The sequence below is a fragment of the Hyaena hyaena genome, unplaced genomic scaffold (assembly GCF_003009895.1).
Source record: "Hyaena hyaena isolate Hyena2069 unplaced genomic scaffold, ASM300989v1 scaffold_5, whole genome shotgun sequence".
NCBI lineage: Eukaryota > Metazoa > Chordata > Mammalia > Carnivora > Hyaenidae > Hyaena > Hyaena hyaena.
The window spans coordinates 4,500,512-4,644,690 of NW_024080637.1; the positions used below are offsets into that span (position 1 = coordinate 4,500,512).

At 44.6% G+C, this 144,179-nt stretch overlaps 1 protein-coding gene, 2 long non-coding RNA genes and 1 pseudogene across 5 annotated transcripts; 3 read left to right on the plus strand and 1 right to left on the minus strand.

The window, feature by feature from the left end:
- Positions 1 to 8,436: 8,436 nt before the first annotated feature.
- LOC120236249 lies at positions 8,437 to 20,962 on the minus strand. The gene is made up of 3 exons (XR_005529616.1): positions 20,816 to 20,962; positions 8,657 to 8,767; positions 8,437 to 8,571 (listed from the first exon to the last, which is right to left on the minus strand). It is a non-coding gene; the product is annotated as an uncharacterized LOC120236249 (long non-coding RNA).
- Positions 20,963 to 31,906: 10,944 nt separating this feature from the next.
- LOC120236461 lies at positions 31,907 to 32,078 on the plus strand (annotated as a pseudogene).
- Positions 32,079 to 36,186: 4,108 nt separating this feature from the next.
- Positions 36,187 to 120,687, plus strand: PLPP3 (phospholipid phosphatase 3). Of its 2 annotated transcripts, none has more exons than XM_039237935.1 (6): positions 36,187 to 36,902; positions 79,657 to 79,814; positions 95,117 to 95,397; positions 95,804 to 95,861; positions 105,871 to 106,047; positions 118,734 to 120,687. In XM_039237935.1, the coding sequence occupies exons 1-6, from the start codon at positions 36,764 to 36,766 to the stop codon at positions 118,857 to 118,859; spliced, it is 939 nt and encodes a 312-aa protein (XP_039093866.1). In that variant the 5' UTR covers positions 36,187 to 36,763; the 3' UTR covers positions 118,860 to 120,687. The 2 variants fall into 2 exon arrangements, with proteins under 2 accessions (XP_039093866.1, XP_039093876.1); XM_039237945.1 differs by lacking the exon at positions 36,187 to 36,902 and adding an exon at positions 40,479 to 40,506.
- On the plus strand, positions 55,884 to 59,490 carry LOC120235555. 2 transcript variants are annotated; one of them, XR_005529449.1, is made up of 3 exons: positions 55,884 to 56,102; positions 56,289 to 56,390; positions 59,075 to 59,490. It is a non-coding gene; the product is annotated as an uncharacterized LOC120235555 (long non-coding RNA). The 2 variants fall into 2 exon arrangements; XR_005529451.1 differs by lacking the exon at positions 56,289 to 56,390.
- Positions 120,688 to 144,179: the final 23,492 nt, after the last annotated feature.

Genomic DNA, 144,179 nt, shown 5'->3' on the forward strand with positions numbered 1-144,179 from the left:
TAGCCTGCTCATTTTATCTATTACTGCTTAGAGCCAAAAATCATGTATTTATATGGACTAGAGGAAGTTAGTATTGTCCTTTATAAACTAAATTTGAAATAAAATAATAGTTTTACTTAAAAAAATATGCTTTTTTCCAGATCATGCTAACCTTGGAACAAATAAACATGTTTACAGGAACTGAGTTTTCCCTGAGGTTTTAGTATGTTCCGACCTCTCTATTCTCTGTGGAACCCAAGTAACCACTACTCATTCCCATTTCTCATGTTCCCCAGCACTTGCTTTTCCATCTGGTGACCGTTGCTGCTTTCATGATTCCCCCAAATTGAGGGGGTGGGATTTTTTTTCTCTCGGAGTGACTACAACTCTTTAACAATTGAAAAGGTGATTTGCGGGTGCCTGGGTGGCTCCATCGTTTAAGCGTCTGATTCTTGATTTCAGCTCAGGTCATTTGATTTCAGCTCAGGTCATGATCTCATAGTTGGTGAGCTCGAGCCCCACATCAGGCTTTACACAGACAGTACATGAAACCTGCTTGGGATTCTCTCCCTCCTCTCTCTATGCCCCTGACCCCACTTATACATGCAAGCGTGAGCGCTCTCAAAATAAATAAGTAAACTTAAACATTTTTTAAACAAAGAAAAGGTGATTTTGTTCTTTTGGTTTATAGCCTCTTACAATGCAGAACTTGAAACAAATGTCACAGAGAAGGACGGGGTGCCACAAGGAAGGTGTCATGCACACTCAGCCCTAAGCCATTATCCCTGCAAACCATAATTGAGTATCCCAGCCCTGGCGTACCTGTCTCTCTGCTCCTTCTACCGCATGGGTATTTCTCCCCTTCTCAGGGAACGCCTTCCACTCTTTGAAAGACTGGAGGCAGCTTTTATTTCCTCTCACTTTGTTTTTCCTTTTGTGTGATCATCCACGTGCCCCACAAAGCTTCTCTTGTCACTGGGAGAAAGGGAGGAGGCATTGCAGGGAGGACATCTCTGTGCAAATTTGACACTGGGGTTCCCTTGCCAGAATTCAGAAAGCGAGCATGTGGTTGGCATCCCCACCTTGATCCTGCTCTCATACCCTTTCATTATTTGATCTGCTTGATAGCTCACATAGATTATGTAGTGAAGTGTGTGGAATGTCAGGCATACTTGGCTACAGACATAGATTACGGAAATGCTAAAAATCATAATGCATAAATGAGAAACTTATCACAGCATCTCTCAGGAGATTTTCCAGGAAAAAAAAAAAAAGAGTCCAGGGCAATCTTCAACTATATTCCTGGAAATAGGGTTTTAAAATTTTCCTCAGGAAAAAAAAAAAAAAAAGAAACCACCTTAAGTATCATCCTCTTTTTTTTTTTTAATTTTTTTTTAATGTTTTATTTATTTCTAGGAGAGAGAGAGAGACAGCGTGAGCAGGGGAGGGTCAGAGAGAGAGGGAGTCACAGACTGAAACAGGCTCCAGGCTCTGAGCTGGCAGTCAGCACAGAGCCCGACGCGGGGCTCGAACCCACAAACCGCGAGATCATGACCTGAGCGAAAGTCGGACGCTTAACCGACTAAGCCACCCGGGCGCCCCTTAAGTATCATCCTCTACTTTTTAAAATGTATATTTCCAGCCTTTTATAAGCTTTTTCAAGTCTTGTTTTGGGAACAACAAAGAAAAAAATAAAAATGAATTTGAAGGCATTCTTTTTTTTATTTTAGATCTGATTCTAATTCTCTTTTGCAAAACTTACAACCACTTTTTTTTTTAATTCAAGTTAGTTAACTTACAGTGTAGTATTGGTTTCAGTATAATTTAATGATATGTCACTTATATACAACACCCAATGGTCATCCCAACAAGTGCCCTCCTTAATGCCCATCACCCATTTAACCCATCTCTTCCACTCCCCTCCCCTCCAGCAACCCTAGGTTTGTTCTCTATGTTTATGAGTCTCTTGTGGTTTGCCTCCCTCTCTGTTTTTATCTTTATTTTTCCTTCTCTTCCCCGATGTTCATGTGTTTTGTTTCTTAAATTCCACATATGAGTGAAGTCATATGATATTTGTCTTTCTCTGACTTATTTTGCTTCGTGTAATAATGCTCTCTAGTTCCATCCATGTTGCTGCAAATGGCAAGATTTCATTTTTTTTTGATCCCCTAGTAATATTCCATTGTGTATGTATATAAAACACATCTTTATCCTTTCATCAGTTGATGGACATCTGGGATCTGTCCATAATTTGGCTGCTGTACAATCATTTTAATATGGCTTTTTTAAGGCAACTGTTATTAGGTTTACTGTAAAGGTGAATCATTGGAGGAATTCTTTTGGCAAGTTAAATGCTGATCTTTGAGAATGTCATTCAAGCCTCAAGAATTATCTAGTGCCTACCATGTTACATACGAAAGAAGTATCCTATGAACAATGCCCTGAAGCTCACCTTCTCAAGAAGACTTGTACCAACGAAATAATTTGTTTCTTTTAATATTTATTTATTTATTTTGAGAGAGAGAACATAAGTGGGAGAGGGCAGAGAGAGAGGGAGAAAGAGAATCCCAAGCAGGGACCACACTGTCAGTGCAGAGCCTATAAAGGAGCTCGATCTCACAAACTGTGAGATCATGACCTGAGCTGAAATCAAGAGGCAGATGCTTAACCAGCAGAGCCATCCAGGCTCCCCACCATGAACCAATTTAAAAATAAGCCATTATTTTTTTGCTTATTCTTTTTTAACTCATGAATTTAAATGTCACCACATTTTTTCCCACTAAACTCTCTTTTGTTGCATAGGAGAGAAATCGCTTGAGGGGCGCCTGGGTGGCTTAGTCGGTTAAGCGTCCGACTTTCGCTTAGGTCATGATCTCGCGGTTCGTGGGTTCGAGCCCCGCGTTGGGCTCTGTGCTGACAGCTCAGAGCCTGGAGCCTGTTTCAGAGTCTGTGTCTCCCTCTCTCTCTGACCCTCTCCTGCTCACGCTGTCTCTCTCTCTCTCTCTCCTAGAAATAAGTAAAACATTAAAAAAAAATTTTTAAAGAAATCACTTGATATTCATTACCACCTTTCATTGCCTATGACATAAATACTCTCAGAAACATGGGCTTGTAAAAATAAGTCTGATTATACACTCTTCCTTCCCTTTTCTTTACTCCCTGATTCGAAAATCTAATATATCTTTATGATGCCTACAGAGAAAAAGCTAAATCAAGTGGTGATAGCTTAAAATAAACAACCTGTGGGGCAGGTGGGTGGCTCAGTCAGTTAAGGGTCAGACTCTTGGTTTCAGCTCAGGTCATGATCTCACGGTTTCTGGGTTCGAGCCCAGTGTGGGGCTCTCTGCTGACAGCGTGGAGCCTGCTTGGGATTCTCTGTCGCCCTCTCTCTCTCTGCCCCTACCTTTTCTCTCACACAAAAATAAATACATAAACATTTAAAAAAATAATAACCTGAAAGCAAGGAAGATTATTTTAGAGAGATAATCAAACCTGTCTGTAATAAATCCCATATTTCTAAGTACTAACATTGACTATGTTTCCTGAATCCAAAACTCACCCTCAACCCTGAATCCCTGCTGCAAGGACCCCCTGCATTAGCTATAAAAACACCTGTGGTTAACTGTCACCAGTTATTCCATACTTTGCCTCTTTTGCCTCTTTAAGCAGTTTGTTGGTTAAGTCTGTTCTGCATTTTTAGATTTACCTGTTTTTCTGTGACTGCTCCATCCAAAGTCTGACAATCTCAACACATCCTCCTCCTCCCCATCAGTGCAAAATTTATTCTACAAAGTATGGATGCACCCTAGCAAACTCTAGGCTTTCCCCCTAAGAAGGTTGCCATGTGGTCAAAGAAACTGGGAGCGTGCTCCTCTGGCAAGTTTCTCATCATACCAAGTAAACCCAGCTTTGTCACCCACCATGATTTATCAACATTGAAAAGGAATTGCTTTTTCCTCCTCTTCACGAAAGAGGCTGCCGTAAACATTGATACTTGAACTTCTTTTAAAGAGCCAAACCTCTTGAGAGGTACAGATGAGGAAATGTTTGGATTGGTAGTAGTAGGAATGAACGGCTTTTATAAATTGGAGCAACGAATTCTTCATTTGGTTAAAAGTACATTCTACACCTTATTTCCTGTTCAGTAAATGGAACACTTTTGTGGAAATAAGCCAAAGGTTTTATGAATAGCTCCTTACTTTTTCTCATCTGTGAGGAACATTTTTCAAACATACATTAAAAAATAAATCCCTACAAGAATTTTATGTTCTCACTCCTTTGCTGCTGGGAGCTTTATATCATAGCTTTGTGTCATTAAGTCTTAGCTGAATTTGTATCTGATAGGATCCTTTGCATAAAGTCAAGCATCAGATAAAAACAGCTTGATCTTGTTATATTCCAAATATTTCTCAGCATTAAGCCAAGAATTTTGAGATTTCAAGTGTTAACTATTTTGAGTCACTTTACTATTTCCACCATGATATGTGTGAGTTTCTAAATGAAAATCTTCTGAATATTCATTACAAATCTGATATTTCATGAAGCTGGGATTTTTGGATAATTCTTAGTCTTTAAATTGTCATCACCTTTTTACCTATAAGAAAAAAAAAAGCCAAGGTGACTTGTACTAAGAAATCATATTCATTCACGTCCTCAAAAGTTTTGCCAGGAACAATTGAGTTTCCTGTAGGAAGATAATATGCATATGTAAAAAATCATGAGCAAATTCTGTTTCCTTTTGTGTAGCAATATAAAAATAATATTTTCTACTCTTGTCACATACTTTGTCTCTCTAATATCAGATACAGAATTGGAAAGTCATGGTTTGGAGAAGCAGAGGGAATTGCAGAGATGGTATCTCTATATTATTTCTGGATGACTCACAAAGATGCAATTTCATATGAACTTCATTTTAAAATACTTCATGACTTCAGTGTGAAGTTTAAATCATGAAAAATATACAACTGAGCCAAGTGAGTTTAACAATAATTTTATAGAAATTGAAAGGTTTATTTTATGTGTTGAATGGTAATAGAAACTGTTTTGCATTCTACTGTTTCCATTTTTATTTTTTTTGAATTATCATCACTTTCTCATTTCTGTACGTTGTTGCCCACTGTATACTGTGAAGGGATTGCATTATACAATTTATTTGAAATCTTTTTAACTGCGTTGGTATGGTAATAGACCTCCTGACAGGCTCATAACTACATAATGTGACTCTGAAGGTTTTTCCAGTGAGCAAATCATAAAAGAAATAAGTGTGGAATAGAAGCCAGTTCAAGAACTGATTTTTATCAGTAGTATAGTAAATGAATAGTGAATACCCTAAAGATACTTGGTAAACGTGTAAAATCTGTTTGTATAGATTTCTCTCTCTCTCTCTCTCTCTCTCACACACACACACACACACACACACATAGGCATACATGTTCATGTGCATACAGCTTATCTGCAGGAAAATACTTCAGGTGTATTAAACCAAGCATGTTTAACTTATTTTATTTAAAATAAAATCACCTCACTAAGAGAAGGAAAAGTGAGAAGTCCCACATAGAAAACGGGGAAGAGAAAAATAACTATGTTAATTCTTCCATGATTTTAGAATTGAAAAACAGTAAGAACAACATATTCTGGGTTCTGTGTGCATTTAGTCATTTAGTCACTCAAAAGACATTTATCAAGTGCTTATTTTTTTATTTTTTTATTTTTATTTATTTCTAGGAGAGAGAGAGAGAGAGAGACAGCGTGAGCAGGGGAGGGTCAGAGAGAGAGGGAGTCACAGACTGAAACAGGCTCCAGGCTCTGAGCTGGCAGTCAGCACAGAGCCCGACGCGGGGCTCGAACCCACCAACCGCGAGATCATGACCTAAGCGAAAGTCGGACGCCCAACCGACTAAGCCACCCAGGCGCCCCTTATCAAGTGCTTTTGAGATGCCAGGGCTTTTACTAGGCCTTGGGTGTGGCAAAATAATAGATACTGCTTCTGTCTTCAGAAATGAACAGTCAGAAAGCATAGTGATATGTAAAATGATAGAGGTAAACAGAGGTGCTAAGGAAACCCCAGAAAGAAGTGAATATGTTTTGTTCTGTACTTTCTTAGATTTAATTAATGTACCAGATCGCTTTCTCTAAACCTCCAATCTGTCTCCCAAACAATCACATCTTTTATAAGTAGTTCTCCAAAGAAATACTAGAATTTTTCTAAAATCTGCAATGATATTTTAGTATTTAGCTCTTTTTTGTAACTTATGGGTATGACTTGGCTTCTTAATCTGCAGTCAGGACAGATTGTATCACTTTTAAACTAGCACTTAACCGCCAATTTTTCCTCCCTCACCTCCCCAATGTAGGGGAGGCACATACTTCCCACCACATTGACAAGGGAACTTGGCCATGAGACTTGCTTTGACCAATGGAATGTGAGCACATGTGACATACACTCCATCCTTGAAGAGGTACTAATATGCTTGCATAATTTGTTTTGTCCTCTTGAGCTTCTGATCTCTGCTGAAAGAGTGGCCTTCCTTGGATAGTCCTGAACTTAAAAAACACATAGAGCCCATCAAAGCTGTAAGCAATCCTCAGAGGCCTGTGAGCATGAAATAAATCTATATTAGGATAAGCCACTGAAATGTTTGGGTCACTTGTTACTATAGCAAAAATAATTAATACAAGAGTCAACCTTATCAGCATATATGTGTGAAAAACCGTAAGCAATGTAAGCAAAGTGGGGGAATTTGAATTGATTTTCAAAACAAAGAGGCAAATGTTACACATAGATTGTTGAACAGGTGCCATGTATCATTCTTAATACAATGTATACCATTTTGTACCAAAGAGTGTGCAAAGGATACAAATATTTACCATACAATAAGCCTATACGTATGTCTATGTGCCTGTATATTTGCATTACTAATAATAATGTGTCTGTCATGATTCCCCCTTTATTATAAAATTTAAAAGAATTCATTTTCACAATAAAATCTATTGCCAATAATCTAATTCAGTAAAGAGAATTACATTAGGAAAAAGTTTTATCCTAGTAAAATAGAATGTTAGGTTTATGAAATGCTTCAGACAGTTTTCACTATCCATTATGGCCATAGGAAGCAAAATAAAGAACCTATGTTGTAGGATTATAACTGTGTTTTGTATAACTATACCCCCAGATACATATGGTAATAGAAACAATAATACCAATATTAGTATTTTCTCATTTGTAGGAAGGTTCTAATTTGACCACTGAGAAAGAGTTCTTGTTCAATACTGTGTATTAATAGTAGCTCTCAAAATTTTAAAATCATCTGTGGCTAACACTCATCTTGTTTATATTTCTGCTCTACAGTATTTGCATATTATAGTTATTTGACTATCATCTCAAAGCAACCTCCCTGTTCCAAAATTAATTCCAATGTTGAAGATTTGTATGTGTGGGTGGAGAGAATGTACGCATATAAAACATAATTATATTATGCCATTTCCACCATGAGTTTTTTATAAACTCTAAAATCATGCAAGAAAGCATATTTTTATGAATTCTGAAATGCTTTATAAGCACCAGTGGGATATAAACTTTCTTCACAAAAACACATATTGGCTCATTCCAGAACTATCTGGTATTATTCATCTAAATGAAAATTATTTTTACGCTGATTTTTATGGCAGTTTTTCATTGTACCCTGCAGATATATTAATGTGTTTTTATCATGTTGACATGTTATTATAAATAAATCATTTTATCTTAAACTTACGGTGTTTCTCCCATGCTTATATTAAGAAGAAGTGGGGGACTAGTTTGAATCAAAAGAAGTATCTGTAATAGTCCCTCCAGGAGTCCTCGTAGATTTTTGCCAGCTTGCGATTGATTGGGGCGGGGGGGGGGGGGGAGATACAATAATCTAAAATACAAACAAAAACGCATTCCCAAAGTTTATTGAATCGAAAGAGAAAATATGTTGGGGATGCACCGTATGGGCTTACTAGAATTCCTTTGCCTATTTCATGTGAACCCACAGCCAAACAAATGAAGCTTCCACTTGCACAACTGGAGAATTATTACTCTTCATTTCTTAAAAAGAAAACCACGGGTGATTGTGTATCAGTTGGTCTGAATTTGTGCATGTAGCAAATAGGGAATGAATTACTTCCTCCACTTTCTCTAGGTACTGAATAGATGCATTTATCATGAATCTGTCACATACTGAATGTAGGAGATGGGATATTAAGGCTGAAAATAATGTTTTGAAAGGGCATTTTGCCTGTTCATTCCTTGATTTTTTTTCCTTTGTGCTTTTCTTCATTTATTTGTTCATTCATTTAACAATAAATATTTATTGAGCTCTTCCTATGACATAAGCGCTGTGCTAAGTTCTGGGAATACAGTGGTAAATAAATAAATGCGGGAGGAGCTCAAAAGACAATTCCAGGTCCTTCTCAAATTCACTCATCCATTTATTCACATTTATTTCCAACACATAGTACAATGAATAGAGTCAAACAAACATGAATTTAATTTGCACTTAACAGCCAGGTGATGTTGGGTAAGTTGTTTAAATTCTCAGAGCCTCAGCTTTCATACCTGCTGTTTACCTTGAAGAATGACAGAGTGGATTACAAACATAACAGATAAAACTGCTTGACATTCTCCTCTCTCCTACCCCACACCAAAGCTCACCTGCTCCCCACATGTTAGGCCGTAGGGATGTAAGATGGATAGGATGCATTTCCTAAGCACTGTGCTTACTTGGAGCTAATGTAGAGAAATATCAAATGTGGTCCTCGTCTTCTGAAAAGTTAAATAATAATGAGTAACGTTTAATATATACCAACCATTGTCCTAAGCACTATTACATGGATGAACTCACTATTCTTCATAGTAACCTACGAGATAGGAATTATGCACATCCTGTTTTCTTTTATTTTTTTAACTTTATTTATTTTAAGAAAGAGAGAGACAGAGCAGGAGCAAGAAGGACAAGGGGAGAGAGAGAGAGAGAGAGAGGGAGAGAGAGAGAGAGAGAATCCCAAGCAGGCTTTGTACTGTCAGTGCAGAGCCCCATGAGAGGCTTGAACTCATGAACCGTGAGATAGATCATGACCTGAGCTGAAACCAAGGGTCAGACACTTAACCAACTGAGCCACCCAGGAGCCCCTACATCCTGTTTTCTGTGAGGAAGTGGCAGCACAGGAAGATCAGGCCACTTGGCCAAAGTCACACAACTAGTGAGTAGCAAGGTGGAATTCAATCCCAAGATGCCTGTCTGTGGAATCTGTGGTCTTAGCCACTGCCTCTTTTTTTTTTTCCTCATTTATTTTTTTCATTTTTAAATTTACATCCAAGTCAGTTAGCATATACTGCTGTAATGATTTCAGGAATAGATTCCGGTGATTCATCCCTTACATATAACACCCAGTGCTCATCCCAACAAGTATCCTTCCTAATACCCCTCACACATTCAGCCCATCCCCCACCATAACCCTTCCAGCAACCCTCAGATTATTCTCTGTATTTAAGAATCTCTTATGTTTTTTTGTCCCCTTTCCTGTTTTTATATTATTTTTGCTTCCCTTCCCTTATGTTCTTCCGTTTTGTATCTTAGATTCCTCATAGGAGTGAAGTCATATATTTGTCTTTCTCTGACTGACTACTTTTGCTTAGCATAACATCCTCTAGTTCTAACCACGTAGTTACAAGTGGCAAGATTTCATTCTTCTTGATGGCCGAGTAATATTCCTCTGTGTGTATGTGTGTGTGTGTGTGTGTGTGTGTGTGTGTGTGTACCACATCTTCTTTATCCGTTCATCAGTCAATGAACATTTGGGTTCTTTCCATACTTTGGCTATTGCTGATAGCGCTGCTATAAACATTGGGGTGTATGTCCCTCTTTGAAGCAGCACACCTGTATCCCTGAAATAAATACCTAATAGTGCAATTGCTGGGTTGCAGCATAGTTCTATTTTTTAATTTTTTGAGGCCTCTCCATACTGTTTTCCAGAGTCTTAGCTACTGCCTCTTGAAGGGAGGTTACTAATAGAAGACAATAGATGGTAAGCATCTTATGAGTGCTCTAAGCAGTAAGTGAATAAGGGGAGAGAAATCAGGGCAGAGGGTCTAGATATTTAAAAACTGATAACATTTTAGTAGAAAGAGCAGTGGATAATGAGATATTATTGGGCATTTCAAGAAGGTTTTATTTTATATCTCTAGAAAATGATTCTTCCATACATATAACACAAATCTATTATACTGGGTAGGAACCATTCTGTTTAGAGGAGATGAAAGACATATTTTAAAAAATAATTTTAACTTTGTACCACTTCTGATTTATAAAAGTAATGCATGCTAACATAGAAAACTAACAAAATGGCAAAATATAAAGAGAAGCATCTTAAAAATCACTCCTCGTTTTGTCAACTGAGAAGATAATCACTTTAATATTTGGAAACATTCCCCTTGATTCTCTTTTCTGTGCATATTATATTAAATTTGTTTTTACATAAATACAGGCGATAAACTTATATGCAATTTCAGACCTGTTCTTTTCACTTAATATTTTATCCTGAGCAACAGATATTATTTTTTTATTGATGCCCCTACGGTCCCTAACCTCCTTGCTTGTTTTACCATCTACATAACACCTACCACCTTTGACATACTGCCATGTCAAATGTTCCTTCTTTATTTCATTCTTCTGCTGTCCCTCCCCTCCCCACCCCCTGCATACATTCAAGAAAATAATCTCCATGAGAGCAAAAATATGTTTGTTCTGTTCTCTACTGTATCTCCAGTGAGTAGAGAGTGCCTGGCACACAATGGGTGTGCTATTTATTGAATAAATGATGTCACAGAGGAAGGGATACTAGCGTCATCACAGGAGAGAATTCCTGGATTTAAAAGTCAGTCAGATAATGTAACTATAAAAACACATACTCATGCACCATACATAGTCAATTCTTCTCACCTCTTATGTCATTTCTAGTAATTTGGGGTTACACGCATAGGTAATAGGATGGCCAATTCCTCATGAATAATGAATTAGATGGTTGTAGCTTGCATGCAAATTTTTTTTCCACATAAGGAGTTCTTCTCAGAACTCTTCTTTTTCTCTAGAGTTTTCTCTCATATCATCTTTTTTATCCTGCCTTTGCATTGTACCTCACGCATCCTGATAATCCTGGTTCCCAGCTTTTTCTAATTTGGGGTTTGTTTTCAGTGACAATCCGTAATATGTCATGGATACATATTTTCTCTTTGAATTTGGTTTCACTTTGATTGGTGGTCTGTTGGTTTGTTCGGTTAGCCAAGTCTTGGAATACACACATAGACCTTCCACTAAAATTAACCAGTTCCTTGAATTTCCTAGACGTCTGACGGTCAGGCATGGACCTGCCTATATGAACTCCCATCTTCCTATCTAATTAAAACTGAATCATCATATATGTTTATATTCAATAGTCCTTTCCCTGATTTTTATCTGTAATGTTTGTTTTCTGTCATCTTTACATATGTATATAACAAGAGCATAGAACTTTATCACTTCAACTCAACTCAACACTATAAAAATTATTTAGATGAGATAATGTACATGGAAGTGCTTGGTAAGCTTTCAGGTTCTTTACAGACACTATCCCAATGCAAACACCATTAGCTCACAGTATCTCTGACTGTGTAGCATGTCATATAGTCACACCACTCTCTGTGCAAAAATCTTTCATATGCTCGAAGACCTATAAATTCATTCCAACTTATAGGCTGAATTGCCTAGTTTATTTGTAATTTCTTCCTATAATCTTTTCTCAAACTCTTCATGGTCTGTATACTTTGTGACTTCTCTCTGACCTATTGTTTATTCTGTCTTTGTTAGCATGACCATCTGACAAGTGAACCTCACCTTACGAAGCGCAGCTCTGTGAAAATATTTTATAAGTTGTGTCCCATTATAAATGCAGTAACTTAAGTAACTTGCTGCTCACTTAAACACTCTCTGCAGAGGGAAGTTAGGAAAGCACTTACGCTTATGGAGAACCAAATCCACTGCTCGCCAGTAGCGTGACCTTGCTACCCAGCTTCTCTAAGTCCTGGTTTCCTCATCTGTAAGGATGAGGCTAATCGTCAACCCCTCCAGCAGTGGTTTTCAAAGGTGGGGGTGCTGGAGCACATTAGAAAATGTGCAAGTGTTTTCGGTCCTCTCAAGGGCTGGAGGGAGGCGAATGGGGGACGGGGACATAAATATCCCAAATGCCAGGGAGTCCCTCATAACTACAAACTGCCCCACCACAAATTGTTGGTAGTGCTGCCCCTGAAAAACAGATAAAGCAACTCCTTACAAATGTCCCTCTAAAATGGACACTAGATGATAGGACAGTGAAATGTTCTGATTAAGGGGGAAAAGTCAGCATTCAAAATCCATGAGATTTTTCTGCCCTGTTAAAATAATAATTCTAAAGTTGTTTCCTGTATAAGTCTGCCCAAAGCAAATCTGCAGTTCTCCTGCTCTATGGAAAGCAACTTAAATTCTCAGATCAGCTCACCACCCCGGTTAGAGGACTTCTATTAACTACTTTAAAAGCAACAAGTTCATTTCCATTGCTGTCTGTCTTTCTTTCTTTTCTTTTTCAATGTTTGTTTATTTTTGAGAGAGACAGAGTATGAGTGGGGGAGGGTAGAAAGAGAGGGAGACAGACTCAGAAGCAGCTCCAGGCTCCGAGCTGTCAGCACAGACCCTGACGCAGGGCTTGAACTCACAAACCACAAGATCATGACCTGAGCTGAGGTCAGACGCTTAAGCAACTGAGCCACTCAGGTGCCCCTATTGTCTGTATTTCTAAAATCTTACTTGACTTTAGTCAAATCAGTAGGCCATATTACAGGTTATAAGTTAAATAAGATACTTCTTTGGATGTATCTAGCTCTTAGTCCAGCTTGTTAGGCATAGATGGGCAGGTCAAGCTCTGTAATGAGCTCTGTCAAAGTTCACAGGCCAAAGGTGAAAGCACTTTACCTCCAGCCCTGCCTTGCAGATCTCTCCTCCCTGCCCCCAAGCACGTCCCTACTAGGGGTCCACATGCACCCAGATATAATGCAATCTGAAAGTACAAGGGATGAAACTATGATTTCATAGATCACAGCCAGTAGATAAAGTCTTCCTCCTTCTACCTCCTTCCCTGCTAACTCAACAGTCCTTACATACAGCATGTCTGAATTCTTAAGAGCCTAGTCTTTGAATCCAGCAATCAATAGCACTTTGCAGCAACTGGTAAGTACCACCTCTACTTTGGTTTTTTCACCTTCCTTCCTTGGCTGTCTTTGTCCTTCACACTCCTTCCCTGGGATTGTTCTCCTTAGTAAAATAAGAGCACATACACCCTCTGCTTCAGGCTCTGCTTTCCAGAGATCCAGACTAAGACGTAAGTGGAGAATTGAAACCATCATCTGGTTAATTCAGACCAAACTCTTTTTTTTTTAATGTTTTATTTATTTCTAGGAGAGAGAGAGAGACAGCGTGAGCAGGGGAGAGTCAGAGAGAGAGGGAGTCACAGACTGAAGCAGGCTCCAGGCTCTGAGCTGGCAGTCAGCACAGAGCCCGAGGCGGGGCTCGAACCCACGAACCGCGAGATCATGACCTAAGAGAAAGTCGGACGCTTAACCGACTAAGCCACCCAGGCGCCCCGAATTCAGACCAAACTCTTGTGGAGATCAATTTGGATGAATTTCCAAGTCAGGGTGTCAAATCCGGAAGGATGGTAATGTCAACTGACAAGTTAAAATGAGCCGTCAACATTGTGAAATCATCATACCACATTCCTCTTATAAGCTTGCTTTCAAATCCTCTGGTATCTGTTTCGTAGACCCTCTAGCCTCAGACTTCCTATCCTCATCACAACTGCCTTCATCTGACAACCTCTGTTGAAGTTTAATTGGGAAAACAGACACCATCAGATGGGCACTCTTGGATCATCTTATCACTAGGTCAATAAGCCCAGCTGCGCCTCCCTCATTTTTTTCCTGTTCCATCTGGTGGAGTGCCCCTTCTCCTATGGCCAGCCAATTTCCCGGTATAGACCTGATTCCCCTTGGCCTTCTCAGGGCCTTGGTTCCTTATTCCCCTCCTTCTCGTGGCCATAATTCCTCTTGTTCTGTTCCCATTGGCATTCAATATACTTTCCCACCTTTAAAAGACCTCCCTTTACTGCTCCCAGGCCTCCAAAGCAAAAGCTGTCTCAACTTTCTTACCTTCTTTTTTTAAACATGTATTTATTTATTTACTTATTTTTAAGAGAGAGAGAGAAAGAGAGCAGAAGAGAATGAGTGGGGGAGGGGCAGAGAGAGGGAGACAGAGGATCTGAAGCAGGCTATGAACTGACAGCAGCGAACCAGATGCCAGGCTTGAACTCACAAACCTGGAGATTGTGACGTGAGCTGAAGTCGGACACTCCTCTGACTGAGCCACCCAGGCACCCAGCAACTCTCTTACCTTCTATTCTCTCCTCGACAAACTGTACTGAGGCTTCAACTTGCACTGCTTTGCTGACAGTGACCTCATAGAAGTTACTAAGGACTCTGTTGCTCAGTCTAATGATTGTACTTTTTACGGCTTCATTTAACCCAACCTCAAGCAGCAATCAACACAACCAAACATTCTCTCCTATAACTATTCCTTCCCTGACTGCCTTTTAACCTCCAGGAACATACTGCTATTTCTCGATTATGCCTTTGCAAGCTGCTCTTCCTCTTTCCAACGGTGAGTGTCGCCAGACCTCAAGACTCTATGTAGGCCTGCCCCCTCCTCAGTACATACTGAGACACTCTCCTACAGACGGGTGATTCCAAATTATGTCATCAGCAGATGACTCAGAAACGTGTGACATGAACCATTCCTTTCCACTGAACTTTATTTCCCACCTAGTGCGTACTGTCTTATCTTAGAATTTCAAATGCACCTCTGGGAGCTTTTTCTGCCCACAAGTCCTGTCCTGTTTAGAATAAAATAAGGAATCCTTCTATTTAATAAAATTTTTTTGAAAAAAATCTAGCCTATATACTTTACATGTTCTGCCTTCTATCTTTCTCTCCAGTTTATTTTCTTGTATTCTTTGTGCTTCTAATTTGTTAGCTTTCTTTCAGTTCCTACTCTTAGGAAATGATTTCCCTACCACAGTACCTTAGGGTGTGCTTTCGCCCTGCCTAGAAAGCCCTTTCTCTAGTCAATGTCTGTTCAGTCTTCAGTATACGTGCCTCAACATACCCATGATATAATGTGTAAGAGAGCTTGTCCAACGAGTTCACAAGAGTTTGAATTAAGGCCAGGGATTTGGGGATTAGAAGTCAGAACCCGGAGTGCCTGGGTGGCCAAAACCTCTCTTGGTTTTGGCTGACATCATAATCTCATAGTTTGTGGGTTCAAGCCCCACACTGGGATCTGTGCTGACAGCGTGGAGTCCTCTTGGGATTCTTTCTCTTTCTCTCTCCCTCTCTGCCCCTCTCCTACTTGCTCTCTCTCTCTCTCTCTCAAAAAAAAAAAAAAAAAAGATTCTCTCTCCCTTTGCCTCCCTCCTCTGCTCACATGCTCTCCGTCTCTCTTTCTAAAAAAAAAAGTCAGAACCCAACCTCTAGAAGGCAATATTATTATTATTATTTTTTTTTAATTTAGAACCTACTTTACTTTATTTTATTTTTTTACAAATAGTTTATTGTCAAATTAGTTTCTACATAACACTCAGTGCTCATCCCCAAAGTGCCCTCCTCCATGCCCATCCCCCCCTCCCCCCCACATCCATCAGTCCTCAGTTTTTGTCAGCATTCAAGAGTCTCTCATGGTTTGCTTCTCTCCCTTTCCCCCACCATTTCCGCCCTTCTTCTCCCCCTTGGTCCTCCGTCAAGTTCCTCCTAATCCTCCTATACGTGCAAACATATGATATTTGTCCTTCTCTGCCTGACTTATTTCGCTCAGCAAAACACCCTCAAGGTCCATCCAAGTTGCTACACATGGCCAAATTTCATTGTTTCTCATTGCCATGTAGTATTCCATGGTATAGATAAACCACATTTTCTTGATCCATTCATCTGTTGATGGACACTTAGGCTCTTTCCATGTTTTAGCTATTGTGGAGAGTGCTGCTATTATTTTAATTTTATGTCTACTTAATGAAGGAGGGGAATAGAGGAAGGTTGGAGGGAATTTCCAAATGTCTGGCTTGTTTGACTGGATGGAGAGAGATGCCTTGACGGAAAATGGCAGATTTAGTAGTGTAAATAGGTTTCACCGGTAACAAAAGTGTCAATGCCAGTTAATATCTAGCAAAATGCAGGGGTGCCTGGGTGGCCCAGTCGGTTGAGCTTCCCACTTCAGCTCAGGTTTGTGAGATCTCACGGTTTGTGAGTTCAAGACCCACATCAGACTCTGTGCTGACAGCTCAGAGCCTGAAGCCTGCACTTCGGTTTCTATGTCCCCTCTCTCTCCCCCACCCCTGCTCATGCTCTGTCTGTCTCTTAAAAATAAATAAACATTAAAAAATTTATAAAAATAAAAATATCTGGCAAAATACATATGTATTTGCTCTTTGATTTAGCAGTCACACTTTTGAGGCTCCCTCCTAAAGGTGAACTGACAAAAAAACACTGAAAACAAGCCAGGGTTGTCAATGGGGGTTCGATGAACAAGCTATAGCACCTTCATTTAATAGAGTACCAAGGAGATCTACAAAAAGGAATAAAGAAGTTCTCTATATATTACAATGGAGTTATCTTTAGAATATACTGTTGAGGGTAAAGAGCAAGGAGAAGAAAGCATACATAGAATGTTACCATTTATCTAGGAAAGGGAGGAGAGGATTTAACTATATATGCTAGTATTTGCTTATATTTAAAAGAATGTCAAACCACAAATCGTTTGAATGGTTACCCCTAAGGGGAGAGCATAGGACTGTAATGCAGACCTGGCCAAGTCTTAACCAGCCTGATGAGTAGCTGTGGAGCAAAGACGAAGAGTCCTGGTTGGGTCTTAATGGCCATACATTGATTCTATCTGCTTGGGTGGTCATAACACACTGTCGTGGACCAGGGGGCTCCAACAGACATTTATTTTCTCACGGTTCCAGAGGCTAGGGAGTCCAAGATCAAAGTTAGACAAGGTTCAATTCCTGGTAAGAACTCCTTCTTGGTGTGCAGATGGCCGTCTTCTCTCTGTGTCCTCATGTGGCCTTTCCTCCATGTTCCTGAAGAGAAAAAGAGAGCTCTCTCTCTTCCTCTTCTATATGGCCACTAATCGCATTACCAGAGTCCCATGGTCATGACCTGATCTCATCCTAATTGATGTCGAAGTCCCCAACTCCAAATACCACCTGTCTTAGGCTGTTCAGGCTGCTATCATAAAATACCACAGACTGGATAGCGTATAAACCACAGAAATTTATTTTTTCTCACAGTGCTGGAGACTGGAAGCCTGAGATCAGGAAGCCAGCATGGTCGGGCGGGGTCCTCTTCTGGGTCACAGACGTCATGTTGCGTCCTCACATGGCAGTAAAGGACTAGGGAACTCTGTGTGCTCTCTTTTTTAAGAACACTAATTCCATTTGTGAGAGTTCTGCCGTCATGACCAAAGAGCCTCCTCTTCACTGCCCAAAGGCCCCTCTACTACCATTACATTGAGCGTTAGTATTTCAACATATGAATTTGGCAGGGATGCAGATACTCAGACCACGGGTCTTCAATATATAAATTAGCGAGAGGGGGACACAAACACTCAGTCCATAACATACCTCCGTTGTGCTTAGGCATTGGCTTGGGGTTGCCTGGAGAAAGGAAGGTTTCAGTTAAACCATAGTGAATCCTGAAGGCACTGAAATGGAAGCTGTCAGTTGACTTCAATCTCTGCAACTGTAGCCGGACAACAAGTTCTCTCTGGAAAGGTCAGCTAAGTATCCACTGCAGTCTACTTCCCCCTCAGGAGTATCTCCTGCAGGGTTGTTTGTGGGGGAAGGGTTTGGGATACCTGATTACACAATGTACTTGTGTCCTTTGGTTCTGTTTATGTTTGACCCAGGGGTTACGCTTTTATCTTAGGATGGATTGTTACTAAGACTGTCCAGCTCTATAACCGGGTGGGTCTGTCAGATCTCTGAGGTCATTATGGGCAGTTCTGAATGCCTGGTCACTTAGTATCCTATGGTCAGTCATTCCAATCTACCAGGACCCAGCAGGATACCAGGGGCAGTTTTCCAAAAAAGGTCTAATTCTTTGCTATGGATCAGGGTCTTTGCTCTAGAAGCCCAAGGGCCTGCATTTTAACCCTTTCACTAGAGCTTGCCACAAACTCTGTACTACAATGTTTCCACCGCTGATTCTTCCAACAACATAGGATCTGCCAAATTATATGGTCCAAGGGAAAAGCTGCTTGCACCAGAGCCTGGATCTGCTGTAGTCTTTCCCTATTCTAGGCCCCACTCAAAGCTGACAAATTTTCACGACACCAGTATAAGAGCAGAATTTCTGGACAGTGGAATTTGCTGCCTTCCGAGACCAAAGAAGCCTACCAGACATTGTACTATACTTCCATCTTTATGGAGAGGTACAAGATGCATCGATTTGTCTTTTGCTTCGGAGGAGATGTTCTGGGATATGCCTGACCCCTGGGGTTTTAAAAACTTTACTGAAATCGCAGGTTCGTGAATTATCAGAGGATGTATGGTCCACCTACTGGGTTACATGCGTATACTTTATGAAGGCTTCCAGAGTGCTTGCCAATCCTTGCTCACCTTGCCAAATCAGAATGATGTTGTCACTGTAATGAATAAATGTGATGTTTTGTGGAACATCCAGAAAGTTCAGATCTCTTTGGACTGTATTAATGTCAGATAGCAAAAGAGTTAACATAGCATAATGACAAAACTTGAAAGTGTATAGTTCTCCATTTCATGTGAACTGATTCCAGCCCTTTTTCTTGATCAGGATAGAAAAGAATTCATCTTTCATGTTAATGGCCATATAGCACACACCTAAGGCCATAATTAATCTGCTCTAATTAAGATACCGTGTTTAGCATAATAGCAGCAACTAGGGATATTACTTGGTTGAGCCTACAGTGGCCTACTATCATTCTCCAGAGTCTAGCATTTGGTTTCTGCAGAGGCCAGACATGGAGACATGGTAGTGGTCACCATCTATTGCATCCTTGAGATACTTAAGGCTGATACGAATCCATTCCATCCTCCCTGGGATACAATTCTGTTTCTCTCTTGCTTAGGGGTGAGGATGGAGCGGTTTCCAGGGTTTTTACCTGGACTACTATCATATTTCTTACCCCCATAGGCTAAGTGTTACCTCAAATGACAAGTAATTCAATCTCAATTATATATTCAGCAATTGGGGAAATAACCACAGGGTCAGTGCACAGATGTAGTGTATTGATTTTAAGCAATATTGTAGCCATGAATCCACTTAATCCTGGTTCACTTTTGCATCCACTCTGCAGAGGGTTATAATGATACCTGGCTTCTAGGTGTTTGTATTAGTCAAGGTTTTTCAGGGAAACAAAATCAATAGTGTGTGTGTGTGTGTGTGTGTGTGTGTGTGTGTGTAAAGAAAAAGATTTTGAGGAACTGGCTCATGTGATTACAGGGACATGTACAACTGCAAGGAAGCCTGGCAGTCTGGAGACCCAAGGAAGAGTTGATATTGTAGCTCAAGTCCAAAGGCAGTCTGAATGCAGAATTCCTTTTTCCTGAAGAGGGCCTCAGTCTTCATTCTTAACCCCTTCAACTGATTGGATGAGGCCCACTCGGAATTATGGAGAGTAATCTGCTTTACCCAAATTCTATTAATTTTAAGTGTTAGCCACGCCTGAAAGATATCTTCACCACGACATTGAGTCTGGTATTACAACAAGCATCGGGGCACCATGGCCTAGCCAAGTCGACACATAAAATGAACCATCACAGTATCCATACCAAATAGCAGACCCTGTTCCAATAATTTTCAAAATGTATTGGTCTTTCCCTTTCCCCGATGTATAGTCACCCAAGCAAATGGCCATTCATCCTTAGGGAAAGGACAAGGAGAATTTGAGAATGTATTTGCTGTGAGATTTCAGGGTCCTTCTTCTTGGAAACAAATTACTTCTTTATTCAGTGGTGTCCTGGTTATCAATCTATCGCCTCTCTGGCCCAAATTTACCCGTCAGTACTTACTTTTTGATCATGGATGAAATGCTTCTAAGGATTGATCCTTTCTAGTGAGCAAAAGGCTAAGCTTTCTCAGCAGCGGATGCTAGAAGAATATTACAGGAAGAAAGCCCTCCTTCCACTCCTCCTGGCTGCTATGCTGTCAGTCAGTCACATGGTCAGTGGTGCTGGTCCAGCCTTGCTCCCAGAATACACAGCCCAGACTAGCCTGATAATAGTCCCATGGCCCTCTCAATAGGGATGTCATGCCCTCCAAGACTCTTGCCTGTGCCAGCACCTCCTTCTGCTGGCCTCTACCTCTCCCCCAGAGGGACAGGACTCTAGGTTTTGTATCCCTGACAATAGTGTGGCCTTCCTGACATGGACACTGTGCTCTCCAGGCATCCCATTTGCACCAGCCACTGTGCACACCCTTCCGCAACAAGAACTGTCTCCCTGCTTGTCCAGAAACTAACCAGCTCTGGCCTAGGAAAACCAGCAGACTTCTCTGCCACTCAGTAGGTTGCAACCATACCTTCTGAACCCCAGCCTTCAGAGGAGAACTCCCTCAATAGAACTCTGTCCTTCCTTGGGTATTTTCCCCCAGCCCCAGAGTACCCTTAAATCTTATACTTACTCCTTATCATAGCCAGATTATTCTTGATATTGTACTTACCCTTTTAAAATCAGGGCGTGGTTTCTGGCTTTCGATTGGACCCTGATTGATAAGGACTGGGAATGGCTCCAGAAATGTAGGATTTGGGAATCAGATTGGTCATCCCCTGGTCTTGAGTGCAGTGCTGACAACGTTGCTAATGGGAAGCCGGATGCTAGTAACTCACTGCATGCAATGACATCACGAGAGGTTGATTGTGATGGAATGCCAGATGAAGCAAGTGCCTTAGAAAGTTAACTGACCATTGGGGAGCCTGGGTGGCTTAGTCGGTTAAGCGTCCGACTTTCACTTAGGTCACGATCTCGCGGTTCGTAGATTCGAGCTCCGCATCGGGCTCTGTGCTGACTGCCGGCTCAGAGCCTGGAGCCTATTTCAGAGTCTGTGTCTCCCTCTCTCTCTGACCCTCCCCTGCTCACTCTGTCTCTCTCTCTCTCTCTCCTAGAAATAAATTAAAAATGTATATAAAAAAAGAAGAAGAAAAGAAAAGAAAGTTAACTGACCATTGTGGCAGTCTGTAAGGACTGCCGTGTGGGATGGATCCTTTTGAAAGCACTTCAGAACTTACAGGCAAAAAATTAAAAAGACACACTGAAGCCCATTAACTTTTAGCTCCGGTATGGAAGTAGTTTTCTCCTGTACCCTGTGCATGTCCACTTGTTGTGGCTTTCCCATGACCCAAAGGGCTGCTTCCTGCTTCCTGCTTCCAGTGACTGTGGACAATCTCTGATCTGAGATGTTGGAGAATTTTTCATCACCCAGTGGACTGCAGCTATACTGTCTACAGTGAGGTCTAACCTCCTGTACACATTTGTCCTTCTTTGGTTACTATCCCTCAGCCCCAAGATCTATTTCTATCTTATAATGACTCTTCTATCCTAGTTTGATCAAGTTTTGCACATGTTTTGCACAGTGTAGGAGTGGCTGGGTGGCTCAATCAGTTAAGCATCTGACTTCAGCTCAAGTCATGATCTCACAGTGGGTGTGTGGGAGCCCTCCACTGGGCTCTGTGCTGACAGCTCAGAGCCTGGAGCCTGCTTAGGATTCTGTGTCTCCCTTTCTCTCGGCCTCTCCCCTGCTTCTGCTGTGTCTCCTTCTCTTTCAAAAATAAATAAACATTAAATTTAAAAAGTAAATAAAAAGTCACAGTGTAGTTTCTATCTTCTGACTGGACATACTGAAATGGACTCCAGATTTGGAATCTGGCACAGGTCTAGAAACTGAGCAAGGAATTGCAAATTTTTATTAAGACAACTTTCCGCAGCCATCTGTTTTATCCATTTTCCTTTCTTTTGACTAGAAACATAGAGCAGCATAGAGTTTTTTCCCCTCTTCTGTTTTGTCTCGAGGGACACTGTGTTCTACTAATCATCTCTACAACCCTGTGGGTCAAGTCCTTTTGGATGCCACATCAACTTCACCCATCATTACGATCATCATGAACCGTTGTGGAGCATTGGTGGTTAAGCACTACTGCGTGTCTTTGTCCCCTCCTATCAATGAGTCAAGTTCTCTTACCTCCGCTACTGTCAGATGAGAGCCACCACTAAACTTCTGAGTAATGCTTGATGCTTCCCTTCCTGGCATATACCTGACGGCCTTGACAAATTGCGTGATCTATGGAACTCCCTTGGAACAAAATCCTCTGGTGGGTTTTTCAGCCTCCTGTGATATGTCTGCTCAAGTGTGTCCATTGCCTGAGCTTTTTATGCTTTCTGTTCACCATATGCTACAGAAACTCAAGCATTTCAACTTAGCTCAGCATAAACCATTGCTTTCTTCAGCCTCCCTTGCATTGAGTTTGTACTGTCACCTGAATTTCTCAGAAGGGTGCTAAACCCAGTATCTTGAGAGCGTTACCCCAAGTCAATGAACTCTACCTTATTCAGTCTTATGTTCCAGCCCCTTTGATAAAATTTTCACAAGATCCCGTGCTCAGGTACCCCCGGTTCTGTATGGAAAATGCTGACTAACTCTCACAGCTCCTGTGGAGTACAGGCTCTGTCCTCCCTTATCAGGCTAACCATGAACCTGGCTGTTACTCCACATGCCTATTAACTTGGTGCTTTGGGCCCAGTTGCACTGTGGAGGAGAGGTCTCTGGAATGTCTTCCTCCACAAAGGTAGTATTAGCTTTTAGTGAGGAGAGGTTGGCCACCTTTGCAGGCTCTGAGGATTTAGATAAGTCTGTGGAGCAAAAATCTTCAGGAAATAGGCAGATATCCCTATCCTGTGAGTCAGGATTCCCAGGCTTCCCAATCAGGGCCCTGACATTGGCATAACAGACCTTCTTGGGTTATATATTCAATTGTCTTTGAAGCTAGGAATGCTATTTTAATTCTGAGTTTGGTTTTTAGCTTTTTCTGCCTCTTACTAAAAGAGAAAGGGGTTCTCTAGGATACCAAAGAGGCTCTCTGGCCTTCATAGTTAGCTTTCTGTTGTTAATTGCCCTCAGCTCTTCATTATCCCTCTGTAAGACAGGGGATCTGTAAATTTCATAGCAAATAGCCAATTCCAGTGTCCTTGTACACATGGCCTCCCAATTCCAGGCTTCAGACCAGTTTTGCAACTTGTACATTACAGAGGGGAGGAGTTTAGATTCTATCACCTTCCCTCCTGTTCAGATGCAATCAAATGACCCAGAGGTCAGCTGACAAACCTAGAAAGAATTTAGACAGCCTTGCAAGTTTTTTTTTTAATTAAAAAATAAGTTTTTTTACCTTTATTTATCTTTGAGAGACAGAGAGAGCACAAGTGGAGGAGGAGCAGAGAGAGAATGAGATACAGAATCCAAAGCAGGTTCCAGGTTCCAAGCTGTCAGCACAGAGCCCTATGCAGGGCTCGAACTCACAATCTATGAGATCATGACCTGAGCCGAAGTTGGACACTTAACCGGACTGAGCCACCCAGGTGCCCGCAGCCTTGCAAGTTTTTAAGGTGAAGATTTTTATTGGCTTACATGAGCACTCAGTCTTGTGTTTTTATTTTTCACTCTTTCTTTTTGGATGTATCTATTTGCTGGATATAGAATAATAAACTTGTTTTCCTCATTTGTCTATAAATTTTAGAAATCTGAGCATTTCAGTTAGTTGCCAAACATGAAGCATTAATCCTCCATAACGGAATATAGTTTATAAGGATTAGTCTTATTCTGTCACTGAATTATAAAAGTTACCATGAATGGAGCATTTTATTATCAGTGTACATTCTTTATTTAATCTGTGCCAGCACACTACAAATCAGCCCTAACTCTCTTATTTTACAGATCAGGAACCTCAAGGACAAGGAACTGAGATGACTTGCCCATGATCACACCCACTAGTGAGAAGTACAACCTATCTGACTCCACACTCACAATATCAAATTTTTTTTTCACAATATCAAATTTAATCAACTGAATCTTTTAGGTAATACAAGGCAGACATGCTTTCCTCCAAAATTAAAAATTCGAAGGCATGCCTCTTAAGGGTTAAGTAAACTTCCACAGACATTAGCCCGAATATTTTGTTCTGTGTTTCCTTCCCTATTTTAAGAGAGGGTATCTATCTTAAACCCTGGAACCTGAATAACTACTCATTATTCTAGGGAATGACCTAGAAAGAATGCTCAAGGGCATGCACAAACTTTTATATGTGATTACCTTGGGGTGGTTATCTCCACTCCAACCCACAATTGAGGGCATCAGACAAAACACTTTTCCCAGATTCAGCTACAAAATAATGCCTTCTTTATTATTATTATATGAACTGGGTTTAAAAAATGGAAAAATTGAGTTTCAATAATATCATAAAGAAAGGTAGACCTTTTATTTTACTAAGCATAAATAAGCTTATCATTTTTGTAAGTGATTGAGGGACAACAAAGTTCTTGTTATTATGGGGATACTTTTAATATTATTATCCTTTCCCAGTGAATTCAGTAGGATCTCAAGCCCCCAAGTGTGCACCTGTTTCCATGAGCTCTTGGATGAAGTTGTCTTCATGGCACTGCCGAGACTCCAGGTGTCTGCTGCTGCTTGGGCACTTAATGGGCTCATTCCCAAGCTGCTGCTTCTTCCCTGCCTGACATCACTGGCCATACCCAGAAATGGAAAAGGGTCTCTGCTTTCAGCAGTCATATCTTCGTATTTGGCTCACAAAGAGCTTGATAAATTCTTCCCTGTTGGCTGGAATCAAACACATTTGGTAGGGAGTCAAAGTCCTACTTGAAACAGTCTTATTGAAAGGGCAACTTAACTGACCTTAATTGACTCATGTGTCTTAATTCTTTCCTACCTGAAGATAATTTTCTCCATGAAATTAGGGATGCTATTCCTCCTTCCTTCTTTCCTCTTTCTCCTCTCTCCCTTTCTTTCTTCTTTCTTGCTTGCTTGCTTTCTTTCTTTCTGTTTTTGAGGCTTAAATACCCACATACTGGATTTCACACAACGACATTTACAGTTTACTTCCTGCTTTCTCAAGAGCCCTAGGACCCACAGTGACTATCCATGAGCATCTTCAGGACAATTTTTATTTCTAGGAGTTAATAAGAGTTAATGTTCAACTAATGTTTATTTGAAGGAGTGGCTACATCAGTGAGAGAAAATGATGAAGTGAGCCTAACAGTTATGTTACATAAGAAAAGTTGTATATGCAGGGGCGCCTGGGTGGCTTAGTCGGTTAAGCGTCCGACTTTCACTTAGGTCATGATCTCGCAGTTCGTGGGTTCGAGCCCCGCATCGGGCTCTGTGCTGACTGCCGGCTCAGAGCCTGGAGCCTGTTTCAATCTGTGACTCCCTCTCTCTCTGACCCTCCCCTGCTCACGCTGTCTCTCTCTCTCTTAGAAATAAAACATNTTTCAATCTGTGACTCCCTCTCTCTCTGACCCTCCCCTGCTCACGCTGTCTCTCTCTCTCTTAGAAATAAAACATTAAAAAAAAAAAAAAAAAAAAAAAAGTTGTATATGCAGTATTTGTGTATTTAAAAATACCTGTGTAATATATTTGCACATATTTTTTAGACATGATTTCTTTATTGGGATGTATGACTTTTATTGAAGTATAATTAACATACAGTGCTATGTTAGCTTCAGGTATAAACATAATGATTCAACAAATCTATACATTACTCAGTGCTGAGTACAATAAGTGTAAGTCACCATCTGACACGAAACAACATTATTGTAGTCTTAATGAGATCGGGCCATTTGCAACCACATGACTATACCTAGAGGGTATTATGCTAAGTGAAGTAAGTCAGACAGAAAAAGACAACAGGATTTCACTCATATATGGAGTTTAAGAAATGAAATAAATGAACAAAGAAAAAAGAGACAAACAACAACAAAAACAGACTTAAGTACAGAGAACCTACTGGTGGTTGTCAGATGGGAGCTCAGTGGGGAAATGGGCGAAATAAAGGAGATTAAGAGGTACAAACCTCCAGTTACAAAATAAATAAGTCATGGAGATGAAAAGTACAGTATTGGGATATATAATTTTCAACGAAGTATAACTGTACCTTTTTTTGAAGCACTTCTTATTGAAGAATGAGATCCAGACTCATATTAATAAAAGGATGGGACGCACTTAGGCCAAGGAAGGATGTATCTATATCTACACCCATAGCTCTCTCTTTCTCTCTGTCTCTGGTGAGCTAAATCCTTTCCACATAATGTCTTTTCATATTTATCTCAACACTTTCTTCATGGTTTTACTATTACTAGTGATAAAGAGTGATATAGACAGTTTAAGAATTCATTATAAACATGTCCCCTAAAACACTCACAGATGTATTAGGTGTTCCAGACTTAGGCTCTCCATCCTTTTCGCTAACTGCACGGTGGACCAGGACCATCCTACTACACTGGCCCAGGTGGCTTCACAGAGACCCATGTGAATAGAAATCCTAAAATTGTGTAGCCACACATAGCGGCTCTAAGATTACTATATTACTAAAATTTTATGGGCATATTTCCCTGTCTCCTTTGGAAATTACGGAGCATGACTCTCAAGTCAGATCCCTACCAAATCTTAGCATTGAACTGAACCAGGAGTCTGATAAACTTATTTCAATCATTTTAATAGGAAAAATAATGTAATAATAGTATATCTTCTCAGAATGGTTTTTAAAAATATTTATTTATTTATTTTAAGGGGCAGGAGGGGCAAAGAGAGAGGAAGAGAGAATCCCAAGCAGGTTTGGTGCTGTTAGTAGGAACCCTGAGGCGGGGCTTGATCTCACAAACTCTGAGATCATGACCTGAGCTGAAATCAAGAGTTGGATGCTTAACTGACTGAGCCCCCCAGGCACCCCAAAGATGATTTTTTTAAAAGACTCATTTCAGTCTACAAAGAACTTCCACATCCATTTTCCCTTTGTACTCCCATACCAACCCGGAGTATAAGGTCTACAAGTCTCATTGTATAATATTTAGAACTGAGATTTAGGGAGATTTAGCAACTTGACCAAAAGTCACACAGCCTTTTAGTGACAGACTTGGAATTCAAAGTGCTGATTCTAAATGCTAAAAAAATTTCCACTATCAACTTAAAAAAAATCAGAAATAACTTGCCTGTGCTAGGGAGAATTTAGTGACCTCATAGGTGTGTCTAAAATCAAAGGGGTATCACAATATTACCTAAAATCTCAAAAGAGCGGAAAAAATACCCACAGACATTGGAAGGGAAATTTTATTTCATTGTATATTAGAGAGAAGACCATTCAGTCCAATATACTCAGTGAAGTTGTCTTAGTTCTACTTTGCCCTCAATATGGACTTTCTCACCTTCCCTATCTTTTTTTCTCAGGTTGAAAGGTTGTCTTGTAGACGGGTGTTTTGGGGGGAAAGGCCTATGCAGAACTAGGTGAGGTGAAGGACCAAGAATTATCTGAGAAAGAGATGTTCATATGCCCACAGCCATTAATGTGCTCCAAGTGCAAGGTGTGGCTGGCACCCGTTTTGGAGTTGGGATGCCTAGGTAGGTTAAATTTTCAGAAGAATTATCAACTCCCTGTTGGCCAAACATCAAATAAGTGAATTTAATCAAATGATAACAATCTGGAGTATTGAAGATTCTTCCATTTCTCCCTTTTCCCATCCATACCATACAGAGCTATTCCTTCCTTGTTCATATTTGACTTCTACTTTGGCTACCTTTTTAGAGTTTAAGTCTCTAGTGTGATACAGCATACAAGCAATGAAGCATAAAACGTTTAGGCCCACATATTGATATCACACCATTAAATTTTACGTATGCGTACACCCATGTAAGCACCATCCAAATTAAGCACCCAGGAAGGTCTCACCTACCTGTGCCCAATTAATAACCCCTCCCCGCAAAGTAACCACCATTCCGAGTTCTATCACCTTAGACTAGTTACCTGTTTTCACACTTCTTATAAAGCAACAGAGTAGGCGTTCTTGTGTCAGTTTCTTTGTTTAGGCATTATGTTTGCGAGATTCATCCACCCTCTTCTGTATAGATGCAGTCCATTCTTTTTCATCACTGCATAGTATTCTACTGTGTATTACACAGTCATTCTATTTTCGATGGGTGCTTGCATTGCTGCCATTTGTGAGCTGTCATGAATCAAGCTGCTATGAATTGTCTTGCACAAGTCTTTTGGTGGACATATGCTTTTATCTTTTTTGGGCACATCCCTAGGAATGGAATTGCTGGGCCATAGGTTAGGCATATGGCTAGCGTTCATGGAGATTGCCAAAGACTTTTCCAAAGAAGCTACACCAATTCTCACTCCAGTTGGCCCACATTCTCACCCACACTTGATAGTGTCAAGATTTTTCATTGTTGTTATTTTCATTGGTATACAGTGGGATGTAATTGGGTCTTAATTTGCATTTCCCTAATAACTAATGATGTTGAGTAATTTGTCCTATGCTTATTGGCCACTAATGTATCCTCTTGCTAAGTGCTTATTGAAGGCTTTTTCTGCTCCCCCCCCCAAAATTGGGGTTATCTATATTTCTCCAATGGATTTGTACTTCTTTATATAATCTGGATATGAGTCCTCTTTGTAAATATGTGTCTTTTCCTGATCTGCCCTAATTGCCTTTTCATTTTCTCATTTGTGTATTTTAGCCATCAGCAAACTTTTTCTGTAAAGGGCCAGATGGTAATTATTTTAGACTTTGTAAGCCATGTGATCTCTGTTGCTACTTACTACTCAACTCTGCCATTGTAGAAAATAAAGCAGCTGTAGACAGCTATACATTAAATGAACAAGCATGGCTATATTCCAATAAAACTTTATTTATGGACACTGAATGTTTGAATTTCATGTACATTTCACATATCGTTACATTTCCTCTGACTTTTTTAACCATGTGAAAATGTAAAAACCATTTTGAGCTCACAGGCTATACAAAGACATATAGCAGGATGAATTTAGTACATTGGCCATAATTTGGTGACCCGAGATGTATTTTATATGCATAAAATTTTCATGAGTTCAAATTTATATCTCTTCTTTTGTTATTAATGCTTTTTATTCCTCTGTAAGAAATCTTTGCCTATCACAAGTTCTTGAATATGTTCTCCTTTGCTTTATCCTAAAAAGCTGTACTTTATCACTCAACATTTATGTCGATGATCCATCTAGGATTAAGTCTGTATATGGTGTGAAGTAGAGGTTTTACACTTTTGTTTGTATGTACTCAAGTTATCATATACCTTTTCCAACTCTTTTATGCACCTATGAATTACCAGCTCTGTGAAACATTTCCTGATGGCGAATGTCGAGGTTACAACCATCGGCTCGCCATTCATTCAACACATACTTTTAAAAAATTTTTTAACGTTTATTTATTTTTGAGACAGAGAGAGACAGAGCACGAGCTGGGGAGGGGCAGAGAGAGACGGAGACACAGAATCCAAAACAGGCTCCAGGCTCTGAGCTGTCAGCACAGAGCCCAACGCGGGGCTCGAACCCATGGACCGCGAGATCATGACCTAAGCCTAAGTCAGCCGCTTAACCAACTGAGCCACCCAGGCGCCCCTAACACCTACTTTTTAAAGGCTTTTTATGCATCATGCTTGACACAAAGGTTTGGCTCTTGTGTGAAGGCGATTGTCTTTTGAAGATAACAACTAAGTCTCTACAATAAAATGTGATATGTGCCATGATTATATTGCAGGCATTTATGTTTTTCTTCTACTAAAAATGAGTCCTTTGAAGAAATAGACTATAAGCTTTAATTTGGTTATCTCTAGCACCTTGCATGATCTCTAGTACAGAATATGTGCTCATGAAAATTTCATGAGTAAATGAGTGGATAAATATCCACATACATATATATATATATACAGTGACTATTTACACATATACGTATACATATATATGCACTATGTATACAGTGCATATGAATTTCAGAGTGTATAAATATAAGATTTCAGTGAATATCACACATATGTATATATGTGTACACACACACACATACACCCTTCAACCTCTTCTTCCCAGACACACAAGCTAAAGTACCTTTTGTGCAACCACTAATCTTTGTGTACCTTGGTCAGAGGACAAAGTTTATGCAGTATAGCCTCCTGATCAAAGTCTTGGTGGCTCCCGTATCAGACTGCCTCCATTCAAATCCAGGCTCTATCACCTAGTGGCTGTGTACTCATAGACCAGATACTTAAACTTTCTGTGCCTCAGTAACCTCATCCGTAAAATGGGAAAACCTCATGGGGTTGTTTAGAATATTAAATGAGTGCATGCATATAAAATAATCAGAGACCTACAAAGCTCAATGAGGACAGGAATTTTTGTCTACTTTGTTCATATACGTACCCCTAGCTCCTAGAAGACTGGTACATTGTGGACACTCAATAATCACATCTAGTGCATGAATGATAAATACCTGGATCAGAAAAATCCCAATGATTGTTGGCTATGGTTATTTCATACATGACAGAAACATTCTGAATTCTGTTTTCAGCCATTCCCCATCCCCCAGTCCCCAGTGATGACAATTCCACTCTTTGGGAAGCATAGCATTTTGCATCAGTGACACAAGGTGGCAGCATCAGTCTCCTTTTGAACGATCAGCCACTCTAGTTTCCCCATTCTAGAGAGAAACCCCAACTGGCATCTTTATGCGCAAGTTCCTCTATCCAGTCTAGATTCTGTTATCTTAAATAACAACATTAAATATTTGGATTATTTAAGGTTAGCTCCTAACTGCCCTAATTTCTAGCTAAAGAAAAGATTACTACTGGTAAAAAGATTAAAAAAAAAAAAAAAGTAATGACATAATCCAGGCTGACTTATAGGAATACTACTGTTTTGTGTGTTCCTAAAGCTCCATTTTTGTAAAAACTGCTTGACAAATAATGAACACAAGCCTTCCCTTGCTGCTACACAAGGTGCAACAATGTTGTTCCTTTCCAAGTCTGTAAGAAAAGACAAAACAAAAGCAAATGTTCTCTGCTTTCTAAATAAAGACATGTGACCGATTCTGCAGTCCTTCTAAATTATTCTGTGAAACGACTGCGAAGAAGCAGACATTTCTGAGCACCTTTAAAGGTGAGACATTGTGGTGTAAAGAAAAGAATCCTGGTTTAGAAATTAAGAGACCTAGAGGATTCAAGTGGTGCTTCAAGAATCTCCTTATCTCCAACTTTATTAAATAAAGTTCCTATCTTTCCAAAATTCAGTACCTTTATTTCTAAAACAAAGATAAACAATCTCTGCCTTACTTACTTGAAATGAGATCAGTGAATGTAAACACTTTTATAAACTGTAAAGGATTCTATTTTATACTGCATGAGCTAATGTTAGAATCATTTCCATATTACCTACGGGGAAAACCAGTTCTAGCCAGTTAAATGGGCTTGCCTCAGTTTTCTCATCTATAAAATGGGCTGATGAAAGCAACCCCACCTACTTCAGAGAGTTCTAAGGATAAAATAAGATAATAGATATGAAAGTGCATTTAAAATGAGAGAGTACTCTCATTAATAATAAGATTATTAGTTTAAGCAAAGGGTTTTTCTCGAGTCTCACAAACAATCCTCAAGAAAATAGTACATAACTAAATAGGCTTTTAAAAATAAGCATGCTTGATTCACTTCAGAAATCTTGGGAAATTGTGCACTGCTTCTTGGCCTTTGAACTAAAATCAAGTGTAATATCTGTTCTTATCAGGTTAATATCTGATATGTCCTTTATCTGAAAACAGTCTAGAAAATGGGTTTTTGGGGCTTGTTTAGTCCACTCCACAGAGGGACCTCGTAATGTAGTACCTCTAGGAGCTGTGCACTCCCTGAGGGCGAGGAGGGGGAGAAGAAATCTCAGGAGATTGCACGTTCAAAAAAAGAGAAAAAAGATAGGAAGGGACACCTGGGTGGCTCATTCGTTTAAGTATCTGATTTCTGCTCAGGTCACCATCTCTCGGTTTGTGAGTTCGAGCCCCACATCCAGCTCTTTGCTGACAGCTCAGAGCCCGGAGCCTGCCTCTGATTCTGTGTCTCCCTCTCTCTCTGTCCCTCTCCCCACTCACACTGTCTCTCTCTGTCTCTCAAAAATAAATAAACGTTAAAAATGTTTTTTAAAAATATAGGCATAAAGAAGCCTGAGGTGTGGTTGCATTTAGGGAAGGATTAATCATATTAAATGGTATATTCAGAGTTAGTAGTTGATAAACACTTTTGGAATATGTGTGTTTAAATTAGGTGTGTTGTAGAAATAAAGTGCTCGCTTAAAATCCTAACATTCAACGAAACATTTGTCAACTGCCTATTTTGTGTCAAGTATTTTCAAAACGTATTCTTCCCTTTTTAATGCTTTAGTCCTCAACACCAGAGAAAAGTTGAAGTTAAATTGAAATTGAAATTAAAAGTTGAGAAAACTAAGAGTCAAAGAAGTTACTCAGCTTGCCTCTGGTCAAACAGCAGATTCAAGATGTTCAGATCTCAAATTCTCTGTTCCTTCCTGCGTTTTCAAACTTATTTGCTCATTTTGAGACACACAGAGAAAATAGCGAAGGGGCAGAGAGAGAGAAAGAAAGAGAATCCAAAGCAGGCTCCGCTGTCAGCCCAGAGCACGTGCAGAGTTGATCCCACATACCCGGGAGGTCATGACCTGAGCGGAAAGTCCAGAGTTGGCACTTGTACCACCTGAGCCACCTAGGCACCCCCTTCCTGCCTCTCCCCAGGCCCATTACCCTGGCGGCCTTGACTCACTCTGTAGCAACGCTCATGATACCAAATCCAGCACTTACCACAAAGCCATCTAGAAATTTTTATTTAGCATAAACCCCGGGTGGAATGTACCAGTTTTAAAGAAACTGGATAAATGGGTATTTCATAACCAAAACTTCTCTGTCTTCTTAAGTGAATTTCAACGGCTTGCTTTGACCGTTGGACGATACACTCTCAGGGAAAGGCACTCAGTTACCTTCCCTCTAAATATTTCCAGAACCAATTCATGCCTTTTCGAAAACCAAAAAATGATTAATTAGGAAATGTTAGGGGTTAAAGAGAAAGAGAAATAAAATTATGAGGTAACAGGAGATCTTAGAAATGAAAGCCATTTAAATCTCTTGGGAGGTATCAGTTATTTAAGAATATGATGTGCTGTGCTTGTCACACATAATAAGTTAATCTTAAAAAAGACATTTATCCTGCTGATGTTATAGTTTTTATACAGACTAGTTTGGAGAACTGGATGCCATTTCAGGCGTGAATTTCGGTAAGCTATGTTTACCAGGAATTTTAATGACTTAATTGCTTTGAAATGACACCATTCTAAACTATGAAGTCTGTTCCATTGCATTTAACTTGCTAGTTAGATTGCTCAATTTTAGAGTTTAAAGCAAAGATGCCTTCCAATTTGTGTATCTGGTTAGGTGGTCTGATTTCCTATTATCTAAAGAACGATATTGACATTGTACTTGTGACTTGTTCAAGTCAATTTTAATGAGTATCTATACTATTTTGTTTCCTGGAAGAGTAATTCAAATATAATACTTGTTTGCATACAACTACATGCTTTAGTCAACACTATGATCTTTTTGTTATTAAAAAGAGATAGCCCACAGAGCCCTTTAAATGGAAGTATAACACGTATTTAAACAACCATTCATTTTTCCTCCTATCTGCTCTTGGAACAACAGATTTTTAGCCTTCTTAATAAGCGGCTGAGATCAATCTGGAGAACTTGAAGGTTAGGCTCTTAGTATTCAACCTAGTGCCAGCTAAAGTTAACAATCTCACCCAATTACTTTAGGAATGACAAGACTGAGGAGTTGTAATACCATTTAGCTACGGTAAAAGCCTGGCTTTTAAAAGGTTTATTCTTGTCCGACTTCAGCTCAGGTCATGATCTCACGGTTCGTGGGTTCGAGCCCCGCGTCGGGCTCTGTGCTGACAGCCAGCTCAGAGCCTGGAGCCTGCTTCAGATTCTGTGTCTCCCTCTCTCTCTGACCCTCCCCTGCTGGCGCTATCTTGTTCTCTCTCAGAAATAAATAAAAATATTGAAAAAAAATTTCAATGTTTATTCTTAAATGTGTTTATTCTTAAATTAATAAAAGTCATTTCGCAGATAAGGAAAAGCAGACAGGAAACGGAAAAGGAGGTAACTCTAAAATTCTAATCCTAGAACATAGTAGAATACAGGGAGCCATCTGAGTGGTACAGTACCCAAGGAGGAGGGAAGATAAGAGGGGTCAGCGGTTTCAACCAGACTTGCACTCACTTGTAGATTGAAATTCCAAAGACAGGGGTTGGTGACTTAGACCTTCAAGTGTGATTATCATTACAAAGAGAGTTGGGTGGTCAAGGGAAAGACACTGGAATCCCCAAATTCCTTTCAGAATGTCCATAATCACACTGTATTGTTTCTGCCATTTTAACATTTCAAGAGGTGTTTCTCCCTGAAAAGCTACGGAAGGAATCTGTCCTTAGTTACCCTGGCTTTTCCTTGCTGCTTTGAATTGAAAGCGCTGTGTGTGACGGGCAGTGGGATGCCCCCGCTCCAAAGCTGTCTTGGAGATTCCAGAAGGCAGCAACTTTTACCTTTCTTGGCCAGCCCTCTTTGCTCTCCAGTCTGGACTTCAGCTTCACTCAGCAGACACCAAACGCTGTGCTGGGGACGGCACGATGCTATGCGACGGAGGTTTTGCTAACTATAATGCCAAACCAGATACGTGCCCTAAGTGTTCTAAACAAAGGGTTGAAAGTGAAGTTAATTCTGTCCAAGGGGCAAGAAAGGGCTCAGAGAGAAGGTGACATTTCAGAGGACTCTAGCTAGAGCAACAGAGGCATTTTGCTAGCCCGCGAAAGGAGAGATGTGCAGCATAAGCAGAGGGGGGAGGAGGGCAAGAGAGTGGTGGCGAAGGACTGTTCTGGAAAGGACAAGTGGTTGATGGTGGCTGGGTCTAGGCATCAGGGAACCCCAGAACAAGTCAGCATAAATGTCTCAACAAGCTACAACCGTTTCTATTTCTGGATACACTAAAAAAGACACCTGGAAGAAATGTCTATTTATTGTCCACTGTGTGCCCAGTGTTCCGCCAGGCACTATAGAAGGTAGAGGGGAAGACCCTTGCCCTGGAAATGTTTGATAGAGTATTCTATCTGGAAGAAAGGTGAACTCATATAAAATAATGTAAAATAGTACTGCAGCCTCTAAAGCAAAGCATCAGGCGGCCCCAGAACTCAGGTTAAAGATGATACCTCCAGAGAAGCACCCCTGCTGTCCCCGACTCTGCCCCACTCCCGGAGGGTGGTACAGTCAGGCTGGAGGCCAGCGCAACTGCAGAGTGGCTTGCTGGCTTGGGACGCCTTCATCCCCAGAAACTGGAATAAAGGTCATGGCTAACCCTTACATAGCATTCCTTTGTGCGGGGCCCTGTTCTAGGTGCTTACGTGGATTAACTAATTCAGTCTTCACAGTTACTGTACTTGGGAGAAACAGTTAATATATCCATTTACATACCGGGAAACTAAGGCACAGAGCCACAGCCAGGATTCAAATCTACAGGATCTGGCTCCAAAGTCGTGTCTCAAGTTGCTATCTTCAGAATCTAGCTCAGTATCCAGTGCTGGGCGTTTTTCCCTGAGTATTTTCACGATTAGTACGATTCAAACCGAAATAAATACCCGAGAGCCCCAAATCTGTAAGGGAGGAGAAATGCACGCTCGCTCTACAGCCTCAACTCTTGGCCGACCGAAGGCCAGCAAGAGAATGTTTCTTTTTATTTATACAGTTTTTGTGACAACTTGGTGTTTCTGAACGCTAGGGGCTCCCGCATTCTCTGGTTTGAGATTTAACTTTTCCTTTTAGGACTTTTTTTTTTTTTTTTTGAAGGGGGTGGGGGAAAATGTGGCCTTAATTATCCTACGTCTTAGGCAGTTTAAGGAAGGGGCTGTGCTTTCGGGATCTCTTCGGAGCCAAGTAAGGCCTCCCCCCCCTTTTTTATAAAGGACCTCGTGCAATAAAAGTGCAGAAACAAACACAGGCGACCACAACAGCAGCCGCGGCGGCAGCAGGCGGAGGAAGAGGAGGAGAAGCTGCGAGCCGGGGCAGGCGCCCCGGACGGGCTGCGAGCAGCTCCCATTCATTAAGGAAGCCGCGGCGGAGGAAGGTGGCCCGGCGCCCGCGCCGCGCGCTCACCCCGCTCGCGCAGCCGGACCCGCGCCAGCCCCGCGCGCCCCGAGCGGCTCAGCTCTCCGCAGAAGTTTCCGCTCGGCCTCCGGCGCTCGCCGTCTCCGCCTCCCCGGACTCTCGGACGGCTGCGGGCTGAGAGAGGAGCGCGGCGGCGCGGCGGCGAGCAGAGCACAGCTCGGGCTGCAGTGCGAAGCGCGCGGCGGGCTGCACCGTCGCCGCCGCGTCCCCGAGCAGCCGCGGCCGGGAGGCGGGCCGGGCGCGCGGGTGTGTGGCCGCCGCCGCCGCCGCCGCCGCCGCCGGGCGTCCTCGCGGGGCCGGAGGCTCGCGCCGCAGCCAGCGCCATGCAAAACTACAAGTACGACAAGGCGATCGCCCCGGACAGCAAGAACGGCGGCAGCCCGGCGCTCAACAACAACCCGAGGAAGGGCGGCAGCAAGCGGGCGCTGCTCATCTGCCTCGACCTCTTCTGCCTCTTCATGGGTGAGCCACCCCCCCCCCCCCCTCCGCACTCCGGCCCCGTCCCGGAGCCCTCGCGCCGCCCGGAGCCCCGGGCCGCCGGCTGCCCGGCCTGGACGCGGGCGTGGGGGCGCGCTCCGGCTCCCCGGGCCACCGGAGCCCGCGCGGCCCCTCGGAAGCCGACTCCGGCTGCGGCGCGGGCAGGGTCCCGCGGAGGCTGCGGGGTCGGCCTCCTAATGCAGGGCGGTGGGCGGAAGGGTGACCCGGAGCCCGCGCCGAGCCTGTCGCCCCCCGTCCGAGTAAAATGGATCTCCTGGGGCGCCGGACCCCTGCCTGCAGCGGCGCTGCCTCCTCGCTGGATGTGTGTAAACACCCAACCCTTTCTCTCGCGCCGCCTCGGCCCGGCCGGTCTCGGGCTGGCCTTTCCCTCCACGCCGCCCGGGGGGCTGGGCGCTGCGCCCCAGGGCCTTGATGCGGGCACCCATTCCGCTGCCACTTGTTCGGCGCCTACTGTGTGCCGGTGGTGGGCGGTGTCACGGGCCCAGTTTCAACCCCAGCCGTGGCTCTGATTCGGTGCGGGATGGGTGAGGAACCTCGTTTCGCCAATTAGGAAACCGAGGCACTGGGCGGGCAAGCCAAGATCGTGATCGTGTTTTGGCACCACGATTAACTGCAGTCCCAGAAAGTTGAGGCGATGGTCCTTTTCGTTTTCCAGACTAGTTGGATGCCCCGCCGGAAGAGCGGTGGGCGTTTAAAGAATTGAGCGGGGAGTGAGGAGGATTTACGAACTTGGTAGGGGCTGGGAGAAAGCTATTGACATGAATGTACGCGAGTTCCAAGGTTGAAGTCAGAGTAGAATTTTTTTTTTTTCTTAAAGCGATTCATGGTGTAATGGAAAGCGCACAGGACTTGTCATCAGAACACTGCTACTCTGCCACTTGCTGGACTTGCCACCCCACTGTCTCATTGGCCTCAGTTTCCTCGTCCGTTGAGCGAGTGGGTTGAATTAGATGCTCTCCTAAGGCCCCTTCCTGCATTAGGAACTCGGATTTGGTCCAGGAGCTGTTCTGCCAACTCTGCTAACTGAAGAAACATCTGTGTTCCCAATTCAGTTCCCTTAAAATAGAACTCCTGCAAGGAGACTTAAGTCCCCTTTGAAATGGATTTGTCCGTGCAGATTGTGCAAGCCAGGGACTTAGTGAGCTGGAGGTACGCTTCTCTTGTGTTTCATGACTCTCTCTGCAGCAAGGTCCTTACTGACATCCGTCTGTCTTTGGCTTGACTGTCCATAGTAAGTTCGGCAGTCAAATAAAGTTGAGACCCTTAGGATTAATAAAACATAAGTATGGTCCCCATTGGGTACAGAGAGACAGCTGTCCGTAGAATTGTGCTCTGTGCAAGGGAAGAGAGGCACAAATCCCCTTGCAACCCTCTTGCTAGAAACTGAAGGTTAAGATGCTATGTAAAGGCATTGTCACTGGGGGGCCTCCCTTCCTGAGGGCCGCTGGCTTATTATCCTGCACAGTGGGAAGATAAGCATTTAAAGTCTGCTGCCAAGCTATTGAGTTTTTAAAAGGCCCTCTCCCTGGTCCTGGGGGAGTACAAGGAAAACACTAAACACATTGAAGCTGTTTGCTGTAAACTTGTCTGGGGCTTCCCAGTGTTTACTGGTGTGTTTTGTTGGCGGTAAGGTAAACTCTTCCCAGACGGCCTGTGCTGAGTACCCTCCTACCTCCCACTTTGTGATTAGGAAACAAAGCTAGAACATGCCTGACAGCCTTTGTGCAGTTTCGTTGTTCTCCTCCCCCCCCTCCACTCTTCTGATTTCAGAAGGCAGGCCCAAGAGATGGTGCGTTCCTACTAAAGGGAAAAGAAGTTTGAAGGAATTAGCAAGAAGACACACCTATCGGCTGCAGTTTAGCCAGGGACACTTGTGCACGGAGGGTGAAAGTAAAGTGTATGATGGCACATTTTAGGTCATCTGCCCCAGCTCTCCCTGTGTCCCCCGCCCCCCCGGAAGCTAAAATTCTCTACCCAGCTATTGTGTTTTACTCACTGCTGGCCCGTTTGGATCGATGGTTTTGTTTACCTCAAAAAGGTGATAGCTGGACCCTGCGTTTAATGATGAGGCACAGAGCTATCTATTTTAAGGGTAGATGCCATGCCCTTAAAACTATGTCAACAGAGTCATTTTCAAAGTGACTTATTATCAGCATCTCCCTTATGCATAGAGCAAAATACAGCATTACTAATTTAATGCCTAACACCTTAATAGGAAAAGCCGTAAGGTAAGCACTTGAGAAATCTATGCAGGAGAACTCTTTGACTTCCAAAAGAAAATTAATAATGCTACATGTGATACTAATATCCCCTACACAACAGTCCTAAAACATTGTTTCTACTTGGTTCACTTTTTGCCTCAGACTGTCAGTATGATTTAATTTTTATATATTTCTTGATCATATGGTCCGGATTACAGGGCACTAATATATTAAAAAGAGAAGCATAGCTTTCTGTTTATTCTCTCACAGGAATACATAGCAAGCTTCATCTCCTTGTATCTGGAAAAAATAAAAGCTGATGTGCTACATAAGTGTTATGTGAGTGGAAATATGCTAGTGGTTGAACTTGTTTCTCATACCTTCTTGGAATGCTAACTTCTTAGTGAAAAAACAAAAGTCCACTCTTGCTTGAAGGCCAAAAGAATCTGGTTTCAGAGAACACCAAAGAGCGTTTACCTCCCATTGAACAGCCGTCTTTGCCAACAAATTGCTTTTGTAAATACAGTTAAGAATCTTTGTGTGGTAGTCTTTCCGAAATTGATTTTGTTTTCCTTTCAGTTACGTAATATGTGCCGCCTCTTGTTTTTTGTGCATGGGTTCTAGTGTAGCAAGTGACATGAGAGCCACAGAGGACCTTCCCACGCAAGAAGGGAGGAGCAGCCACTGCCTTTCTAAGCTCTCTTCGCCTCTTCTTAACCTAAAGGTATATACCTTTGTGGAGAGATTGTCTCCCTTTCCTAGGTGAGAAGCCACATGTCCGAGACGGGGAGGACTGAGATTCAGACTGAAGTCAATATGCGTTGAGGACTAATTCTCAGTGAGCAGGACTGGACTCCGTCTCCTTTTCAAACTCAGCATAAAAAACAAAATGTTTATTTATTTATTTTGAGAGAGAGCATGTGCGAGCAGGGGAGGGACAGAGAGGAGAAAGAGAATCCCAAGCAGGCTCCACATGCAGTCAGTGCAGAGCCCCCTGTGGGGCTCCATCTCAACGGACCTTGAGATCCATCATGACCTGAGCTGAAATGAAGAGTCAGAGGCTTAACTGACTGAGCCACCCTGGCGCCTCCAAACTCCGATTGTTATCAGAAAATCGCGAAGCTGTTTGCACAAAGTCCTCCCTTTCCACATTTCCCAATTCCCATTTGCGCCAAAGCAAATGGATAAAGGTGGTTGAACTCTTCTGGTTAGTGATACGGTTTTGTGGCCCCATAGCATTGTTTTGATTTGGGTCTAGTTGCAAGACTAAGTCACAGATTTTTGGGGGCACCTTTTTACGCTGCACGACAACAGTTCTGAAGAAGGAACACCAGCAGTCTGTGGCTATAGCAAAATGCAGAGATTTGGTAAGTCCATGCTGAGCTTCTAGGCTTCTGCTTTCCCCCCTTCCTGTCCCTCCTCCCAGATATTTACTGAGTGCCTCTTTCCAACCCATGCACTTTGAGGTCTAGGCAGTTTGAGCCAGGTCCAGGTTTTTATGCATGGACTTTGTTCAAGGTCCTTCATCCTTGGAGTTCAGTTAGCTCATCTGCAAAACAGTGGTCAGAATGGCCACTTTGTTATGTTGCTGTTTGAATCAGAAGAAATATTGGGTGTGAAAGTTTTTGTTATCCCTTAAGACTTGGGCAAATGCAAGGGATTTATACCTGGAGCCCTGGATGAAGGTTTTGTGGTTGTCTTCATACATTGTGTCTCAGAATCATGGATAGATGAGACCATGAAATACTCAGTAAGAATAGTACGGAGAAGACCAGAAAGCTTCACTTTAAGTAGGAGAATGTCATGTTTGCCCAGTAAGTTGAAGACAGATGATTTCCGTTCATCGGGACTCTAGCCAGGAGAGCCAACCCTGAAATTGAGCAGTATTCTTGAGCCAACTGCCCAACAACAGAATACCTGAGCTCTCTTTACAGAAAGTTGTTTTGTTCAAAAACAAACAAACAAACAAACTCCACTGTTCCTCATTTGGTGGCTTTTGATATCAGAAGGTAGACAAGTTGAATTTAGGTTAGGGTAGGGGTGGGAGGTGTTTGAAGAAGCAGGTGTTTGGACAGATTTAGTCTTGTAAGGCTGGACTCCTGTGCCGTTCCCACCAGGAAATGGAGGCAATGGGTGGAGTATCATGAAGCAAAGAGAAAGAAGTACAAACAGGTAAAAATATAGATTCTGGACACTCAGCAACTACGCCGTGTGATTTGATGATTCCAGAATGTTCTTGGATGTTTCTTGATTTTCACTTAAACAATGGAGATAGAATCCTAGAACTGGTTCCATATGTGGGCTCCATAACGCCATCTTGTGTTATAAAACTACTCACTTTTAATCGTGGAAGAGAGGCAGTGTGGTATAGTAAAGGAAACAGGAGACTCGGAGCCAGGAAGCTTCAGGTCCCAGAGTGGCCAATGCTACCATCCAGTTGTGTGGTTGTGGACGCGTTGGTTTTCTGTGGACCTCAGGGTTTTTTTTTTTTCCGGTGGTAAAATGAGTGGTTGGGCAGGATTACCTCTAACATGTAAAGCTACCATGCAACATTCTGTGACGAATTTCTAGTCGAGAGGAACGACACATTTGTTGAATATCTACCCTCATGGGGGCACTCTGCTTAACTCCTCACTGTCCATTATCTCAGTGAGTCACAACAGTGATGATGAACCTAGAAATAGGAGTTCTGGCCTCAGACTGTCACTACATACGTCACGGTGTAACTTTGGAGAAAGTCACTTGACTTTCCTGGGCCTGGGTTTCTTCATTATCACAACAAAGGGCAGGGACTAGGTCATCTTCTCAGATCTGTTCTAGCACTAACCATTTCATGATTCTGTGCTGGTAGATACTGTGATGAGGAAACCCAACCGTTCCTTCTGTTAGACCATTTACCATCAACTGAAGTGCAGTGTTTTTACCAGAGAATGAATGCTGACCATAAGCTAATAGTGGTATTCATTCTGGGAGGAAAGTAAGCACCGTTGCTAAAGTTAACCCAATATGCTGAGAAACTAGCTACATTTTTCCTTGACCAGATGTGTCCCTTAACCTGCCTCCTGAAATTTATAGTACAGTTGACCCTTGAACAATGCCTATGACTTTCGACTTCCCCAGAACTTTACAACAGAAGAGCCTTCTGTTGACCGGAAGACTTGCTGGAAACAAAAACATAAATTACCCCATATTTTGTATGTTATAGGTATTATATACTGTGTTCTTATGGTAAAGTAAGCTAGAGAAAAGGAAATGTTATTAGGAAAATCTTAAGAAAAAGATGCATTTATAGTACTGTACTATATTGGAAAAAAAAAAATCTGTGTCAGTGGACCCCTGCGGTTCAAATCCGTGTTGTTCAAGAGTCCACTGTAATCACAAGCATACAAGCACAACAAGTAGCTTCCCCCTCCTTATTCCACTTTTATTATATTCAGTTTGTGTTTTTAATAACTCAATAGGTGTTGATAACATAATCTACCATGTGAAGCACAGAATATAGAAACAGATTTTCATTAACTGGTGAGCTGTCCAGCCAAGCATCCTGCATGGGTTGAAATAAAGAAGGGAAGCTCCATTTCGTAGGTAAGCCATGCTGACTTTTCCAGAATGGTTGAAAACTTCTGTTTTCTTAATTGTCTGGCATGGCTAGGGTCTTTTTGTTTTGTTTTTGTTTTTCCCCAGCTCTTTAGTCCCTCACTTTCCCTCCTACTTAAGAGCCACACCATGGGGGTATAGCTGCCTTTGTGGGAGACCATTAAAGCCAGACTTGGTGGCCTTTCCACTTTTAGCCTCTTTGGTTTCCTGTCAATTTCGGATTCTTTCTTTCCCCTTCCTGTGCAGTTGTTTGGGCTGGCAACCCCAGTTGGTCACAGCATGATGCTAATGAGATTGTAGTCAAGGACTTCTTCCCTGTGTGGACAGTTATATTTATGGAGACAGCCTACCCAGTGTGCCAGTTCAACCGGTACACATTATTTGAGGAGTAATAACTTATTTGGGGAATGCCTACTATATCGATATTTCACAAACTCACCTAATAAGGAAACCCATCTGGTGTGAAAGAGGGATTCTCAGCCTCCTTCTCAGGAGACAGATTCAGCAGGCTTTGGGCCAGGACCTGGGATTCTGTATTCATAAAAGCTGGTGATTCTCATCAGGCCCATCAGAGAATCACTATGTTGTTTAACAGCTGATGTCTTAAGGGCAGTTGGTTATGTACTAGGCCTTTTGTCCCTGGACTGAATGTTCTGCCAGTTTTCACATTGTTAGGTTGTCTGTCGTTTTTTCATTGGTGGCCAGCACACCTGTCCTTCAGCAAAGATACTGAAGCCTGTTAGAATTCTTTCAAAAGGAAAAATTCCTTCTGTCTGCGTGCAGGCCTGAAGGCCTGTGATTTTTAGTGCAGGGACTTGGTGGTGTCTTCCAACTGCTGAGAGGCTGGGATTTTTATGTATTTCCGGGTTCTGAACTGAGTTCTGCTTAGTGGAGGTTGCTAGCCTAGTGACCACTTTGGAAAAATGAGGTGTTAACTCTGTAAATATTATCTTTTGAGATATTGAAGTTTGTGTATGAGTGAAAAGCGAAATGGATAAATGAGATTCTTGAATAGAGCCTTTATAAGATCAAAGTCAGCCTGGCAGAGTAGTGTAGAAATGATACCATCTCTGGATTCACTCAGATCTATGTGTGACCTGGGCAAAAATGGTTTAACCTTTCCAGGCTTCGGTTTCCTCATCTGGAAAATAAGCAAGAAGCTTAGTGACCCCCTTGTCCGGTGCGGCTCAGATGAGGTCATGAATCTGAAAGCTCTCTGGGGACATTAAAAGCACGATATCACGACCAGGTATTGTGTCGCTATTATTACACCTAGTAATAGTAGTATTACTACTTTTCCTTCCTGGTGTTCTTACTCCTCAGTGGTGCTATGAAATCCTCGCATTTTTTGGCAGCAAAGTCGCCAGAAATATATTAGGGGGGAAAAGTGGGAAGAGAACCCTAAGAAAAAGCCAGGCAGAGGGAACACAAATGTTTTCCATTTGCCAAAGAAAAGCAGTGGCAGGATTTCTGATCCCTTGTGGGAAAGTCAGAATACAGGAACCTCGGTAATCTCTGGTGGTTGCTTTCTCCCCCCTTGAACGGCACATATACGAATTATCTGAAGAGAAGGACAATCACACCTTAGGACAGGAGGGAGGGAATTTGGATAAATGTTATGTCTCAGGGTGAACTCTTATCTGTGTCTTCTGACAGCCCAGGGAAAAATTTGACTGAAAAGAACAGCCATGATGGACAGTTTTCTTTTTTTTTTTTTTTAATATTTTTATTTATTTCTAGGAGAGAGAGAGAGACAGCGTGAGCAGGGGAGGGTCAGAGAGAGAGGGAGTCACAGACTCTGAAACAGGCTCCAGGCTCTGAGCTGGCAGTCAGCACAGAGCCCGACGCGGGGCCCGAACCCACAAACCGCGAGATCATGACCTAAGCGAAAGTCGGATGCTTAACCGACTAAGCCACCCAGGCGCCCCATGGACAGTTTTCAAAAAGCTCGTCATCCTCCATATTTCTTGAGGAAGATGGTGGGGGTGGGGGGTAGGGGAGGGGAGGACACCAGCTGTGCTAATTATCAGATGGATTATGCAGGTCAGCCAGCCATGTGGGGTCAGACCAGATTCCTTTCCAGATGAGGAAGCTGCACCTCAGCTGAGGAAACACGGGTGCCCAGCGGTCACTATTCATTCAGCTTTCCAGAGCTCTTGCTAGGACCTATTTGTGTTGCTACTCACTTTTCAATGCAGTTAATGCAGTGAAGACTCGCTCTTTTCTGGTTCATTCCATTTCATTCATTTCAATTTTATTAAGTTCGAATATGTAGAGCATGTTCTATGGGGCCATACATATAGGATATACATAGGAGTCTCTTTAAAATTTTTTAATTTTAATGTTTATTTATTTTTGAGAGAGACAGAGCATGAGTGGGAGGGGGCAGAGAGAGGGAGACACAGAATGAGAAGCAGGTTCCAGTCTCTGAGCTGTCAGCACAGAGCCCAACGCGGGGCTCAAACCCACGAACCAGGAGATCATGACCTGAAGTCAGACGCTTAACCAACTGAGCCACCCAGGTGCCCCAAGACATAAATAGGAGTCTTAAGGATCACGTTGGTCAGTGAGGAGCTAGGTATATATAACTAATAGCAAAACAGCTCAGAGTGTGTTGAATGAGCCTTTCTGTGGACAGTGTAAAGAAAATGCCATTGGAACTTCACTGCCTAGATTCGTGGAATCTTTAGAAGTTGAAAGGGGCTTGGAGACATTGTCAACAATATCAAGGTCATTTTTTTTTTTTTTTTTTAAATCTCAGTCAGAAACACAAGCCTCTTGGTCGGGAGGTTGGAGCAGGGGAACACAGGCTTTAGAGTCAGACAGATGTCAGCCTGCCTGCTGGTACTGGCTGTGTGCGCCCAGGCAAATCTCTGAATGTGTGCGAGGCTTCTGTTTTCTCCTTTGTGAATGGGATAGTACATGTGTTGTAGGGTTGTGAGGCTGTGCCGGGCATAGTGCCTGGTGCCCGACACTCAACAGGTGGTGGTAGCTGCTGTCACCCTTCTCACCCTGTCTGCCTCTGGGCCCTTGATTTGATAGGAGGAGCCTGAAGCCTGAACTGGGTGGTGATAGCCCGAGGACCGTGAACGAGCTGGGCCTCCAACCAATGTCTTGCCTTTTATACCATTTTTCTGGTGTTGTGTAGCTGTGAGTTTGAAATTGGCATCGCCTGTGAGGTCCAGTTCTCCAGATCTTCTCTGTTTTCCCTTGCCAGTGTCAGTTAAAAGAAGAACGAGACAAACGGGTTAACTTTTAATCGAAATCGTCAGGTAGTAGTTGAGTGAGGCCAGAGATACTTGAGGCAAATTTGAAGGACAAGGCAGTTTTTTGATACGACTTTTCTTCAAACCAGCACTGCTTCTGGAAAGTGCTTATTACCAAAGATCACCGCTGACTGATTGGAGTTTGAACAGGCACCCACTTTTTCCGACGTTCTGTCACAGGAGAGAAGAAAGAGAAACCCAAGTTTTCAAAGTTTTTGCTTTTTAAAAGCTTCTTGAGGTAGAAAATAGTCTCATTTGACTGAGGAAGAAACAGAGACTCAGATTAAATAATTTCCTCAAGGTCATGCACTAATTGCTGACCAACATTCAAAAGAAAGCTAGGTCAGGTTATCCAACATGCATGTGGACCTCTCCTTCCTTTCAATCCAGGTTATGAATTAGAGTCTGCATTAAAGCTCCCCCAATTTAAAACGAAACAAACTACACACATAAGATCCAGTTGGAAACTTTTGAAAGGAACTTGTTGATTTCTGTGTGCTTTGAAAGTATATGTTGCAATCAGAATATTGGTGGTAAGTGTGTTTTTGAGGTTTGTCACAAATTAACAAAATTATATGCCTGGAGAGTTTTGCAGAGAAATGCAAATCAGTATAAGCGCCTTGTCATAATAAGCAGTAGGCTTTGGTTCCTGTTTATGTATCCCCAAAGCACATAATGCACATAATTATATTGACACGAAGGAAGCCGTTCTCATTGATGGTTTCTTTATATCTGGCCCCCAAATTAGTTTGCGGTATCAATCAGTCTAATTTCTAGAGAGCCTGTTTAATTAAGTCTAGGTTCGTACCTTTCAAGTAGCAGTCTTATCATCCGCGGATGTTCCTTGAGTGCCTCCTATGTGTTGGGCCCCTCAGGAGTTCTTGACCTTCAAGAATTCTCAGGCTGGTGAGTGGGAAACAGGCTTGCCTCCTTACACACACTAAGCTAAGCGTTGTTGATGTGGAGTGATAGAAGAGGGGCTTTATAGCCACAAAGTGAAGAGCAGGAGGGTTTGCCCGAGGGCCTGGGGCCGGGTCGTGCCTGAGAAATCCTGGCATATGTGCCGGGAAAGGAGAGACAGTGATCCAGCAAAGGGCACAACAGGTGCCGAGCCGCGGAAGCAGGAACATACCTGGGAAGGGTGAGTATGAGAGGCTGGGGTGTAAGTACAGCATTGTGTGTTGGTGTCGTGTGGGGGAGGATGTTGTGGATGAGGCTAGAGAGATAGGTTGGAGCCAGATTATAAAGGGGCGCTGTAAAAAGGCAGGCAGCCGAGGAACTTGAACTTCATTGTGGAGGACCAACCGAGCAAATGAAATTTTATTTTTGTTTTCATTTTCCTTTTTATTACGGAAAATGTCATATAGAAACGAAACACCACCTATACCTAGGAGTGGAATTGCTAGGTCATATGGTAACTCCATGTTTAGCTTTTTGAGGAGCTGCCAAATTGTTTTTTCCACGGCGGCTGCAGTGTGTTTTAGAAATAGCATAACGTTGGTTAAACTATGTAAGGAAAAAAAAATTAAAGGTTTTATAGACAACGTTTGGAATTAACATATTCATGAACAGTTTTTAAGAGGGGATTAATCTACTCTGATTTGTATTGGAGCTTGCTGGGTTTGAGGAGAGGGAAATTGGAGAGTGAAGAGAGGGACCAATTACAGGGAGGCAGAGAAGAGAAAGGTAGGAAAGATGACAGAGAGGGGAGCCTGGGTGGCTCAGTTGGTTAAGCATCTGACTCTTCATCTCCGCTCAGGTCAGGATCTCACAGTGTGTGAGATGGAGCCCCTTGTTGGGCTGTGTGCCATGGGCTCTGTGCTGATAACACAGAGCTTGCTTGGGATTCCCTCTCTCTGCCCCTCCCCCACTTGCGCACACCCTCTTTCTCTCTTAAACAAATAGAAAGGAAGGGAGAGAGGGAGGGGCTAGAAAGGGAAGAAGGGAGAGAAGGAGGAAGATAGATAGATAGATAGAGAGATAGATAGATGAGTAGATAGATAGATGACAGGTAGTTCCTGATCTCCTTGGTGGGAACCTCTGAACAGTGGTGTTACCATTCCGTCCACACTTTCAATGCAGTGCTAATGTAAGACTCTGCGAAATCCATCTTGTAGGATTACTAAAACACTAAAACGCTTCACGTTCACAACCTTACTAGACAAGTGAAGTTATGAGTTATCTCCGCCCCCCCACTCTCCCCCGGAATTTCTTAGCTTCTCCAATGCCCCTTAAAATAAATGGGCCATTGGATATCCTCCAGTTTAGAGAAACCATTTTTCTTGGGTTGTAATGCTATTTTTAAAATGGCGTTGTTGAGATGTAATTCAGGTACCATATAATTCACCCATTTAAAATGTACAGTCCACTGGCTTTCTGTATATTCTACAGAGTTGGGCAACCGTCGCCACATTCAATTTTTGGAATGTTTTCATCACTGTAAAAAGAAACTCGTACCTGTCAGCGGTCTCCATTTACCCCCCTGGTCCCGCCATTCCATGGCAGCCACTTATCAGCTCTTTGTGTTACATTTGCCTCTTCTGAACATTTCATGTAAGTGGCATCATGTATGTGGCCTTTGTGAATGGCTTCTTTCACTCAAGATAATATTTTCAAGGTTCATCCATATTGTATCACATGTGGATGTTTGTTCAGCATGTGTCAGTACGTCATTTACTTTTATTGCCAAATAATATTCTACTGTATGGGCATACCACATTTATCAGTCAGTAAGACATCTGGGTCATTTCTACTTTCTGCCTATCATGAATAATGCTGCAATGAACATTCAGGTACAGACTTTGTGTGCATATATGTTTTCATTTCTCTTGGGCATGTATACCTAGGAGTGGAATTGCTGGATCACACAGTAAGTCTGTGTTTAACCTCTTGAGGAAACTGCCAAACTGTTTTTCCATAGCGGCTGTTCCATTTTAGAAATATTGTAAGATTGGGGCACCTGGGTGGCTCAGTCAGTTAAATGTCCGACTTCGGCTCAGATCATGATCTCCCATTTAAAAGTTCAAGTGCGGTGTCTAGCTGTGTGCTAACAGCTTGGAGCCTGGAGCCTGCTTCTGATGCTGTGTCATCCTCTCTCTCTGCGCCTTCCCTGCTTGTCTTCTGTTGCTATCTCTCTCAAAAATAAATTTTTAAAAAATTTTTAAAAATTAAGAAAAAGAAGTATCTTAAGATTAATTAAAATATGTAAGGAGAAAGCACAAAAGTTTTACCAAAGACCTTTGGAATTAACATATTCATGAAACCACTATAGTGTCCCTTTGTTCTCAGAGCCATTTGGCACAAAGAAGCAAAGTTTTTAATCAGTTTACTACTGTCACTGGGCTTAAGATGAGTGAGCAGAGAACAATAAAGCTGACTGAGGAAAAGATGTTGGGTGGTCAGCTAGAGGGCTCACCCGCTGAGTAACCTACTTCCACACACCCGGATGTCACAGGCAGATAGATTCCTGCCTCGGCAAAATGAAAACAAGCCTTGGATCTTCAGAGTCTTAAAAAACAGTTAAAAGTGCAAATATTAACATTAAGACCTGCGTATTCCTAAGATCCGTCTTAGAATATTTTTAACACTATGAAATAGAGCTGTAGTGTCCGGTAAGGTTGATCCTCTCCCCTTCCCCCCGTTGTGTGGCTGTGTACATAATGATCATGTCAGAAGCTAGAATCACCACCTATCTTTCACATTTGTGCTGGATGTTAGAGACGGTAAAGACGCAAGTACAGATCTTTAGGAATTCGTTGAAACGTCATGTAAGTTGTACTAAAAATGAGACTGTAAGGGCATGAAAAGCCACAAATACTGCAAAAGGGTGAGGAAAAGACTCACCTTTATTTATTTTTTAAAGTTTATCTTTGAGAGACAGAGTCAGAGGGAGCAGGGGAGGGGCAGATAGAGAGAGGGAGAGAGAATCCCAAGCAGGCTCCACACTGTCAGCAGGGAGCCTGATGTGGGGCTCCAACTCACAAACCATGAGATCCTGACCTGAGCCGAAACCAAGAGTCCCTTGCCTAAGGCTGCGCCACTGAGGTGTCCCAAAACTCACCTCTATTAATAGGAACATTAGTTGCTGTCTCGCTACATCTTTACAATAACAGGATAAGGTAGGTGTCGGTAACCTGGTTTTACAACTTGGAGAAGGGAAATGATTTGGCCAAGTTCACACAGCTCTTGTGTGTTGGGGCTGGGCCGGGACTCAGGGCTGCCAATTGCTGACACTTAGCAAGTACTAGCTACGTGCCTCTCACTGGGTTAAGCAGTGTGCCCTCAGTCTCTTATTTAATCTTCTCAATGAGCCCTTGGAGGCTTTATCACTGACATCTCCGTTTTATAGGACTGAGGTTCAGAGAGGTTACCAAATAACTTCTTAAAGGTTATGGGGCAAGTGAGTGTCAGTGTTGGGGTCAGAGCTAAGCAGTCTGCCCCATATGACCAGGCTCTACTGCTTTTCTTCTCCGGGTGCTTCTGAAGCCCAGTTTGTCCGTACTACTCTGTGCTGGCTTTCACATTGGTGGCACATGATGAATCGTCCAAAATGGGTTCTATTTGTGATTCTCACCCTGGGTTCTCTGGACCTGTAAGTCTTTACTAGGGTAATTATGGGGCATCTTACGCTGTTTTCAGTATTTCAAACATAGCTAACATGTATTGAACATTGAACTTACCAGTGGTCAACTAGTCTAGACTAACTCAGACCATCATCCTCTGCCTCAACTAGTCAGAGCATTGGCGTTCTGTGCCAGGACTTCGAGTGTAAGGACACTTGTCTGTTCTCATCTTGCTTCGTTTAACAAAAGTGGAGAATGATACAAAATATAGTTTACTTGGTAAATTAGGACCTCTTCTAGAGGTCACAGAGAGTCTAGAAGGGAGTGGCAGATATCTTTGGTGGTGAAAAGGTTGAGCATTCTTGGATGGATAAGCCGCTCTGTGAATTTAGAGGAGAGGAAACGCCAGGTCATGGGAAGGCGGCCCACAGGGAAGAGGGGTTGGAAACAAGCCTTTGTCACCCACAGCAGGCAACAGTAATGGGTCACTGCATTAGTGACCCTTTCTGTCTGTGGGCTTGACGTGGTATGCTTGTGGTTTGATGTAACCTTTGGGTCCCATTGAGATACTGTGACCTTCCCTGCTTAGTGGCTGGGGGTGCAGTACCTTCATTAAATGTGGTGAATAGAACTTCTACCAGTAACCTCTTCCCCACAGATGACCCACATTTTTGTGGAGTTGGTGACCACCAACAGGAAGTTGCAGAAATACTTGTCAGCCATACCCTGGATTTCAATAGACACTTACTTACCCACAGTAGCTGTTTTGGTCAATTTGGCCTCCATTGATTTCTAGAGAAGAATGACCTGATGCATCAGTTCTCATCATGGCATTGGTCTTGGCTGTCCTCTTGACCCTGATGGACATTTTGATTAAATACATAGTGTCGTCTTTTGAACAACTGTACCTATTTCCAGCCAGTTGGGGTTTTCAAAATATTTCCAAGGGTGTTACCAACTTAGCTGAGTCTTTGTTTGATGGGCTCTTTGCTTAAATATCTTTGGAGAGAGTGACTCCAATAACTAGGCAGGAGGGATGGGCTCCACTCATTACCTGGTAAACCATTGCTTTGGAAGATCTGTTTCATAGGCATTGGGCGAATGCATGTTTCCCAGGGGCTGGCTGGGAAATTAATGCTTCTTGGGTCAAAACATTCCAAATACTGGGCTTTCAATCCCGTGGGAAAATAAGCCATCTTGATCTTTTGGTTTAATTTTCCTTAGGGCCACTGATGGTTGAAAAACCTTCTGTTAAGATTTTGCCTTAAATGTGTTGTCTGCAGTTCTGCTGCTGGCCTTGGTGGTGAAATCCAGTTATTATTATTAGTTAATAATCTCTTTAACTGAATGATTCCATCAAATGATGCATCTGAGAATTTGAATGTAAATATTCTTCTTAGCCCCAATTGATTTCTCTCATTCTAGATCTCTAGCTGCCTAAACCCTGAAAGCTCACAAAACCAAACACAAATACCACCACATGCAGAATGGCATTCTCCAGACACCAACTGGGAAAAGACTAGGAAAACATTTTTGAGCCTTCTGGTATAGTCACACATGTCCGTGTAGCTTTTCAAATTGTGAGCTGCTGAAGGGGGGAGATACTGCTGTAACTAACTTTTAAAAATGAAGCAGTTGCCCTTTGGAGAGGTTGAGTGGCTTCCTTGGAATCCTGCAATTGGAAAATGGTTGAGTGCCTGGGATAAGAATACCAGTGAGCACCTTTGCTCTTTCCTCCAAAAGTGAAGCCTGGCTTTGGAATTTGCACTGACTTCTCTTTTCAGTAATAAGCTTATGTAGAAAGCAAGCCAGCCAGAAAGTTTTAGAAAGAAATGATCAGGCCTTGTGAAGTGTTCCAAGTGTGATTTGGGATTTGGAGCCTTTTGCCCCTTTTAGTTTTGCCTGTTGCTTTGTAAACTCCTGGAGGATAGAGATTAGACTCAAAACCTTCAGGCTAGAAGGGGGAAGGGCGTGAATTTTGCCGAAGACTTCTCTGGCAGGCAGTAATGGAAGGGGCTTTACAGGCATCATTAACTGACTTGAATTTCACAATAACTCTATGAAGGAGGGGGTTGGAGTTCATTTTAGTTTTCTCTCAACCTAGTCAGCAATGCCTGTCTCAACTCTTTTTGGTGAGTAGTGACACACCATATTAATAATTCAACTAGTTAATCACTAGCAAAGATTGTTTACTAAGATTCCAGGGGAAGTGCTTTGCTGGAATCTGTTTTTGAGCTGGTCACTCATGCCATGCATCCATTTTTACTGAAAATAATGCATCGTAGAATCTCAGCTCCAGCTCTGTAGAGCATTAGAGACGGGCAGGGCCCATGGCAAGAGAGCATTTTGCCAATTTCATGCAGAAATGCATTGACTTTTCTGTGTAGAGACAGCGGCTTCTCTTGTTGCTTCTTATCAGTCTTCCCCAAAAGAGTTAAAAAGACCGGGAAATGCAACATTTTGAGTGAAGTAAGTAGCCTGCACTTTGGTTACAGGCTCTGTGTATTTCCCAGGCTATTGTAGGTTTCCTATTCATCTGGTGTTGAATGATGGTGTGATTAGCATGAGAGCAAGTGTATAAAGTAGGTCTTTTTCTCCTTTTCCTAAAAGAAGTTCTGTGGCGTTTCTTTTTCTGACAGAGTTGGCATGAAGCTTTGACAAACACAGACCCAGGGAGAAGTTAAATAGGACTGAGAGCGCCCCATTTTGTACAGACCCTTCAAGCTTAGCATGCAGAGCGGCAGTGCAGCTGGCTAGAGGCACTTGGGATCATCAGAGTCATAGCAAGGGTTGTTCCTCCCCCGTGGACCAGTGATGAATGGGAAATACCCACAAAAAAACCAATGGGAAAGTGCATTCTTGGCTAGTGACCATTCTCTGTTGTCAGAAAACTATAGATGGGAACATTCCTGGGACTCTCCTGGTCTATCTTATCTGTCCTTCAGTGTTTATTGAGATACATACAAAGGCTGAGAGAGATACGAAGAGTCAGGAGAGGTTGATCCTGCCCTTAAGGGGAAGATATGAGAAGATAGGTACACAATCAGTTGACCTAGAAAACAGAGCCAGGTGTCTTGAGTGGATAATTAAATGAAAAACTTAAAATGGGGAGTCTAGGAAGCAGCTCCTTGCAGATCTTGGGCTCTGTTCCCTGCTTTGCTGTATTGGATGGGGGCGCCTCTGGCAAACCACTACCGCTTTAGGAATGATACAGAGGGTGTGACAGTTCATTTTCAGCCAACCTATTAGAGCTATTGAGACCAAAGGTATGGTGTCACGAATATATAGGAAATGCTTTAGGCTATAAAACCGTATATGTATTGTTCAATGAATATATATGTGTGTGTATATATTTACATATATATGTGTATATGTAGATGTGCATGTATATATAATCTTCTGAGTTTGCTCTCTTCTTTCCATTCTCCCTGTCTTTTTTTAAAATTTTTTATTATTTATTTTTCAGAGAGAGAGAGGCAGAGCATGAGTGGGGGAGGGTCAAAGAGAGAGGGAGACACAGAATCTGAAGCAGCTCTAGGCTCTGAGCTGTCAGCACAGAGCCTGGCGCAGGGCTCGAACTCACAAACCACAAGATCATGACCTGAGCCGAAGTTGGATGCTGAACCGACTGAGCCACCCAGGCGCCCCTCTATTCTCCTGTTTCTATCTCATTTTAGATGCATACTATCACATACTTGTGGCCAAAAACCTTTTTTTAAAGGTTTTATTTCTAAGGTGATAGTGTCTCCCTTCCCATATACTTTAAGGATAAAGGAGTCATTTTTTAAAAATGTTTTTATTTATTATTGAGAGACAGAGACAGAGCATGGGCATGGGAGGGACAGAGAGAGGGGAAGACACAGAATCTGAAGGAGGCTCCAGGCTCTGAGCTGTCAGCACAGAGCCTGAAGCAGGGCTAGAACTAACAAACCAAAAGATCATGACCTGAGCAGAAGTAGGAAGCTAAACCGACTGAGCCACCCAGGCGCCCCCAAGAAGCTGTTTCTTAAAACAGCAGTTCAGATTGCATAGGACCTTTTCTTCAGACCAGGACATTTATGATCTCTTATTGACTATGAAATAACCTTTTATTTATTTTTTTAGGTTTATTTATTTTGAAAGAGAGATAGCATGAGCAGGGGAGGGGCAGAGAGAGGGAGACAGTGAGAATCCCAAGCAGACTCCATGCTGTCAGCACAGAGCCCAATGTGGGGCTCAAACCCACAAAGCCGTGAGATCGTAATCTGAGCCAAAATCAAGAGTTGGATGCTTACCCAAATGAGCTACCCAGATGGCCTTAGAAAATAAACTTTTAAATATGTTTGAGATCCTTCAAAGTGAGGCCCCGACCAACCTTTTCTGCTTCTCGGAAAGGCTGGCTTCCCAGTCCCCCCTAGACTCCCCTTCTCAATGCCCTTTTCCCAGGCATCTCCCTTCTGTGGCTGCTCCTCCGCTTCCCCACTGTCATTCTTTCCCTTTGCTCACTGTGTGCTACTTAATAACCTCCCCTACTCAGTTCAAGTGAAGTGAAGGCTGTGAAGCCTCTTCCTGTTTCCTTTGGGCAGAATTAAGACCTTCTTTGGACCCTCATAGCACTTTGTGTTGATCTTTCTGAGGTAGAACATTTTGGTTTATTTTCACTTTTGTATAATTCCATCTTAATAGATTATGACTTCCTGGCATATAATAGATGCCCAAGAAATTGTATGAAAATATCAACAAAAAGCTATGTTAGAAAATAGAGACAAAAAGCAAGAAAGAGAAGTAATAACATTTTTGCCGCCTCTACTACCATAATTAAAGTAGCCACTGGCATGCTATCTCTTCTTTCTATAAATAGCTACATTATTAAGTATAATTATAAAGCTAAACATTGGGTACTTACTGCATGCTTCCTGCCAGTCAGTGTGATGAAATGGGAAAAAACCTTTGCTTGCTAGACTTTGTAACAGCCCATCATAAAGTACTAATGAACTTGAGAGAATTGAGAGTATGTAACGAAATTAAATGCCACTAGATATTTTGAGTTCAGTTTCTGATTCATACAGTGTTTTGTGGTCAGCAGGCTGAATTTGTACTAACCATGATAGCTTCCGTTTAAACAAAAAGGTGTTTAGCTTCCCTTAAAAGCTAGGGCTATTTTTAAACTTTAGGTCTTTTCTTTTTTAAAAATATATTTTCGAGAGCATTAGCAAGTGAGCGGGGGAGGGGCAGAGAGAGCGAGGGAGAGAGAGAATCCCAAGCAGGCTCAACACTGTCATCCTGGAGCCCGATGCAGGGCAGGGCCTGATCTCCCAACCCTGAGATCATGACCTGAGCCAAAATCAAAAGTCGGACGCTTAACCAACTGAGCCACCCAAGTACCTTAAAAGCTAAGGCTCTTTTAGAATGAGAGATTTTTCTCATCTGGTCCTGTCTAAAGGTGGGGTTCTACATGGAGAGAGCAGAAGCCTTCTGCAGAGGAAAGATGCCCAAACTGGGAAAAAGAAATCTGGGTTTCTGTCCTAACCTTCTAATTTACTGGATCACCTTGGCCAGGTAACTTTCCTTCTCTATGACTGTTGCCTCAAAGATTATGTTAGTATGATATCTTGTCTTGCTGTAGTTTTAATCGAGCATCAGCTATGTTTGGTACTGTGTCATTAATTATTAGCATTATTAATATTAATCTGTTTTATCATTAAAAGCCCTAGAATAAACGGTCGTGATTTGTCATTTCAACAGATATGCCTTGAGGATCTTTAATATACCAGGTAATGATGAACTGGATGTGGTCCCCGCCCATGAGTCTTCTGGAGCAGACACTGGGCACATACAATTCTAGAGGTACAACACGGACATTGTACAGGGGTAGCAGAATTGATCTAGGGGGACCGAGGTTGTAACATCACAGTTGTTTGGACCGCAAATCGGGAGAATTTAGGCACCCTTGTCAAATAAGCCATCACACCAACAGTGGTTCTTCTTTCTCAGCCCTGACCGGTACTGATGGCCATCCTTTAGAAAAGTCTTAGAATGCTGCAGGCATTGGGGCACAAGCATCAAGGGTTTCCCCTGCCCACCCCTGTTTTATGGATGGGAAAACTAGGCTCAGAGAAGTTAACGGTCTTGGAAAATGGGTAAAATTCAGAGGAAATAAAATGTGTTTGTTCAAGTTTAAATCCAGTAAGTATCTATTTTAAAGCATCCCTAGGGCACCTAGGTGGCTCAGTAAGTGAAGTGTCTGACTTAAGCTCAGGTTGTGATCTCACGGTTCGTGAGTTTAAGCTCCACATTGGGCTCTGTGCTGACAGCTCAGAGCCTGGAGTCTGCTTTGGATTCTCAGTCTCCCTGTCTCTGTCCCACCCCCGTTTGCGCTCTGTCTCTCTCTGTCTCTCAAAAATGAATAAACATTAGAAAATTTTTTTAAAGCATCCCTGCATACTATGGATTTGGTTATTTTGCAGATCAGATATTGACCCCATGTGTCAGTAATCTACAAAGCCTTTTAAACCTTAACATACCAGAGCACAGTGATACATTCTTACAGTAAAAACAAAATGCCAAAAATACGATTATGTTCAAAGGGAATAACACTCTTACCCATCACCCCTCAAAATTCTAATCCCTAGAGGCATCTACTGTTAACAGTTTCTAGTTCCTGCCAGCCTTGTTTTCAATACACAGGTATTCTCCTTGACACCCACCTTCAGCCATATTGCTCTCATTGTTTCCTAGACACACCCCACAGATGTCTGCCTTCTGGCCTTTGATCACGTCTTCCCTCTTCAAAGCACCCTCCCTTCCCTTCCTCTCTGCATGTGGGAAAGAGTATCCATTCTGATGGCTGGTTTCTATTCATCCATTCCCTCACTGCATCCACCCTGGGGTACTTTCACCTCCTATCTGATGGCACCTTAAACAGACCATTTTTTTTTTCAAGGTTATTTATTTTTTTTATTTTGAGAGAGACCGAGAGAGTGTGAGTAAGAGGGAAGGGGCAGAGAAAGAGGGAGAATCTCAAGCAGTCTCCACCCACTGATTAACGGGGCTCGAACTTAACTATGAGATCATGAGCTGAGCTGAAATCAGGAGTCAGACGCTTAAGCGATGGAGCCACCCAGGCGTCCCTAGATGGCCTTTAAGATCTCCTGTGGTCATAAAATATTAAAGAGCACACCTGGCACAATGACTTGGGAGTCTTGACAGTATGGAATGGCTGAATCCTGTCCCAGGATTTCAGCATAAGAGGAGAGATGAAGAGATTGACTTTACAAGTTCCCCCAGCTTAACTCTTGCCTACAGTGTTACACTTTACAAAAAGCAGTGAAAAGGGATGAGACTTGGGACCCTTCTGGGTTCAAATCTTGGTTCCACCATTTGCTAGCTTACAACCCGAGGGAAGAGTTGTAACCTCCCTACGGTTCCTCATCTGTAAAATGGGGGGAGGAAATCCCTCTCTTAGAGGTTGTCCCAAGATTGGAAGGTGCCCCGGCAGACAGCAGGCTCTTCCACATTAACCTCTGCCCTGCCCCCCCCACCAATCTTTCTGTTTGGAAACTGTTATCTGTCAGAGATGATTGGCAAGCCTCAGAACAGATAAGTGTAGTCAAGAGTGCTACCTGGATTTATAGCAGGTGTAGTATACAAAGTGTGGATTAGATGTAGCTTATCTGATCTTTGAAAAGCAGCTTTGGAGTTCTTCCAGAGAATCCTACGGCAGCTGCCCAGATAGCTACCTTGCCGGCTGCTCTGGCAGAAGGAAGGTGTTTTCCAGGGGGGGGGGGGGGGGAGGAGAGTGCCCACTGGGATTTTGTCTTTAATGCATTCCAATGTCTGAGGCCAAACTTGCCTGAGAGATTAAGCTGAGCATATTAACTGATATCATTTAGAGTTGATTAAAACTATCATCTTAATTAAATACAAGGGAACAAGAAGTTCTCAGTCTTCTGGTAGCAATTAAAGACTAAAGAGTCAATTTGAAGTTGTTTTTGCAACTCTTAAAATAATACTCCCTCTCCCCCCTCCCATGAAAAAGAGTTTCTTAGCTATAGACATGCCCGCACATTGAGGGTTTTGAAAGCTGTTAGGACGACAGACCTGCTGGCAAAGCTTGCTGCTGCCAAGGCATCGGGGTTCTCAAAAGCAAGAGGGTTCAAGCTCAGGATACGCCGATTTGGAAAGAGGGCGCGAACAAAGGGCCTTTTGAGGCAGGAAACGGGGCTCTGGCTTCAGCACAGAGCAGTGTGGGATTGGAACAGCGCCCCGGGACTTGTTGAGGAGGAGAGGGACTGTGGGATCGATGGAGGAAGTGTAAACTTTCTCCATACAGTGAGTTTATTCCAAAACCCTCGAAAGCGGGTTCAGAAGCTGTTATCTTTCGTCTGTCAGCTTAATCTGCGTGCCAATAAGATGCAGACTTCACACTAGTGTGTCTACTGGCAGAAAAGGGAAATGACCCACAAAGGTACACACGGACATGACCGTTCTAGCAAGGATGTCTGACCTGAGACCAAGGGTTTCCCTTTCAGGACCCAAAGCGACGACATTCACAAATTCATTGATTCGCCCGCTTCTCCCGGCAACGTTTACGCATCACCTGCTATCTGCGAGGCTGATAGAGCTGAGTTAAAAGAGTACAATTCCTGTCTAAAGGAGCTCAAACTTGAGTTGACCAAAGCGTGAAGATTTGAAATGAAGGAGACTGCCTTCCTTCATAAATACCTTCCACCGTGTTCACATACATGTGACCCTCTCCCAGCCACAGGCTTTTAAATTTGACCTTCCCTGGTGAAGTGAGACTTTTAATACTCATCTCACAGATTTTCTAAACAGCAGCAAACTGACCAAGCCCTGCAGGGACAGTTCGATTAGAGAAGAGTCATAAGCATGGGGGAGACTCAGCGATGTAACTCACAGAAGAAAAAATAAATTCCAGCAGATCCTATTCATTTTTTTCCTGTTCTTCATTTTTATGTATCTAAACTCTACCTACTAAGCAAAAACTTCCATGAGCAGTAAAGACCCACTTCCTGTCAACTGCTTGGTAAGGTTGGGGTGGGGGTGGGAGGTGGAGAGAGAACAATGGGAACAACAGAAGGAAATGAGTGGGTTTGGCAGAACCATTGACAACAGAGAGGATTCTGGGAGGGCCTAGGTCAACTGGGACTGTCACCTAGACATGGCACAGCAGCTCTGGGTCACAAATTTGGAAAACTAAGATTTCAGGGAAACAGATAGGACTCAGAGATGTGAGCAAGAAGGGACAGTTTTTCATAGATTAATGACCTTAAATATTTGTGCTCCGTGCCCCAAGTGTGCAGCAATAATGTAGTCCATGTTGAGTGGCTTTCGAGAGTCAAGATCTAAGCCTGTGCCTTGTAGCATTATTTATGTGGCAGTTAACTAGTATTGTTTCTACCTAGTTGGTTTACAGACCAGCAAAGTCAAGCACACTTGAATTCAGAGGTGCCAGGGCCTTGAAATGCATACAGGTTAGGTTACTCTCACACTAGTAGGTGTCATGAGATGTAGGGACAGCTGGGCTCTCTCTTTTGATTCACACTGCAAGTGGTATTTTTTTGACAACTGGGCTTAATCAGAGAAGTTATAACAGTTGATTTGTTTATTGAACAATGACATTTAGAAGAAAAGTCTCCGATGTATTTGTAGATATCTGGACCACACACACAACTTTTCTTTCCCTCTTTGAACTGGAGCGTTTTGTATGGTAGATGAAGATTTGGAGAAAATACCATATTCCTATACATATTTGGAGAGGTATAGAGAATAACTATAGGTTTATGCAGAACTCTGGAGGCAGGGACTTCCTCTTTTTTTTTTTTTTTAATGTTTTTATTTATCATAGAGAGACAGCATGAGCATGGGAGGGACAGAGAGATGGGGAGACACAGAATCTGAAGGAGGCTCCAGGCTCTAAGCTGTCAGCACAGAGCCTGACGCAGGGCTCTAACTCATAGACTATGAGATTATGACCTGAGCTGAAGTTGGAGGATTAACCAACTGAGCCACCCAGGCACCCTGGGACTTTCTCTTTTTACTTCTGTATTCCTGTTGCCTAACTCAGGGCCTGGTATACATAATTTGTTCAGTAAAAATTAAAAAAAAAAACCCAGATAAACCCAAGTCATTAAAAAAAATTTTTTTTTTAGTTTAGTTTTGACAGAGAGAGAGACAGAGTATAAGGAGGGGAGGGGCAGAGAGAGAGAAAGAGAGACAGAATCCAAAGCAGCTCCAGGATCTGAGCTGTCAGCAGAGAGCTGGACATGGGACTTGAACTCGTGAACCACGGATCATGACTTGAGCCGAAGTTGGATGCTTAACTGACTGAGCCACCCAGGGGCCCCAAACCCAAGTCATTTTTACACTAGCATAAATGTTTTAGCCTAAATCTATGAGTTTCTTTTTCACCACTGATGTTTTAAACTACCCAAAATTTGGGGGAAAAGGAGAAAATCACCCATAATTCACCACCTAACACAAATGCTACTACCATGTGGGCATATTTCCCTTTAGCCATTTTTATTTGAGTTTCTTTCAGTTATTTAGGTATATATACATACCGATACACATAACGATTTTCTGTGCCGCTAAGAATTGCCATAATCAAAGTTATTCATCTTTATGTTCATTCAGAATTAAGGATTACCTGTAACCACACAGAATTCTCTTCTTTCCCTTTTGCTTTCCTCCCCACTTCTCCCTCAAATTAATACTCTCTGGGGTAGGTACTGTTGCCCCTGTTTGCTAGGGCTTCTATAACAATGTACCCCACACTGAGTGGCTTACACAGCAGAAATCTATTGTCTTAACAACTCTGGTGGCTAGAAGGCCAAGTTCAAAGTGATGCACGGTGGTTCCTTCTGAGGGCTGTGATGGAAGAGATGTGCCATGGCTCTCTCCTTGGCTGAAGATAGTTTTCATGTGCACTTGGTGTTCTCTCTCTACGCCCTGTATGTGCCTCTCTATATCCAAATATCCCATTTTATTAGGTCACTTGTCATATTGGATTGGGATCCACCCTAATGATATCACTGTGACTTAATTACCTCTGTAAAGACCCCATCTCTAAATAAGGGCCACACGTTTTGAGGGGGTGGGGTGGGGAGGAGACACTTCAAGCATAACATATCTCTTCCATGTATATGCAAGGAGAACGAGTCCCAAGTTCAGTAACTTGAGCTTTGAATTTAGGCTTCTTGATTCTGAAATGTGCATTATCCTCACATCCTGTTTTCTCCTCATGAATTGAAAATGCCGTGAACAGAGAAACAAAATTCCTTCCTTGATTTGAATTTGATTCGTGTGAGACAATGTTTGATGATGGTTATTAACTGCTAAATTTAGCTGCTTGACCATTTGGAACCTGAGTAGTCATGTTATTTAAAAATGAAGTGAAGTCGAGTACACTATGCTTAGAACTTTCTATTGTTCTACAGCGTGGGCTAAACCTGTTGCATTCCTCATGGCCCCAGGCACCCCAGCAATTCCCTGGGAGGTGGATCACATTTCATAGTAAAAAACCAATCAGTGTTACATGTTGGTCATCAACTATTTTATCTTGTTTCTCTTTTCTGTAGATCCCTTTTAATTTTTCATTCTTCAGCGTGACTATGGCAAACTAGGAGTACACACACGTGCGTACCTACTACACCCCCACATGCACTTTTTTATAAGAAAAGTAACGTTTCTTCAGTAATCCCTAACACGTGATCCATCCTCAAAATTGCAAAATGGTCCCCGTATGTCCTCTACAGAGCTTTTTGGATCCAGGATTGAATCGAATTTCACCCATCATATTTGATGCTGTTTCTGTAGCCTGTAAGTCGGGGGACCTTTGGGGTAGTGCTGCACCCGAGTCCCTTTTTCTTTCTTTCTTTTTTTTTTTTTATTTATTTCTAGGAGAGAGAGAGAGACAGCGTGAGCAGGGGAGGGTCAGAGAGAGAGGGAGACACAGACTCTGAAACAGGCTCCAGGCTCTGAGCTGGCAGTCAGCACAGAGCCCGACGCGGGGCTCGAACCCACGAACCGTGAGATCATGACCTAAGCGAAAGTCGGACTCTTAACCAACTAAGCCACCCAGGCGCCCCACCCGAGTCCCTTTTTCACCGAGTGCGCTCCGGCAGATCACTGTTCTTTTCCTCACGTCCTCACATGAATGTTAAAAAAACGGTGTGCCCTGGGATTATCCCCAGCTGCTCTCACAGGTATACTTGGTTCATTGTGGATGCATAATAAATACTGATTGGAAGAAAGCGAATGAAGAGAAAGTGAACCAATAGTTTCCATCTGCATGGAGGCTACCAATATGAAGTGAAGGTCCCAAGCATTCCCAAGGGACATTCCATTCAAACCAGCCTGAAGTGTTGAGAAAAATCCCCAGTTATTTTCCGTTAGCGGGAAATAAACATTGAAGACACTGGTGTTTTAGAAAACTGCGTATCTTGTTGCCCTTGACTGCTTTAAAGGAAATGGAGAGCTCCCACTTGGGGACAAAGGACTACCCTAATCCTCTTTCTTCATTCGGATGTATTTTGTAGGGAAGACCGTCAGCAATAACAATCACTAGCATGAACTGAGTGCACTTTATATATGTACTGTATCTTTCAACTTCACGCTCGCCCCTCAAGATTGGCTCAGCTATCCCCATCTTGCAGATGGCCTTAAAGATGTTAGCCACTTGCCCAACGTCACAAGCCTAAGAAGAAAGCGATGCAAGCTTCAAATGCAAATCAAATCGACCCCAAACCCTGTGCATTTTCAGATAATCTGTATCGTAACTCACTCACATCTCATAAAAAAGCCAAAGGCTTAGTAACTTACATATTCAGTAACTATACATGAAATATACAGTGGATTTCTTTGTGGGCCAAGATAACACCTGCCTCTTTCCTTTATACAGAAGACACACCGTCTCATAGTTCTAATAGCAATGGTTATTGGGCATTTCTGTGTGCCAGGTGTTACATTAAGCATCTCTGCACCCAGTATCTTATTCCTCTCACGTCACTGTGAGGTGTACTGACTTGGTTAAGGTGGAAATGAACCCCAGGTGTGTCTGACTCCAAAATCCACACGCTTCGATCTTCACCAGGCCACTGTAGGTCAGTTGCCAATGGATTGATCACCCCTTCGGCAGTCTACACCTAGGTGTGCTCCTGAATAGTGCTCTGTATTGAGGTAACTCAAGAGCCCGAACAGAGAGGCTACAACAATCCGTTTCAGAGAGGTGTTTAAAGCAGAGAGGGAAAGAGCCCCAGACTCTCCTGGAGAGTAGGCTGTGTTTATTTGAGTTGCGCTGGCCAGGGCCTAGCGTGGCGTCAAGGCTGTGGGAGGCCTTAATACATCTTATTCAGGGTTGATGGGGATGTGTCTAAAAAATGCAGAAGGCTTTTCCTTGGGAAGGTGGTTGGTCACACCTCAGTTAGCAGGGAGCATTAGTTCTAAGGGCCCTGTGCTCCAGTCTGTTCTCCACATGGCTGCTGGAGTCCTCTTTGTAAAACAGCCTGGCCCTGCCACTGTCTAGCCTAGACCCCTTCCTTCATTTTGAGTCTCTGCTGTGTACCCAGCCCTGCAGAGGGTAAAGAAGAAGCACGGTTTCAGCCGGCTAAGAAACGAGTCTTGTTTGAAAGCCCATGTACATGAAACCTAATTTTAGAGCCTGTCAGAGATCATTTGGTCTAGCTTTTCTTACAGAGTGTTCTGGAAAGCTGCAGTTCTTCCAAGTCTTGAAACTTCAGCAGTGAACTTTGATGAAGGCTCCAGGGAAAAGGTGTATGTTATGTACTCTCTGGGGTGTGACCACACGGTCCAGTCTCCTCTCTTTAACAGATAAGGAAGGGGGGCTGCGAGTTGAGAAAGACTCCAACATGGGGCGCCTGGGTGGCCCAGTTGGGTAAGCATCCTGCTTCGGCTCAGGTCATGATCTCACGGTTCATGGGTTCAAGTCCCTTGTCGGGCTCTTTGCTGACAGCTAGCTCAGAGCCTGGAGCCTGCTTCGGATCCTGTGTCTCCCTTTCTCTCTGCGCCTCCCCTGCTCACCCTCTCTCTCTCTCTCAAAAATAAATAAACACTAAAAACAAAACAAAACAGGAAAGAAACAAAGACTCGAACCTTGGGCTCTTTCAAAACCCAGCCCAGGGCCCTGTCTGCTGTAAAGGGAACCACTCCATTTGTGGGTTCAGACTAGGCAGTCCTAAGGCACATATTTTCTCCTGGATCTTGAAACCATATGTTTCTCAGGCTTTTCCTCGCCTTCTAAGATAGGCCTCTGATGTTTGGTGTCTGAAATCATATTGTTTCTTTTTTGATGCCGTCCTGGCAAAGAGACTGGAAAGCAAAGTTTACCATGAGGCTAAAGAGAGAGTGAGGAAGAGCCACGGGTGTGTAGCCTCACAGGCTCCCTGCATAAGGAAGGCCGGATTTTCTGTTGGGAGGTTGCTGTACCCTAGTCAGTGAGCTCTTCTGACGGCATTATTCCCCTCAGCTGTCCCGTCTCCCTTCTCTCACCTAATAGGTGCTCAGCAAACATATGATTATTCCTTGTGTTTCAAAATTGTATTCATTTGGTGTGTGCATATGTAAATTGCATTTTATGTATATCATGCATCAATTGTTTAAGTCCTTGAGTTCAGAAATGAGATTGTTTTTACTTTTTTTTTACTTATGTATTAAAAAATTTTTTTAATGTTCATTTATTTTTGAGAGAGAGAGAGAATGCAAGTGGGGGAGAAGCAGAACAGAGAGAGAGAGAGAGAGACAGGGAGACACAGAATCTGAAACAGGCTCCGGGCTCTGAGCTGTCAACACAAGTTCTGGCTCGAACTTGGCCATGGGAGATCATGACCTAGACTGAAGTCGGATGCTTAACCAATTGAGCCACCCAGGTGCCCCTGTTTTTGCTTTTTTAGGGTAGGGATTCCCAAGTCACCTGGGAATAGGATCCTTTGAAAAGCTTGTTAAAAATGAGACTTCTCAGGCCCTTGTCTTGGGGATTCTGATTGAGTTATCAAGTAGGTCTGGGGAGGGCCTGGAATGTCTTTTTTCCTGAGTGCCGCTGATGATTTTGATGATTGGCCAAGTCTGAAAGTCCCTGTCCAGAGGATAACTTGGTCCAGTCCCCGAGTTTACCCTTAGAGACAGACATGAAAATAAGCACTAGCCTTCAGGCCTGGAACCTTGAAACAAAGTGCGCTGCGAAATACAGAAAGGTTATACGCAGAACAATTGACCAGTATACCTGGTGTCAGATTGAGAGGGGGTGATGGAGAGGAATGATTTGGAACCCTAATTAGACCTGCTCCCCAGTTCTCAAACCTGCAGCTCTAAGCCCCCTGCTAATTGGCAGTCCCTTAATAGATTAGGACTTGGCATCGGGCTTGCATATTATTATAAACCACACACAGAAAAACCCAGTGGCTGAGGAACTCCTGCCAAACCCAGGCCTGGGTTTTTGTGAGGCTTTTGAAGTGCGCTGGTCTTTCAGTATTTTGTATAGTCAGTGTACTGAAAGGCATCAAACCATTCCTTTGGATGGGATTTGTGAAGGGCCGGTTTGTTGAATAATTAATTCCCCAAGACCCATTCTGTCGTCTTGACGGACAAGCAGGAGCCCACATACCCGGTTTTGCTCCCAGGGGTACAGGGAGTGTGATAGGAGAGATTATTTCTCACGGTTTCTGTCCTGTGCTCAGCAGTCTGTGCCCCTCTCCTCGTGCTTTGGGGGGAAGGAAGAGACGGAGGGCATCTACTCTGTGCTGTGCCCAGCTGTTAAACACCCTGTCTTGGGAAACCCTCACAGCACCCCTTCCGGGCTGCATGACCTTTTTGGCTGATGAGGACCGGGAGGTTCTGCGAATTCACTATCTAGAATCACACCGCCACAACAGAGAAGGGAGGGACTCCTATCTAGTCTGCTAAGTCCAAACTGTCACAAAACCTGACCAAACCCGGAAAACCATTTTTCATTTTGCGTGGTGCTCAGTTGATTAAGATGGACTTCGGGGGTGCCTGGGTGGCTCAGTTGGTTGAGCATCTGACTCTTGATTTTGTCTCAGGTCGTGATCTTGCAGTTCGTGAGTTCAAGACCTACATTGGGCTCTGTACTGACAGCATGGAGCCTGCTTGGGATTCTCTCTCTCCCTCTCTCTGCCCCTCCCCTGCTCATGCTTGCTCTCTCTCTCTCGCTCTGTCTCTCAAAATAAATATATAAAACAAAAGATGGGCTATGAAACAGTTTCTGTTATGGACGTCATTAGCCAGGAATACCTAGGGTAATGATGCACTTCCAGTGTTCCCCTCTCCCCTGAAGTTCTGTAGTAGGGTCCCTGCTCGTGAGGCTGCCCCTTACAGAGAGCCACATTGTTCAGACAGATGGGCGGCTGGAGAAGGCGGCCTCCAAGGGTGCACAGAGCCCTGCTCCAGGCTGCCGAAGGCACAGTCAGGTCTTCCTCGGGCCTCCCAGCCAATCCCAGGGGCCTTGCTCTCTGCTCTTGTCTGCCCAGTTAGGTTCCATTTAGAGGCCCTTCCATTTCTTTCCAAGTCCATTTCCACAAAGGGAGAGCTGTAGTGGAGGCCAAGATTTCCATGAAAACCTTCCAATTTTCAGGCAAACATACCAGGCAGCTCTCATGGCAATACCATGGTGAAGGGGAATAATGTTATTTGGCATTTCGCCCTTGAAAAAAATGTATGTGGGGGGGGGCGCGGAGGCGAGGTAGGGAGGATGTGGAGGATGGGCAGAGAGAACAGTGAGGGCTTTGTAATTTACTGCTATACAGAGGTCAGGTGGGCAGGGCCGTGAGGGGAGGTGGGGTGCAGAGGAGGCCCTCCCTGCCTTGAGGTTCACTACCTGCTTCTCCCCTTTTGCCTGGTTCACACATTTGGAGAGGTTGTAGGGAGGAAGTTAAGGAGTTTTAATGTTTTTATTTGGAAGAAGGACTCTCTATCCAATACCACTGAAGAAACATCCGAGGAACTACCCTTTTCTCTCAACAGCTGAAAAATGCATCACAGAGCAGTGGCTTCCTGGAGAGTTTTGGCAAGAGCTTCCCTCTGAACAATAGGGTTCCTATAGCAAACTACCTAGGGTTTTTTTTTTTTTTTTTTAATGCTGCCACTTCTCCTGTATCAGGAGATTAAAAATGCCCACATTTTGTTATCCCCATCCCAGTGGGGGCGGGGGGGGGGGGGCGGTGGCTGCCAGAGCAACTGAGGGTGGCCCCAGAGTCATGGCTTTCTAACTGCAGAAGGCAAGCCAGTTCGCCAGGGCCACCCCTTCTCAGTCTGTGCAAAGGCAGCCAAAGATAGGACCTGCGGTGGCTGCATGGACCTGTGCAAAGCCAGCCGGCCCCGGTGGCATTTCTGCTCAGCTGGTCTGGGACCGTGTTTCTGATCTTCTGTTTGGTCCTTGGCAAAGCCTAGCTGGTACTGCTTACCCGGAAGGGATTACTAAGGAGGAATGAAAGAGGCCCAGCTGTTAATCACCGAGGAGTGGATCCAGTGGGCTTCAGTAGCTGATGTGAATTCCCACCTGTTTCCAACCCACACTGCATTTTTGCCGATAACCTGCTTCTTTGACCGAGCCAGGAGCTGCCGATGGTTAATGCAGTCTGTATGGGAAGGCCTGCAGATTTGGGGCCGTTTTCTGAAGCTGTTATTTATAAATGAGCACCTTTGAATTCCGGAGGGCTCTGCTTGGCCAGGCTCTCTTCCCCGACTTAAAAGAAAGTAGCACGCTCCTCTGTTACTCCAGGGGGATGGCGGGCAGGTGGCGAATCTGCTCCATAACGATGCAGGAATGAAGCCTGCAGTTCGTTTAGAGAATGCCTAGGCTACAGGCACAAACTTCTGAATTAGAAATGTCCCTAAGCCCCCTCATCAAACCAGCCCTTTCATTTTGCACATGAAGAAACAGAGCCTGAGAGAGCAGAAGGGAGTCTATATAGTTAGCCCGCCACGGAATGAACCCTGATGAATACAGGTCATTATTATTGTCAATTATTGTTGGTTGGCATTTGTTTCTTGAGGTCGCCTTGCCCAAAGGAACTTCGCTCGTACTCCCAACTCACTTGTGAGAGCAGGCATTTCTTCACCGAGTCAGGGACTGGCGTGGAGACCACTTTCGTCTCCAGGACATTGGCTGAGCTGACCCAGCTCTGACTCCTTGGACTTCATTATTCAGTAGGTGAAAGGTTGCCTCATTCACTAGGATAGAAACACAATCTAGAATGACCCCGATCCATCTATTTGGATTCGACTTCCTTCAATGTATAGTAAGTAGTCTGGGTGGTAATTAAACTAGAAACCTTTTCCCCCAAATCAGACATTTCTTCTGGAGTGAACAACATTTTTAACTGCTGGTTTTCCCTTTTTAAGCATCTTTTCAGCATCTGTGGAATTAGATGGGCTCCCTCAGACTCCTTTTCTCATTTTTCCTCTGGGTTAAACCTTGGGTTGGAGACGAGGTAGTTTGCAACAGCAGTATTGTTAACTTGTTTGCCATAGGGGGCAGGGGGAATCTTTCCAGTTCTGAATTTTTATTTTTTTAATTTAAATTTTATTTATTTATTTATTTTTGTATGGCCTTACCTGCATTGTTGGCGTTGACATGACAGCAAGGAATCTTTGAAATGTGTTTACGGGATTAGGCGATAAACTGGTATCGTGTGTCTGCTGGCTGCTGATCACATGCTAACACGTGTCCTCCGTGTTCCCTGGACATTCCTGTCGCACTGCATCAGGAGTATGCCTCCCCAGAGGCACACGCTGTCCCCGGAGTATGCATTCCTAGAGGGCAGGGGCCACCTCTTAATGATTTCTGTAGCCCGTGATTCTCTCAGTAAGGACTCTCCTTCAAAAGCAGCCTTTTTCTCCTTCACTTACTTTGCCACCCAGTGCAGTTTGGAAACCTCGGTGGGGCACACACCAAGCCTCAGATGGTGGGGAAAGAAGTTTGACTTGTACTTGAATCAGGTGTTTTGTAATGCCATTCACTCCCAGGATACTTCTGAAATGAAAATGTAGCCCCTGCAAGTCCGACACAGAGAGAGGAAATACACTACAAATTAAAAAGTGATTAGCAAGCATTTAGGCAGAAGGTCAAAGGGTTTATTTTGGACTTAGACTTTTCAACTTTGGGGGCTTGTATTCGGTTTCAGAATTGCATCCCCGAATTATTTGTGCAGGTGGTAGCTGTCAGATTGAAAGGAGATCTCTGGGTTTTACAAAAGGAACGTTTGACAGGCTGGGAATGGGGAGGGTGCTCGAGGCGGGAGGCTGGTCTTATGCCTAGCACTCGGGGCTGGAATCGCTCCAGCCTTACTGAACTCCGGTGACGGTCCCTGTCTGAGCTGCCACAGCCCTGACCAGGTGAGTCTGGCGACCTTCTTGAGGAAACCAGTTAAGCTGGCTGATTTGCATCATGTAAACAGCAGGATAGTTGATTTTCAGGCTGGGAGGGCAGGTTTCAGGCTGGGAGGGCAGGGAACGAACCTTTGTTAAATGCCTACCACGTGACCTGTCACCCTCCCAGCCCTTCCAAGCGGGCATGGACCTCCTCTTGTGAAAACCGGGACTCTGAGAACTTAAGCAGCTTGCTGAAGGTTGCATGGATTTTAAGTGGCAAAACTGGTTTTCCAACCCGGATCTGAGTTGCTTTCTTGAGATTTGTGTGCTTCCTCCAATTGGGAGCGTTCTTCCGGGCAGCGATTCCCAAGAGGATCACAGGAAGTGGGTCAGAGGTGGGCTGAAACGGGTCCCTTAGCCCTCGGGGTGGCCGGGCAGGGTGGGGTGGGGCATCCGAGTCACTGAGTGACAGCCTCCTCACCTTACCTGGGGGTGCCCCACAAAGTATTTTCTTGTAGTTTCACTACATGAAAAAGATTAGGAAACTGAAAGTTTAGGGTCTCCGCAGCCATCCAGCCCAACAACCTGAGACTTGGAGCTGGTTAGGTTCCCCGTAAATACTTTCCTGATGGATTTGTCTGCTCTTCATGAGGACGTGTGGTGGTGTGTTGTTTCAGGGGATTGGGTTAGAAAAACAGGATTTGAGATGTGAGAGAGATCAGATTAAAACTCATTAGGATGGTGAGAAAGGGATCTACCAGCCGTACACTGTATCTGGGGCAGAGCCAGGTCCTCTGGGTTTTAGTTTGTTTCCTGTATACATTTATACAATATACATTTGAGGAGCACCCACTCGACACTAGGAATTAGTCTTTGTGCTGGGCATACAGACATGAATAAAATATGGACCGTTTCTGAAGACAGTGTAGGGGGCTTACAGAAAAAGAATAATTACGGTGCTAGAATGTGATGGACAAATCCTTGGACTTAGAGGAGAACACATAGACAGGGTTAAGATGAAAATATATACATAGGGGCTCCTGAGAGGCTCGGCCAGATGAGCGTCCAACTCTTGATGACTCAGGTCATGATCTCACTGTTTGGGAGTTCGAACCCCACATCGGGCTCCGCACTGACAGCGTGGAGCCTGCTTGGGATTCTCTCTCTCTCTGCCCCTCTCCTGTTCACACTCTCTCTCTTAAAATAAATAAATATACATTAAAAAAATTAAAGCAATGGGTGTCCACACAGAACATCTCTGCCAGCCAGATTTGGCCATGGGCTGCCAGTTTGTGACCTTTGACCTAGGTCGGACCGTGCAGCTTGCCTTGGTGGCCCTGGGTGCCTGCCAGCATGAGTTTGTTCTCCCAGCATCTCCAGTAATGCTCCAACTCTTCATTTTTGGCACCACGTCTGGCTCCGGTCTTGCCTTTTGACTGTCTCGAACTTTGGCCCTCCCAGGCGTCTGATGTCCTGCCAGTCCACATGTTGTTTATTTTACCGCCATGTGAACCTGGTGTTTTGTGTACACCTGGGCAGCAAGGCTGGGGTGGGAGCTTGCATGCTGACGCGTGTGTGCGTAACTGTTGGGAAAATAAAAGGGTTTTTTTTCACCCTTATGGACTTACCACCCGTTCAGGCTCATGTGATCCTTTGACAACACATGGCTGGGTTCCTGCCGTGATATTTCTTCCCTGCATGAGGGTGCCATGTCCTGCTAACCGCTGTTGAAGCCCCTTCTATTTATACAGTCCCAAGAAGTCCCTGGGATTATAGGATTTTATGAGCCTGCTTTTCCCGTGGGATCAGTTTGCATTTGGGAAGGAGCTGGCAAACCCACAGCTGCGTGAGGGAGCTTTTGACTGAACTCTGATCACATCTTATACCTGCTTAAAAAGTATATCTCCACCAACAGGAGCAGGAGCTAACCTTTATGGAGCCAGGCAATTGGATATTTTATAAGCTGTGTCTCTGTCCTTACAAAGAACTCTGTATATTGGGAAGTATTGTACAAGGTCCTGTTGTACGATGATGAAGCTCAGAGAGGTAAACTGACTTGCCCAAGGTCATACAGTAAGCATGGCAGGTGATGGAAGTAAGACGTGATATCCTGTCTGCCTGACTCTGAAGTTCACAGATAAATTGAAAAAAGTAACTGCCAGAGTGGCTTACATGACTCAGTGAATCCTTTGTAAAAGAGATATCTAAGTCTTGCAGGATGAATAGGAGTTTGCTGGTGGTACTGTAATCCAGATGTTAAGACATCATTTCCTGGAGTTTTTGGGAAGATTAAACGTGATTATTTATGTCAGAGCTAATAAAACCTCATGCACACATGGGATTCTTGCTGTGTCCTAGCTCTGGGGAGCCATATTGGAAATAAACACATTTGGGTCATAAGGGAGACTGAGGCAGGAGAGAGTAGGTGGATCTGTGTTACGTCCACCTCAACATCTAAGGGGGAGCCCTGCTTCTTATCCTCATTCAAGGTCAGCCTATACTTTTCAGAGCTTTGTAGCTGTGCTAATATCTACATAGACGTATTTCCTATGTACTTAGCAAGAAAGGCTAACTGGCCCCATCTCTGAATGGACTTTAAAGGTCTTGGTATTCTATGATAGATCCTGGTTACATTGCTCTTATCAGCAGTGGCAAAGTATAATCTCTCTGGCCCTCAATTCATTGGTTGTATATTAATAATTATCTTAGAGGATTGTTTTAAGAGTTACATTAGTTGATGTATACAGGGTTCCTGGCACATAGTATGGGTACCCAATGGATGAAAATTTACTCTCATCCTTACAGATAAGAAAGGCCAAAAGAGGAAGAAGTTGACCCAGTTTGGCCTGGGGAAGAGCAATTATAAATCCTATTAACTTCAGTAGCGGTGTATTACTAGAAATACACGTCGAGGGGTGCTTGGCTGGCTTAGTTGGTAAAGCATGTGGCTCTTGATCTCAGGGTCATGAGTTCAAACTGCACATTGGAGCTCACTAAAAAATTAGACATATCATGTCGGCAAAAGAGGGCTGGGACTCTCTTTGTGAAAGGTTTGAATCATGTGCTATTGGCTAGTTTGCTTTTTAGTTTCTGGTGAATCTGACACCCCTTTCAAAGCCCAAATGAAAAGGCCAAAACAGCCAGAGCTAAGAGTTTTAAGGTGGCCGATATTATTTGGAGAATAAAATGGTTTTTTCCCTTTAAGCACTTTCCAATAAGAAAGGCCATCCAAAGTTCTTTTTCACACCCACGGTTAGCCTAAAGACAGATGTCCCTTTGTCATGGAACCTGAGACTTTCCAATGTTGAGAAACTCAGAAACAGTGTAGTATCTCAATACTGTGTGCTCCCAGCACCTAACAGTGCCCAGTACTCAGGGACTGTCGGTACATCTTTGTCAAATTGCAATGAAGGCCTTAGATTTGGGCTCAGGAAACCCGGCACCAGGACTAGATCTGCCACTGATTTCTTCATTTCTCCCGTGGAGTTGCTTTTGGTCATGACAGTCTTCTTTTTGTAAAGAAAGGGCTGGACCTTCCAGCTTTGAAGAATGACCATTTGTCAAGAAGAACCCCTAGACCCAGAACATTGCATGTTCATACCAGCCTACAGCGAGTGTTTTTCATGGCAGCCCTTTTCAAAGGTAGGAAACGCCTTCATAGTAAACTCGGTTTTGTCTCATCTGGATTGTGTCCAGTTCAAAAATCTGGACAAATAATCAAACCAAAGAAAGTTTGCACACTTCTAAGACCAGTAGCAATTAATTACTTTAAATAGAAACCCTGTCACTTACAAGCAACATAAATATTTGTATTTTGAACCTCTAAGTAGTAGTTGGGTTGACCGTTCTGGCCTTAAGTGATTAAAAAAAAAATCAGTTGGTCATATTTTAACAGGGAATGCATTTATAAAGAAAGGGAGGGTCAGGTCATGGAGTAAGAAACATGAACCAAAAGACAGACCGGGGTTCAAATCCCAGTGACCAACTGACTCAGTGTGGGAACTTTGGACGTGTTACAAAACTTCTGGCCTCAGCTTTCTGTTGGGTACAGATGAGAATAATAACGCACATTTTCACAGCTGTTGTGGAAATTCAGAAACATTAATTCCTAATTGGATTCCAAGCTTGAAATCAGAAGCCCGATGTTTTCCTTCCTTCCTTCCTTCCTTCCTTCCTTCCTTCCTTCCTTCCTTCCTTCCTTCCTTCCTTCTTTCTTTCTTTCTTTCTTTCTTTCTTTCTTTCTTTCTTTCTTTCTTTCTTTCTTTCTTTCTTTCCCCTTCCTTCCTTCCTTCCTTTCAGAGAGAGAGAGGGTTCAGGTGAGCGACAGGCAGTGGGAAAAAGAAAGAGGGAGAATCCCACAAGGAGCAGAGAAAGAAGAGGGAGAGAGAGAGAAGTGGAGCTCATGCAAGGCTTGAGTTCACCCAATGTGGAACTCAACACAAACTGTGAGATCATCACCTGAGCCAAAGTCAGATGCTTTAACGACTGAGCCACCCAGGAGCCCTTCAGATGCCGTCACTATTTCTAACATCTGGTCCATATTGGTGCCATTTGCCGGCTTTGCCCTTTAGATGCGTTACAGTCTTCAGTCTCTGAGCTTCAGTCTTCCATGTGTAAAATGAGCATGATAGTGAAGTCTACAGTGTAGGTAAGATGTAGAAATTGCTGTTGTAGAGTTCTTCTGGCTGCCTGATTGGAGCAGTTAGCCTGCGCTTGATACCCACACACGTATTCTGTACCCAGTGTTCTTCTTTGGGTAGGAGCGTAGGCTTTCTGCAGCTATTAGTTTAATTATTACTTTCATAGATCCTGGACTTTGCTTATTTTAAGGTAGCCACAGATCAGATGAAGTGGCAAGTTGGACAACTCTGGGCAAGGCACTCAAAGGACTTGGTATCTGGGAGTCACGAGCAGCCCCTCCCTGATGCTTGGAGTTGGGTCGTGCTGTGAGGCCTGCCCAAGTGTAAAGATTTCTTATTCACTCTCCCACCCCCACTCCTTCCCTTTCTAAAAAAGCACTTTGAGAGCAGGAGGCTGTGTTTAATTTTGTGCCAACGTGAAACTGTGGCTGGAGGGAGCAGGGCTCCGGGGCTGGGTCAGTTTGGTAACACTTCCCACATGACTTTATCAATGGGTGGGCCACAAAAACTTATCCTGTGTTTTTTTACACCCCACCCCCAAACCACCCAACCTGCTCAAGTGTTAGTTTTTCAAAGCCCAAGAAGTTTCAAAGGCCCGAACCCAACACAGGGGCCTTTCTTCATGCTTTGATTTTCTGCCCATTAAGTGTTTGTCAGTGAGTTCGTATTTCGCCTTCTCTGCAGCCTACATATCCCGAGAGGTCCCTGGAGGTATAGGAAGTTAATTGATCCTTGATTAAAAGAAAGAGAAGGGCTTTGAATTGGGTTATAGAATCACCAGATGGTATGTATACACACACACACACTTCTTATTTCTGCTTTGCAAAAAGCTTGTAATGTACCTTGCATTATAGATAAATCTGAACTCCAGGATATTGGCTTCGGAGTGTTGGTTAAATTAGATACTCAGCACAGATGTGTATGTGGTGAATGTTCAGTGAGTAATTGCCTGCACTATTGCCTTGACTGTTCAGTATAAAACATCTTATTCTTCAAAGGCCATGAAATTTGCTGAACTTTAATTGATCAATACTCCTCAGGGCTTCCTTCTCTGTTTCAAGTGACTCGCTTACTTTAGAAAGCACTCGAAAGTCCGAGAGTCTCTGATAAGTCACTTTAATCCCTTTGAACCTTCGGGTGACTAAACGTGTTCGTTTTTATGACTGTTTCTCCCATTAGCCTTTGGGCCACTTGAAGGTTGGGACTTAAGTGTCCCAGTCAGTGCTGAGAACATAATAGGCATCCAGATTTTCCAGATGACAGTCATTTGTGTGGGGTTCCTCAGCACAGTTCAGGTACAAAGTAGTTGTTCAGTAAATGTTAGCTACTATTGTTATTGTCTGGGCTGACTTTCCCTTTCTTCCTTTCATTGTCTACCGTGTGTCTCTTCCAGCTCTGTAGCCAAATCTAAAGTCATGCTCTCATAATGGCCATCATTTATAATGACTGCCTTATTGAAATCCCTAAACTACATTGAGTTTCTTGAGCATACTCAGTCCCTGGACTCCAGAAACCTCCTACTCAATAAGGGTTCCTTCAAGCCTCCCATCCTCTGTGGGCCATCTTTAGTGTCTTTATACTCTATACATATGTCAGTCTTCCCATTTAGAAATATTTGAGTGCACTTGGTTTTGCAACTTTCTTAAAATACCATGAGCCTCTTGAGGGCAGGTGCTATGACACATTCACCTCTAGATTTCTAGTCTCTAGCACTGGGAATTTTTCTTTTTTAAGAACTGATCGGGGACTATTGTGGTTGGTCATAAAGATGGCGCCAGTGCTGGAAATGGAGATACCTCTATGGAAAAGAACAGCCTCTTCCCTGGGTCCTGGAGAGGCAAGGGAGGCAAGGTGCTGTGTCCCTTGAGGACCAGCTGCCCCATTGGAGAAAATGTCTATGCTTTTCCCATCAACTAAAGGTAATCTGAGGTTACTGTCTTCTGGAGCAAAGTCAAGACTTCCCCCAATCATACCACAGATTTGTAGGAGAGACAGAAAAAGCCATTGGGTTTTCTAAATGCTATCTCCATGCCTTTCAAGAAAATAAACAGAACACATTCAGATCCAACTTCTTGTTTGTTTGTGGACATCATCTGCATAATCATAATCGGAAACTTCCCAAGCCTTAGGCAAAGGAGGAAGAGAAAGGATTTGGATGGCTCCCAGATTAAGAGAGGGCAAAGGAACAGAATGAACAGATTTTCTTTACTAACTTTCTCTGTGGGATCGTCCCCCCCTATCCCCCACCGCTTTGTCCTTTTAACATTTATTGAGTGTGCATAGTGTGCGTCAGACCCGGAGCTGACATGACCCAGTACTTTTGCCTGGTTTCCTTTAACTAAAGCCACTTTCTGTACGGATTTTATTCCATGACGTCTTCCCCTAGTAGATTGTAAGCTCCCGGAAGGCAGGGTTCATGCCGTCTTTGTACTTGGTGTACATAGTGAAGACTGAATCAGTATTTGTCGAATAAATGAATGGGTTCATGTAGTGGATGACATCATCCCAGCAATCCCCAAGCTAAACCTCACTCTTCCCATTGCAGAGATGAGAAGAGCATTCTGGAGATGTGAAACAACTTGCTCAAGTAGCAGGGAGCAGAGTCAAGGTCATTAACCCAGTTCTGTCTAACTCCACAGCTCTTTTATATGTGTTTTATTGTCCTTAGAAACATATGTTTTACAGGCCTATCATGTGAACACCATTAAAAATAGAAGCCGGGGCCTAAGAGCATAGCCCAAATGTAAGGCACCGGGGTCTGTTCCCTTCCTGAGTTTATTAGCAACGCTCTGGCTCCCAGGCACCACAGAGGCTGCGGCCCGGCTCAGACGTGGAGCTCAAGGTTTTTATCACGATGTGTGGAGCTTTAAAGTGGACTATTAATATCATACTGCTGGCTTCTTGGCTACTTTTCATAGCCAACTTGGCCACATTTCAAGATGTTGAGGCAGTAGAATGAAGACGGTTTGGGCCCATAGGATATTTTTTTCTCTTCTAGCGCCCCACCCCCAAAGATCAGCTGACGATTCTTGCCCTTTCCTGGCCCCAGCATTTCCTCACTGCCTCGCCTCTCCTGCTTCACTCCCTTGCAGAGACACGGTCTCAAGAGCTAATGGTTATTGCCTTCCAGAGCCCCTCTGTGTTTACTTTGAGAAGATCAGGCACAATGCTGTGGTGTGTTGCCGTTTCTTTCTTTTCAAAGCACTAGTATGAATTTGATAAAGTAAATTGTTGTTCTAGCAGGAAGCAGTTAGGGGTCACAAAATAAATAGCCGTAGAATTCAAATAAATCCAAAGAATAAAACCAAATAAATCCATGTGTGTATGCACAGTGATACATAAATACACTTTTTAGAAAGTGAGCTTTTTTATCGCTGCTGGTCTGGACCAAAGTAATTGAAAAATTGTGGAGTTCATGGTACATTTTTTTTTTTTTTTTTGTAAGAGGCGGTCTGGGGCTTCGAGCAACGTGACGTGAATTTAATTTGTTTTGAAAAACATGAAAATGGAATTTTATCTTTTAAACCACCGCTTATCTTGGGCTTTTTCAGCTAATGAAATTCACAGTTGGATGAAACCAATTTGCAAAGTTAAATTAGGGATTCAGGCATTTGGGGGTAGACTAAGAGACCCTGAATGAGCTAAACATTTCTCTCGTCGTCTCTGTTCTCTTCTTGAAGATGAATGACATATGCTTAAGCGATGGTTTAAAATGACGTCTTGAGGTTGTTGGAGGATCCATTGCAAAAATGAATGAATAGCTTACACGTTGTTGATGGCTGTTAACATTGGTGGTGGCTGTTAACGGGGTGTTTTTCTTGGTCTTCCCTGGTCCTCACATTCAGTGGCTCACCTTTTACTTAGTGAAGTGGCACTGCAGCTTGGTGTTGAACGTGGGCAGTAGGGGAAGTGGTCTTCCAGTCTCCGAGAAGAGCGTGAACTGAGACAGAGTCTCTGTGTCCTGTTTTCTTTGAGGCTGTGTCAGGTGGGCTAGCAGACCATGAGTCAGGAGAAGGAGGTCCAGGTCGCGGGAACTCCAGAGGTCACCCTTAGGGACTTTATCTCGTCCTGTGCAATGGCGAGCCACTGAAGAGACTTAAACAAGGCAGTGACGTACTCACAGTCTGGAAGTGAACTGGTGGATATGGGTGAGAGGCAGTGAAGGTCAGGAGACCGATGTGGAGGCTGCTGCCGTGGCCTGGCAAGGGACATTGTAAGCCTTCGCTTTTTGCTTCAGGGTTGTGAGGCACTTTTCCTGGCAGGTGATGGAATCCATTTGCCATGACCTTTAAGAGAATGGCATCTGAGCCGGCCACTGATAAACCAGCAGCAGCTGCAGGAGGGGCCTGGTGCTCCCAGATGCCCTTGGGCTCCGCTCCAAAGCTACAGGCCGAGGGGCCCTCTGCTCAGCTCTGCTGAGTCTTGATAGTGACTCTTCAGTGGAAGAAAAAGGTTGAAAAGGGCGCCATCGAGCAGCTACTACGTGCCAGGCACTACGCTAGAAGTTGCGTGTGCTTGGTTCCCCTTCTGTCATTCCCTACAACTCATGTGTGAGGACACTGAGGCTCAGAAAGATGGAATGACAACGAGGGGTCACATTGACAGCACGCGGTGGACCTGAGATTGAGCTTATGTGACCCAAGGCCTTCCCGGCTCCAAGCCGCAGAGCCTTGTGATGGGCTCCTCAAAGGGGGAGTGGTGATGTCCAGTGCACTTGGAGAAGGACACATCACTAGACTCGAAGCCCTGTTGGTAATGATCACTCATCGGCCTTTAATGTCAGCAGGGTGTTGTAGCGCGGTGGGAAAGCTCCTGTCCCGGCTCTTCCCCTGCCTCCCGCTGTGCCCTTGGACAAGATGAGGTTAATGCTCTGCTCTTCCTGGCACTTCCTGGGCGTGACCAGGAAGGAAAGGGTCTGCAGGTGCCGATCGCTCTCTGGGGACTGTACATAGCTGCACGTGCACGGAAGGCCTGGCCCTGTCAGTGGTGCTGTTTGGGGTGGTCTTTGCTGTAGGTCGTTCTTTGGCCTCCTTTCATTGATGTTTTCCCTTTCTCTCCTCTCTCTTTTTTTTATTTTCTGGTGCGTGTGATGGTTCCTTCTGGACCAGCGGGCCTGCCCTTCCTCATCATCGAGACAAGCACCATCAAGCCTTACCACCGAGGGTTTTACTGCAATGATGAGAGCATCAAGTATCCTGTGAAAACTGGCGAGACCATAAATGATGCTGTGCTCTGCGCTGTGGGGATTGTCATTGCCATCCTTGCGGTAAGCGCCCAGGCTGCCATGCTCAACCTGTACGACTTCCCCTGTATCATGTTTCAGAACATCTGAGCCAGCGGAAGTTGGCAGCTCAAATAGAATGTCATTTGCTTAATAGTATGTATTTCATGCGGTTGATACTGTCACTAAAAGCATATACTAAAAGTATCATCTGTGTACTCACGTATATACTGAACGTCTTCTAAAAGTATGCTAAGCACCCCTCTCAAATATTTTGCATGGATTATCCTCACACTCATCCAGTGAAGTCTAGGTACCATCCTTATCTCTCTTCTTTAATTTTTTAAAATGTTTTATTTATTTCTGAGAGAGAGAGACATAGTGTCAGCAGGGGGGTCAGAGAGAGAGGGAGACACGGAATCTGAAACAGGCCCCAGTCTCTGAGCTGAGCTGTCAGCACAGAGCCCAATGAGGGGCTCGAACCCACAAACCGTGAGATCATGACCTCAGCCAAAGTCGGATGCTTAACCGACTGAGCCCCCCAGGCGCCCCTATCTCTCTTCTACAAATTAGGAAACTGAGGTCTGCAGAGTGGAAATAATTTGTCCACATTCACTTGGAGTGGTAGAATTAGGATTCGAACCCATTTGTCCCTTACCCCAGAGTCTGACCTCTAAGTCATGGAGCTGAGCCCCAGAGGAGGGGTGTCGCAGACATCTTCTGCTGTCCTCACACCATGGCTGTGCTGCTATAACGACGATCATGCCACAGGTGTTCTCTGCCATATTGTTTCCTTCTCTCATCCAGGGGCTGTTGTGGCAAAGCAAAAACAAAATTGGGACTTGGCATCGAGAGACCGAGGTTCTAGACCTGGCACTCCACTGACAAGCTGTACATGCTTAAAGCCAGGGATGACCCCCTTGCTTCCTAGTGTTGTACTGAGGAGTAAAAGAGAGCATGAGTTTTGAAATACTTTGCAAAATACTTTCCACATATCTGAGTGGGTTACTCAGGCGAAAGTGTAAAGTCTAGACTTACGTGCAGATCTTTCCTTAAAGGATGAAGTCCTCACTGGGGAGGCACAGATGTGCCATGGACTTTGACAAAGTCCAGAATTCTTTGGAGCAATGTTAGCCTCGTGGAAATTGGGGCATGGCCTGCTTGGGCTTTACTTAGGAGGTTACCTTCTTGTTTTAGAGGTGTCCATTTGTGTCCATTTATGGCATTCAGGAGAGTAATTGATGGTAATCCACTCTTGTAATCTGTGAGGCATAATTTTCACAGATGACCATTCCATACCTCCAATATTGTCTGTTTGTTCTTTGCCCTTGAACCCCAGCCATGTAGGCATAGGGATAGGCATCATGTCCACCGAGATCATAAATTGTCTCTCTCAGATCCTTGAGTCATGTTTATATTAGCCAGAGCCTGGAAGCTTATCTTTGGCCTGTAGGCGAAGCCGAGAAGGAAGGAAGCTCGAGTTAAGAACACTACATGTGAATTGAGTGCCAGTGTTCCCATGATACGAATGGAAAATCAGAAGCTCAAAGGGGTTAAATGATATGTTCAAAGTCTACAGCAAGTAGAAATTGGGGCTCGAGCCTATTCCTGGCTTATTTCAAAACCCTCTTCCCATTTTTCCAGGCTTGATTGCAAATGCTGAGTAGCTGTCCTCCCCAAATTAGTTGCTTGAGGGATCGGCATTTGTCTACTCATGCCTACTCTGGATCAGATGCTAGCTGCTGATGGTACTGAGCCACATTTCATGAAGTTTTCCTTTTGACTTCCCCACTCTGGGGATGGTTGTAAACTTTGAGACTCCTCTTTGTTTTTTAATAACATCGTAAACCAGGCACACAATCAACAGTTTGAAATTGGGGAGGGGGAGTGGGGGCTGGTAGAATTCTTTCCAGCCTTTAAAATAAAAACAGTTCATTTGACAACACTCGTAGTTTCTTAAAGGTGGACTGAGGATCTTTGTGTTCAGAAACTGAGAGATACAGAATCTAATTTTACCGTTTGCTCCAAAGGGACAGTGTGGGGTTGAGTCCTGTAAGAAGAATGGCTTTTCCTGGAAAAGAAGTTTGTAATAGAAGGCACGTGATTGTACAGTATCGTGCACTGAGGTTTGAACAGGTGTTTTTGACACTTGGGAACATCAGTTAATTGAGTGCTTTTAGGAAGCTGACTATAACCTAGGAGTGGTTAAAATAAGAATAGGACAGGGACAGTGTCACATGCCCTTTGCTCTTTCTATATGCAATTGTTTTTAGCTTTGGCTTGCCCCAGTGGGGCTGATCCCAGACCCAGCGCGGTGGAGAGAGGCGCTCTTCAGAGGCCATGGCACCCCCAGCTATGAGAATCAGTCCTCGTTTTCCTTACCTGTGGTCAGATTCGCTCGTGGCCTTTGCTCTAAGACTCAGATGTCATTATTTGTGGGAACGGACTTTGTAGCAGATGGACACAGGGTGCTAACAAGGCTTCTCTGAAGGCTGTGCTTCTCATCTGTTCTTCCTTCCTCAAGCAAAACTCCTGGTCAGCAGCTCTTTTCCCTGCCGTTGGCCAAGACCAGCCCCTTCTTCCTCTTGAAATACTAGCATTTCTGAAAAAAGTCTGCTTTTAGGAGTTTAGTTTGGCTTGCTCTTCTCCTCATGTCATGTTGGTGTTTTAATTAAAATCCTCCCTGACCTCCCAGGTTTCCTTGAAACGGTCAGTCATGTGCTGTGGCCTTGGTTATTGGAAGAGCAATAGCATTACTTCCACATCCTGTACAATGTCAGCAAAATAGGTTTGGATGGTGCTTCCCTATAGTTCTCCACCCCGCCCCACAAAGAACCCTGAAACAAAACAGGCAAACAAGATAATAATTAGTATCGTTTGTTAAGTGCAACTACGTGCCATAGAAACCTATGAACTGGGTTCAAGCATTTCCCCTGTGTGGAAATCCCGACAGCTAGGCAACCTTATAGGTCTCCATTTAGTCTGGAGTCACAGGCATGTGCTCTGGTGCCTATCTCAACTCCTGCTGTGCAGTGTGTAGCAAGTTAATTAACCCCGCTGAGCCCCAGTAGGCTCATTTGTTAAATGGAGATAATACGTCTACTTACTAAGGTTTTCAGAATTACATGCGATGGCGTATGGAAGGGCACTCAGTGCTTGGCACCTGGAGCATGCTCGGTGAGTGTTAACTGTTTCCGTTATAAATGAGTAAACAGTCAAAAAGCGGTGAAGTGACTCTGCAAAGACCTCATGCCTAATCAGAGTAGAATCAGGAACGCCAGCCTGGGGACCCATCTGTCTCCTGCTCTTTCCTCGTAGGTAATTCACTAAAACCCAGATCTCTTGACTCTTCATCCAGTGCTCTTTGCAAAAAGACCTCTACCTCTGAATCCAGCTGGGGGCATGTGTGAGATGGGGGATGGGGGCTCATAACGAGGTCTGCTTACCCACTTACCTGCCATTAAGGACGAGAGTACTCACGGAAATAAGCAGAAGCAAGACCTCAGAGGAAAAATGAGTAATTCACTTCAGTATACTCGATTCTGGAAAAGCTATATACAAGCTGAAATTAAACAACAACAACCCATTTCCCATTTTCCCATCATGACTGGTCACAGAGCCTGGTTGGCTCCATCCAGGATCTGCTTCTGATCAGAGGGTGTGAATGACAGTCAGGGAGGGGGTACAGGGGGAGGCGAGGGAACGGAGTCTGGAAATCTAATCATCCTGCTGTTTGCTGCCCGCGCCTTCTCCTGCTGACCTCAGGTTTGTTTAAAACAACAAGAGAATCCTTGGCTGACTTGGTTGCCGCTGCTCCAGTTTGAGTGTCCCCACAACTAAAGAGTCGAATGGTGGTACAGTTTCGAATGCGACTTAGGCAAATCATCAGAAGTTATAGAGAAAGCAGACACCTTTCGATGGCAGGAGATATGGAAAAATCTAGTCGCTTTGACTTCTTTTTCAGATGTATCTCGGATTCTTGAATTATAGCATAATAGGAATTCCTTCCAAATCCACAAAGCAGCGGTTCCTATCCCTGCCTTGTAAAGGTTTAATGATTCTAGCAGCAGTGAGATTAGGAGCAAAAGCGGTCAAGTATCACCCCCTACCTAGCCTCCCCTAGGTTTGCCTTGAACTTGCACTATGAAGCGTATTAGGGGCGAAGATTTTAATATGGAAAAAAATGCTCAGTATTCTTTTTAAATAAACGTGGGCTCAGTGCATGCCTTGGGCAGACCCTGAAAGTGGTTTATGTAGATTCTTAGTATCTGGGACCTGATGTGTGAATGAGTCACGGGTGAATCCCCTTCTCCCTCTGGCCATATAAATTCTACTTTTCCTCTCAGATCCTACCGAATGTGACTTTTGTAGTAGTACTCCTAACTGTTGTGCTTTCTCGTTGTCAGACCCCCTTGGAAAAGAAGAGTACCTTCCTTTTCTGTAAGTTGGTGGCAGTAGTTTCCCGACTCCATAGGCTTTTCTGGAGGTCCAGTTAAGGGACATTGTGTGTGTCATCGGTGAGAATCCTTGTCATTTCTGTAGTGTCATACAGTTAACAGAGTACCCGTACACATTCCCTTATTTGCACCTGGTGGTGATTCTGAGAGGTTGACTGTTGCAGCTAAGGCAACAGGGGATCAAGGATATTAAGTGACTTTCCCATAACTAATTAGTGGCAGGGCCAGGCCTGGGGTCCTCTGATTCAAAGGCAAGGCTTTTGAAAAAAAATAAAACAAAAATAACGGCACCATTGCTGCCGTATAAAACCTGCCTGCCTGCCTTCACAGCACTTCTCAAGCACCCCCGATGTAGCAAGTGCGGGGGACCCGATGGTGAACCTGCTGCATCTCAAGCAGACAAATAGCACCTCGGTACTTCTGCCTGGTAGTGTGATTTGTGTCTGGGTATTGTCTCCCCAGCTAGATAATAGGTCTTTGGAAGGCCGAGACCCGGCTTTTCTTCTTGCCCATGCATGGTACACATTAAAGAAACCCTGAGCAGATATCCCCCTCCAGGAACCATTCCTTGGCTGCCTCCTTCCCCGCCTTCCGAAGGTCCCAGAGAACCCTGGGCTCGCCTTTGTCTTTGCAGTTACTGTGTGCAACTGCCCCGTCTTTTTCTCGGTGACCCCGTTAGCTGCAGCAGAGACAGGGAGCGGCCTGATCCGTGTGAAACTGCTAGCCTCCAGTGCAAGGCACAGACCGGGGTGCTCAGTACGCGTTTGTGAAACTCACAAGCCATACGCTTTAGGCAAAATATCAAAAGCATTAGGCCAGGGGATGTCAGAGGACTTGGGCAGCTGGGCAGAGTACTCCATTTGCTTCCCTCAAATCTTAAACAGGGTCCCTGATGCACTTGGGAACGTGCTCTGTAGCGCACGTAGATGTCTTGCTGCAGAGACAAGAAGAGCTTCATCCCTCCAAGACTTGTTTATTCAGGATCGGGCTTCAGAGTGCCTACATCTGGACTTCATTACTTCCTCCCCGCCCCCCAGCCCCTTTATCTGAGAGCGCACTGCCAAGAAAACAAGGTTCCCCAAGATTGCCTCATTAAAGGTTAGTCGAGTTTTCAACTCTGAAAAAAAAAAGTGAAGTCGGGCTGGCCCAGCAGTGCCTTGGTAGGAGACCCGGTCCCCCAGTTTACAATCCACTAGGTCTGTGCAATTACCAGGACCACCCACGGAGAGTGGCCGCATGAATCCTTCCACTGTGTGGGTCCCTGATCAAATGGCACAGAGTTCTTCTGAGACCTTCTCATCCCTGAGGGGCTGGTGGCAGGGGGCATCTATCTGCAATTTAACAAACACAGGCGTTGGGATTAGGATTTAGTTTGTTCCCTTACACACACACACACGCACACGTACACGTGTGGCAGCAGTTCTTCAGGCACATGCAGCTCTGAGGGGTTAATAACCACTTGGAAAATGTTTCCAGGATGCAAGTGGCTTTTAATTTGTCCATTTTACATGATAATGTGCTGGAGGCTGAGGAATCCATTCTGTGAGTTGGTGTCTGTTAGGGATTGGGGGCAGGGAATCAGATAACATTCACAACGTTTCTGATGGACTGGGAAACCAATGCCTTATATTAAATCCTCTTGTTCAGTTAGATGAGGTAGGTATTATTATTTATTTGTTTATTTTATTTTATTTTTTAAAAACAGTTTTTTAAAATGTTTTATTTATTTCTGAGAGACAGAGAGAGACAGCATGAGCAGGGGAGGGTCAGAGAGAGAGGGAGACACAGAATCCGAAGCAGGCTCAGGCTCTGAGCTAGCTGTCAGCACAGAGCCCAACGCGGGGCTCAAACCCACAAACCGTGAGATCATGACCTGAGCTGAAGTTGGACGCTTAACCAACTGAGCCACCCAGGCCCCCTATTTGTTTATTTTTTAAACTTACTTATTTTTGAGAGAGAGAGAGAGAGCACGCTCGGGGGAGCAGCAGAGATTGGGGGACGGAGGATCCTAAGCAGGCTCTGCACTGACAAGAGAGAGCCCTATGTGGGGCTCGAATTCATGCTTTGTGAGACCGTGACCTGAGCCAAAGTCGGACGCTTAACCGACCAAGCCCCGTCCCGCCCCCCGGCGCCCAAAGAGGTAGTCTTTACCTTGTTTTATAAATGAGGGAGGGCACGGAGGTTTCCAGGAGAGAAGAGGCTAGTGCAGCTTCCTGTTTAGTGAAGGAGGGAGCAGTAATGAAAACCCAGGGCTCCGTGGCTTCCGAGCCCAGTGCCTGAACTGACATTTATTGAAGGCCTACTCTGTGCTAGGAGCTATGCAGAGTGCTCTTTATTTCGATGAGCTATAAAACCTTCTCGTTTCTGGGCTTGGGGAGCTCACTGTCTGGCTGAAGGCACAACACTTAGACCACCAGGCAGATGGCAGCCTGGGATCCTCAGATGGACGGTAGGCGATGGTGCTTCGGGTAAAGTGGCTTTTGCAGGAGGTGGGAACCTGCTGTGGGTAGGTGTTTGGTGAGACCTCCCTTAGAACAAGCAGGCCTTGTGGTTGACACCTTGCGGTAGGACACAGATGCTCCCCTAGGGGCTTATGATCTAAAGGGGAAGCAGGCCAGCGACAAGACTGACAATGCCATTACCCTCAGGGAGACCGAGGAGCTGCTCAGAGAACAGGAGGGGAGCCAGAGCACTGAGAGCTTCCAGGGTACAACGAGCCAAAGGCTGTAGGTGGTGTGAGGTATAAAGTGCTGCTGTGAAAATTCAGAGGAAGATCACCGAAGATTATTTTCATTGGGGAAGACTAGCATTATTATTGTCCGCCTCATCATTCATTGAGCACTGGTCCCACTTAATGATCACAACAGCCCTTGAGTTCTTGGTATTGGCCTCATCCCTTTTTTGCACATAAGGAAGCTGAGGGTTTACAGTGCTCTGTTGTCCAAGACCCGTAAGTGAAGCGAGCCAGAACTCTAACCCAGGGCACTCGTTGATGGAGCTCTACTTTATGGGGTGGGTGGGACTTCCCTCAGAGATCCTGACCTTCTGGGCAGAAGGGGTTGCTTGGAGAATGAGAGGCTGGAACAACGGAGTGTTTTCTAGAAATGTAGAGCAAACCTGTTTGGCTAGAGAAGTAAGAGTATCAGGGAGTAGCTGGAGATAAGGTAGGAAAAGATCGTAGTGAGATTGTGAAATTCCTTGAATGTCAAGGAGTCTTTACCCCAGTTAATTGGCTAGAGATTGATGAAAGTCCTTAAAGCTAGCTTCGTCAATTTTGCAGCCAAGGCGAGGAGACCTGAACCATGTGGGGCTGATGCGAGTGGAAGAGAGAGAGAGAGAGAGAGAGAGAGAGATGGATGTGAGACACCTCGTGGATGTAAGATGACCAGAATTGGATGACCATGTGATAAGGAGGGGAGGCGTCTACAGGGTCATGTCTTTGCAACTGTATGGTGGTGACTTGAGCAGGAATGAAGGGAAGAGGAGTGAGGTTTGGGGCAGCAGTGGGAATGGGTGTGACAGACTGGGTTAAGCTGACCTGCTGAAATCATCGGTTTGATAAATGGTTGGGAAATTTGGCAGAAGATTGAAAGAAGGCTGACCACCAGGGTAAGGGGTAAGCTGAAACCAGAGATCGGGGAGGGAGGGGGAGAGAAAAGAGAGAGGGAAGTGCCCTTTTGATGGTCATCTTCACAGAGGTAATAATTAGAACTGTCGAAGCAGCAGAGATAGGGCCAAAAGGCAAGGCTTCAACTCCAGGAAGACCCGCATTTATCTGGAAGAACCCTGAAGGGAAGCCCCTGGAGGGAGAAAGCGGTTGAGAAATAGGAAGCAAAGCACAATGGTGCCATATTCAGAAAGTTCAGGGGATTCGGTGTCAAAAAATGAGTAAGATATGGGCAGCAGGCAGTGCCGCAGAAACAACCTTCTGTGCAAGGAGGCCCTTGCACAGACAGGCAGAGCTAGTCACCTAGGACAGCCCCATGGCTTGGAGTCCCTGACTTTTGGGAAAATAATGATGTGTCACACTTCACACTGCCTTCTTCATAAAGTTTGTGGGCTTAGGGCAGCCACTGCTGATTTCCTCCATAAGTAGCCTCTGCGGCCTCTCTGCCTCTTTGCTGTCTATCTATATTCTAGATATTGGGGTTTTGACTTACCCACAGAGCCCAGAAACTCCACTGGTGGCCTTGGACAGAGCTGTGTCCTCACTGCCTTTCCCCATCTGCAAGGCAATACTCTCCTGCCAAGAAGCCGAAGTCACCCAAGCAGGAGAAGCCGTGGAGATTGAATTTCTCGTCATTTGTTTCTAGTCGCTAAAGATACTGCATTTTGTTGTCCCAGACGTATCCAGCTTCAGAGAAAATCCAGCCACACTTCTGTCTCCATCCTGAGAAGCAGGACCCAGATATGTTACCTTGTTCCTTTTGCCGGGGACTGAAAAAAAGGACTCTCCCTTCCTTATTGTCTATCATCCAGTGTTTGTGGAACGAATCTATTCTTCTGGATGGAAAGAAGTTCACTAGTCTGCATAACTGAGATATCAAAGAATGGCTTGGCGCTCTGGCTAGCAGGGGCTGAGGTGGACAAGTGCCTGACAAGATTATGTGACCTTCCCAGGTATTCTAGTAGCATCTGTCTCACTGGGAACACAGATCCTGCCGCCTGCTAGGACATCTCAGAGAAAGGCAGCTTGATGCCATCACACAGGACGCAGGAACTAGAGTGAGGCATCCAGGCTGCAGGAACCATTCTGCCATCGCCTGCTTTCTGACGAAGGGTGATTCCCTGGCCTCTCGGCCTCCCTCATAGTCACTTGTAAAGCGTTCATAATAATTCAGTAATAGGGTGTTGTGAGAGGCAGATAACGCAGTGGGTGTGAAGATGCTTTGTAAGCTCTAAAGTGCTATGCAAGTATTATTATTCAAGCAGATCAAAAAATGAGGAAGTTTGTCCTTCAAACTGGGCAAGGGAAGGAGATGAGTTCTCAGCCTCTAAAAGAGGTATTGTTGGGACACTGTGCAAAAGTCTTACTTTTCTGGGGATAATGTGTAGAGTGGAATGTGACACGTGACACAAACAATGCCATAGGCTTTCCCTGGCTGCCTTGGGTCGAGACTTCTCTTCTGCGTTGTTCCCCTGAAAAGGACATCCTATAGATAAAGTGGTCAAAACCAACATTTCCATAACACATATTTTCTGGTTCTACTCTGAAGGGGTGGGACTTCCAAACGCTTCACTTTGGAATGTGCTTTTCCAAGGAGCTTTTGAAAGTATCTTAGGGAAAGGTATTTTTGGGGCACCCGGGTGGCTCCGTTGGTGAGGCGTCCACCTTGAGCTCAGGTCATGATCTCTCTGTTTCGTGAGTTTGATCCCTGCATCAGGCTCTGCACTGGCATCACAGAGCCTCTGCTTGGGATTCTCTCTCTGCCTACTTATGCTGTCTCTGTCTCTCTCCAAATAAAGAAATGAACTTAAAGAAAAGATTTTCTGTGACTATTAATTTTTTGTTTCCTCTTCTCTTAGGGGAAGAGGAAAAAAATTAACTATCAGAGGGCTCTTTTGCTAGGTGCCAGGCTTTTGTCACATCACCTTCTGGCGTCCCTTGGCAATCCTACCAGGTAGATGTTCTTCATCTTATTTTCAGAGATGAGGAGCCCTAAGCCCAGAGAGGCGAAGTCGCTTGCCTAAGGTAAGAGGTGCGATTCAGACTGAGGTTTTCCTGGCTCCAAAGTCAGTGCTATTTTGACCACCCTGTACCCTCTCTTTTCCAAAAGAAAACTATGGGCAGTTGAGGCCTTTGACACCAGAAAGGAGAGGCAGAGAAGGTCTGTCTTGGAGTTGGGACAAACTGTTACCATCGTCGGGACAAGCACTGATCGCTCTCTGTCCCCTTGTAGCTTTAATTGTGATGCTTTCCCGCGTTATTAGTTTCCAGATTCTGTGCCAAGTGCTTTAAAAGGCAGGTAGGGGAGAATTCGCCTCTGCTGCCTGGCAGCTTGCCATTGCCCCCGGAATCTGTTGCTTGCTGTTTTAGAAAGGGATCAACATTGAAGGCATTTTTCTCAGCAGTGAAATTTACATATCACAGCCTTGCTGACTGAAGCAGAAATGAGGGCTCCAGGGGCTGGAGTCTGGGGGTGGGGACAGAGCCTTTGTAGGGGGGAGGGAAGAGCTTATTTTATTACCCAGGAATAAAAACACTGTGAGTAATGAATAAAGTCCGAAAGCTGTAAATCTGGAACTCCGGCGTTAGGTGTGTAACGTGTCAGAGAACAATTTAAGCCTTCGCCTCTTCTGCAGAGGTGAGGTATTCAGGCCGCCTTTCACAGTCCGAATTTCATTAAATGGTCTTTTAAGGGTTAGGATTACAAGAAGCCAAGTCCGGCTGGTTCATAATGATGATTTATGGCTGTGCTGTCGACTCCCCGACCCTTCTGTACAAGGGGATAGAGAAAATACATAATTTGTTGCTCATTAACTGTAAGATCTGTCAGGGCTGCCCCGGAAGCCATGTGGTCCTGGAGTCATGTGTCTGCTAAATGGCTTCAGCCTGGCCCTGTCCTTGAAAATATACAGTTGCTATTGGGCAGGGGGGATCATTTTCAATAACAATAAAAATACAGCTGATCCCCAATTTAGGATGGTTTGATTTAGGATTTGTCAACTTTACGATGGTGTGCCAGCAATACCCATTTGGTAGAAACCGCACTTTGATTTTGAATTTTTATTTTTTTCCTGGGCTAGTGATACACGGTACGGCACTCCCTAGTGATGTCAGGTACCAGCAGCGCGTCAGACTTGCCATCAAGAGGGTGAACCCCCTGCAACCATTCTGTTTTTCACTGTCAGTGCAATAACTAACAAATTGCATGAGCTCTTCTACACTTTATTGTAAAATAGACTTTGTGGTAGTGAATGTGCCCAGATATAAGCGAATGGAAGTGCTCGGAGCATGTTTAAGATAGGCCAGGAGAAGCTGTGATCTTCGGTAGGTCAGGTGTGCTCAGCACATTTCTGACTTAACAATATTTTCCGCTTAGGGTGCATTTATCAGGATGTCATGCCATCGAAGGTTGAGGCAGATCTGTAATCAAAAAATTCAGTACAGCCTGTTGTGAGTCTTTGAGCTTAAGAGTCGGCGTATCTGGTCTCTGCTTTTAGCTCTGTCCCTCTGAAGCCTCAGATCCTTCAGGTTAGTGACTGTCCTTCAGTGCCTTACTGTTATCAGCTACAGAATGGGTATAACTTCACAGAGCCGCACGCACATCAAATGAAACCAAGAAGAACGAAAGAAATGTAAAAGATGGCTGCTCTTATTAGCATTGTTATGAAGAATTTGAGGTGCCATAAAATGCCTTCTTTCCCTCTTTCTCCTCCAGTGAGGGGAGGAAGCATTTTCACTGGCCGTTTGTTGTGTGCGAGGCTGTGGCACCCAAACCAAAGTGTTCAAATGAAGGGATCTTAGCGCTGAAAGGAGTCCTTGAGTTGTAAGCAAACCTTTTCTCCCTAAAGTGACTCAAGCACAGCAGCGAATCCCCTGAGATTAATTGGTAGATTCGAGTAGGAGATGCTGATTTGCAGTGAAAAGGCTGCGTGTTCTTTTTCAGCATTGAATAGGAAAATCGGGCTCAAGCCAAGACAGCTTAGAGTTTCTTCATCTGTGGCAGCGGTACGGTTCAAGGAACTCAGGAGCCATCCAAGGGCGGGGATTGTGCACGGGGCCTTGGTTCTGCTCCGTGCCCATGGCTTCATCTCGGAGGAAGTGCCTTACCTCTGCTACTGCTGATTACCTTTGCTTGGATGGGAGGCTCGTGGTGGAGGTGGTACAGGATAGTTGAAAATAAATGGCATGGCATGGGCGCCTGGGTGTCTCAGTCGTTAAGCATCTGATTTCGGTTCAGGTCATGATCTCACGGTTCGTGAGTTCGAGTCCCACAATAGATGAGTTCAAGCCGCGCTTTGGGTGAGCTCATGCCCTGCTTCAGGTGAACCCCGCTTCTCTCCCTCTCTCGCTTTCTCTCTCTCTCTCTCTCTCTCTGTGCCCCTTGCTCACTTATACCTACCTTCTCTCTCTTTCAAAAACAAAATGTCACTGCAGTTATGAAGTGATAAATTACAGAGTCTAGCGCCCTCATTTTGCAAATGAAGAACTGGCTTATCTCAAATCCACTCAGTGAGTAGAGACTTGGACCCTGGCTACCGACTCCTACCGCAATGTTCTCCCTGCATCCAAAGTCACGTGAGCATGATTTATAAATAAAGAAGAAGAAAGAGAGGGCATGACGGTGGTAGTGAACATCTGGAACTTGTTAGCCTGTAAGGTTACACAGGGTAAAAGTATAAACAGGTTCAGAGGGGAATTAGACCAGGAGCCCTAGGAAAGAATGCTGGGCAGGGAGCGGGAATGCCTGGGTCCAGTCTTCGGTTGCGAGTTAATTTGGACCTCAGTTTCTTCCGTGTATAGTGGACCCTTTCATTTCTGACTTGCTAGGCTTCTCAGATTTTAATCTCTGCAACCTGTTCTCAAAGGACGTTTGGTAATATTTTGAGGATATTTCCAATTTTGCAACGAAACAACTGTGAAAACTACGGTCCGATTTCCATTCATTCATTCCTTCATTCAACCAGTATTCTCTGAGCACCTCTGCAAGATCAGGTATGAGTCCTGCCCCTCAGGGAACAGCTAAGCCAGGACTTGGACTGGCCTTTGGCCATCTCTCTCTAATGTAGAATCACACTCAGTGTGATGTGGGAAGCAAAGTGTAGCACTTAGAAACAACCAAGTATTTATAAACACGGAATCGCTGTATAAATGTTAGTAGCGCCTGTGGCTATTCTCACTCCCATACCTGCTGGCCCCGGGGCCCAGCTGGCATCTCCCCGCCACCTGGCCATCCTCCCTCTAGACTTGGGAGCTCTTGAGAACTTGGACCAGATCCCATGCGCTGACCCCTTCCCCAGCTGTAAAAAAAAACAAAAACAAAAACAAAAAAACCAGGAGACTTTGAAAGGAGTGTCCGGATATGTCATTCTATTGCTTCTGTTGCGGTTGTGAATGCGCTCTCTGCTCCCTAAAAGAGCGAGTGTGGCTCATCACCCTGCCCCGGGAGGAATTGTGAAGGGAGCCTTGTGGCATGTGTGGAGTTGAACATCGCTGTCCCTGGACTGTGGTTGGGAGCAGGAAGTGGCCGAGGCTGTGCCGTGGAGTTAAGACAAGAGCAGCAGGCTGGGGTGGGGGTGGGGGCGTTACCAGAGTGGAGTTGGTTCTCTGCTGTGTGGGCATCAAGGGCATTTGCCTTACGGAGAACACACTGGCCCCCTGCTCCCATTTCTAATGTAAAGCCAGGCGGTTTGACCGGAGCCGCTTCCTGTCTCTGAGCTGCAGCCATACCTACCTCATGCTTATTGTAAGCATTTCATGAAACAAAGTCTATGAAAGCAGTATCTGGTATGCGGTAGGTAATCAATAATTGGTGGCTCTTCTTTTTCCAGGAGTGACAATCCTCCCCTAAGTGTTAGGAATAAACAAAGTGGGATGGAGGAAGGGTATGAAGATCCAGACTCACTGGCCGTCCTTCAGGATGGAGGAGATGGGAGACAGTGTGCCGAGACTTGGAAGTTTGCAACCACTGTTTGCATTGTGTTAAAAGTTCCTTGGTTTGGGGACGCCTGGGTGGCTCAGTCAGTTAAATGTCAGACTTTGGATTTTGGCTCAGCTCATGGTCTTACAGGTCATGGGATCGAGCCCTGTGTTGGGTTCTGTGCTGTCAACGGATTCTCTCTTTCTCTTTCTCTCTCCCTCTCCCCCTATTCTCTCTCTCTCTCTCTCTCTCTAAATAAATATTAAAAAAATAAAGAAAGACAAGTAAAGAAACATGCCAACTAAATACAGTGCTTAATAGTTAACTGGATTCTATTTAAAAGAAAAAGAAAAGCTTCTTGGTTTGTAGGCCAGTTCTTTTCATCACAGCATTTTTTGACAAAGGAAAATGAAAGAATCTTTTTCGATGACCCAGGTCGTTTCCCATCCGTGTTAACCAGATTTAAGCCAACACCCCTGAAAAGGCATGCAGCCCCCTCTGAAGGAGAAGGAAACTGAAGCTTGGAGAGGTTAAGTTGTTGCTGAAGTACACCGGGCAGGTGGCAGAGTGGGGAATTACCCCCAGGAGATGGTCTTAGGCTTTCACCCGCCTACAGAAACCCCCACTGCGGCTCAGTGTTGACACAAGGCTGTCGACCCCTTGCTCAAAAGCCCAGATCCTGACATTTGCTCAGATCCTCTGACATCCTGGCCATCCTTGACCATGTCCTTGATTCTTCATCTAATTTTTTTTTCCACAGCTGAGTCCTTGTCTCTTTCTTTGTTTAAAAAAAAATACAAATGTAATATACATTATGTAAAATGTTTCTATTTTTATATATTATCTATAATATTTATTTTTACATATTATATCTATTTACATATAAATATATTTGGTTGTATATTTCTATTGGGACTTTTTTTTTTTTTTTAAATTTCTGAGAGAGAGAGAGAGAGAGGGAGACACAGAATCCGAAGCAGGCCCAGGCTCTGAGCTGGATGTTAGCACAGAGCCTGATGCGGGGCTCGAACCCACAAACTGGTAGATCATGACCTGAGCCGAAGTTGGACATTTTACCGACTGAGCCACCCAGGCGCCCCTGTTGGGACTTTTTAAAAAAGAAAAAAATGACCATGTTGTTAGCACGTTGCTCTTTCCTCTCATGCGTATTTCTGTCTCTCTATTTCTTAAATAGAAAACTGGGATGTTCTAGATTGCAGCCTGCAGTTACCTACTGAATGTTGTCAGCATCTGCTTTGATGACGGGTCTTGACATGACCTAATCCCCCCATTGGCTTCCTTTCAGATCATCACTGGGGAGTTCTACCGCATCTACTACCTGAAGGAGAAGTCCCGGCCAGCGATTCAGAATCCCTACGTGGCAGCCCTCTACAAGCAGGTGGGCTGCTTCCTCTTCGGCTGTGCCATCAGCCAGTCCTTCACAGACATTGCCAAAGTCTCCATTGGGCGCCTGCGTCCTCACTTCTTGAACGTCTGCAACCCCGATTTCAGCCAGATCAACTGCTCCGAGGGCTACATCCAAAACTACAAATGCAGAGGTGATGACAGCAAAGTCCAAGAGGCCAGGTGAGTCACCACCTGCCGTGGCCACAGGCATGGGCAGTTTGGGGAGCACTTGTGAAGGCACCTGCTACGAGGGGTGCCAGGCTCAGTGCTGGGCTTCGGTTTCAGTGGGTGAATAAGGCATAGTCCCCATCCTTAAGGAGCTCAGGGTCAAATGATGTAGCTGCATAGGTAAGTAAGCAATTATGGTAGAATACTGGTAGGTCCATTCATTCATTCTTTTGCTTACTCATTCATTCATTGGTGCCTGCTAGGTTCTAAAAAACACGTCCAGTGGACTACCAAAGTGGCAAAACCAAACAAGACAGTGATGGTGTCGAGGTCACAGTCTAGGCAGGAGAGACAGACAGGCAGACATGTATCAGGGATGTGCATACGGCCCTCTCATGGCCCTCTCTTGCTCTTGCAGGAAGTCCTTCTTCTCTGGCCACGCCTCCTTCTCCATGTACACTATGCTGTATTTGGTGGTAAGTACCTTCCTTCTGATTCCAATGGAATGTAGTATGGAGCCCCAGCTTAAATCCCTTCTGTGCAGAGAGCCCTCAGGATGGTTAGGGGTAGACCTCATTGTGAAATCCATGATAAAGAAATTAGCTAGAAAGATTAGGTACTGCTTTCAGCTTGGCCGCAACATTAGAAGTTGTTTTCCTTTCTAGACTTTTCCCATTTTTCAAATAAAAATAATATTTATCATGGCTGCTTGATAAAGATTATGCACCCATTTTGAAAATATAAAGCGATGAAGACGCTTGTATAATATTTAATGGTCACGGGTACTGTTTTCTGACCATCCGTTAACTCATTTGACTCTTCCAGGCCCCCTGGGTTATAAGTAATACTGTCTCTGTTGTAGGAAAGGATCACTAAGTAAGGCTCAGAGAATTCAAGTAAACTGTCAGAATTGACAGACACTAGAACTATTGCTCAAATGCAAGCCCTGTCATCAGATTCCTTGTGTTCACCGTGCCAGTCTTCTTCCATCCCCCACTGACGGAAAGAGTTTAAAAATTATCAATATCCCACCACGTAGAATGATTTCTAGTTTTACGGAATACCTCTGCTTCCATGAGCGCATATAACCTCATCATAGCACGGTAATGTATGAAGTGTATATCCCCACTGCTTGGATCCAGAAGCTAAGGCCCAGGGAGGCTAAGCGGCACGTTGGGGGGTCCCTCAGCTAGCAGTGGGGTCACGATCTGCACCCCTGTGGCCATGTCTGCCCTGGCTTCCTAGAGGTGCTGGGACGGCACAGGTGAGTGCCCTGTTCTTCCTAGCTGCTGCACAGACAGCAGCGGGTCTGTTTCTCTCTGCGAGTTAAATATGGTCCCCTGCCTTTCCTCTCTCCTTGAATGAGGCCCTTGTGCCAAGGCACTTCCTGTCTTCGGCCCCTTTGATGCAGAGCGCGAAGGCGCTGAGAGGTCAGACATAGCTCAGGGGAGCAAAAGCTGTTTGCAAAAGAACGTTTTGATTTTGACTTCTTTAAGAAACGTAATTAGGATTTGGAAAAACTAGCCGAAGGTTTTTTTGTTTTGTTTCCCTCTCCCCTCCCACCCCCCCAAAACCATCCTTTCCAAGCCTGGAGGCCTCTGGGCAGGCTTCCCATTACCTGCGGGGCTGAAAGGTGGGCCCCAACCTATGAAAACCTCAAACAGGGATTTTATTTATACACAAATCACACTCCCCTCCATTCTTCGTTTGTTGTTGTTGTTGTTCTGCTTCCCTCTTTGCTTTTAGAAAGCTAATTTAGCGAAGATATTTTGTTTCCTATTTCAGTTTTTTTTGTATCCTACCCAGGTCTGGAAGCAATTTTACAAATGTAATTTCAGTGTTTGGCAAAGTCGTTTGGAGGAGTGGGTCTCTGTTCATTTTCCTCCTGTTCTTCATTTCTTCCAAGAGAAAAATACTGGGTAATTTTGAAACCAACTCTGTGCACTATGTGCTCTACGGCCGCCCAAAAGATAAAGGTGCTGACCTGTTTCTGGTGCCTTCTGTGTGCCGGGCACTGGGTCAAGCTCACACTCCGTCAATTGGGTTCTCTCAGTAACTCGATGAGATGCGTTTTGATTACCTTGTTTTCAGTTGAAAACCAACCAACCAACCTGAACCTAAGAAGTTTAGTACTAAAAGCTCCACCTCCAGGAGTGTCTGGGTGGCTCCGTCAGTTAAGTATTTGACTTTGGCTCAGCTCATGATCTCACAGTTCATGAGTTCCAGCCCCACATCGGGCTCTGTGCTGACAGCTCAGAGCCTAGAGCCTGCTTTGGATTCTGTGTCTCCCTCTCTCTCTGACCTCCTCCACTTGTACTGTCTCTGTCTCAAAATAAATAAACATTAAGAAAATAAAATAAGTTTCACCTCTGGTAAGAGACAGAAAAGAGATTTGAAGGCTGGTCTTGATGCCACCAGAATCTCTGTCTTTTCTTTTCATGGTCCTGCACTACAAAACCATAATCAGCCTCGCCAGGATCAACTTAAAGAATATAAGCTCCCGACCCTAATTTCAATTTCACCTGAAGGCGACCTGCCTTTCTTCAGATCTGCCTTACTGGATGAGATGCCCCTCTCACCCCCCGGCCCCCACCTCTTACCAGCTATGATTACAGCCGGAGATCTCTGTAGGGGTGAGGAGTAAGGGGTAGTTCAGACTGAATGTTTATTTGCATCTCTGAGTGAGGAAAAAAATTATAGTGTCTTTATGTTCCTGGAAAGAAGGAAGGGAAGGAGGGAGGGAGGAAGAAAAAGAGAGAGGAGGAGAGGGAGGAAAAGAAGAGCGTCCTTAGTCCTTTGTGTCCCTCACATCCTGCTACACGCGCACATACAACTGTGCACACACCACACGTTGAAGAATTCTTGCAAACAGACACGACTCATGGACGCCCACGTATGTAACATAGAAACACACAGCTCCATTTTTAGCTCTAAGGTTATCTTGCCCTAAGACAACCTCTGAGGCTAAATTCCAAGGAGGACAGAGCTCTTCCCCAGGGCTCTATCTCCCTGTGATGGCACACAGAAATCTCAGCCCTCTCTATGTTCACTTTGCTTTTTAAAGCAAGTTAGAACACCACAGCTGCTGCCTGTCAGGGTCAGTGGGAAATGCTACAGTCAACCCCCCCCCCCCCCTCCAGTGCTTTTCTGTTGAGCTTCCGGAAGTGAGGGAGCTGGCCTCCCTCCTGCCCCCAGACAGCTTCCCTGGGGCCTTGGGGGAAAAATTGCCTTTGAGCCATTGACGGGGCGTTTGCCCTCAGGGTCAGACAGACCTGGATGACTCTGCCTTGGTGGTTACGAGCTCTGGAATCAGGCATTGCTTACTGAGCTTTGGAGCTTCAGCGCACTCCTCTGTAAAGCAGAGACAATCGTATATTTCGCAGAGTTTTTGCTGCTTTTCTTTTCTGGGCCCCACTTTCTCCATTTGTCCTGTGAAAGAGTAGAATTAGATGGTGTCTACTTATTTCTCAGTCTCTTTGGCTCTATTTGAAAGATGCTGGAACTACCCTAAACCCTGCAAAGGAAGACGGGAAGCCCTTAGGGACAAACTTATGCCCTCATGGCCACAGCATACAAAGAGAGGGGCGGACAGGAAGCACCAGCCACCCATACTCTAGGCCTGTCGATGGCAGCTGCCATCTAGAGCCTCCCATGGCTTTGAAGGACACTCCGTATTAGGTTTTGATTTGTAAAATGGTTGGCTTGGAAAAACCATGCCCCAAACACCAAATTATCTCTGGGCATAGAAGCTTACAGATGAGGTTAAGGCATGTTAGTGATTAATGCAGATTCTAATAAGAAAAACCCACAGCACACATAAGCATATGTGATGCTTTCCTAGCCCGGAGTCGTGGCCTCAACCCCAGAGAACCACATCTGGACGGGCCCTGCACCCTCCACAGTCGGGGACCGAGGATGACTTGGCTTTCTGGATAAAACGCAGCACAGGCACCAAACCACGTAGCAGCCAAACAGCCCGGTGTTCCTTCTGTTGTGCCAGCACTCTGCTACCTCCCGGGGCCCCTGACGGGAACCAGACCTGGGCCCTGCCCTCAGGGAACTCAACATGGTGTCAACATTTGGCGTTCAGCATATATTCAGTGGGTGACTGTTGCACACCAAACAACAGTGTGCTAGGGGTGGGATTATAGACATTGGGGTCATGGTTACGGCCCTTGGGGACTTCAGTCTAGGGGAGCAAGTAGACAGTGACAGCGGTTTGGGACACCATGTGCAAGGAGGGGTGGGTGGGTGGATATAGGTTCTTACAGAAGCTCAGAGTCACGGCACCCCCAGCCAGCCCTGAGTGGAGGGGGCAGATGCTGGAGAAGGCTTCCGGTAGGCTAATCATGGGCAGGTTAGAAGAGCCCCCATGTTCGGGTGACGAGGCTGGTGGTTGAGGGGCTGCAGGATTTCGTTTCAGTCTAGCTGGGGCAGCCGGTAGGGAAGAAAGCAGGGGCAGGAGGGCACATGAAGGCCGAAAAGACCTTCCGGACCAACCGCCCCAGCTCCTCCTTCTGCAGCTCAGATCAGGCAGCAAGTTGGTGGCGAGGCCTATCCCATGTGGCTGCGCTCCCCTCCCTGCACGTGAACCGTGGCCCCTTGCCTTCTTCAGAGTCAGAGAAGCCCTTCCTGGCCCCTTCTGCGATACTCCCTAACTCCCTGTGCGGCTTTATCCCCTCCACCCAATTTCTTACCATCTGACATAATGTATCTTCTTCGCTTCTTTGTTTATCTCTACCAGATAAATTGTAAGGTTCACGAGGGTGACACTTTTGTCTCTTGACTCACTCTTGCATCCCACTGCCCTAAACAGTGTCTTGACACTTAGTTGCAATGAATATTGAATGAATGAATGAATCAGTCCGGGATCTTCGACATTCCCAGGCCTTACTCCTTTCCATTCCATGCAGATTTTGTTCGTCTCCTCATCACTGAATTGATAGATCATGAAGGGCCTGTGTGCCTTTGCTGCCTCTTTGCTGAACTGTTTACGCATTGGCTCTTTACTGCAGTGCCCATGAGAAATGTTTATGTGTCAAAGGGTTTGTTGGATACCAAGGAAACAGGGAAGTGGCTGTCCTCTGACCGCCATGTTCTCTGGTCTGTGGTTGTTAGTCACTGAGGTTTCATTTAACGTGTTTAGAATCCTGGAGTGGTGGGGTCTGGTCTGCCCATTAGACATGCCCACAGATCCTGGGAGTGTCTGGTGAAACCCCTTGTAGGGACAAGATGGCTGTTCCTAAGGGGAATAAACCACCATACCAAATGTTTTCCAAACTCTTCCCTCCCCGCCTCCCCTCTCAATATCTCCATCCATCCATCCATCCATCCATCCATCCATCCATCCATTTAGCCAGGCAGCCAGCCAGCAGCTTCTGACTTAGACCTTGCGTGAGCACCTAGGCACACCAAGAGACCTCATATTTGGTGTGGAAAGCCTGAAAAGTCAAGTCTCAGAGCAGTTTGATGAAGTCTCCAATTTGGGTGGACTGAAGCATGGACCCTCAAGGGAAGGGCTGTTAACTCTGCTCTGAGGTGCACCGACTTCAGTTCACAGGGTCTCCTTAGCTTACAATCAGGTCAGAGATTCTGATACCCTGACTCTTACAAAAGCTATATACTTGTGTTTTGACACGGGCCTTATAAAAGTATGTGACCGTCGAATTTGAGGAGCATAAATTTTCAGATGTCCCCTGTACGTTGTTCTTGAGTCCATGACAGATGGGTAGTCCCCTCAAATTGCTTATCTCCTAAGACAAATTCAGTACAAAAAACCATTACCTTGTTGCAGAGCAGTAATTCCCTCAAAGGAAGCCAGGCTCTGTGGTTAGAGCTCGGACTTGGAAAAAGATACATCTTACTCAGTGTAAATCATGGCTCTTTGTTACCTTGAGTAAGTGACAGGGCCTTTTGGCCTTGATCTCTTCATCTGAAAAATGGTCACAATGGTGAGGTCCACCCAACAGGAAGATTGTGATAGTTGCAGGTAAGGCCATTCAAAGCCCCTGACATGGTATCTGAAATGGTGCTCAACAAACAGGGACTTTATTTTTCTCCCTGATAGTGACAGAAAGCAAGAGGTGATCCCTTTCTGAAGGAGGAGGAAAGTTGACTAAAAATCCTTATTTTGTCCTGAAAGTAGTTGAATAAGTTTCCAGAGAGAACTGCCAGTAGTGTACCACGTAGGCAAGTCACCAGGCACATGAATTAGAGCCAGGCGGGAGCCATGGAGGAGATGAGAGGAGGGACAAAGTTTCTCCCTGTGGGTGTCAGTGATCTGGACAGACTTCAGGAAGAGAGCATGCAGGGACATAAGGAGGGACAAAAGCCTCCTTTTCGCTCTGAGCAGAGCAGTCCCAAGAGCAATGGAAATGAAGTGAGAGGACAGTACAGACCTGTTTCACCAGTATGCAAATCATGTAATGAAACACAAATGACTTAGCAAGAAGGAGTGTGACTCACCCCACATCTGACTCTGCTGGTTCAGACCAGAGAAGCCAGCTTGAGTTCAGCCAGACCTCTCTAAAGAGGTTTTGTTGGGATTCCACAGGACCCCAGTTTGGGAGCTAGGACCAGGAAGGAGAAGAGAACTCCATTTATGGAGTGAGTTGGGTGTGCCAGGGACTTCCACATACATCATTTTGGGGATGGGGGTTCGCAGGCAGACATGATCCTTTCTGTCATAAGCTCCCTGTCTACAAGCAGCAGTATTATTTAAGCTACTGGGGAGGGAAATCTTAGTAAAAGAGTGAGATTTAATTTTTAATGTTAACATATTCTTTTTGCAGGGAGGAACTCATCTTATTCACGTTTGTGTCTTTCACAATTTTGAACAGAATAGATGCAAATGATATGTGTTGGGGTTTTTAAATGAACAAATGGCCTTGTTATATAAGAGAAAGAAGAAATTTCAGAGCAGCCGAGTGACTGGCTCAGGGTCCCACAGCTGGCATGGAGCAGAGAACAGATTCAAGTATAGTTTTGCTCTGATGGCAAATCAGACACTTTTCTGCAGTCTCACACTGATGCTTAGAAGTGGATTCTCCCAGGGGTGTCTGGGGTGTCTGTCGGTTAAGCGTCCGACTTCGGCTCAGGTCATGACCTCACGGTTCGTGGGTTCGAGCCCCACATCGGGCTCTGTGCTGATAGCCAGTTCAGAGCCTGGAGCCTGTCTTCAGATTCTGTGTCTCCCTCTCTCTCTGACTCTCTCCTGCTCGTGCTGTCTCTCTCTCTCTCTCAAAAATAAATAAAACATTAAAAAAAAAGAAGTGGATTCTCCCAGCCCAGGGGACTTCACACCAATGGGGAAGTGGAGATAGGTAAGTCAGGACCTCAGGGCTGCTGACCACAAGGAGAGTTCAAGGTGATTCAGCCTTTATGGTTTTGCCCAAGTCTCATGTCTTTGCTAACCACACTTTCAGGATGCCTAGGACTTTCCTGAAGCCCTTGCAGAAATTCTGGTTCTGGGCAAGTCTCTTTGCTATTTGGTCTAGGACAGGGGCCATAGAGCGTTGTGGTCAGAAGTGCCACTTCCTCCTGTGGAATGGGAATGCATGCAGCCTCTTGCCCCACGGACTGTTCCCAGGCTCAGGTTTCCAAGAGAGCAGGGTGCTCCAGAAAGTTCTCTGTGGTCGTGGTGAGGCCCAAGCCTCTGGTATGGAGTGCCTCACGAGAACTGGGCTGAGAACCAGCAGAAACCAGTCCCTTTAGCGACAGGATTGCTGGGGCATGGAGAGACTTACCTGGTCCTTCGGTCAACCTCAAAACCTGTTGTAACCAGCTTCGCAAAACAGAATTAGCCACAAGGTGGAAGGTTGTTGTGCAATCATTTGCTTTAGTAATCTACCTGTTTAGGTGAAATCAGCCATCGTCATTGAGTAAATTGCATTAATCAAGGCAAAGAGTTGACACAGGTTTCTGAAGAGTGGCTTGAGTTCCCCCGTCTCACGCCAGGCACGGTGCTGCGTGCCTCAGTTGGTCCTGGCAGCCCTGGGAGGGAGATAGTGTTAGGTCCTGTTTCACAGGTGAGAAGTTGGGGGACCACCCACTTAGGAGATGGCAGAGCCAGGAACGGAGGTGGGGCCGCTTCACCCCAGAATTCAAGTTGCCGCTGCTGGTGTGCTTTCCCCCTGAGGCCCCAGCTGCAGATACCGGGATCAGTCCCTGAGACCTTGAGCCATTCGTGGATGAATGCATTAGTTACTGACGGGTACAGAGGAGCAAGCTTCAGTGTGCAGCCGGCCAGTCCACGTCTGACTGCACGTCTGACTGCTTCCCAAAGGGACTCTTTTCCTGCGGCCCCTACTCCTTTTTCATTCATAAGCACTCCCTTCCTGAGGCTCTTCTGATGACTGGTCTCTTCCTCTCCCTTCAAGTTCCTCTCCTGTATTTATTTTGTTCTTTTCTTAAGCTCCAGTATCTGAGTCAGTGGAAGGGGAGATGTGTGCCGTGTCCGGTTGGGAAACCCACCCTTCCTCTGCCCCACCCTCATTTCCAAGGCCCATGACCTAAACTCTGCACGGGGTGGGGGAAGAGTTGGAGGATTCTAAACAAGCATTTTCTGAGGATCTGCAGACTTTTCAATTGAGGAAAATGAGAAAATCTCAGGGCCGAATTAAGAACTGTGGTTAGAGAATAAAATCATCTGTGTATTGAGCAGAACATGGTGCCAGGCACCTGCTCTAAGCAACAATCTGTACTACAGCCTGTGAGATAGTGGCTGTTACATTTATTTTACTGGGGAGAAAACTTAAGGCTCAGTGAGATTTCTCTCTCTCTTTTTTTTAATGTGTATTTATTTTGAGAGAGCGAGAGTGTGAGCAGGGAAGGGGCAGAGAGAGAGGGAAAGAGACTCCCTAGCAGGCTCCACATTGTCAGCACAGAGCCCAACACAGGGCTTGAATCCACAAACCGTGAGATCATGAACTGAGCCGATGTCAAGAGTCAGACGCTTAACCCCATTACCTCTTCTTTTAGATTTTCAACTGGTTATTTTTTACATATGAGAAACTGTTCATCTTTATCACTTGTTCAACAGCCCACATCAGTGCATTCTTTATTATTTTTCATTTGTTATTCTTAGATTGCCCAATAATGCATTTGTAGCATTTCATGATGATTGTAAAGTTGTCTGCTGTTTTCTACGCCTGGGTTTTGAAATTGTCTTTCAGGTTAGTTGAGAATTCAGTGCCGGCCAACTTTCCCACCCTGTCGGGCTGGCTCCGGAATCTTCCACTCTTCTTTCTCCTCAGGACCAGCCACTGGCTTGCTCCTTCCTGACCACCAGGAGGAAGGTGTCCCTTTGTCTCAGGCAGGGCAGAGTCTGTCTTTGGGCCATCAGCCCCTCCCCTCTGCTCTCCTCCCCTTTCTCCTGGTCTCCCCCTGTGCTTGCCTTTGATTTGTCTTCGGAAGTTCCCCTTGTCCACTTGCCTTTTCCCCCTCATTTCCCAAGTTCCCACAGGAACCTGGGAAGTAGGTTGTGCCCAGAGGTTAGAACGGAAACTGCAGCCAGATAACTCTGAGGGACAATGCTCCGTTGACGTCATTTCTTTGCCTCGGCCAGAGGTGGGTTTTTTTTTTCTTCCATTTTTCTTCAGGTTACTCTTCTACTCCACCCAGTCCAGTATCTGTCAGCCCCTGTGTGAAAGCTCCCTGCCATTGTCTGGTCGGTTTATGTGTTTCCTTTATATTCGAACTCAGAAGTCCATAGTTAGACTTAGACACTTGTTCTTTGGTAGAGTTGCTTTCTTTGAAGTAGAAGCATCCCCTTGTGACTGTCGCGATAACCTCTCCTATCGACCCTGCGTTTCATCTCCAACACGATCCTAAGAGGCAAGTGGTGTAGGGACTATACAGCCGTACCTCCGGGATGACACACAAATGCGTGAAATGAGTTGTCATGGTTTTGCAGAAAAGAGAGCTTTCCTATCCTGGTTACTATTCTTTAATTAGTTTCAATCAAGAAGATGAAAGGAAATTAGTAAACTTGGGAAGTGCCTAGTGTGTGCCATGATATATATTCTTTTTTTTTTTTAAGTTTATTTATTTTGAGAGAGACAGAGCATGTGTGCGCATAAGTGGGGCAGGGGCGTTCAGAGTGGGGGAGAGAGAGAATCCCAAGCAGGCTCCACACCACCAGCACAGAGCCCAATGCAGGGCTGGCACTCACGAACCCTGAGATCATGACCTGAACCGAAGTTAGACATTTAACCAGTTGAGCCAGCCAGGCACCCCCAGGCTGTGTATTCTAAGGCATTCCTTGCTCTCTCCATTTTTCTTCTCCTTATTTATTTACTTATTCAGTATGGGAACTAAGGCTCAAGGCTTAAATAACTGGCTTGAGGTCATATTGAAGCTGAATGCTCTTTGTACAAGGTGCTTCCTAAGGTCCAGATGGTTCCATTTGGCAGAAACGCAGCGTGTGTTGACGTGGTGGCTGTTCTAATGCACTGAGTGTCTATTCGTTTTCTCTCCTCTGTGCAGCTTTACCTGCAGGCCCGCTTCACGTGGCGCGGGGCCCGCCTGCTCCGGCCCCTCCTGCAGTTCACCCTGATCATGATGGCCTTTTACACAGGACTGTCGCGTGTGTCCGACCACAAGCACCATCCCAGTGATGTGCTCGCGGGATTTGCTCAAGGAGCCCTGGTGGCCTGCTGCATAGTGAGTAGCATCGTGTTCTTACTGCACAAGCAGAGCGCACACTGCTCGCTTGTTAAATGTCTCCAGCTAGGTGACCAAAGCCAGGGAGCTCTCAATCCTTTTTCTTGCCTCGTGTCTGAGGAGTCACCCAGCCCCAGGCCCCCTTCAGTAAAAGGAAAATCATTTCTGTCTCCTTCCAACCTGTGAGTTTTCACTCAGCAGAGCCTGTGAGTCCTCTTCTCCGGAACCATGGAAAGTTTGGGTTCATAGAACATTGAGGCGGGAGATCTTCAATATTGTCCACCTTGCTCACTTGATTGATGAGGACATTTAGGGTTTGAGAGGGGAAGAGGCTTGCCCCAGGTCACATGTCAGGTGACTGGTGGAGTCTGGGTCCCTGACTCAGTGCTCATGTGCTGCTTTGGTGGACGCTGACAATTCAGTTGAACTCAGATTCTTGGAAGACTTCCACCATTCCCGGTGTGACCTTTAGGGTGACTTGGTCAGACCCTAAACGTGGTGTTGGTGAGAGAAGAGGAGACTTGGTCAAGGCTAAGCCTTACCCTGTCTAGCCGAAGGGCCTTGTACATCAAGAGAAGGGCCTTGTACCTAGAGAATGGTCTTGGGACGGGCCAGGTGATTGGGTTACCTGTTTCCCATACTTTATCCCTGACTGGGAATGTGCATAAGGCCTCCCAACTCTCTGAGCCTCTGTCTCCTCAGGAATCTCTGTTTTTCTTGCCTGCTAAAAGTTGTGAGGGGCTCATTCACAGTGGTGCACCTGCTCTGACACCGTGCCTTCCTGGGCCCCACTCAGGGGACCTCATGCCAGGCCAGTGGGAATCTCAGAGCACAGTCATAGCTGGATGTTTAAGCATCACTCATGAGGGTTGTATTGTCAGTATAATCCTTGCCACTCACAGTAAGACTCCTAAACAGTAGAGATCTGGACCAACCCTTGGCCTTTCTTCATTTCTAAACCTGGCTGCTGCCCTTGCCTCCCTACGATCACCTCTCCCAGTCGCCCTGTGATGGCGTGTGTCATCACCCTGTGCTGAAATTGCAGATGTGTGTGTCCCCTTAGAATGTAAAGTTCCCCAGGGATAGGGACCATAGGTGACATGCTGATTGCTCTCCCTGCTTCCCCAGGGCCTCTCAGGGAGTCTGGCTCAGAGTAAGGAAACGTGTGTATTTTAACCCACAGAAAGCTAGAATCAGTGGGTGCCCTCTTCCTGGAAAGCACTACAGGGCTGCTGTGCTGAAGGCAGAGGGATGAATAAGGCAGGGCCCTTGCTTCCAGGAGATCACAGTCTCCTTGCTCCCACTGCCAGGCCAGCACACGAGTGAGAACACAGCACGCGGCTGTCCTGGAGATGCGACAGGGTGCTTGGGCTGCAGGCTGGGGCAGGGCGCAGGGGGAAGGAAGGGGGCAGGGAGTCGGGGCGATCAGAGTGGGCACCACAGAGAAAGTTGGGTCTGAGCTGCTTGTCAGCTTCAGCATGGGAATCCTGGCCTAAGAACCTGCCCGTTTTGATGGCTTTCTTCATTACTTTCTTTCTTCTTCTTTTTTTTGAGTGAAGGGCAGAAGGGAGAGAAATTGGGGGAGCAAACCGTTAATGAGAGCAGCGGTTACTGGCCAGCTCAGTCTCTGATGCCTGGCCCTTTAATGTGAAGTGACAGCAGGAGATGGGTGTTCGCAGGAGGGGGTAACCCTTTGCTGACTGTGGCCTACTGTGTTCCCTTCTGTGTGCCATCCTAGTTAGGGTCTCCTGCACCCCCAGTTTTAAAAAGTACGGAGATCCATCATAGCCTGCCTCTTTCATACCCTAGAGCACTCTCCATGGGCAATGAGATGGTCTCTGGAAGAGCCAGGGTTTATTTTCAAGAAGGGAAACGAGGTGTCTGACTTTTGTCCTGTTTAGCTCTGGCTGACTAGCTCAGGAGAGGAAGTTGGATACGAGCATTTATAAAGCCCCTACTCTGTGCCGACACCATTCCGGATCCTTTACCCACGGTCGACGGCTGCTCCTGGGTGCTCCCTGACTCGAAAGCCGTGCCCTCTGCACTTGGCAAGGAAGGATGGTCACTGGGGCTGAAGGCCAGCCAGAGTTAACCCGAGACGGAACAGCACACACCACACAAATTTATTCTCTGGTCGTTCTTGAGTTTGGAATTACAAAATATGTCTCGCTGGGTTAAGATCAAGGTGTTGGTGGGCTGCGTTCCTTCTGGAAGTTGCCTGCGTTCTTTAGCCCCTGACCCCTTCCTTCCTCCCTCTTCAGGTCTTTCTTTCCTTCTCTCTAGCTTCTGCTTCTGTCACTGTGTCTCCCTCTGTGATTCTGATTCTCCTGCCTCTGTCTTCTGAGGGCTCTGACGATTCCACTGAGTCTGCCTGGTAACCAGGGGAATCTCCCCATCTCGAGGCCTTCAGCTTCCTCCCATCTGCAAAGTTGGCTTGGCCACAGAAGGGAACATGTTTGCAGGTTGCAGGGATTAGGACACGGACGTCTTTGGGGGGCATTGTTTAGTCTACCACGCTTTTCCCTCCGTCTTCCTCGAAGACAGGGTTGTCTGACTTTCTCCTCTTGTTCCCATGGCACTTTTCATGGTTTTCTGCTGTGGCCTTCCTCCTGGTTTGGTAGAAGCTGCCTGCTCAAATGTCTGTCTCCCGAACCAGGCCGCCAGTGCCTTGGTAGCAGAATGCTATGGCTTCACCTTCCGGTTCTTCGTCATTCTCAGGCCTTAGGGCAGTGCCTGGCATGCTGGGTGCTTGGTTAGCATTGAAAGAGTGCATGTGAGGAGTGAACTTGTGACCTCAGGCGAGATACTTCCCCTCTGAGCCTCGTTTCCTCATCCTGTGAATGGACCTTGGAGTCCTGGTAGCTCTGGAACCTTCTCCCACAGAGGTTCAGAGACACAGCCGACTTTGTAGTAACTAAACTACCTGCCTTCTCAGATGGAACCGTCTTCCTGCATTGCCCACGAAGATGGCCAGTTTGGGGGGACTGGGACTTGTCTTTAAGTCCCAGTGGGTGCTGTGCATCACCCTAGGATGTTGGCTGAGTCACGGCAGAGCCTTGGGCAACAGGCCCTGACAGCTTAGTGCTTTTACCCAGGTCTGTTGAGAGTAAATCTTGTCACAGCAAGCAGATGTGTCTAGACAGAAACCACATGCCAAGCAGGAGCAGATTCGATTTCCTTCCCCACTGGTCACTGGTTTAACCTTTCCAGAGAGGGAAGATGATGGCACTCACCACAAACAGAAAAACCTAGGTGGCATCATGGACCAAACATGAAGATAGGGGCACGTGGGGTCAGATAGGCCCGGGCACTGACGTAGTCTTCACACGTGTGGCTGAGATAGAGACACCAAGAGGCAAATGGACAGACCCAGCAGTACCCAGACACATAGACGTCCGTCCTCACCGCTCAGAACCAGAGAAACAGACAGGCAAGCCAATGCAAACACAGGCACATACTGACCTTCGCAGTGTTCCTCCTGCCTACACACACACACACACACACACACACACACACACACACACGCCCACACACACACACACACAGTCAGCCCTATCAAGATATGAGCCCTGCAGCTGGGCTCAGCAGACCCACCCCCTGGAGTAACCCAGGGACTCCGACGAAGTGACAAACATCAGTTCATTTCCTGTCTGGTGACAACTTGCCTATCTGGTCACCTCCTCGCTGACCCACTAGCAGATGGCAAATGATGGGGCCCTGGGATGGGTCAGGGCAGGGCCAGGCCGCCATTGCTGTGGATTCAGCAGAGGAAGCAGCTGTTCTCGAATGTCATAAACACACAGCAGAGCCTTTCCTGGTTTTCCTCTTCCCCGGGGGTATAGCTCAGCTAGCAGTCACTCTTTTGTGTGCTGCTGTCTTCCTCCAGGATGTAGGGAAGGGAGAGGGCGTTCTTTGTCTCTGTCCCAGTGCGGTGACCTTGGGAGAAGAGACCAGCAAGAACGCAAGTGTGAAGAACTTGGTGATGACACCCCTCGAGAGGAAACGGGTGCAGAGAGAGTGTGACACACCGAAGGACACACAGTGGCAAAGTTGGGACCAGATCCTGGCTCTCAGTTCTCTCTCATAGGACTAAAACCATGAACTCTAAACATGCTTGGTTTATGTGAGATCTCTTCCTTCTCGAATGGAAGATTCCCATCTATTCCACTGAATTGACTGCACTGTTGCCTGGGCACAGGAATGTAGATGAAATGACCTTGCAAGTCTTTTCCGGCCCTGCAAAAGTCTAGTTCTTTGCCCAGGAGGCCCTGGGGCTGACCTTGTCTCCTCAGGGCCCCCACTTTGCAGAGGGTGAGGGTGTCAGGACTGTGGATTTGGAAAAGAGAAGGAAACAAGGTCTGGAGACAAACTTGGTCCCAACAGATGATGAATGTATCCTCCATCCTCTGCAGTGTCCTTCTAGAATCTTTTCCTCTTTTCTCATTCCACTGCTGAGATGAATGAGATGAGTGATGAGTCAGAGACTCCTAAGGGAGTCCCACTAGCCACCTGCTAATTAGGCATATTGGCATGTCACTTCTTCTCACCCACTTTTCCCCATCGTGGGGCGTGGGGATGATAATACATCCCACCATCTTTGGATTGAGGAATCAACAAATAAAAGATGCTCATGCTTGCCACATGCAACATATCAATTTCATGTGTATCATGGGGGAAGTACTAAACTTTGTTTTAAAGATTTGGAGCTAAAAAGAGTTGGCCCTAAAAGAGTTTTAGTGCAGGAGCTTCCCCAGACTTGACCATGATCCATAATAATAAATACATTTTCCAGGCCACCTGGGTGGCTCGACTGGTTAGGCATCTGACTCTGGATTTTGGTTCAGGTCATGATCTCATGATTGGTGAGATAGAGCCCGTGTTGGACTCTGTGCAAGCAGCACAGAGCCTGCAGCCTGCTTGGGTGTCTCTCTCTCTCTCTCTCTCTCTCTCTCAAAATAAATAAATAAACTTTATATTTTCCATTATAACCCAATAGAAGCACCCACACATAACTGGAACATTTCTCAAAATAAGACTTACCCTTACTGTGTGTGGTACATTCTAATTTTCATGCAACCTTTAAAACTGCTGGTAGTGACCACCCAGTAAATGGATTTTGTAACTTTCTAAGGACTTGTGACATGTGGCTTGAAAAACACTGATATAGTGGGGACAAAGAGCCGGGGGGAGGGGGGGGAACATAAGAGAAGGGATGGTTAGTTCTTTCTGAGGGCATTGGAAGGCCAGAAAGAATTCCTAGAGGAGATGGAGGCCTGATGAGTGGACGTATTTTTTACGAGCTACAAAAGGGAAGGAAAGGCATCTTACACAGAAGGAAAGTTGCAGAGACATGGGGGTGGGTGAGAACATGGAAACCCAGTGTGTCTTCTGATCCTAGAAAGCTTCAAAATGTAGGACTTCTGGATGTAGGGGCCCCTGCCTTTTTCCCAGCCTCTGTCATCCGTGAGCATCATGTTCCTGGAACCCGGATACTGGTAGGTCTAGCACCCGACTAACTGAGCTTGGCGCTGTGACCCTCCTTCCCAGAAACCCTCCTTTGTCATAGCCTAGAAGTGCCTTCCCGGAAGGGCCCTAGGCAGGCGCAGATCCCTGTTCTCCTCCAGAATTGCCCCAACTCTGCTCTTCTGTTCCAAACCTTCCTTGCTTTTGTGGGACTGACTTCCCCCATGTCCCTCAGTAGCAGTGATGGCCATGAATGATGGTAACTGAGATAGGATTTGAATAGCTTGACATCGGTCAGAAGTGTTTTCACGTGAATTCTCCCACTGAAGCCTGACAATAACTATGGGAAGGAGAATTTTTAAATAGTGCTTGCATACAAATACAGAGAAGATCCGTCATCTGAAGTTACAAACCTCTTCATCTGGTATAAATTCAAGCCCCAACCAGAGTGTGACTTAGTCCGAGGTCACACAGCAGGAGCAATTTTGGTACCAGATCCTGCTGCCTGACTCCTAGTGTGACTCCACCCCATCACGTTCCCTCTCAGATATACCAGGAAACCATTCAACAGAGACCCTGGCAAGTTCCCGGTGTCAAAAGCCACTGAAAGCCCTTTTCTGAGGTCAGAAAGTGATGATTGCAATTGAGTAACTCTCATTGAGTCAAAAGACAGGGCCGCCAAAGATGGCCTTTCCTTAGACAGCACTTACTATACTTGGGGCACGAGGGTGAGCCAGGTCCCAAGGTTTTCTCCTGCAAAGAAAATGATTCCTTAATCTATGAGATTGTTTATTATGGTAGAGCAGGATGCCAAAAGGAAACCCTGAAGCCAAGGCCTGGGGGTGTCTGCAAAAGGAACAGCACAGGGGCGCCTGGCTGGCTCAGTCAGTGGAGTATCAGACTCTTGATCTCGGGGTTGTGGGTTTGAGCCCCACATTGGGTGTGGAGATTACTTAAAAATAAAATCTTAAAAAAAAAAAAAAAAGAGGAGCAGCACATGGACTATATCCTCACATGGGGATAAATTAGAATTTGTTGAGGCCTACGGTTGCTGGGCTCTGAGTAGCTCATGCACTTGAACAGCCCACAGTCTAAAGCGGAAATGTGGCATAGCATTACGCCTTGAAGCCTATGCCTAGTGCTAAGATGGAAGGTCATTGAAAGTTGAATGTGGGTAGGGGCCCCCTGGGTGGCTCAGTCAGGTGAGTGTCCCGTCAGTGTTGGTTGTGGCTCAGGGCATGATCTCACAGTTGTGAGATTGAGCCCTGTGTCAGGCTCTCCACTGACAGCATGAAGCCTGCGTGGGATTCTCTCTCCCCTTTTCTCTCTCGCCCCTTCCCTGTTCACACTGTCTCTCTCAAAATAAATAAACTTAAAAGAGTTGAGTGTGGGTAGCAAAGAGAAAATACAGACAATTCCAGGAAGGTATCCTGAAACCCAGTGCACAGAGGAGCTGCTCTCAAAGCAATTGCAAGATGTGCAGCCATTAAAAGGCAGATCTAGTGAGACCTATCTCCATAGGGTGCTCACTGATGGTTCTCCTAACTTTATTCTGTATAACAGACTAAAATAGGGGTTTTTAAATACAGATTCCAGACCACACTTCCCGTAGGTCTTGGGTGGGCCCAGGAATCTGCTTTTTCAAGAGGCAGCCAGCTGATTCTGAAATAGATCATCTGAGGATTACACTTGGAGAAATACCAGAATAGACAACCCTCCATTTTCTTCTGGTTGTAAGATTCCAACACTCTTTTCCTTTAATATTTATCTCCACTGGGCTGGCATCTAAGCTCAATAGGGGCTTATAAAAATCCTCGATGTATGAAGAGGTGATTCCCATTTTCAGGGAGTTGAAACACTCAAGGACTCCAGAAACGTTTAAAGAACAGTTTTGTTGTCATAATCTACCCTTAAGGAAGTGACCCTCAGAATTTGCTGACGTGGCCATTTGCAGCCAAATGGGAGTGGAGACCTGGCTACCGACCAGACTTCTTTCTGGCTGGCTTGGTTCTTACTGAGCTCCAGCCAGGCGGTACCCAGCAGGGCTGGACCGCCTCTGCTCCAGGGGGCTGGCATCTCTGGGGCCAGCGAGTGCTGGCAACAGGACATCAAAGGCATCTTCCTTCTTGATTGTGCTGACTCATTCCCCAAAATAGCCTCAGAAATTATAGGACTTTGAGATCAGATTCTATCTGTCCTGTGGAAAACTCCTACCTGCGTATGATCTTCCTGTCTGGCTTGACTTTTCACCTATTGACTTATATTCTTAATCATCCTTCTCCCTTCCCCGCCACCCCCCCCCCCTCGCTCTCCTTTTCCTTTTTTCTAGTTCCTTCTCTTGTTTTTTGTCTTCCTGCACAAGGGGCAGGGGCAGAGAAATGATGTGTAGGTAGGCACTGAACTCATGAGCCAGTGACCATGGCTCCCATTTATTAACCTTTCACTGGTGGCACATTGTCACACTTGTGCCTTTTGCTACATCACATCCTTAGAGTAACCCTCTGAGGTGGGTACTGTGTCCCTCATTTAGGGATTTTACTGAAAATGGCAAAGGTTGGATTTGAAGACAAGTCTCTTGCTCTTGTGGGCAGAGCTCTTTGCCAGTGCTGCACGTGCTGAATGGGGAGGGGGAGAGGGTGACGCAGTGGTAGGGTGAGGATGGCGGCTCCCTGTACGCTTCTTACCTCCTCTTTAGAGTGAATGGGGTTCCTCAGCCTGGGGTTGCCTTGTTTGTAGTGAAGGACTCCACTGTCCTGAGGGCTTGGGTCCATCAAGGCATCTTGCACACTCAGGTCATAGAATAGCCTGTCATTTTGACTCAGATGAAGGCCAGAACCACTTCCCCAAGGTACTATCAGAGGGACCCCAAATATTAGAAGGCAGAGAAAACCAGAGCTAGATTTTTTTCCCCTGGCACAGTTACCCAAGCCTTAAGAGTTCTGGGGGGAATAAGGGCAAAGATTTCTAGAGTGAAATGCAGAATTAGAAAGGAAAGCATTGCCTTCCCTGCACACCTGTCCACCTACACACATATATACCCATTCTGTCAACTCTATCCACTGCAGTCTGCTTTCCACATTCCAGAAATCTGTCTCTTCTTCATCTTCACGGCTTGGTGACAGTGAGGGACTCCTCCTGTCCTGGATTCTGCGGGTCCTGACTTGGTACACTTGCCTTCGGGTTCTCCATTCCCCTTCTGACTCCTTCTGCATCTTAGATACAGTCTTCTTAACATGCTACTTCCCTGCTACAGCCTTGACAGTGTCTCCTAAAGCCAAGAGGATAAGGTCCGAATTCCTTAACATGTCCTAGGAGGCTTCTCAGGACCTTCTCAGGCCCTCTCCTTTCCAGCCTTACTGGCTGCGCGGCCCCAGCCATGCTGAGAGCTCCCTGCAGTCCTGAACATGCTGTTCTCTCTTACTCCTGTGCCTTTGCATGCGTTGCTTCTCTGCCTAGAACAACATTCCTGGCATTCACCACCTGGTGAACTCCTACTGAGCTAAGCTCGAATACACCTCCTTTGGGGGAAGCCTTCTAAACCCCCCCCCACCCTCCACTTCAGTCTGGGTTAGCTGCTTCTTCAACCCCCCTGGCTCCCCTCTATCATGATCTTTAAAACACTATCTTGTAGCTACCTATTTGCTTGGATCTCTCCCTTATTGCCCTGTGAGCTTTCGGAGGGCAAAGGACTCCTAGGTATCTTTATCTTTATAATCTCAGGGCTTGTCACAGAGCAGATGTTCAATACGCGTTACTGGTTGCATTAAAAAAAAATTACTTTATAAAACTCAAAGAATCGGAGAGATGGAATTGAAAGCAAAAGCTCAGGGCGGTTTAAACAAGAACTTTTCTTGGTGCCTAGGGCATAGATTTCCGGCTCTCACGGACACTGTGTTTATTATCTCTTGTGCTCTCTTCTCACAGCAGAGATGTGTGGAAGTGGGGCTGTGGGCTGGGAGTGGTTCCCTGGACATGAGATAGCTACCTAATTTGTATAGACCCTTCCCCGCCTTTGCCTCTGCGTTTTCTTTTTGGGTGGAGATCACCTTCTGCAGGAAATGGAACTGCTCGGAGCAAGGTTTTCACTTCTGCTAGTCCTTTTTGTGCTCTGCTGTTCAAGTGTTAGAAAGACCGAACCCTTTTTGAGTCCTGGATCAAACAGGATCGAGTTTCATGATCCCAAAAAAGTGTTTGTGTAAGCTCAAGCCACGCTGAAAGTGAAATGCAGCTTAAAGGGGGGGGTTCTGCTGGACCTGACTCAACTTTTCATCTTGCCGCCTGGCCACGTATATGCAGTGTACTAGTGTGTGGTTCGCCCAAAGTCTGGGGGATTTGTGTATGCTGATAAGACCCAAGGCCAGAGTGCTTGCTTCCAGTAGAGAGGAGTTTAGAAATTCAACAAGAATTTTTTTTAAGTTTATTTATTTTGAGAGAGAGAGAAAGAGAACGAGCAGGGGAGGGACAGAGAGAGGGAAAGAGACAGACAGAACCCCAAGCATGGACATAGGGCTCAAACCCAATGAACTATGAGATCATGACCTTGAGCTGAGATCAAGAGTCAGATGCTTAACCGACTGAGCCACCCAGGCACCCCCTCAACAACAAACATATATTGAGCTCCTCATGTGGACAAGGCTCAGTGCTAAATGTTGTGGGTGATGTAGGTGTTGTGGGTGATCATTAGGGCCACAGTTCCATCCCCGAGAAGCCTCCCATCTAGAAGGACAGGCTGACAAGCAAGACTTGGGAGGCTTACAGTAGACCATTAGGTCATTACTTTGGGACTCAGAGCCTTGCAGAGGGGAATGTCTTTTATTGAACTGTGTACCAGACACAGGTTTAAGTCTCCTCAAGTACATTCTTGCCTTTAACTTCCATATTATCCCTTCTTGCAGCTGGGAAACGGAAACTCTAATATGCAGTAGATAATGAGCTCAACAAATTAACCTGGGAAATAAGCCAGTAGATTAAGGTGGTGTCACATACTCTAAGGGAAGATGTTTCTTGGCAGATAGGGGTTCATCCCATGCTACATTTGCCTTTGGCAGGTGGGATGAAGCTGGGAGAAAGATCTTTAAGAAATAAGAGCAAGGAGAGCCCTTATTTGCTGCGGACGCCTGCTGGGCAGGAATAAGTGCAATTGAGAGCCAGCCATGGAGGGCGTGATTGAAGCCTTCCTCTAAAACAAAGTAAAGATGGAAGGAGAGGGTAATTTTCAGGTAGAGATGGGGATACTGGCTCTGCACCTGTTAGAGAAGGGTTGAAAAGTGTAATTACTTCCACATTTAACTTCAGTCATGGTCGTCAGTATTTCCTTATATAGGAAGCACTTGAAAGTCCCTTCTCTGACCACATGTAAAGGATTCCCAGCCAGGGGGCCTAGTACCTCCTGGCAGGGTTGGGTACACATCTTTCCTTTCCTGGTTCTCAGGTTTGGCCCTGGCTAGGAGCCAGGAGTCCTCACTGTTCACACATCCTTGGAAAAGAAAAGGGACAGAAGTCTTAATTTTTTTTATTTGCAAAATGGTACATACTATAACACTTGGACTGTAAATGTATTAAAATGTTAACGTTTCTTGGCAAGATTTCACTTTCTGATAATAGCACAGAAACATCCCAGCCATCTTTTCTTATTTATTGCTTTTTTATAAATAATTAATAATCAAACCTTTGAGTAGGTGATGTATAGAATGGCTACAAAATTCAAAAGGTGTCAGGGTTTTGTAGCGGCCGGTAAGTCTCTGTTTTCTGTTTCTGGTCCCTTGATCTCATGGGTAATCAGCACCCCCGGTTTCTGGCTGTGCTTTCTGAGCCACTTGGTTGATTGCTGTCTGACTACAGAAAGGACATTATGGGAGTTGGTTCAACAGGTGGTCCACGGAGCGATCCGTGGATCCTTGATGCATGATCCAAGGGTCAGAGGATCGAGCCCCACATCTGGCTCCACACTGAGTGTGGAGCTTGGTTGGGGTTTTCTCTGTCTTCCTCTGCTCCTCTCCTCAGCTCATTCTCTCTCTCAAATAAAAAAGAAAGAAAGAAAGAAAGAAAGGAAGGAAGGAAGGAAGGAAGGAAGGAAGGAAGGAAAGAAAGAAAGAAAGAAAGAAAGAAAGAAAGAAAGAAAGAAAGAAAGAAAGAAAGAAAGAAAGAAAGAAAGAAAGAAAGAAAAATAGCTCTTTAGCCTCTACCGTGTCCAAAATGAAGTCACAGTGCCATCGTTATTGGTGAGTGCGTGACCTGTGGCAGGACAAGGATTTCCACTCCAGAAAACTGCTAGGCACAGGAAATTTGGAGGTGCTCTAGTCTCCATTTCAAAACTCTGCCATGTGTTTCCAATTAAATAACACGACCGATAACTACCTCTTATGGTTACTCAATACAAAGTCCTATTGCTGAATGGCCTAAGTGGGTGTCTGTGTATTTATTTAGCCATGTAATACGAAGCATAGATTTTCTGTACTCCACTAACTCATCAGGTTCTTGGATCCGTCATCGGAAGCCAGTCGAGACAGGAGCTACGCCTGAGCCATCATTGTACCTTTGCAAGTTGGGTGTCCGTAATGTTCCTCAGAGATTCTAAGACCGGGTGAGGTCTCGTGCTCACAAGGAGGAAGGACTTTGGGAAAGAGCAATAGGACTTTGCATTGACCTCTCCTCCGGGTTAGTTGCTGACTCCCTCAGCAACAAAACCCCAGCTTCTGCACCCCCATCAAATTGTTGAGATCCGGACTTTCAGGAAAACATGGTCACAACGGCTTCCTTCTCCACTCCTGCTGATAGGAATTCATGTTGGCTGATCTCTTGTGGTTACACCCTAGATTTCTTTGTGAGGAAAGGGAAAGTAGCGTAGATTAATGAGCGTGACTAATTATGACTTGCTTCCTTACGTAGGAATTTAGTTTTCATTGCTGTTCATTTGCCTTGAGAAAGAAGGAAGTAGCATTTTGGATATGAAGCACTGGACTGAGAGTCCAGAGAGCAGAATTCTACTCCCCGCATGTCTGTGCAAGCTGAAGCATGTCACTGTCCTTCTCTGGACTTCAGTTTCCCTGTCTATATAACACAAGTTGGTGTCTATATAATCTCTCTAGGATCCTTTCCTCGTCAGAGATCTATGGTTCAGGGTCCCCTTTTCCCAAATTATGTACCCCTATGACCTTCCCTTTGCCTGTCCCCAGACCTTAGATGCCAGTTATTAATTTGGATGTCTGATTTTGTGCTTCTAGGTTTTCTTTGTGTCCGACCTCTTCAAGACCAAGACGACCCTCTCGCTGCCTCCCCCTGCTCTCCGGAAGGACATCCTTTCGCCTGTGGACATTATCGACAGGAACAATCACCACAACATGGTGTAGCTGCCGCCCACCTCCTGAGCTGTTTTATAAAATGACTGCTGACAGCAAGCTCTTGCTGCTCTCCAATCTCATCAGACAGTAGAATGTAGGGAAAAACTTTTTGCCCAACTGATTTTAAAAAGGAAAAAAAAAAAGTCTTACTTTGTGGCCTTCCAAAATAGGTAGGATTCACCTATGTGGAAACAACAGGAAACTAACACCAAGTGCCGAAATCCTGGATGTGCAATTGGTCTAAGTGTTCATGTTCTAGTGAACACGGGCTTGTTCTGGAACAGACACTAAAATGATTTGAGTAGAGTCTGCCAGTCACACTTGTGACTCGAGGAACCCCAGGCCTGTGAGAAAAGATCAAATTCATGTTGTAGCACACAATGCCAGAAGTAGCACTGAATCAAGACAGCAGCCACTGGGGGGGCTCCCGTCTCGTGTCTCTCGGTCCACACCACTCTAATCTGTGCTGTGCCTTTGGTTCGGGAAGTTCGGTTCTGTTCTGTTCAATATAAGGGCAGAGCAGGTGTGCCGAGTGAGGCCATGAGATCCTGAATCCAGATTCCCAGTCCTGAGGCCTTTCTCCCTCACTCCCCCAGCCCACAGGCCAGCAGCCACGGCCCCTCACTTTAGCAATTAGGAGACTCTTTGTGGATGAGTGAGTTTCACAAATAGCACAATTTCAAAAGAGATAGAGGGTGCTGGCCCTCGTTTGTCTTCTTTGGCCGCATCATCCTGCGATGCGAGGACTTCAGCTGCAGGAAGCCCCTGTTGTGTTCACCAGTCACCCGGCACCTGCACGCTCTTGGTCATAGTGAGCTTTGGTCACTGCTTTCTCCCTGGAAGTCCTTGCTGTGTGCCCATGGGGGGGGGGGCATCTCCCGGGAGGGTCCCGACACCAGCAAAGGCGTGCTCTGCCGCCAGCTGACGGGAAGCAGCCTTACGTACAAGAGATGGAGCGAAGGGGCAAGGTGAAAAACTCACCAACCTTTCGGCGGCTACTCAAAGTCAGAATGAGCCAGAGCGGCAGATGGCCCCGTGCCTGAGAGGCCGCCCTTCCAGATCTCGGAGCGACGAGCCGCTCTGTGGGGGCTGCTCTTGCGGAGCTCTGTAAAGCACTATTGTCTTGGGGTTGATCTCTAGGGCAGTTCTTGGTAGGTTCTGCTGGGCAGAACACATGGGTTCAATCTCCGTAGAGTTCTTCTCATCCTCTGTCCGTAAGTGTCCTTCCAGGCAAGGTCCCACGCTGGGCGGTAGACAGGGGTCCTTTCTACTGAACCTTCGAGGAGAGGAGGAAGGAAGAAATACTTTCAGATCACGGATGCAGACCTTTCTAAGGGCTAAATGTAACCACATGGATCAAGCACATGTACGTCCTTACTCCAGAAGCCGTCCTTTTCATTTCCACTTCTAGCAAGCTATGATTTTTATATATAAATATTATATAAATAATGTATAAAACATTAAAAGTTAACTATGTAAGATATTATTTCTGAAACAATTTTAGCTACATCCACTATGATTATAAATTGTGTCTCGACCTGTGTTATTTACATTAGCTGCTTAAAAAAGCATGGAGTTAATTTTTTTTAATATCAACTAAAATATCGTAGTTCTGTGGTAGACATTGTTTTATAATGAAAGAAATAACTGCAACTAGAGAAAACTGTATAAAAACATTAAAGTGTCAGTATTTTTGTAAGGTTCCATTTTGTAAAGAGAATAATATTCAAAGACTTTTGTAGAATACAAAGTGAAAACTTGTATCTGCGAAACTATACTTGTATTAAATGTGCTTTTTAAATAAAAGCTCATAACACAACTAAAGAAGGAGTTGGAATCCTGAAATGTGTGAGGGTGTTTGTGTACAGTAGGAGGCGAGCTATCTGAGCTCTTTGGGCTAGCTTCACCTCAGGGCACCACTTCCTCATCTTTCCAGTGGGAAATATGGTGGCCATAGCTCCCTTGGCTGCTCTTTCATCTCTGAAAGCCTGTTTGCCCAGGGAGACTCTGGCTCTGCTCTGTCTCAGGCTCTTCTAAAGAGCTTTTGTATTCTAAAGGGGTTTTGTCAAGGAGGGAGGAGCTAGTGGGTCCCCCAAAGGCAGATAAGAAGCAGGGCTCCTGATAAGGTGTGCTTGGGGAGCTCCCAAGGGAGTCCTTTACACATTAAAAGAAGGAGAGTGGAGGGTGCTCCCCGGAGAATGGCAGTTGGCCCTTGCTTTCTCTCCCTGGGTCTCCACAGCCTGGAGGAAGAGGGGAAGCTGGAAATTTCACACTCATTGAGCACCTGGGTGCCAGGCACTTCTACCTGTTTGTCACTTTTAATCCTTATGGTAGTTCTTATTTTGAGAAATGAGGGATTGAAAGGAACCCAAAGATGAAACAACCTGTCTGAGATCCTGGAAGAGTACATGGCTGGCCAAGACTCATGTTCATTTACTATTGCTGCTGTAACAAGTGACTGTGAACACAGTGGCTTAAAACAGCACAGATTTACTATCTGACAGTTTTGGAGGCTCTGGGGTATAAGCTGTTTCCTGGTCTTTTCCTGCTTCTAGAGGCCATCTGCATCCCTTGGTTTGTGGCCCTTTCTCCATCTTCAAAGCCAGCAGCATTGGGCCAGGTCCTTTCCATTCTGCAGTCTCTGGTTCTCTACTTCTGCTATGTCTTCCACATTCCGGGCTCTGGTGATTAGTTAGACCCACTTTTATTATCCAGGATGCTCTACCTGTGTTAAGGTCAGCTGATTAGCAACCTTCATTCCATCTGCTACTTTAATTCCCCTTTGCCATGTCACATATCACATGCATAGAACCCAGGGATCAGGACATGGATGTCTTGAGGGGTGATCATGCGCCTACCACAGCTGACTCTCCTCTAGGCCTCAAGGAGTCACATCCAGCCCATGTGCAAAATAGATTCACCAGATCCCAACATCCCCCAAAGTCTCAACACATTGCAGCAGCAACTTAAATCCAAAATCTTATCTCAGTCTTAACTCCAGAGTCTCAGATCTCATCATCTAAACTAAATCATCCAAGTCAAGTAAGGATGGGTTTCTGGGTTTACTCCATCCTGAGGCATAATTGCTCTCCATCTGTAAATGTGTAACCCAGGACAGCTCCCAAAATTCAGCGATGGGACAGGCATAGAATAACAGTTACAGACATTCCTGTTCAAAAGAGAAAATGGGAGGAAAAAAAGGAGCCATGGATTCTAAGCAATTTCAAAATTCAAGCAGGCAAACTTCATTTGGTTTCAGGATATGGGGGAATAAAGCCCACGTGGCTCGTGGCTCTTGCCACCAAAGTCACTCAGTCTGCTCTTCACTTCTAGATAAGCCTGCTCAGGCCGTGACACTAGCTCAGCACTTCCTGCCTTTCCCTGCAGGCAGAAATGTACCTTTGGGCCCCAGTATGCAGCTAGGGAGACCCTCAAGGTCAAAGTCCAAATTTTCCCTTCAAATCCACAGGAACAAAGGTCCAGATAGACAGAATAACTTGCTGGGAGAAGGGAAACACGGCAAATTAGAGGAGGGACTGGGAGACCAAGCCCCTGTACTGCTAATCTTCTAGTCTTTCTACCACACCTTTCCAGTAGCACTCAACTGGCAGACTCAACCGGTCTCAAGAAGAAATAATTCCATTTCCTGGAGACTTAAGGAAAATTGGAGCCATGCCATAATACGGGGCAGCTCTGGGATTCAGATCCAAACCACTTCAAGTATTTGTTACCTACTACTAACTCCCTACAGTGTTCTGAGCACTAGTAAACATGTAAGGTAGGATCCTGAAGAAAAGGGACAGGATCTCAGTTTTAAGGAGTTTATAGGCTAGAGGAGAATGTAAAAAATCTAACAATCACACAAGTACGTAATCACGAACTAAGCCATATGTTATGAAGGAAGAGTAGAGGAAGCTATGAGGTGTAGGCAGGGGCTGTCCTATCTGAGGGTGGTTTCCCTAGGAGCTGCCTTGGGCCAAAGCCTGTTTGTATCCCTCCCTGGCTCCAGCAGAACGAATGAAGATCCTGCCAAATGCAGGTCTAGGACAAGAGACAAATGAACAGGTAAATAATTATGGCAGTGTGATGGGGGAGGAGGGGCCTGTATGAAGTGTCCTGGAAACTTAAATGGAATAAATCAGAAAGACTGACACCCTCCATGTGGACCCTCTCCCTACCTTGTGTAAGCACCCCTTCTAGAACATCCAATTCTGGAAAAAAAAAAGCCAGCTTCTGTAAGAATCCTTCCAATGATGATAATCATGCCTTTAACAGCCCTTTGCAGTTTTCAAAGACACTTGAGTGTGCCCAATACCATCTGGATTCTCCACATCTCTTTCTAAATGAAGACATGGAAGGAATGGCCACAGATATCAGAGAAAATGTTAGTAACAGGGAGGCTTTGGTAGTTTTCTTTTGACACTAAAACAGGTTGTAAATAATAATGAATAAGAGAAAGAGAGTAAAGGTCCCTGCTTCGATCCTGGGTTTCAGCAAAGAGCAGACTTCCTTGGGGCACCTGGATGGCTCAGTCGGTTATGCATCCGACTTTGGCTCAGGTCACGATCTCGCAGTTGGTGAGTTCAAGCCCCGTGTTGGGCTTTGTGCTGACAGCTCAGAGCCTGGAGCCTGTTTCAGATTCTGTGTCTCCCTCTCGCTCTCTGCCCCTCCCACACTCATTCTCTCTCTCTGTCTCTCTCAAAAATAAATAAACATTAAAAAATTAAAAAGAGACCAACCCATTTTTATTTATTTATTTATTTTTAATTTTTAATGTTTTATTTATATCTAGGAGAGAGAGAGAGACAGCGCGAGCAGGGGAGGGTCAAAGAGAGGGAGTCACAGACTGAAACAGGCTCCAGGCTCTGAGCTGGCAGTCAGCACAGAGCCCGACGCGGGGCTCGAACCCACGAACCGCGAGATCATGACCTAAGCGAAAGTCGGACGCTTAACCGACTAAGCCACCCAGGCGCCCCAAGACCAACCCATTTTTAAAACTTCATAACAGAGGATATACAAATGGGAGATAAACATAAAAGCATGCTAAACTCTATTAGTCATGGGCAAATGCACATTAAAATCACAATGAGATATCACTACATACTTTTGACATCCTTGTCTAATTAAAAAAAAAAAAATAAGCAACCCAATGGTATAAAATGATGAAGACATGAAAAATCTAGAACTCTTATGCATGGCAGTGGGAGATAAATTGGTACAACTATTTCAGAAAATGTTGGCAGTATCTACTAAAGTCAGTAATACATGTACCCTATCCCCCAGAAATTCCCCTCCTAAATATACACCCAACAGAAGATATATATATATATATATATATATTCATTAAATATACACCCAACAGAGGATATATATATATATATATATATGCTCATTAAAAGACAGGTACAAAAATGCTATATCTAAGGCTGGTGACAACTGAAATTCTCATCAACTGAGTGGATAATAGTCATGTGATGAATACTATTTAACAATTTAACAATGAAAATTAACAAACCCCCACTGTGCACAATATGAGTGAATTTCACAGAAGACTGTAGAGTGAATGAAACCAAGCCCATCAGAATATATACTGTGTGAGTTCATTTTTATGATGTTCAGAACTGGCAAAACTCACAGCAAAAGAAATGATCAACAAAATGAAAAGACAACCAATGGAATGGGAAAAAAATACTTGCAAATCATACATCTGATAAGAGGTTAATATTCAAAATATATAAAGAATTCATGCAATCAATAATAAAGAAAACAAAAAACAAAAAACAAATAACCCAATTTAAAAATAGCCAAAAGAGGAGCACCTAGGTGGCTCAGTTAAGCTTCTGAGTCTTGATTTCAGCTCAGGTCATGATCATGTGATCATGGTATGATCACATGGTATGATCATGGTGTGATCGTGTGACCACACATGGTTTGTGTGATCGAACCCCATGTTGGGCTCTGTGCTGAGGATGCAGAGCCTGCTTGGGATTCTCTTTCTCCTCTCTCTCTCTCTCTCTTCCCCTCCCCTGCTCTCTCTCAAAATCAATAAATTTAATTTTAAAAAATGGCCGGAGGACCTTGAATAGACACTTTTCCAGAGAAGATATAGGAATGGCCAGCAGGTAAATGAAACAATGCTCAGCATCACTCATCATCTGGGAAATGCAAACCAAAACCACAGTGATATATCACCTCACCTAGTAGAATAGCATGAAAAAGACAAGAAATAACAAATACTGATGAGGATGTGGAGTACAGGGAACCCTTGTGCTTGCTGGTGGGATTGTAAACTAGTGCAGCCACTGTGGAAAACAGTATGGAGGCTCCCCAAAAAATTAAAAATAGAAATACCATATGATCCAGCAATTCCACCTCTGGGAAGATATCTGAAGGAAGCAAAAACACTATGTCAGAGAGGTATCTACACCCTTATGTCACTGCAGCAATATTTACAATAGCCAAGACATGGAAACCACCTAAATGTCTATCAATAGATGAAGAAGTTGTGGAATATATAAACAATAGAACACTATTCAGCCAAGCAAAGGAGGAAATTCAGCCATTTGCAACAACATGGGTGCACCTTGAGGGCTTTAGGCTAAGTGAAATAAATCAGAGAAAAATAAATACAATACAATCTTGCTTATATATGAAATGTAAAAAACAAACAAAAAAACAGAGCCATAGAAAGAGATTAGATTTGTGGTACCAGAGGCAGAAGGTGGGAGGGAAAGGAATTGGATGCAGGTGGCGAAAGGTACAAACTCCAGTTATAAGATAAATATGTAGTAGGGATGTAATGTACAACATGATGGCTATAGTTAACACTACTGTATGGCATATTTGAAAGTTGTTAAAGAATAAATCCTTTTTTAAAAAATATTTATTTATTTTGAGGAGGTGGGCAGAGAGAGAGAGAGAGAGAGAGAGAGAGAGAGAATCCCCAGCAGTGCAGAGCCCGACAAGGGGCTCAGTCTCCAACTGTGATATCATGACTGGAGCAGAAATGAAGAGCCATGTGCTTAACTGACTGAGCCACCCAGGCACCTCTGTTAAAAAATAAATCCTAAGAGTTCTCAGCACAAGGAAGAAAAATCTTTTTCTCATTCTTTTCTTTTCTTTTCTTTTCTTTTCTTTTCTTTCTTTCTTTCTTTCTTTCTTTCTTTCTTTCTTTTTTTTTTTGCTATCTTTATGAGATGATAAATATTAAGTAAGCTTACTGTGGTAACTATTTCATGATTTTTGTAAGTCAAATCATTATGCTATGTACCTTAAACTTACATAGTGCTGTATGTCTATTATACCTCAACCTGGGAAACAACAACAAAAAATAAAACCAAACTAACAAAAAACAATACTTCAAGGAGCTTCATAAGAACAGAAAATTCCAGGGCAACGATTATACCTCAGACAGAAAAAGATTCTTGAATCAAAGTAAATATTTATACTACTTGATGTCCTAGCCTTGAAATGGCCTGGTTGGAAACCAAGAAAATTATTTAACTATCATAATGGTGCCTGGCCTAAGAAGGTTGTTCTTAACCTATCCTCTATGATGGAGTCTAGAAAAGAGGGTCACTGGCTTTCTGAGGCTCCTTGCAGCTGCTCATGTTCTATGTATTTGAGAAAACAGGAAAGCACTGGAGGAGATGTCTCATTAGCCTGGTTATGACTGTTTCCTTCCTTTGGCATTGTCCTGTGAGGCTATGATGTTTGGGGTTATGGCAGCCACCTTGCCAGCCATAAGGAAAGGGCCAGAACCTCACAGAGTGGTTGACCCAATGCCCTGGATGGATCAGCTCTGAAATCATCTGAATCTAGACTCTCATGATGTGTGATAACTAAATGCCTTTGTTATTTTAATAAATTCAGCTCTATTTAAAAAGAAAAAAGATGAAACTCATCTTTGGTGACAGAAGTCAGATTTGTGATTACCTTTGGAGGTATATTGACTGTGAGAGGATTTGACCTGGGTGGTGGTCACTTTGTGAAAACTTATTAAGCATTAGATTTATGATTTATTCATTAGTCTATCGCCAAGACAAATTTCAACTGAAAAGGGAAAAAGGGAAAGTCTGTAAAAAAAAAAAAAAAGAAAAGAAAAAAAGACCAAAGGACAAAGGAAAAGGCTGATAGTACATCGGCAATTTTACTTCCTAAATTACTTTCAAACTCATCCTTTCCTTTCACTTCCTGGCCAGGAACTTAGGCCTGGCCTCATTAACTCTTTCTTAGTCTATTGCAATAGCCTTGCCTCCACCTATATTTTCATAAGAATTCTTCCACGCAGGAGCCAGAGGGAGCTTTCCAAAGCACAAAACTAACCATGTCATTCTCCGCTCAGGGAATAAAATTCTTTGCATGGCATTTATTCTTATTTTAAAATTTCAATTTATTTAAAAAATTTAATACAATATAGAGAGTAACATGAGAAACATATGCCTACCCCTCAGGTATAACCAACTTGCATTTTGCCCTATTTGTTCCACATTAAATATTGTTATAATTTAAAAATGAACTATTAAGATACAATTTAAGTTCATGGGGGCACCTGGGTGGCTCAGTTGGTTAAACGTCTGATTTCGGCTCAGATCATGATCTCATGGCTGGTAGGCTCAAGCCCCATGTCAGGCTCTGTGCTGACAGCTAGCTCAGAGCCTGGAGCCTGTTTCATATTCTGTGTCTCCCTCTCTCTCTCTGACCCTCCCCTGCTCACACTACCTCTCTCTCTCTCTCTCTCTCTCAGAAATAAATAAAACATTAAAAAATTTTAAAAAAAGATACAATTTAAGTTCAGTCCCTCTATTCCATACAGTCTGTCCCAGAGGTAACCATTATCCTGAATTCTAGTCCTTTCAAATCAGATCTTCTTAGTTGACCAATACATGGATGCATTTATGAATAATGTATAGAACTATTTTATGAGTTTTAAATATATATGTAAAAATTATGAGAACAGTATGTATTTTTATAATCTGCTCTAACTACTCAACATTGTGGTTTTGCAATTTATACATGATGGAACACAGATCTAGAATGTTCGTCTTGGCCACCCTGCAGCATCACTGTATGAGTAAACCATTCTTTATGAATCTATTATAATGTTGAAGGACGTTCAAGTTGTTTGCAGTTTTTGACTACTATACACAGTGCAGTAATGGACCCCATTATGTCTCTCTCCTTGTCCACGTAAGTGAGTTTTAGTCACAAGATAAACAGAAATGGAATCACTGGGTAGAATATGTACAACCCTTCTTTAACAGATATTGCCAAAATACTCTCAGAAGTAGTTGTATCAAACTTACACTATTATTAGCAGCACATGAGATTTCCAATTGATTTCCATCTTCAACAACTGCTGGACTTAAAAATTTTAACAATCTTTTTAAAAAAGTTGTTTTATAGTTTTTACTTTATTTTTGAGACAGAGCATGAGCAGGGGAGGAGCAGAGAGAGGGAGACACAGAATTCGAAACAGGCTCCAGGCTCTGAGCTGCCAGCACAGAACCCAATGCGGGGCTTGAACCCACAAACCGTAAAATCATGACCTGAGCTGAAGTCAGACACTTAAATGACTGAGCCACCCAGGTGCCCCTACAATTTTAACAATTGGATAGGTATAAACACAAAACAACCCTTTGCATTTTAGTTTTCTTTTGGATACTAAATAGGTTGAGCTTGTATGGTTTATAATTTTTTTTATTCCAAGCATATCTATAGCAGGGCTTATGTTTTCTGTAGGTGTCCCATGTGCCCTGGTCTTTAAAAAGTAGTTCTGTGCTTGCTCCTGCCAGGAGGGAGTCCCAGGGATTTCATAGTCCTTGACCCATGTAAATCTAATCATGCTATTCTCTTTTTAAATTTTCTAAAGAGGGATTTTGGGAAAGAGTTGAGACTCTTCAGATGTACAGGACAGCATGATTTGATGGCTACATACCTCTCCAACATCAACTTCAGCCTCAAGGTCTTACCTTGCTCTTATACTTTTCTTTCATTTCAGATATAGGGAACTTCTACTGATTTGGTCCATGGGTTAATGGGGCATGGAATTGTTATACTTTATTCAGTGGCGGGAGGTAGTATATTTTATTCAGTATTTCTATGTGTTTTTCTGGGAGAGGTAGTTCTGTATTAGTGAAGTCTGCCATGTTGCTAGATTTAGAATTTCAGCATGGGATATACCTTTCATGACCTGGGACTTGCCTATCCCTCTACCCCTATTTTTTCCCAATGTACTTACTTTTCCCTTTGCCCCCTAAAATCCAGCCATGCTTAACTGCTTGCATTTCTCCTAAACTCATACTGCTTTGCTTTTGCATATTTAGCCAGTCATCCTCAAGGATTGGATTTGCCTCCACCCTCGCTGGAAAACTCTTGAGTTCAGAGGTTGTGTTGGATGGCTTTGCTGGCCTTCCAATTGCCTTCCTGTTCTGCAATTGACCATATGTTTCTCTATCTCACTTATTGACTGAGAACTTTTTGAGGGCAATGACAATATCTCATCCTTCATTTTTACCTTCACGTGGAGCTCAGTGGCTAGCACAGAGTAGAAACTCCATAAATAGTTTTTGATTGAATAAATGACTAGAGAATTCCTCTTTCAGTTTATATGTGAAAGTTGTATGTGTATGTGTGTGGGGGGGTGTGATTGTATGTGCAAGTATGTATATGTATTTGCAAATGCATGTTTGTGTATCTCTGGATATGCACACAAGTGTGTGTGTGTGTGTGTGTGTGTGTGTGTGTACATCCAAATACATGTATGTTCATGTTCAGTCTGCTTCTGAGTGGGAGACACAAACTGTTAGGTGGCATTTGTGGAGATGCTGTGATATTTGCGGTGACAGTGGAGAGGGGAAATAAAGGATAATTGCCACTTTGGTGACCAAACTGTGGCATATGTGGTCCAGGCAGCTCTCAGCCAGATACTCTCCCTATGGAAGGTGCCTCTAATGGGGGGTGCAGTCCGGTCTACCTAAGCAAACACTACACTGCTCTTACACTTAGGGTGTTGGGAGGAGGGGGAGGAATGAATTTTGACATCAATGGGACAGCCTCAGTGGACAATGGTTCCTACTGACCTGATCTCTTTAATGCCAATTGAAGCTTATGTGCCAATTTTTCACTTTTTGTTTTCTTTTTAATCCTTTGAGGCCAGTTCCTGCTGCACACAGAGGCCTCTTTCCATTCCGTTAAGACTCTGCCTTCTATTTCTGTGTTTCTTTTCCTCTCATTACTCTGGCATGTGTGGGCAAACAGAAACTTTCTACCAGCACTGCCATTCGACATCATTCTCTTTCTGTTTGATTCATGAGAAGCTGTCTGGGGGTCCACCTTTATTGGCAGAGGAGTTCCATGACCATGATGTCACCTCTGCTCAGTTGGAGGACCCCAGCATGAATCAAGACATCAGAGGAAATGAGTGGTGATCCCCCAAGGAGACAAGCTCATAAAATCATCATCAGTGACAGCAAAGGAAATTAAGAAAAACCGAGGTCAGATTTGTAAGAGTAATACCAGTGTTTGTTTATTCATTCTCCATTCATTCAATGAATAGTCACTGAGCTCCTACACTAGGACTTAGACATAGTTCCTGCCCTCAAGGAATTTACAGTCTAGGGACAGAGATTGATTTATGGAAAACCAGAAAGACAGAGGTAAGGCAAGGATACAATGGAAATCCAGAGAAGATGAATCTGAATGGCAAGAAGCCCAGAGAGGAAGGAAATCACACACAGTGATAAAGCATGTGGGCTTGGAAGCAGTTTAAACCTTCATTCTGCCACTTAACAGCAGAAGCCACTTACTAACAGAGCCTCCATTTCTTCATTTGGATATTGAAGATAATGTACCTGTGTGAAATGGTCTGATGATTAAATGACATGAGGTTTTAGCAGAAGGTCTGACTCACTGCAAGCATTTAAGTAGAAGATATTTTATTTTTTATTTTTTTAGTAATCTCTTTACCCAACGTGGGGCTCGAACTCACCACCCTGAGATCAAGAGTGGCACATTCTTCCGACTGAGGCAGCCAGGTGTCACGAGTGGAAAATATTTTATTATATCATATATAGATGATGCTTAATGCTAAACTTCAAAGCAACATGCAGGATTGTCTAGAAGAAAAGTGTTCCAGTGGTGTTCTAGACAAAGAACACAGCCTTGTCTGGAGGTCTGACATATGTAATGAGCCATTATATAGTTTGATGTGGTTGAAATGAAGGGTTCATTCACAGAAGCAGTGGAAGCTGATGTGAGAGACACAGGGGTCAAATCATGAGTCTTGTGCACCTACCTAAAAAGTCTGAACCATTTTCTCCACTCCATCTTTAGAAATTTTAAAAAGAGAATAATGTGGAGCACCTGGCTGGCTTAGTTGGTGCAGCATATGACTTGATCTCAGGGTTGTAAGATCAAGCCCCCACACTGGGTGTAGTAGAGATTACTTAAAATCTTTTTTAAAAATTAAAAAAAAAAGAATGTGATTATATTTGTATTATTTATTCATTTATTTTAAAAAGCTTTTTCAATTTACTTATTTTGAGAGAGAGTGAGCACAAGTGGGTAGAGGCAGAGAGAGAGAGGGAGAAAGAATTCTAAGCAGGCTCCTTGGTGTCAGCACAGAGCCTGATGTGGGGCTCAAACTCACAAACTGTGAGATCATGACCTGAGCCAAGATAAATAGTCAAACATTTAGCTGACTGAGCCACACAGGTGCCCCTAGATTTGTGATTTTAAAAATTTACTCTAAGGCAAAAAAAAAAAAAAAAAAAAAAGTTACTCTGAGGCAACTTAATAAAAGTGTCAAGAGCCTTAAGCACATTCATATAATTTGATCAAATAATTTTACTTCTAGGAATTTGTAATAAGGAAATAATCAGAGATAAAGACAAAAATTTATGTGCAAGAATGCATATCGAAGACTGTTTTATAATAACGAAATCATAAATAATCTAAATGTTAAACAATTGGAAAATGATTAAGTGAATTATAATACATACAAATGACAGAATGTTTTAAATCAAATATATTTGACAACATTTAAAGGCATAGGAGGCATTCATAATAAAATATCAATACAAAAAGAAGAATTCAAAGCTTAAATACAATGATTCTGGGTTTGGTTTATGTATTTGTTTATTTTTAAAGTTTATTTATTTATTTTGAGAGAGAGCGAGAGAGAGACACAGAGAGAGAAAGAGCACATAAGGGGGAGGGACAGGAACAGAGCATGAGAGAGAATCCACAGAGCCTGATGCAGGGCTCAATTCCACCAATGTCAAGATCATGACCTGAGTTGAAATCAAGAGTCAGAAGCTTAACCAGCTGAGCCACCCAGATGTCCCTGGTTTTGTTTTAAAAGAAAGAGAGAGAAAGAAAGAAAGAGAGGAAGAAACAAAAGAACTACATCCAAATAAATAACTGTAATTATCTCTGTGTGGAAGGATTATTGGTGATTTCTTTCCTGCTTTTCAAGTTTCTCTGTGCTTTCCATGTCTTTAGGATGGATATGCAGCTTTAAAAATTTAAAAATATTTTTTGAATTGTCACTCTTACAGGCATTGTACAGAATAGAGGCTTATGTAGGACAGTAAGAAAAAAATGAGACAACTGACTGGCTATTATACTAATCCAGAAGAGAGGATAAAATTTTTAGCCAAGGCATAAACAGAAGGGCTATATGGAGGCAGGGACAGAATCTAGAAATATCAAGAGTCAGAACTGAGAAGATCTCATTGTCTATGAAAGATGGGTGAAATCACAAAGAAGAAATCAGGCTTCTTACTTGGGCAATCAGGTGGAATGTGTACTACTGTCAGAGAGAGACAAGACAAGGAAAGGGCAGTTTGGCGGACAGAGCAGTAGAGATGAGGAAGTCAGCTTTGGATATGCTGAACTTCAGGTGTTTGTGGGAGGTTGAGGTGAACACATCCAGTGAATAATGGAAAAATAGGTCTGCGGTCCATTTATCCAATCATTCATTCAACAAATATTTATTGAGTATCTACTACATGCCAGACAATGTTTTAGCTCTCAGCATGCTACAATGAACAAAACAAAATGGAGCTTGCATTCCAGTTGGGTGGCTAGACTTCTTGGAGCAACAACTGGCAGAGATGGTGTACAATCACATAGACATAGTGGTGGTGGAGAAAGCCAGGAGAGGTGGATGAGATAGATGGTCCAGTAGGGGAGCGTAGAATGAGAAGTGGACTTATTGGGGACCAAGGTCACTCAGGCTACTTCTTTTTCATAGTGTAGGGGATTGAATTGCTTTGATAAATATCTGCAACCCCCTGAAATATGATTACTTTCTGGCTGTGGTCAACTCCCAACCTAGCTGCCACTTCTGTGAGAGGTGGGCAAATCACGGTCTCTCTCTTAGACTTAGTTGTCTTATCTCTAGAACAGAAGTAATAGGAATTCAACCCACATTAGTGTAACTTTTCTGCTTCAGGACCTCTGTACTCTCTATTCCTTCTGCCTGGAATGCCCTTCCTTTTGTTCCTTCCCTGCTTGGCTCCTTCTTGGCATTCAGGTCCCTCTTCAACTAACACTTTTGCAGAGAGGACTTCCATGACCTCCCGGTATAAGTCCGTATAAACCCAGGCCCTTGCTACTCCAATGCCTTCTTCTAATCAGGGCCTGGTATTTTGCTGATTGCTGGTTCTCCCACACTCCAACCAAAATGTGCCATGAGGGTATGGAGGGAGCCTGTCTTGTTCTTTGTGACAGTCCATCTCCTAGAACAGAGCCTGGCTCATAGAAGGCAAGCAGTGATTTTTGAATTATTTTGCATTCAAATTTTGAATAATTCGGAACAAATATATAAGAGATTTTCCAACTTTACAAGTAAACATTAAAAAACAATTATTGAACATTTCCACGTGCCAAATATCTTGTTAAAGTGCTGGGGATGCAGAACGAAATATTATTTGCTTCTTATTTGCAAACAGGTTTACAATCTCATGAGAGATACAGACATCTATGGAGCTATTATAAGATAGTGAATGATGGTGGGCAGAGGTTTGAGTTGGTATGAAGAAGGATCTGGAGATGTGTTGTATGGTTGGAGGATGGAACTAGGTAGTCTCAGAGCTCCAAACTGGAACACTGGGATTGTAGTGTTGACTTGATATTCTCACCGATAGGCTTGCCTGATGGTAGAATAACCTTTTATCTATCTGGTAGGTCATATACGGATGTGTATGCAGAAACATAGCATTTTTTCAATTAAAAAAATCCCATCTCAGTGTGAACTAAAATTCAGAGTTGGTATATACCTACAGTGGAATATTATTCAGCCTTAACAAAGAAGGAAATTCTGACATATGTTACAATGGATGAATCTTGAGGAAATTGTGCTAAATGAAATAAACCAACCACAAGGACACATAAGGCATGATTTCCCTTATATGAGGTATATAGAACAGTCAAAGTAATAGAAGCAGAAAGCAGAAGCGCTGTTGCCAGAGACTGGGAGAGGAAAGAACAGAAAATTGTTTAACGGGGGGTATAGAGTTTCAATTTTGTAAGATCAAAAAGTTCTGGCAATTAGTTGTACAGCAATATGAGTATACTTAACACTACTGAACTGTACACTTAACAATGGTTAAGATGATAAACTTTATACTATGTATATCTTACTGTATTTAAAAGTTAAAAATTAAAAAAAAAATTCAGTGTGTGTGGCTGGTGCTTCAGCTGTAACTGGACCTGTGTTATTCTGGTCTCCTGAGAAGTTAAAGAACTCAAAAAAGTCTGTGTTCCCAGTGAACGCTCCTTCTGCTCCAGATTTTGTGAACCCCATGAAAGGGGGAAGGGGAAGCTAGGGCTCAGAGAGGTTGTATAACCTGGGCAAGTTCGCACTGCCAGCAGAGACTAGGGCCTATGACTAGAACCCAAGTTATTTATTTTTTTTAAGAAAGAGAGCATAAGTGAGGGAGGGGCAGAGAGGGGGGGTGGGGGACAGAGGATCCCAAGCTGGCTCCACACTGACAGCAAAGAGACTCATGCTGGGCTCAAACTCACGAACTGTGAGATCACAACATGAGCTCAAGTTGCTCAACCAAATGAGCCACCTGGGCACCCCAGAACCAAGTTTTTGACTCCAGTTCAGTGCTCTTCCCGTTCCACTGGCAGTCAGGGTCAGGGTCAGGGTTAGCCTCTGCAGTCACCTCACATCCTGATGCTGCCTGGAGTACCACTGTTCGCCATAGCAGAGAATGTATTCCCTTGACGTCTCAGCCTAAATATCTAATAGGCGCCTCACAATGCCCTAAACTGGGCCTCTGATTTATTGTTATCCACTGATATAGTTTTGAAAACAATTTTTGATGATAGTTCACAATGTGGTTTTGGAATGTGCCTTAGAAGGAATTCAAAGAATTGTGTCACATTCTTATAACAAACTCTTTCCCCACATACTTATTTTTGAGAATAAGGTTTCTCAGTGCTGACATCTGTAAACATGAAAAATAGGAACAGAAGTGATGCTTAACCTTGTGCCACTCTAGCAATAAATATATGCCAATGGATACATGAACTGAGAAAATCCTCTATCTCATTATGAGATTAATTTCCAATAAAATTTTACTTTGTATGTTTTAAGAATTAATTTTAAAAATCCATAGTATATTTGTTGTTTTGATAAATTGTGTACTACTGATAATTATTATAATTCAGATGGAATTTTCTTTTTTTTAATTATTAATGCTTATTTATTTTTGAGATAGAGAGAGACAGTGTGAGCAGGCGAACGGGGAAAGGGGGGAGGGACACAGAATATCAAGCAGGCTCTAGGGTCCAAGCTGTCAGCACAGAGCCCAATGTGGGGCTGGAACTCGGGAACTGTGAAATCTTCACCTGAGCTGAGCGGACTGAGCCACCCAAGCGCCCCCATATGGAATTTTCTAATACTTTTAGCCACATGGATACTGGAAGCAGACCATTTTATATTTCTATTTATATCCATATTTTTTGTGAGATCTATGGTATGATGATGAATAAAACTTTCAATCAAATATTCTGCATTAGGCTGATTCTTTAAGTCTTCCATTTTTGCAAGCAACAGTGTGCTATATTTAAATTCAATTGAAGAGAAGTACCTCTATAATTTCGGTATTTGCAAATTGCCATAAATGATCACGTTTGCAACTATTGAAACCTAAAATGAGCAATTTTAGACGTTAACTTAAAAATGTGCTTTAGAACACACGATTCTTCTCTATTCTTTCAGGCGTAGTGGACCAAACAAGTTTGACGACCACTGGCAGAGTTGCTCTAAAGGGTGCAGAGAAACGGGTAGGTAGCGGGAGGAAAATAGGGAACCAGAAGACAGATTTTTGGGTTTTGGCTTGGCTTTGGTTTGCTTTTGTTTTTGAAGATCTGATTAAATTCCTGAGCCCAGGGCAATGATTTGGAAGCGAGGGGCAAGTGATGGTGCAGGTGCGGCGGGGAGGGGGAGAGGGCATGCGCACAGAGCACCAGCGAAGGCCAGGTGTAGGCAGGGGCCGGGGCGACCCCGCAGACTTCCAGGCGCGGCGGCGGGCAGACGGCCAGGCTGAGGTAGAGGCGGAGGTGGAGGGGTGTGAGAGCTCGGTTGAAGGTGACCTTTCTGGCCCGATTGCACCTACCTCCGCAGTAATATCCGGGCAAAATGAGCCCATGTGAGGAGGAGGGTGAAGGTGTTGGGCTGAGAAGCGAGTAGATGTGAGATGTCCTTTAGATGAGCGGGGAAGGATCCGCTCGGGAAAACCTGGCGTTCGTGACAGGAATTTATCGACCCCAGTCAGCCAGGCAGCGCGCCCCTATGCTGCGTTCCCGGGGCGGGCGCGGGTGAGGGCGGCCGGGAGGTGGGCTGTAACCGGCTTGAGGGGGCGGGGGCAGGTGCGTCCAGGCACGGGCGTGGGGCACCGGGCACAGGCGTCGAGGCCGGGTGCAGGCGCTGGAGCCTAGCCTTGCAGCTGCGGAGGCTGGGTGATGGGAGCGATAGCTTGTCAAAGCCGTGGGGGTGGAGTATGGATTTTTCTTTTTAACATTTTTCACTTTTATGGCACTTTGTGACTGTCCACTTCTCTTTTTCCTTTTCGTAATAGCCTCTGCGGTCGTTCTCCCGTGTGGACTACTTTCCGCCTTTCGGGAGAAGGTGAGTGGCGTTTTCGCCCTGGCGTTTCCTCCGCCGCACGCCCCGCGCCAGGTCTGCGCAGGTCCGTTTCCCCGCGCGCCCGCCGCCTCTGGCTCAGCGCTCCGGGGGCCGCAGGCGGAAGTAGGCGCTGATTGGAGGCCTGGGTGCGGGGGCGGGGCCTGTGCCGGGCGCCGGGATCCCGCGGGGGGCTGGCCGCGCGCGTTCCTGGGCGACTTGGGCTCCGCAGCCGTGCGTCCGGCCTGACCTCAGTGTCCCGGGGTGGGAATTAGGCCGGCCGGGGCCCAGTTCCCCGTTTTTCATTGGGGTGGCCCCGATCACAGCAGCAGGGTTTAGTTTGGCGTGCTTCTGCCCCAGCCCGGGCCTCCGGCGGGACGCTGGAGGGCGGGGCAGGCACGCGCGCACGGGGAGCCCGGGGCTTCCAGCCAGGCCTGGTTTTGAAAGGAATGGGGTCCGAAGGGTGGTTGGTTGAGCGTTTAACTCTTTGTGGCGGTAGTTTATTCGTGGGAGAGGCGGCCAGACGATTTGGATCCCCGAGCTGTACGTAGCACATCGTGCCGTCCTCTAGCGCTGTACTTCGTGCTTTCTTTGTGCCACAGCCTGGGACGTTTCTGGAGAAAAAGGCCACTTCCAGCCCTTTCTTGGAGACCTGACAACCCTATGATGTAGATATTAGTCTGCCTTTTTTTAGATAAGGCAGTCGAGCCTTAGAGGGTTGACATGACGTACCCAACGTCATGTAGATAGTAGGGACAGAATTCCGGTTCGCCCAGTTCTGCCTTCAGAGCCTGGGCACTTTGTAATACTCCACCCGCGACCAGCCTCCAGGGGTAAGGGTGGGGAGAGGAGAGAAACTAATGATTAGGGAAATAGTAAGTGCCGTATCTGGGGAATGCCAAACGCAAGGGAAGAGGCCAGTGGTCATTTTTGTGTGTTGGCTTGTTTCTGTGAGATCCAGGGAAGGATTCCCGGACGAAATTAAATGTAGCCTGGGCACTGAGGACGAGTAGAGACTTTCATGGCTGAGACAGACTCCAAGGGGCAGATATTGGTACCCACAGAATGGAATGATTAGAAAACCCTTAGGGAGCCCCCACCCTTTCATTTTACAGAGGAAATAAATGGAGGCCCAGAGAGAGTAAGATCACAGAACAAGAGCGACAAAATGGCCTGGAACACAGGTTTTCTACCCTTTAAGGTGTTCTCTGGATCTAATAACTTTATGATCAGACTTCTGTAAGAGTTCAGTTGTTTAGCACTTACCAAATAAGTGCTTTATACACTTGCATTTCTTTTAGTCCTCATAACAACTCTTTGACGTATTGGACAAGATACAGTATTTTTACAAGTATTTGCCAGAGGAGAAAATTGAGACAGTAGTAACTTACCCAAAATTACGCTGCAAATCTCAGCCCAGAGCCCAAGCTCTTGACTCCTCTTACGTGTTTGTGATAAGGAAAGGAGGGCATGAGGAAACAAAAACAGAAACGAAAAATCTTGTGCAGTAGAAATGTGTATCACTCCCATATTCAGATGAGGATTTGAGGCTGGGAGGTGTCTACTGCCCAAGGTTGCAGCATGAGAATGTGATGGAGCCGGCACCGGCCACCAGGCCTGGGTTCTCTCTGCTCCATCTAGTGCAACCCCGCCTTAGACAGAGACTTAACCACAGCCCTCCTTCTCCCGACTCCCTTCTTTTTGACACTTTCCCTGGGGACTTGGGCCTCTGCTGGCAAAATAGCTCTAGTTCTGGCTCAGTTGTATGGTCAAGTGCCACTTTTCCCATGAGGAATCTCCTGTTCAAACAAGACAGGGACCTGGGTCTCCTGACTGCCAACATGATGATTTTCTGGGTTCCTCCTTACCTTCCCCGGTGCAGCATGTCATCAAAGGATCTGGATCACATTACCCCAGAAAACCAAAGTGTGAGACGAATTTGGCTCTGGGACCCCTTAGAGAAACCAGTTTGTAAAGCAACTTTCGTTTAGGTTTGCAGGATAAGAATCAGAGGGGCAAAGCCTGGTCAGGATAGCCAGCAGCAGAGGCACGGGGCCCCCTGGCACTTAGCACCTTTTAAATCCGGGTGGAGAGTGATGAATAGATAGAGTTATGAATTGGAGGTAGAAAACTGAGGTTCCCCCCCAAATATTTCTGTTCACAAGTGACCCTCACTGAGTGAATAAGGTACGTGAGAGTTCTTAAAATTAATTTAGCCCCTCTGGCTTGTCTTCACTGGTAACTAAGACGTCTCTGAAGGCTTGGCTTCTAGAAGGGATATTTAGAAGGAGGGCTTCTACTGTGGAAGGTGACTCTGCACTGGATTCCAGGAGGTGTGGGGGGCTTGAGGCAGCTCTGCCGCTCACGGGCTGGGTGACCGTGGAAAAGGCAGTTAACTTCTGTAGAGCTCTGTCATGGTTAATTCAGTCATTCACTAACATTTCTTGAACTCCTACTGTGGGCCTGGCACAGTCCTGGTGGCTGAGACGCCTAACAAGACAGTCCTTTCCATGGACACACAACCCTGAGGGGGAAACAGATAAGGCGGAACATTGTGAGTGGATCCTGAACTATTCTGGGGTATGGGCAAAGGCCCCCTGGTGGAGCTGGTGGCAATAGGGCCACACAACCCTAATGGAACCCTCATGAAATTTTGAAAAAGGTGCTTCCCTCCCCCGCCCCAGCTTTTTTTTTTTTTTTTCTGGGCAGCCCCATATCAGAATGCACAGCTTGGCAAGCAGAGCCCATTTGCACCTGCAGTTGTCCCCAACGCCCCCGCCCCGGACTCGTCACTCCTGCCTTGTGAACAACTTGCAGATCTAAACACCACAGCCCTGAATGTCAATGCTGAGGTGTAAAGGTCCAGTAGAAGACTGAGGTGGAGAGTCCATTTTAGGCCAAGGAGTAAGCATGGATAAAACGTGCAGGCTTGGGAAAGAGCTTCCTGCACGCGGGGCCCTGCAGGTGGCTCAGTGTGACTAGAAGGGAGAGTGCGTGGTGTCTTGGGGGCATTGAGGAGAGGAGGCTGGAAGGATTGGCAGAGTCGTTTGTTCACTTATGAAGTCAATATTCAGTGGGCGTCACTCCAGGTTTAGTGTAGTAGACATGAGGGAAAGTCTACACAGTCCCCTGTCCTGGAGGAATTTATGTTTTAGTGAGATCCTGTTGGGCCTCCGGTGTCTATCACAGTATCAAAAAGGCCCTTCCCTCTGTATCGTATGTAACGAGATAATGTGTGTAAAAGCCCTTTGAGAACTGGGAACTTCTGGTCATTCCTATGAATAAACACTCTTTTAAAAAAATGTTTGTTTATTTTGAGAGAGGGAGAGAGCATGTGCAAATGGGACAGGGGCCGAGAGAGAGGGGGAGAGAATCCCAAGGAGGCTACGTTCTGTCAGTGCAGAGCCCCATGTGGGGCTCAAACCCACGAACCGTGAGATCATGACCTGAGCTGAAATCCAGAGTTGGGCGCTTAACTGACCGAGCCACCCAGGTACCCCAACACTTTTAATCAGTGTGGCCAACACCAGTGCACAGGCATTTGGGGGCCTATTCCTGACACCAGGCCTATTCCTGACATCAGGTAGGTAGGACCTACCTGATCCTACCTTCTGGGTAGAAGTGACCTTTGGTGATGGTCACAATGCAACACCTTCCCTCATCTGCTGTGATGGCCCATCCTGCCCAGAAGAGAAGCCATCTCTCTGTGGGTCAGCTGAGCAGGCTGGCTGACCTGTGACTTTCTGGGGCCTGTATTGGGAATTCACCAGCTCATCCTCAGGCTGGGACCATCTGCTGTGGTCAAAGCTTCTTTCTCTTCTGGCTGAAATACTAGTGGAGAGGGAGAGTCCCTTAAAGCTTATGAATGAAAGGGAAGCTCTATCTCTGGGGTAAGAGCGGGCTGAGGGACTCCAGGAGGCCTTGTTGGGTTGTCGTCAGCTTAGAAGCTGCATGGTCTGCTCCGTAGGTCAGATTCAGGTGCAAGAGGCTGCTTTTCAGGCCTGGGAACTTGGCTTCTTCCTCATTGTGTGGTTGTGGGCAAATCACTTCCTCTTTCTGGATACTACATCCCTCCTCTATTAACGAGAAGGTTTCACTTAGTGGCATGTGATTAGCAGAGCTCTTTGAACTCTTTGGTGGAAGCCCGATATATAAACCAGATGAACGCAGTGGTGCTCTGGCCTGAGGTTCTGGTGATTTCAGCTTCAGATTTCACCTTGTCCTTACTCCTCCCCTCAGGACTTCTGGCACTACTAGACATTGCCCTGTAGCTTTAGTGGAATTTAGTCTGAAACCACTGAATCGAACATTTTCTCTCTAAACTGGCTCCTCGGGCCCTTGGGCTCAAGGTAGGGGTGAGGGTAATTAAAAAGTCTTGTGATCATTTTTATAATTTTGTGTATGCATTAAATGTTTATCCAGTGCTCTAGCCATTCAATATAAACATGTTCCAGATTATCTAGATGACCCTCCCTGACCCCTTTATCTCACAGATAGACATGAAATTTCAGTTGCCCCCTTGGCATTTATATGTATGACTGTGGCAGCAGCCTGAAAACATCTAAAAGTACCCCCATTTCACTTTCTATGCTGTGTGTTTCCCAAACTGGGGAATCTGTGAATTTTTTTTTTCTTGAAAAGGGATGTGTTTGTTAGGAGATGTAAACAAGATAGGAATTTATTTCTTTTTCAAATATAAAGTCCAGATAGGGATCCCAAGGCTAGAACGATGGCTTCTCAAGCATCAGGACCTCAGCTTTTTCCATGCAAGTTCTCCACACAGGCCTTCCATCCTATGATCCAAGATGGCAGCCACAGTTCTTGCCATCAAGTCTGCATTCCATCCAGCAGGAAGGAGGAAAGGCGAGAGCCTACCATTTCCTTTACAGGACAGAAGATGCACACATCACTTCTTTTTATATCCCCCTGCTCATAGTTTGGTCATGTGGTAACCCCCACCTTCAAGGGATGCCAAGAAATCTCTTTAGCTCAATGTTCTTGTGACTAACTAAAAATTCTCTCATGAACAAATAAAGGGACCCAATGGAGATAGCTGCCGTAGGATCAAGCCATTCTTCAAGCTTGCAAAACACTAATTTCTACAGGTCTTTCTAGGTATGAAATTCTGTGATGTGATTAGACCGTAAGGGATCTCAAGAGTTTAGCTAATCTGGGGGCGCCTGGGTGGCTCAGTCAGTTGAGTTACCAACTCTTGATTTCAGCTCAGGTCATGATGCCCCGAATCAGGCTCTTTGCTAAGTGTGGAGCCTTCTTGGGATTATCTCTCTCCCTTTCTCTGCCCCTCCCCCACGTGTGTGCTCTCTCAAAATAAATAAACATTTAAAAAAAAGAGTGTAGCTAATCCAGTCTCCATCAGGTGATGAGGATATTATAGATCCGTTTTACAAATAAGGAAGGCACAGAGGTACACAGAGGGTAGGCAATTTGCCCAGGGTTAACTCAGTAGCAAAGGGAGAACTCAGTCACAGGGGTGGTGGGATTCCTTGGGCGTGTGGAAGGGCTCATGTCTCTGTTCTTTATATTCCTACACTCAGAATGTCCTGGGCCTTTAGACTACCCCTTTCCATTTATGCCATCGTGTGGGGGGAATATGGTAGAGTCTATCCCAGGGATCAGGATACCCTGAAAGGAACATGAGCTTTGGAGTGAGGCATAGCTGAATTTTTTTTTTTTTAATTAAAAAAAAGTTTTTTAAAGGCTTATTCATTTTTGAGAGTGAGAGAGAGACAGAGACAAAACATGAGCAGGGAGGGGCAGAGAGAGAGGGAGACACAGAATCCAAAGCAGGCTCTAAGCTGTCAGCCCAATGTGGGGCTTGAAACCACAAACCATGAGGTCATGACCTGAGCCAAAGTGGGACACTTCATCTACAGAGCCACTCAGGCGCCCCAGGCATAGCTGACTTTCAATCCCTGTTCTGCTGCTTACTGTTGTGTGGCCTTAGGCAAAGCGTTTCATCTCCTGGCTTTACTTTCCTCATATTTACAGAGAAGATATTATCTATCTCAAGGGTTTCTTCCTCCCCCTCCACCCCCATTCTTTTTTTCCAGTCAGGGAGTGGAATAAGTGCCAGGACCTGGTAGGGGACTTAGTACATGCAAGTGAAACCAAAGGTAGTTTCCTTCCTTTCTTCCTTCCTCTTTTCTCCTCTTCTTTAATTTTCTCTCTTTTTCTTTCAGTCTCCTTTGATCATATACTTTTTCCCACCAGCCTTAATAATCACAGGATCCAGAAGACTGGATAAGTGAAGTAGCCAGTATGCACCAGATTCTCTTCAGAATATGCGGTGCCCAGGAATAGTTTGCGCTGACTGGTGACCTTCTAATTCCTTGCACCTTTTTTTTTTTTTTTTTGCATTTTCTTTTTTTAATTTGACAAGTAGAACTTTGCAGTTGTTCTTGGGTTTCCCCCCGATCATGTCATTGCTGGACCCTAATGTGGCCATTTCCTCCCCATCTACGTGACTTCTGGACTCTATTCATGCTTATTGTGGCTTTTTTCTCTTGTCTTTGGCTAGAGTTTTCTGTGAGCTCCTTGAGAACAGGGAACGGACATCTTGTGTATTCCTGCAGCTTGGCCTGTGGCCTGGATACACAGTCATGTGACGTCCCAGAGGTCTGTGGGGGAGCATGGGTGTGGAAGCCATGTCTTCCCACCTTCACATGGAAGCTTGAAGCTCGATGGGAGGCGAGCTTCCTTTGAGCCGGGACTCTGTGCTGCAGTCTGTGTTCATCACAGTACCTGCTGGGAACAGAGCAGGGAAAGGAGTGGAGGGAAGAGGGAGCAAGAGAGAAGGTGGGAAATCACCACTGATTCAGCCCTGAAAGCATCCACTTGTAGGTAAATGCTCTCTGACTCCATTTTGACAACAGGAATGTGAGAGCACTGCCATTATCCATTCTGTGGGGGGTAGGATTGAGGTCCGGGAGTGTGAAGCTCACATAGTGCGCAGGAAGCAGAGTGAGAAATGAAACAAGGTCTGTGAAGCCGAAGCCATGCTCTTAGGCTCAAACCATGAGTCAGAGTTCCTGACACAGTCAAGTGTGAGAATTCAATGGGCTGTGTAGGAAGTCAGACCACTTTAAGAGATTTCTCCCAACAACACTAAGGGAGCTACGTGACCCTGTCGAGATGTGCACTCTGTGAGTGCTAAGTCCCTCTCAGCT

Coding starts and splice junctions, on each gene's coding strand:
- PLPP3 (XM_039237935.1), top strand. CDS start 36,764: ATGCAAAACTACAAGTACGACAAGGCGATCGCCCCGGACAGCAAGAAC. Junction 95,398..95,803: donor AGCAAAGTCCAAGAGGCCAG/GTGAGTCACCAC, acceptor TTGCTCTTGCAG/GAAGTCCTTCTTCTCTGGCC. Junction 95,862..105,870: donor ACACTATGCTGTATTTGGTG/GTAAGTACCTTC, acceptor TCCTCTGTGCAG/CTTTACCTGCAGGCCCGCTT.